At 43.8% G+C, this 144,179-nt stretch overlaps 3 protein-coding genes across 4 annotated transcripts in view; all 3 read left to right on the forward strand.

The window, feature by feature from the left end:
- Positions 1-8,672: 8,672 nt before the first annotated feature.
- ENTPD3 (ectonucleoside triphosphate diphosphohydrolase 3) lies at positions 8,673-58,412 on the forward strand. 2 transcript variants are annotated; one of them, XM_066585060.1, is made up of 10 exons: positions 8,673-8,746; positions 28,308-28,441; positions 35,547-35,664; positions 38,432-38,582; positions 40,436-40,595; positions 44,838-45,068; positions 50,985-51,257; positions 52,091-52,201; positions 55,238-55,375; positions 57,715-58,412. In XM_066585060.1, the coding sequence occupies exons 2-10, from the start codon at positions 28,316-28,318 to the stop codon at positions 57,901-57,903; spliced, it is 1,497 nt and encodes a 498-aa protein (XP_066441157.1). In that variant the 5' UTR covers positions 8,673-8,746; positions 28,308-28,315; the 3' UTR covers positions 57,904-58,412. The 2 variants fall into 2 exon arrangements, with proteins under 2 accessions (XP_066441157.1, XP_066441158.1); XM_066585061.1 differs by lacking the exon at positions 44,838-45,068.
- A 10,192-nt stretch (positions 58,413-68,604) lies between these two features.
- RPL14 (ribosomal protein L14) lies at positions 68,605-78,169 on the forward strand. Its single transcript, XM_066585639.1, has 6 exons — positions 68,605-68,700; positions 71,172-71,273; positions 71,350-71,444; positions 74,701-74,800; positions 77,165-77,218; positions 77,966-78,169. The coding sequence occupies exons 1-6, from the start codon at positions 68,698-68,700 to the stop codon at positions 78,122-78,124; spliced, it is 513 nt and encodes a 170-aa protein (XP_066441736.1). The 5' UTR covers positions 68,605-68,697; the 3' UTR covers positions 78,125-78,169.
- A 24,891-nt stretch (positions 78,170-103,060) lies between these two features.
- Positions 103,061-144,179, forward strand: part of GASK1A (golgi associated kinase 1A) — a 41,584-nt gene continuing 465 nt past the window's right edge. The window contains exons 1-5 of the mRNA XM_066584836.1: positions 103,061-103,493; positions 116,638-118,041; positions 138,060-138,182; positions 138,962-139,065; positions 143,830-144,179. The exon at positions 143,830-144,179 is cut by the window's right edge and continues 465 nt beyond it. Coding sequence (XP_066440933.1) covers positions 103,491-103,493; positions 116,638-118,041; positions 138,060-138,182; positions 138,962-139,065; positions 143,830-144,034 — 1,839 coding nt within the window. The 5' untranslated portion in view covers positions 103,061-103,490 and the 3' untranslated portion in view covers positions 144,035-144,179. The remainder of the gene's footprint in view (positions 103,494-116,637; positions 118,042-138,059; positions 138,183-138,961; positions 139,066-143,829) is intronic.

A 144,179-nucleotide genomic window follows, 5' to 3' on the forward strand; every position in this document is an offset into this window, starting at 1 on the left:
CGAAAATAAGCCCTAGCTAGACTACATGTAAAAAAACAATACTCACCTAGCAGCCGGCATTTGATTAACCAATCACAGCCATTCAATGATGTCATTCAATGAATGGCTGTGATTGGGTAATCGAGCGCTGGCTTTCATTGGCTGATGCGGCGCTCAATTAACCAATCAGAGCATTAGCTTGCTGGAGGCGGGGTATTGAAGCCTCGCTACCAGGAAGAACTGCTCTGTCGGCGTGCCGGAGGACACGGAAGCCTGCAGCAGCGCCGCAGCCCAGCGCAAGGCAAGCGAACGCCAGCTGCTAGGCAAGTATTATTAAACACCCCCTCCCCGAAAATAAGACACTGTGCCTCTTTCGAGGCAAAAATTTGTATAAGACAGTGTTTTATTTGGGGGGAAACATGGTAGCTGGAATAGATCCCAGAGCGGTGGGAATAGTCAGCTGTACAGAAGTCAGATCAATGAAGTGAGGGGGGATAAAGACACAAGAAAACTCTTCACAAACAGCAGTATAGGACAAAACAGCAGTCTAATATTTGTTCTTAGGGCCAGAGCTCATTAGAATATAAAGGACAGATAAATAAGTGTAAAGCAGGAAGTGGGTCCTGTGTATTTCTTCTTGGATAAGACTTTCTTTTCTGGTAGGTGTGAGAATTTCCCTATCTTCTCTTGTCATCACATCAGCATTTCTTCTCTGCCCATAGTTATGTCCCCAAACATCCTGCCACTACAGCTGAATACCTGTCTTTGTTTGCTGTGAAATCCTTTGAAGACAGCTCGCTTTCAGGTACCTTTGTATGCCGCATTCTGATGGCTTGTGCTTCAATTGCCATTTTGCAGCATGCCATAATTTGAACGTTTCATCAGCCTCTTCTGTAACTTTGTAAATCATTAGAACATTCAATACGTTTTTTCCCCAGAAGACGTATTGCCACATCACTAGGCTATGCCATCACTTCCTGATCGGTGAAGACCCTCACCACCAATTCTTTGAATGAGCTCCTTCCCAGTTTGACCCTACAAGCTTCAGTCCAACTGCTATGCAGGGAAATGCATATTCCCGACCTGTGGGAACCTATCAATCAAGACGTATTGATCATTGCTAGCATGGTAACAGACAAAAACTTACAGGGGGTATTGTGGTGGTCATTCTATGTAATCCATAAGATCAGCAGCAGAACCGCAGTCCATAGAAACATAAGTGGAGGAGTGCATATCTGCTAATGTCTTGGATTCTTGGGTACCTTAGCAAACAGCAAGGATGATAAAGATGCAACAGGCTTGACAAAGACCCCAAAGAGGTTGAAACATTGCATGTTTGTGTTAAGTTTATTTTGTATATGGAATATGGTCGTTTCTTCGCCCCTTGATCATTGTGAGTAAAAAATGGTCAGCATAGAACAGACTAGCCTCCCAAATCCAAACAGCAAGTTATTTCACAATTGCCATAATAAATCAGACTAAAAGTTGGATGCTTTCAAAGTCATTATTCAGAGTCTGAGTGGAGGCTGGTTGTAGTGTGGGAGACCATGGGTAAACAAGATGATGTCACAGGTGGCTCTGCGATGTCTCCAGACAATGGCGAAAAGTGGCCTAGCTCGGTCACGCACTGGAATAGGCAAAATAATAGTAACAGCTATACTTAACGGTTTTGTCACGTGACGCTCGTACCTTTGGGGGTGAACTCGGGTGGTTGGTAGCGAAATAACTGAGACAAGTCCACATAGCTTTTGTTGTAAACTGAAGGTACACAGTTTACTCAGCAGTTTGTAAGCATTCTTTAACAATTTACAGTTCACAGATTTGCAGACTTTTTGTTTTGCAGTTGAATATAACGTTGTTCCAGACACAGAATATCAGAAAATAGTTTTCTTCAACGCGAGTTGTTTTCCTTAGGATTATTTAATAGAAGATGGAGTTACTGAGGTATGGCAGCTTGCACTTTGCCTGACTTTGCATTAAACAGGGGCTTGTATGACTCACTGTTGTGTAGATGGTTCTCAGATCTTTGTACTCCACTCTGCACTTGTTCTGGAAGCTCCCAATCTCCGCCAACGTTAACTGCGGCTACACTGCATCACATCTCCTCTCTCGTCTACCTCCCAACAACAACTCTTCTCAACTCCTTCTTCACTACCTGCTACTTTCCCACACTTTTCTCAACACTCCCCTTAACATCATGCCTCACCCTGCACACTTTCCCGGGCTTGTCTCAACTGCTCCCCCTCTACCAATCAGGGAATTATATGCCAAACAGCCAATGAAAAACAAGCTGTTGCCAGGCCGAATAGCTTTAGCCCAAGAAGTAGGGGAAAGATAGGGTATCTCCTACGTCCAATACCTTCTATGTCTCCGCAGGAGCGCATAGCCAGGCACTTCAGGACTTATGAATGTGTGGCTATCCTGTAGGACCCTCCGACCACTACAATTGCAACATGCAAGTAAGGCCGGGCTCACACAAGCATATCTCGCAGCGTGCGGGCTGCGAGATATATGCACGCAGCCAGTAGACAATAGTATTGAGTACATTACACGCAAAAAAATAAGCTCTCAGACAGCTACATTGATCGATAAGTAAAAGAGTTATGATTTCTTGTAAGCGGGGAGAATAAACCAAAAATGAAAAAAGGAGCAGTCCTTAAGGGGTTAAAAACTCAACCGTTGCTCTTCTGATTTTCCCTGCTAAAAATGATGTTTAACCCCTTCCCGCTATAGGATGTACATTTACATCCTGCAGCATCAGGGTGTATATGTAGGGAGATCGTGGGGTGATCTCCCTTCATAGCAGGCACCGGCTGACACTCGGCAGCAACAGCTCCGATAAGCTCATCGGAGCTGTTAACCCTTTAACAGCCCCCCCCCCCCCCCTCCCACAATGAGATCCAGGGCTGTCTTAGCAGAATGCCTATCAAGCTATGCCTGTGCGGTGGCTTGATAGAATGCCTAACCGATCGCTGTGTGTGGTAATGCTGTCGCCGCCTGGGAACCAAATGAAAAAGTAAAAATAAGAATAATAAAGTTTTACTAATCATTACCTTTTGAACGCTCTCTCTTTTGAAGAAAAGTAAGAAAACAAAAATGTGATATCATTTGTGCCCGAAAAAACCCCATTTAAATGAAACAGATTCTATTAGGATCATAAATAATATCTTTTCCCATATTTACTTCACTCATGCTCTCAATAAGAAGAAAGCCGTGTTACTTTCTACTAAACAAACACTAACATTTTCGTGTCTTTATGTTGTTTCCGATAATAAGGGTGTACTCGCCCAAGCAGCATGCGGGGGGGCAGCGGAAGGGAGCGGAAAGGGGAGAGTGAGAGATCTCCCTCCCGTCCTGGCCCCTTATGCCTCCCCCCTCCCGCATGCTGCTCGGGTGAATACACAGGCCGGCTTCACATGGCCGTGACGGACCCCCCAGAGACGCCAATACTTACCTCCAGATACGGCGTCCTACGTCTCGCATGACGCTTCAGCACCCATGCGCAATAGAGCGCGTGACGCGCCGGCCGCGTCATATGACAGGCCCACAGCGTCACATGACGCGCCGGCCGCGTCATATGACACGGCTGGCGGTAGGCGGGGAAGCGGTTTCACGCTATCTTCCGCTGTGCTACAGCGGAAGATAGCGTGACGGACGGCTTCCATTGACTGCAATGGAAGACGTCCACGCGTACACCTGCAGCAAATAGAGCATGCCGTGGGTGAGGACGGGTGATTTTACGGTGTGGAATTCCGCGGTGGAATTCCACACCATAAGCATTATGCTATTAGTTTCAATGGAACCTAATAGCTGCAGGCAACGTCCGTGGGAAGGAGCCCTTACTTGATAAGACTGCTACTTGATTGAGTAGCAGCCTTAAACGAGCATGCTCGCTCAAATCTAATTTTGACCCTGAAGGGGTTGTTTTCTTACAGCACTCCATTAAATTAACGGTCCAGCTCCTGAGAAGTTTTACCAGGTCTGTGGCGCGTGCCATGGGAGAAATGCAGAATTACATGGTGGCCATTCAGATGAGTTTCAAATATTTATTTAAGGCCTCATGTCCACGGGGAAAATCAGGCCCGCTCCGGACTCTCCATGGAGAATCTGCAGCGGGTCCCTCCTGCCCCGCGGACATGAGCGCTGAAAATAGGAATAAATCAGAATTAACTCACCTCTCACACGCTCCGGATACTTCCTTCGCTGCGGCGCCATCTTCTCTGCGTCGCGGCCGGATCTTCTTTCTTCGGCTCGGCGGATGCGCATGATGACGTCGCTGACGTGCCCCGCGCATGCGCCGGCCCAAAGCAAAATGATCCGGCCGCGACTGAGAGAAGATGGCGCCGCGGCGAAGAGAAGAACCGGAGCGTGTGAGTAAAATCCGATTTTTGTGTCCCGCGGATCCGGACGGCTTCCATAGGCTTCAATAGAAGCCCGCGGGAGCCGTCCCCGCGGGAGACCCGCACGAAAATGGAGCATGGTCCAGATTTTTTCATGCTCCATTTTTTTTTAAATCCCTTTTATTGACCATCCGCAGGTATTTATCTACCCCGCGGGTGGTCAATGCATCCCTATGGGGTGCGGATCCACGCGCGGGAGAAGAGTTAAAATCCGCTGCGGATTTTAATTCTTATTTTGCCCGTGGACATGAGCCCTAAGGGGTTTTGTCATTAAAAAAACCAAACAAACTGTACCTAGTTCCTCCTAGATCATCTCCTTACTGGATCTTCTCCTCGCTGAGATTGTCCAATCCCCCGGGTCACTTCACCACAAGCCGGCCGGATCCTCTTCTTCTTGTTATGGGGCATCTATTCTCAGCATTCTTCTACCGGCAGGTCATTGTAGGTCATGTCACTAGTGACATAATGTTCACTGCCTAGGAAGGAATGCCGATCTACGTCCCAGACTGCACATGCGCACTGTCTCACCGCCAGAATTCATATACTATTGCATAGAGACAGTGCGCGTGCACAGTCTCGGCAATAGCTCAGCACTCCCTACTAGGCTATAAACGATACATCACTAGTAACGTAGTGTACATTGCACGTCACGAAGGAGACTGCAGAGAATGGATGCTTAGTCACCGGAAGAGGAATCGGCTGGAGGTGAGGTGACTCGGGGGGACTGCAGGAGACAAGAGAAGATTATCTGGGAGAAGATGCGGTAAGAAGACTGATGGAGGGGAAATAGGTAAGTATAGAATTTTTGTTTTCTAATGACAAAACCCCTTTTAACAATTCATTACCCTTCCATAAACCATAAATTAAGATTACTAAACAGTTTTTCAGTCAAAATGATTCATGATCCAATATGACTATGGCTAATGGTCCACCCACTTCTCTAAGCCAAGGCTCTATAGTAACTGAATGGATTTCGTTAATGCGGTCATGTTAGACAGCAGTGTGATATTGTGCTTAATGTATCCTTATGAGGTTGCATGCATTCGCAGACTATTACCAACGGTTGGACTAAAGGGTCATTTACACGGGACAAGTGTCGGGCAATCTATGCCCCATACTCGTCCTTGTGATGTTCGCTCTGCACAGGAGTGAGTATCGCTGGATCGCTCACAGCACGGCCAGCAGGGGGCCAGGGTGGCTGGAGAAGAATTCTCTCCCCGCTCTCCCCTGCCCCTCTCCATTTATTGTAAGCAGTGGCCATTCAGTAGTTCAGTCGTTTTTAAGCATGTGTAAACTGAATGACCGGACGATTCTTGTCCAGTCATTCAGTTTCTGCATGCTTTTACACAGGATGATCATTCAAAATCCCGCACTCCCGTGGAGTTTTGAATGATAATCGGCCCGTGCAAAAGGGCCTTTACTCACTGAAGTACCAGAAGATCTTCTGGTGGGAATGTGCCCTACGGGACCCAGAACACAACTCCATGTAGAGATGTCTGAACCAATCACTTGTCACTAGAGGCTTTTACTTACAGGGTGATTCACAAATTACTTATTCGACCTTATTTATGATATTTCCTCATTCCTGTGCACAGTTAGAAAAAGCTTCTTTTTCTAACTGTGATGCACCCATATTTATACGGGGACACTTGGTTTTTTTTCACAGTGTGACGACCTTCCCTATTTATTATACCACCATCCCTATTGTTCTGCCAGTGAACCAAGTCCCAGGGGGGACTAAGCAGCTTTATTTTTAGAATTCAGAGGCATTTTCCTTTCTTTCCCTTATGTCGTTATTAATTAAAAGGGGATTCGCATCTCAGGAATCCTACTTCAAAGTGTTCAAAACCGGAAAACAATACATTCACCCATAAGATGGTTATTTCCAAAATGCTCCGTTCTCCAGATTTTGCAGCCGTTGATTCCTCTGCCCTCTGGTTCTTTACTGCTTTTTGCCAGAAACACAGACCACCTCTTCTATGGAAAGAAATAGCAGAGGACACCAGTAGCTGGTGGCCGGGGTGGGAGCTGGTGCGCTTGTGCTTCTCAGATCCTGGCCCTCAGATTTAGGTGAAAGAAGTGCACAAGCATCAGCCTCCTCTGCTGTTTTCCATAGAAGAGGTGGTCTGCTTCCCTGGCAGCAAGCAACAAACAACCAGAAAGATCTTATGGGTGAGTGCAATGTTTTGCGATTTTGAACACATTGAAATAGGATTCCTAAGATGGAAATACTCCATTAACAGAATTTCTTGCAGCTATGACAAAAGAGATCCTTGATTATAACTGAAAGACATCTTTACAAATCACAAAACTGTTCCTTATTGGCTGCATCTGACAAGTCTTAAAAGTTCATCATCAGCCTCTAATATGACGGACCATAGTGGACATAAACACCATAAGTAATTGCCCTTTAAACAGGCACCATATGTGTCTGTGTGTATCTTCTTCCTGATTTGTGACCCTCTAACAAGTCAAGGGGAACATTTTAAGCTTCCATTATGAGCCATATTGACCATTACAGTATTAGGGCTCTTTAACATAAGCGTAAATCAGCCACGTTTTCACGGCCGGCCAATATACGCTACCCATCTCATGCATTGGTTTCCAAAGCATCAGTTCAGATGGGCGCATTCCCGATGCGTAAAAAAGTCCAGCCAGCAAAGATAGCGCATATGATGTGCATTTTGGCCGGAACTATCTTCTGGATGGAATACGGCGGTGGCTCCCATAGACTCCTATGAGAGCTTCCGGAAAAGGGAAGTGGGAGGGAGTTTAGCAGCATGTCTGCTAAACTCCCACCCGATTCCTACTTCCTCTCCGCCCCTTGCTGGCTGTCTGCAATGAGATGGGGTGGAATGGGGTGGAAGCTAGTGTGCTAAGCTCCCACTCCATCTCGCTCCCTCCCATTGCTGGCAGTCGACAGGGGGCGGGAGTTTAGCACACTAGCTGCCACCCCATACCGTCCCCTTTCCTTGCCGATAGCCGGCTAGGGGGCGCAAAGAGGAGGCAGTTTAGCAGAGTTAACTGTCTCCCCCTGCCCGGCGGTATTCCAGGTGCGGCATAAAACCACCGCACTCAGACGTCTGAATTGGCGTTAAAACGGGAGTTGCAGCCACAACTTGGTCATGGCTGCCTCTTGTTCACGCGATTTTCGGACGTACCTATAGTCTGAATATTAGATTACTGGGAGTTCATTGACTATAATGGGTTTTAGCCACTTTCTGCCCAACTGCACGGCTTTTGGACGGAAGAAAAAATGCTGCATGCAGTGCCGGATTTGTGATGGAACCTTCAGCTAGAGGTCCATTGCAGATGTGAACCCCGTCTTATGTCTGTCATATATTACTCTATAATCTTGTTCCATTTTCACCGAAAATAATACCCTGTCTTATATTAATTTTTCTCCCAAAAGAGGCGCTAGATCTTATTTTTAGGGCATGTCTTATTATACTTACCTAGCAGACTCAGTCCAGGTCCCTCCTGCTGCTCTCAGGAGCTCCGACGCACTTCTTGCAGTCCTCGGGTGCCCACAGATCACTTCCTGGTTACGGAATTTATAAATCCCGCCTCCAGAAAGCAATGACTCTGATTGGTTCTCAAGCAACCAATCAGAGCGATTGCGTCCTGTAGGTGGGATTTATGAATCCCATAACCAGTAAGTGATCTTCTTTGAGCGTCCGAAGACTGTAACAACTGCGTCGGAGCTCCAGAGAGCAGCAGGAGGGACCTGGATTGAGCCTGCTAGGTAATGTATTCCTTTTTGTAATGCAGCTAGGGCTTATTTTTGGGATAAGGCTCATATTTTAAGCCTCCATGAAAATTCAGAAAAATTTGGGTAGTGTTTATTTCAAGGTAGGTCTTACTTTTGGGGAAACAAGGTATTACACTTATTGTAAATGTAATACATTGTAACTATAATTGCTTATATTAGTAGAATATGTTATTATTCAATAAAACAAGTTTACAAAAAAAAACATTAATTTCTTAATTGTACAGATTTGAATATCTGCTTCATTTTGTATCTGTCCCATCTGGTATTTTCACATATGGGCAGTGTTGCTGAGGAATGTGTATAAGAGCCAGGCTCGCTCTGCCTACCTGCTGTGGAATTAGTCGCCCCCTTTGCCTCTTTGTGAATGCCTTGGATACTCCCCGGCTGGAGGTGTGGTTAACATAGCAGCCCTATCTGTGGAACACAATGCTATATCTGCACCCATTCATTCCCACACTGCTCACTACATCCTTGCTGCCTTACTTCTTAGCTTCTGCTCAGAGCATTGGGAATAGTGTATTTCCTCTCTGCAGCCGACCGAGCTGCAGCTCTCTATCATTGTCCAGCCTGATTATCCACTGAGCTGCAAGGAACGGTAAGAACTAATTATTACATGACTACTGTATATATAAGGCTTGTAAATGGTTTCCCCTATAGCTTGTTAGTTTAGCCCTTATATGCATTGACACGACCAATAAGAAGCCTCCTAATGATAAGGATTGCACTTATTGTGCGGATACATCCAATCAACTGAAATGTTTATGTATTATTGAGAATTGTATCGATTGGTTGTAAACCAGGTATTGATTGTTCTTTCTAGCAATGTCCATGTAGAGTCTTAAACCAATAGGGGCTAAGTCATCTGAAAGACTGAGGCAAGAGTTGGTCAAAAACTCAACTGCCCGGGAGCAATTCTTGTCATATCAGAGAAATTTGAGAAATGAAACGAAAGATCCGTGCCAGTGAGCATGTGCCACAATTACTGCCACAATATTCATTCATACCAACGAGTCACAGGACTACGGTATGAGGTCTGTTGTCATGTTAATAAATGGCGCCGTCATCTCAAACTACCGTATAACAGAAAACCAACAAATGACGAGTTGTTCATCAGTCAGCTGTCCAGTTTGGTAATGTACGAGCAGACTTATACCCAAATACTAAGGGTTCTTTTACACTGAGCGATAATCGTCTAGATTCTCGCTGGGTCACGGAAATCTGAACGATAATTGTTCAGTGTAAGGCCAGATTCACACGGGTGTAATTGCGTGCATATTTGTGCAAGCAGCAGTTGCACATGCAATATGCAGAGAATATAACCCATTGATTTCAATGGGTTGGGTTACATTCATGTATTTTCTACGCATTTCGGTCACGCAAAAATAACCCTGCAGCATGCACTATTTTCCTGTGTATTTGCGCAACAAAAGTCTCCTTACAGGTCAATGGGGATGTGCAAATGCGTGCAAAATACGCTAGGAGATGCGTGAAATACTGCAGAACTGCGCAGGAAAAAGAACACATTTGAAACTCATTAGACTTAGGCAAAAACACATGGGGGCATGTGCTAATATGCTCATCACTATGGAGTATGTTAAAGCATAAACCGGGATTTGGGGTTTTTTTCGGATTCCGCGCTACTGGACGTGAGTTTGAAAAACAAAAGTGAGAAAATAGTTCCTGTCTTCTCTTTCTCGAACGTAGTATCAATGTGCGAGAATCCGATAGTGGAAACAAACCATTGAAATCAATGGTTTCATTTCATCCTGCATATCAACTGCATATCGGGTCTAAACCACGCCCGTCTGTTTAAGCCCTAATTAGCCAATAGAAATGCTATTGGCGCAAATGCACATGCCCTTGCGTGCAGAAAAAGTGCAGTAAAATACTCCAATGCACACGCAAAAGCCTAATCTGTTCCGCAAAAACGCTACCCTCATGTGCGTGCAAATATGCATACACTCTTGTGAATCCGACTTAATTGTCTGCGGCGACTAAACGACGAATGGGAATTTGTTTGTTGTTCAGTTTCTGCAGGCATAGATATCAAACGACAATTGGACCGTATTAACAGGCAGTTGTTGGTCTATGAAGGACTGCCTGTTTACTGTGGATGGAGATGGATGGTTGCAGCGATCTCCGACCCGCTCCTGCTCCATACACTGAGCAATCCTGCCTCCTGTGTGATAGTACATGGGGGATTATCGCTGGGACAACTGTCGGGCGCGGAAACATCCAACAGTCGTCCCATGTAAAAGGAACCTAAAGGACATTGTTACATTGTAATTAGTAACTGTTACATTTATGGACATTCAGCTGACTGCACCTTATAATTTAATGTTCAGAAATTAGATAAATCACTATGTATATGGAAAACTTTAAATCCTTGGATACTTTCCACTTATCCTCTGCAAATATGGAGGATCTACAGGACTATATATCCTTTTATGTATACAGAATGAGAACTATATTATACAGATTGGGCTGTTAGAAGGCGCTAAATGGGTTCTCGACAGGACTCAGCATTACACATGGAAGTGGACAGAAACCTGCAGTCTTGCAATTTGGTCTTTAATACTTGCAGGAACTGGCCGGATGGCCACAACTAGACATCCCTCTCTTACAACAAGGCTGGACTGCCCAGCCCTAGAGCGTGCGCAGCGGTGGTAGCTTTCTTCATGGGTGGGTATAAGCAGCCACTCCACTAGACTCAGGCCACCTAAACTGGTATGAAATATATGAGGTATGATGTCTCTGATGTGCCAGGCTCCCCGGACAGCAGTCCCCTGCGCAACTCTCTCTGTATTTAGCACTGCGCCCATAGCCAGCCCACGGACAATGTTGTTCCAATGCAATGGGGTACACAAATTCTGCATTCTCACATCCCCAAATATATTACTTACCAGGAACATGTACTTGATACAACGCTTTTACGTCTCCTTCATCACCAAGCTGTCATTCTATGGTGGCTTCCCCCTGACTGTAACGACCAGGAAGCCTCACCTCCTTCTCCTAGAATGCCATTCTACTCATACCCCGGCGCCTTCCAAACAATTGATAAAGTGTCCATATTAGTGTCCGCAGAGTAAAGGGTTTATTACACATTACAAGTAGATTCCGGCTCTGCTGGCGGCGCCGCTGCTGCACAGGGCTATTACAGCAGCATTTCATAAAGCTATTGCACTTTTGCCTTGATGTTTTAATCTCTGGTTGGGGAAATGTGTGTTTTCTTACACTTGATGTCTCCGGATTCTAATTAACTATTCCATTTTCCTGCTGTGGAATCGGTTATCCGTCATCGGAATTGTTACAGTTCACTAAAATAGCTGCAAATCAGAAATGGGGATTTCAGGCCGATTTTTCAGCAGAATTCATGCCATTACGCTGCGAGGCTCATCAGCTGGTCGTACGTTGGATATATTGCGTACATTACAGACTCTTTACACAAAGCACTTAGCAATATCCTTCCATTCCTTAGGACTTCCGTTTAGCACTAATGTGCCGACTAATGCAAATTTCAATAATCAGTTCAGAAACGAAAGAAATAATTTTTTTGCTCAGGTGTCGCTCACACAGGCGCATGTGTCCGCGTATTAGGGCGGCTTCACATGGGCGTATTTGCATGCGCAAAATTTACCCACCCAGTATGCAGAGAAAAGAATCCAATGGGTTGGTACACATTTCCGTATTTTGCATTCACATCCTAAGCACACAAAAAAAACATCATGCTCTACTTTTGTGCACATTTGCGCACCAAGGATCCCCATAGAAGTCTATGAGGGTGCCCAAATGCGTACAGAATACGTAAGGGGATGCATGAAACATTGCGCAATTCCACTGAAAAAAGAGCACTTCTGGACCTCATTAGACAAATTAAATATTTTAATCAGGGCGTGGTTGTGTCCCACCATGCCTTGCGCACAGAAAGAGTACAGTACAATGCACAGACACGCACGCAAATCGACCTAGTTCATAGTGCAAATATACTGTGCTGAAGAGTGCACATTTGCACATATGCGCGTATGAAGGAGCCCATATTCACGTATTTTTCATGTGTGTAAAATATGCAATACATAGCAAATATGCATGTACATGAATATGTGCTGTGCCTATTAAATCCCCAGAGCCTATATTGGTGCATATTACGCACGTAAAATGCACCAAAATAGGACCTGCTGCGTTTTCTTTCACATGCATGATAAAAGTGCAGTTGTGAGTGACCCAATAAGAATCAAGGTGCTTTTAGAGCCGTATATTACACACGTGGAAAATAGACATATAATACGCCGATGACATATGCCCATGTTTTGCTCCTCAGTTGTTTTTCTTTTGGACCTTGATGAAAAACCTGCAACCGGACCCCCAACCTGCCAGGGGCAATTATCTTATATCATAGAGAAGTCTTTGGGTTCCCTCATACACCAAGGTCTGGGTGCAACTCTTACCTCTGCACCCCCTACAGCTAGTTTCAGAAGGAGTCAGGACTTGAAGGTCACATTTACTATGTCTATATGTATAATATTATGTTAGCTGTGCTTTCATGCTGTGTTGAATGTTTTTCAATATCCAATCTCTGATTTAGGATTATTTGCTTGATTGAGCAAACACCTTTACAGACTTTTCAGCGGGTGCCGGATTCCAGGTCACTATAATCCTGTTGTCATTATGCTGAAAGACATGCATTTCCCATACAACGGATTTAGATGTCATTGTCTCATTGTCTTGCATAGCAACATAGCAACATAGTAGGCTGAAAAAAGATATATGTCCATTCAGTAAATCCTATTACCCCCCAATGTTGATCCAGAGGAAGGCAAAAAAAACCTCCAATGAGGTAGAAGCCAATTTTCCTCATTTAACCCTTTCCCGCCACAGGGCGTAACTGTACATCCTGGCAGCGGGGTACTTAGTGCAACAAGGCATATACTTACGCCCTGTGGATAGCGCGAGATCAAAAGAGATACCACACTATCTGGCAGTGTGAGACGGCTGCTACCGATAGCCGGCCTCCCACTGTAACAGTAGGGGTGCATTGAGATAGCGACCCCCACTGTTAACCCCTTACATGCCACAATCTATGTAGCTTGCTGCATGTAAAGGGCTCACAGAGGGAGGGTGCTCCCTCTGTGACATCATCGGCCCCCCTGATGTAATTGCAGATACAGGCGTCCTGCTTTGCCATTGCCAGGACAGAAGTCCTGCAATGCTTTATCATATCGATCATAGCAGCCATGGTACAAATCCCCAACAGGGATATAAAACGTGTAAATAGAAGTTAAAAATAGTAAAAAAAAGAAAAAAAAATGTAAAAGACAAACCTTTTGGGGCGCTTTTTCCCCTATTAGTAAGAAAAAAATAAAAATCCCACATATTTGGTATCTTTGTATCCATAAAAACTCATACAACAAATTGAACACACTTTTTTATTCTGCATGGCAAAAATTGTAAAGAAAAAACAACTAAAAAACTGAGGCATGATGCTTATTTTTTCATTTTGCCTCCCAAAAATGCAATGAAAGTGATCAACAAAGTCATAGGTACCCCAAAATGGCACCCACAAAAACCACAGTTCGTCACACAAGAAACAAGCCCTCGCAGAGCTCCATCCGTGGAAAAATAAAAAAGTTACAGGACTTAGAATTCAGCCATTTAGAAAATTAAAATAATTTACAGAAAAAGGGTCTGTATTGCGGAAAAGTGGAAAAACCTAAAAAGAAAAAAAAAAAAAATTTTTGGTAATGTTGTAAGCGTACCGACCCGCAGAAAAAATATATTGTGTCATTTATGCTGCATGGTTAACTCTGTACAAAAAACAATGGCAGAATTGATGTGTTTTCTCTCCCTGCTATCATAAAAAAAATAAAAGTTTTACAATATAGCCTATGTACCCAAAAATGGTACCAATAAAAACTACAGTTCGCCACGCAAAAAACAAGGCCTTATACGGCCGCGTCGACGGAAAAATAAGAGTGGAGATGAAAATCCCCCCCAAATCGTTGCATCCTTATGACTAAAAATAGGCCATGTCCTTAAGGGGTTAAAGGCAAAAAATGTATTTCCATCTCCAGTCTGGCAATCAGAATAATCCCTGGATCACTGAACGTTCTGAAGTAATCAGTGATGTAACATATAATATCGTCTTGCTCAAAAAGGCGTCCAGATCTCTCTTGTACTGTATTAGTGAGTTCACCATCACCACATCCTCAGGCAGAGAGTTCCATAGTTTTGCTGCTCTTACAGTAAAGAACCCCCTTCTATATCGGTGTAGAGACCTTATTTCCTCTAGATGTAGAGGGCGCCCCCTTGTTACAGTCACAGTCCTGGGTATAAATAGATGATGGGAGATCTCTGTATTGTCCCCTGATATATATTATATATATATATATGTGTGTGTGTGTATACATATATATATATATATATAATAGATAAAATATATATATATATATATATATTAGTTATTAGGTCGTACCTCAGCTGCCCTTTTTCTAAACCAAATGTTCCCTCTCACAGGAAAACCTGTCAGCCTTTCAGTGAGACACCCACCGGGTTTTATACACTCATGGAAATTATAGATTTAAGTCAATAAATTACAAATTATACAGAATTTTTTTCTGCTACAACTATACATCAATCTGCTCAGTTCCTCCCGCTGCATAACATGATGCCTGCAAGTACAAGATCACGGGTTCACTTTATACATTGACATTTTAAGCAAGTTGTTTTAGGATTTGCCTGGAATGGAGAAATTTGTATTTTTCATGGAGTGATAAAACTGTAACCCTCTAGATTTTAGTTAGGTAAAAACGCATAAAAAAAACCTTGCCCTACTATTGCATCAACAGAGTTGAGTCATCCATTGAACATATGGACAGCCATTCATTTGAATAGCTACCATGTTATACTGGTATTAGTGTAGTATGTCTCCACCGGAAGTAAGGGTTGGCCAAGCTCACGTACAGGCAACGCCCAGGTCACACCCCAAGCTGGCAAAAGCTTCTGATTGGCGGAGACACACTACAGCTTAGTATACTACAGCATACTACTTAGTACAGCTCAGTACTAGTAGGCGGTTCCCAGTCCACCTCCTTATCCTGAGTGATGCCGAAGTGTCAGCCCTCCGCATACCGACCGATGCCAGAGTGTCAGCCCTCCAGTACAGCACTGGTCAGGTGGAATGTCCAGAGGGAGTTTCCTGGCTGCAGTAATGCCAGAGCTGAGTGTCACCCCTCCGTATCCCGACCGGTGCCAGAGTGTCAGCCCTCCGGTTCCGGCTCCAGTTGCTCGGGAAGAGTGACCGAAGGGAGCTGCCTGGCTGCAGTAATGCCAGAGCTGGGTGCCGCCTACTACGGTAGTACTGAATGATACTAGTGTAGTATGTCTCCGCCAATCAGGAGCTTTTTCCAGCTTGGGGCGTGACCTGGACGTTAACTGTAGGTGAGTCTGACCAACCCATATGTCTTCCAGTGGAGACATACTACACTAATACCTGTTATACTACCATACATTTTTCCTGCAGCAGCCCTTGATGGGGAAATTTCTGGCCAGAGAAGGTTTCCCCAAGAAAATTAACTGTTTATTGATGCTGCCAGTGGTTGCAGTCCAAAAAGGGATGTCTATGATGAGACAACCCCTAACACCTTAATGAAGAGACTATTCTTTGCTTTATGGACTAAGAGATTGTTCCCGTTGCATTGCAAGAGCCATAACTTGTTGATATAGCTGTATTTTTTTGAGACAAGTTGTATTTTTTTATGGCTCCACTCTGAAGTACATAGAGGAACTTTTATTACATTTTTGGGGAGGGGAGGAGGAAAAACACCTCAGAAATTCCACCATTAGTTTTGGGTTTTGTTTTTACAGCGTTCAGCATTTGGTAAAAATAACATGATAACTTTCTTATCGGATCAGCATGATTATGGCGATACCAAGTTTATGAGGATTTGTTTTTGCACCATAAAAACACATTTAAAAACTACAACTGAATTTGCATCGCTGCATTCAGCAATCCAGAGCATTGTTACTATTCTGGTATCGGAGCTCTGCGAGGTCCTTGTTTATTGCAGGAAGAGTTGTAGTTTCTATTGGTATCATTTCGAGGTACATGTGACTTTTGGATTGGTTTCTATTGTGTTTTTTGGAGCCAAACAAAAGAATAAAAGCAATTCTACCATTAGTTTTTTTTGTTTTTTTTAATTATTTTTATGGCATACATGTGCAATAAATAAAATATATTCATTGCCTGGATCATTACAAATGCAGTAATACCTATTATGTGTTGTTTTTTTTTTACATTTTTTAAAATATTTTATCCATTTAAAAAGGGTTTTGTGGGTAAAATGCATATTCTTTTAAACTGGATTTTTTCCCTGAAGTTAAACTCTATTGAACTGTATTTACACTATTTTTAGTCCCTGAGGGGACTTGAAGATTGAATTGTTCAATTGCTAGAATAATACACTGCATTACGTAAGTAGTGCATTCTGCTAAACCTATTACAGCAAACTCTAAGACCTGGTCTCTGGCTGAGTCTAATGGGCTGAGCTACATGTCAGACATGAAAGCTTTGTTAGGCTACCTGCTGCCATTGGTACCTTGCAATCACACTGCAGGTTGCCGAATGGTGACAGAAGGATCCTCCTCCAACAATCATCTGCTTAAATGCTGTGGTTGCTATTCATTGTGGCATGTAAGGGGTTAAACTGCCAGGATCTGAGGTTTCTCCGCATCTGGCTGTTAGAGCAGGAGCCTGGCTGTCAGTAATCAGCTAAGTCACTGCCTTAAAAATATGTATGTGCAGGTTAAAAGCTCATTAGAGAGGTCAGTACAAAGGTGTATTGGCTGTCGCTAAGGGGTTAATATTAGCAAAATGTTCTGCTTATTTTTTGCATTAGAACTTAGAGATGCTAAATTGTAATGATAAATGTGTATTATATTATATTATATGTATCTATTTTTGGAAAGTTCAACTGGTACAAGGGAAAAAAACCTCTTCTTGTCCATATGCATATCAGAGAGACAATAACTATGGGAGATAACTAATTGTTATAAAGTCTCTTGTGTGTGGCTTGCTGATTTGGAAGCGCAGCATGTTAACATAAAGCCGGATATCAGGATACCAAATCATGATATAAAAGCGAGATGGATGAAAAATGGCAGATTAGCTGACTGCACATTGTCAACATGGGGTGCAAGCTGCATGACTCATAACTGTGTGGGTGCTCCTGGGAAGCCCAATGTTCCTCATGTATCTTAGTATTTGTGATCTAGCCATGACATTTAACTGTATGTGCTTCAAAATGAATGAAAAGCCTGTGAAATGAAGGTGCTTGTTGCGTCCAACCGGACATGCAATATCCAAAACAAACGAAAAGGCACAACTGTGCAAAGGAAACATAAAACTACGGGAAATCCTCTCCCTATAAACCCCTAACCCAGGAGGGGGCCCTGCCTACTCGGCGGGCCGATCGCTCCGACAGGTGCGGACCCGCACGCGTGCCTGGGCCACTGGCAAGTCCCTATCAGGGAGCCCTAGAACCAAAAGAAAGGGAAACAGAAAACAAAACAGAACAGAAATAGGAACTTAGCTAGCATGGAGGAGCTTCAACCAGGATGTATTCCTCAGCAGCTATCCAGCGGCAACTGAAGCATTGACCAGCACAGGAGTCAATACTAGCACTGCTTAAATAGGAGCAGAGCTACTCAGCACCAGGTGAGGACTGACATTACTCTTGCAACCACCACACCCCTCAGTTCCAGGAGAGGTAGGAATACTGCTAAACCCTGATCTGGCCTGAAAGCAAGGTGGGAACCTCCGAACGGCTGCAACAGTGCTGCTAGCAAAAGTGTTGTTAGGGTCTCTTCATACTCACCAATATAGTCCCAATGACAAGTGCTGCTTAGTGAGATCAGTACTAGTTTAGTTGGCCTTCACCGAAGCCGAGTTATACTGCATGGGGGATGAACGATTATTCAGAAGATCGTTCATTCCCTATATAGTCTCATTGCTGATGGCAACACACTCACCTTTTACACGGAGAGATGTGCTGCCGAAAATGATGATTTTTACTTCACCACAAAAGAAGCAATTAGTGAAACAAATGTGCTTTAGCTTGTTCACAGTCTGAGCCCCGGCAAGCAGCGCTGTACTGCAGGATAGGCTCACCGGGAGAAGGGGACAGGGGCGCACAGCAAAGGCTCTCGGGGCTGCAGTAATAGGTCACAGCGCTCAGTCCGCATACGCCTGACATTGCAGTGTAGGACGAAAGCTGGCCTTCACAAAGCGGCGAGTGTATTAGCGCATGCGCCCATGTGTTTTTGCCCTAACTGTGAATCCATAAATGCACAAATAACACTGTGCAACACAATTTTTTGTAACAGATAAGCAGATTGGCAGCTTATAGTAACCTTAGTGCCACGTAAGGTTTTCAAGTTATGGGGAATAATGTAATCCAATTGCCGTTGTATTGTATTTTCTGGAAATATACCCATACAATGAATCCAGTCGGCTCGCCATTAACCTTGCTTAATAAAAAGAATAAAGTGATTGGGCTACTATTTGGCAATCACTGTTACACATCACGTGCTGACTGAACGATATAAGGGTAGGTTTATGTAACATATAGGGTATGTGTCCACGTGGCGGAAACACTGCAGATCATCCACCAGTAAGGTGTAACTAATGAGCTGTGTTTTACAGGTCATGGGTTAGACTAAATAAAAGAATCAATCATAAAACAAAAATACATGTTTTGTATCGCTGCGTTCGTAAAAGTACGATCTATCAAAGTAATGCACTATTTACCCCACACGATAAACGTCGTCCGAAAAAAAAATAAGAACACCAGAAGTGCGCTTTTTTGGTCATTCTGTCTCCAAGAAAAAAACGCGATAAAAAGTGATCAAAAAGTCGTATGTATTCTAAAATGGCACTGACCCAAACTACAGGACATCCCACAGGAAATGAGCCCTCATACAACTATGTGGACGGAAAAATAAAAAAGTCATTGCACGCAGAAGAGGGCGGCAGAAAATAGTTTAAAAAAATGAAATGTCTTTAAAAAAAAATAAAAGTAGTGCAGCAAAAAAAAAAAACTACGGTACATAGGTTTGGTATCATAGTAATCGTACTGACCCATAGAATAAAGATATCAAATCATTTTGTTGCAGTTTGTGGGCCGTAGAAACAAGACGCACTGAAGGATGGCAGAATTTTTTTTTTCCATCTTTCTCCATTTAGAACTTTTAAAAAGTTTTTCAGTACATTATATGGTACATTAAATGGCACCATTGAAAAATACAACTCGTCCCGCAAACAACAAGCCCTCATACAGCGACGCTGATGGATAAATAAAGGAGTTACCATTTTTGTAAACGAAAAAAAATGCTTGGTCAGTAAGGGGTTAAATAATTTGACAGTGAGACGGGCCGCTGTTATTCAGTTTTACCAGTGGAATCAGCAGGCTTTAATTTTACAGAAACATATCAAATACTTTCTGTTAAGAAAATGAAAAAAAAATTATTTGCACCGTGTAATCATTAGATTGAGTGGTTTGCACGATAGCTGTTAGGTGTGAACACTTGCAGAGAGCATATGATCAGTGATAAATCGTTAGATTATCACTGATCGGATCTTTTGTGAAGATCTGAAAATCACTGTTCTTCTGCCGCTGCATCGTTTGGTGTAAACAGGAGTCGTACAATTTGCCAAATGGAAAACAGTGGCAGAAGGGTTGACTAGAGGCGAGGTTGTGATCCAAAGACCAATCCAGTGGAAATGCATGCTAGGCAAACGGTATACCATTACTACGTCACTGCTCATTCCGATTTATCTTGCCGTGTAAATGGGCATTTAGTCCCTTAGGAGTTTATAGACCTTTAAAGCTATAGATGTTATCGGTGCTTGATCCCTTGCTTGTCTTAAAGGGGTTCTGACACAAATAATGTTTTTATGCTTTAGCAGCCATTGTTCCCTGGTGTGCCTAATGGACCCAGGGAACCCATGGCTTAATGGCTGCTAAAGCATAAAAAGATAATACTTACCTGTTCTTCTGTTGTTGTTGACATCGGGGGGGTCATCTCCCAGCAGGCGCTGTTCCTCCTCTTCTGTCTGCACGAGCCGCGCCGCTCCGGGATCGCGCACATGCGCAGTGGAGAGGTGCCCTCTGACAGGAGTCAGGACGGGCTGCGTCTCCACTGCGCATGCGCAGCACTCCGGAGTTCAGCAGGACGGACGGGCCGCCCACAGCAAGCACTGCTTGTGACGTGCTTGCTGTGAGCAGTCCGTCCGTTCACCTCGGAAGTGCCTGACGGACGGACCAGAGCAGGAAGTGGTCTTTTTGACCGCTCCTGCTCTGCTTTAAAGGCACAGAAGATGCCAGCTGGAGGGGACATGCCTGGCAATCGGGCCAGGCCAGGCAAGGTGAGTACAATTTTTTTTTTTGATGTCAGAACCCCTTTAAGAAGGCCTCTGCAAGATAAAAAAAAAAGGGATCCAGCATCTGTAAGGCCTTTGGCACACTAGCCATGAGCTCAAATTTGCACCTGGGAACTCAGACACAACTTACATCATACAGAACATGGAGACCAGTCCGTGTGCTGTCTAATTTATACGGATAATACACATTAACATGCGTTGGCATGTCCTATTTTTCAATCGTGAAATGGTTGGGAATAGGACAGGCCGTGAGTTTTTTTATGCGGACCAATGTGCCCCAACGTCAAGGTCTAATAGGCCTATAATGTGGCTGTGTGCTGTCCACGGATTAACATGGACAGCACACTGTCCCAAATACGGTAGTTTGCACCCAACATAATACAGGAAATGAAAAGGAAAGACTCCTTTTAGATTCCCGGGATAAAAGTCAAACTAAAAAAGGGACAGGAAGGGTCTAGCTTTTTCTCTGTTACGACTATGAGAGTAACACCAGTTCAGCAAACTGGGGTCTAAAAGTAGGAAAGTGTCTTGGATCATAAGACTTAGGCCGCCTGAAGACGGGTGGGTCGGATCCAGCGGCGAGGATTCTCGCCGCGGGACCTGACCTGAGCGCCTGCAGGGGCCAGCGCGTAGTCACCCGTGCCCGCCGGCTCCGGCTGTTTGATGTGAATTCTCTGTAAAAGGGTAAATTCATATTGAAGATTAAGGTTGTTACGTTCGTGCAGTGCGCAAGCACAGCGCCCTCCACGCATGTCAACAATACGTCAGACTAAGACATAATTACTATCTGCAATGGACCAATATAGATATATATTATATCCCCAAAATACTGGGAACACAAGATAAGGCAAATAACGGTGACAGAAAAACAGGGATGGGAACATTATCCCTAACCAACTTTGTCTGGCAGACCCTGCCTAAAAGCAGAGCGATCACCCTGACAAGGGTGGCCCCGCGTCAGGAATCCATAGGGTCTAGTCTGTACCTAGATGGAGAATAGGGAAGATGTTTAATGCAGAAGAATAGTGCAATGTATATAGCACAGTATTTGTTAGAAGTGAATTAGCCCCACACAAAATAAATAGCCACATGTACTTAGCTATCAGGAGTCGACTGCCTCACCAAACACCTCAGGCAGGACAATAACCAGCACCCATGTAGAGGTGGACCAAGAATAAATCTCCCTGTCCACCAATCAGTCCATACACCACAGGAAATATTGTAGCAGGGTTGTGAAGAAGAGCAAATTATACACTGAGTCCACTTAAAGTTTTTAATTAAAGGACACCTCAGGGGCCCTTTGCAGTGACATCATCATCCAGCACTGAATGACAGGGCGCAAGCACCGAAGTTGTGATCACGTGGACCAGGGCTGATGTTGTAACGTCATCCTGACTCTACTTCCTGATTTTGGCTAGCACCGCAACAGTTGCATTATAAAGCTGCTATATACACATATTAACTGGTTTGATACATCAAACCAACCTGATCAGCTTCTACGAGGAGGAAAATTCTAGACTTGATCCGACGGAGTCATTGGATCTTGTTTATCTGGACTTTTACAAAGCATTTGATACTGAGCCACATTAATGTTTGGTTATATAAAATGAGAATGCTTGGTCTGGGTGAGTAAGTGGGTACGTAACTGGGTAGTGATAGAAAGCAGAGGGGGGTTATAAATGATACATACTCTGATTGAGTTATCATTACTAGTGGGTACCACAGGGGGCAGTACTGGGCCCTATTCTTTTTAATATATGAATGACCTGGTAGAAGGATTGTGCAGTAAGATATCAATATTTGCAGATGATACAAAACTATGTACAGTAATTAACACTAGAGAGGACCAAGGAGATTGCAAGAGGATCTGGATAAGTTGGGGGCAGAAAAGTAGCAAATGGGATTTAACACTGATAAATGTAAAGTTATGCACATGGGCAGGGAAATGCATGTCACAATTACACACTAAATGGGAAATCACTGGGGAACACTGGCATGGAAAAGGACTTGGGGGTTATGGTTAACTGTAAACTTAACTGGAGCAACTAGCGTCAGGCAGCTGCTGCCAAGGCAAATAGGATCATAGGGGCATCAAAAGAAGTCTAGGGGCACATGATAAGAACACTGTTCTTCCTTCTTACAAATCACTGGTCAGACCACACATGGAGTATTGTGGACAGTTTGGGGCATCGGTACTCAAGAAGGACTTATCAGAGCTTGAGCAGGTACAAAGGGGGGCAACTAAAATAATTAACAGAATTGGCGGACTACAATATCCAGGGAGGTTATCAAAATTGGAGTTATTTAGTTTAGAAAAAAGATGGCTGACGGGCGACCTAATAACTATGTATTGATATATCAGGGGACAATACAGAGATCTCTGCCATCATCCATTCATACACAGGACTTTGACTGTAACAAGAGGGCGCCCTCTATGTCTAGAGGACAGAAAGTTTCTACACCAACATAGAAGGAGTTTCTTTACTTTAAGAGCAGTAAGACTATGGAACTCTCTGCCTGAGGACGTGGTGATGGCAAACTCGATAAAAGAGTACAATAACTTCAGGGGATTATTCTGAATGCCAGATTGGAGTCAGGAAGGATTTTTTACCCCTTAAATAGGGAAAATTGGCTTCTACCTCATTGTTTTTTTTTGCCTTCCTCTGGATCAACATTGGGGGGTAATAGGCTGAACTGGATGGACATATGTCTTTTCAGCCTTACATACTATGTTACTTTCTCTTCTCATTGTTATATCATCATGCTGTTGGTGAACTAACTACATAAAACACAGACAGATTCTGACAAGTGACTACACAGACTCGCTTTTAAAATGTGAACTGTGTGGGTGGAAAAATCTAAAAACACATCAAGTAAGGTGCAAAAATCACACAAGGTAATGACTTGTTATATTATACAACATGTCTAATTTGCTAGGATTTTTATATACAGCATTGCAATTTATAAGACATAACAGTTATTAGTAGCGATGGGCGATTAGTAGAATAATCATTCTGTGTCGGTATTGTACCAAATTAATGACAACCATCATGAATCAAAACGTCTGATTCCGACTCCCATTAAAATCAATGGGAGTAAAAATAGGGTTTGGTAATTGACCCTCCAGAAGGTCCACAATGCAGCCAAAGTCCACCAAATTGCATGGGAATACAGCCACACATCTGAGGAACACTGGGCTCCTCCCAAACATTGGTCAAAATAGTGTACAAGTGATATAGGGATCTGTTGTACCACAGGGGTGTCACTGAAAACAAAAGGAGGCTCACATGGGGTTTCCTAGATCAAAAGTTACACCAAGGAAGACAGCATTGGGGCTGATTGTTTTAAAGGCGATGTCATGAACTTTAAAAAGAGAGCAACGTGTTAGTCTGAGTCTGCAGAGCTGTCAACAACTTTTCGACCTTGTGGCTGCACTCCCCTAGACATATGAGTTTTAGTACAGCAATTACCATGAGCACCGCTGTATGGAGGTCGAACTTTGTCACATACAGATATCTATGCTGATCTGAAGGGTGTTGAAAGGTGGTATGAAGAGAGGTAGGAAGAGAAAGAAGAGAATAAGGTGAGAAGGGGACCGACAAGCATGAATGTCCCACAGCTCTTGGGGTACCATGAAACATGGACCACCACTTTCGATTTCATGTCCCACCTGCAGGAAATTGACCCAGTGGGCTGTTAAGGATATGTAATGCTCCTGGCGATGCTTGCTGGACCACATGCCCATGGTCAGCGGCACCCTGCCACTGGCAACGTTTCTCAATGTCAGGAATATGTTATCACTCACATGGCAATGCAGGAAGAGGGCAGCTTTTTGGGCAAAGAAATAGTGGCTGGACATCTAGTACTGTGGGTTACAACAGAGCATTAAATTGCAGAAGGCATCCATGTCCACTAGCCTGAAGAGCAGCATTTCTAGTGCAGGCAGCTGTGCAATGTTTGCCTTCAAGCTCTGTGGTCATTAATGGTTCGGGTGGTATTTTTTCTTATGTTCCCATAGCTGGGGCATAGAAAGCTGGCTGCTGACCTGTGACATGATGGAATATGGGGTAGATGTCAATGTTGGTGAAGGTGGTGGTGGTGGCTCAACTTCTGCTCTCCATTTCCTACTCCTGGCTCTGCAACCTGCGGCCAAATGTCCAACTCGTGCAGACTGGCTGCTGTGTGCCTGAGACTTAAAGGAAGAGAAGATGGTGATACTTGAGGCATGCTGTGTCATCTACTCTACGACCTCTTCTGTGTGCTGTGGATGCAACGCATTGGCAGAATCACTTCTAAGGAATGGCAATGGGCTTGTCCTGCGTCCTGCAGAACATGGAGCTGTTTTAGTGGGAGCCACTTGAAGTGCCAAATTGGCCCGTCCTCTACCGCCTCCACCACCATCACTGACACGGCTTTATGTTTCCTCTTTATTCAGTTTTTTTTGCTTACTTTTTAGTGTAGTTTTATGAAACTTATCAGCTAACTTTGTGGTTTGCAGAAAACCACTGCAAGCTGCATATGGCCAGCAAAGAATTAGTAGTGGCAGGACTGGTGACTTTAAATGAGACTGCTGATATACACGGTGTGTATTTACTGCTACCCTGTTTGGTTTTCTTTTTGTTTTATATTAACAAAAAATATCACAGCCTACTAAAGGATCTGCAAACCCTGGGAGGCACAATATGTGAGAACAGGCCACAGAGTATATAGCAGGGCAATGTACGCTATGTCACTAGTGATGTAGCATTCACTGTCTCACTGCAATAGTATATGAAAACCATCGGTGAGACAGCGCGCATGCACAGTCTCTGCAGTTGCTCGGCATTCCCTGCTAGGCAGTGAGCGCTACGTCACTAGTGACCAGGTACACTGACCTGCAGGAAAAAGAATGCCAAGAATGGACGCTCCAAAACAGGAAGAAGAGGATCCGGCCGGCTTGCAGGAACCAGGAGAAGATAGGCGAGGTGAAGATGCAGTAAGAATACTGCCTGGTAGAAATAGGTAAGTATTGATTTTTTTTTCTAATGACAGAACCCATTTAAGGTGTATCTGGATTGACGTTGTCCTCAATGCACTTTCCCTATTGGGTGTTGGTTATTTTAGCATAACTCTGTGTCAATATTATTCTTCATATGGTGAGCTGTATCTAATTTTTCAATTGTTTTTATACTGCTTACACTGTGCTTATATGGCTGGGTCATGTGATGCAGGCATCCAATGATGCTGCCCGCATGCAAAATGAAGGACACATTTGGTGACATCAGCAATGCGCCCCGGCTGCTGATTGGCTGCACCCTGACTATTGCAGCAGGTACTATGGGAAATTCGATTCTCCCATGATTTTTGCCAAAAATTGGTTCAGACTTACCTGATTTTACCATCCATCTAATCAAGACAAGCAACATTAATTATTAGCAGTATATTAATAGCAAAAAATAAAAATAGGAGAAACCCTGAGGTGCAATCTCACTACTATATATGGAGTTTGGGATTTGAATTTCTTTATTTTAATACAAGCAGCCAATAGAGTAAAGTAATAAAGGAGCCTATACTGACCCCTCTGCTGGAGCTCCAGCTAATGATTAGACAGTTTTAGTTAAGGGTACTTTCACACCTGCGCTGGGGATTCCACTTTCCTACTCCATTTGAGGAGCATGAACGGGGATTCCCCATGGCCGAACGGTTCCGTCTCTAGATAGAACGGAACAGTGCTGGGTGGACCCCATTGACTATAATGGGGTCTGCCCACTTTACGCCCAGCTGCGCGGCTTTTAGACAGAAGAAAAAGTGCTGCTTCTTTAGCCGCAGGAGGTTCCGACACAGATGTGAAACCACCCTATAAAGCTGCTGCTATATGTAGAACCAGGGTTAGTGCAAGAATTTCTGGACCTATCTACAGAGGTATAAAGTGCAGTTACATTAGGCCGGCAGTTGTAGCACAGGCCAATAAGAGAACGTATGAAATGTGTTTGTAGATTTACTACTTAATACTTGGCTAAGTAACTTATTTAAAACACCCAATAAGTAAGTAAGTAAGTAAGTGGATTTGATTATCTGGCACAAAAAAAGTCCTGAGCGTGCCACATGATCCCATTCGTAATGTATTCTTTCACATAAGATTGCCTTCTGTTTACAAAACACTCCCAAATATAGTCCTCTACGAAAAATTAGACTTTACATTGAGGCAAAGAGGAATAATAAACCTACAGGGTGATGCTACAGCTCAGCGGCATTAATCACACTCACTTTCATATCAGGACTTCTTTCTTCTTTGCTTATTTTTAGTATTAATGATAAGGTTTCCGAGTTCTAGCCAAACATAATAAGCCTTGCTTCCTAGAATAGACTTGGCAAGACTTCACTATGAAAATTCTATCAAAGGATATGACCTTGAGGAAAATTATAATAAAATTGGATAAATTGCAAACTTCCTGTTAAGACATAAAGATCCGATCATATAAAGTGATCCTTTTTCTAGTTAATGGTCTGAGAGACATTCCAGCCTAAAACATTCATTACCAATCTACTGGATAGCTGTTAGATTGGAGGGAATCCAAGAATCTGATCGTCGGGACCCGCACCAATTGGTAGAACGTCCATGACAAGTTGTGTAGAGACTTCATGCACATTTTGGTTTATTGGATATAACTTGATGATTTTTTGTGTGACTGATTGAGTTTCCTTTTACCTATTTTTTTTTAAACACAGTTCTTAGCTTTATCAGAGCAGCTAAAACAACGACTAGATGACACTATAAAGAAGGTGATGAAATTCAATTTTATTCACTTTTTTTAATATGGTGTTGGCCGCCTTTGACCTTAATGACCTTAATGACTGCAGTAACCCTCCTAGGCATGCTTTCCACCAGATAATCCAATAGATGCATGGAGGAATTTGCCTCCATTTCTTGAGGAATGTGTGGGATGAAGTTTGCAGATGTTCTGCTACTCAAAACAAGCCTTAACACTGCGTGCTGTATGACATGGTGCTCGGTCATGTTGGTAGAGACATGGAGGTGTACCAATGTATTGCCACAGAGAAGATAATGCCACATTGTCAAGAAACAAGAATGTATCTGTATCCATTGATGTTGAGGGTGGACTTCACTATAACCGATGGCCCTAGTCCTTCCCAGCAGAAACATCCCCAAACCATAACACAACCTCCTCCAAACGTCCCTGCTGGAATGATGTAGTTGTGAAAAAATAGCTCTCTAGGCAACCACCATACCCAAGTGTGGCCATCCAAGGGGAAGATGGTGTACTGTGATTGAGCTGTCCACAAAACTTTCTGCACTCATTTACAGTCCTACACTCCAAGCACCTTCGTCAAGAGCTTGACAAAGACTACAGACTGTAGTTGAAACGTCGCGTTCTTATATGTCTGTGAAGAAATAAAGACCCATCATGGTGGATGGTTTCTATTTGCACCAACGTTTTGCTGCCCTTCGTGTCTCCTTAAAACTCTATTTACTTGGGCTTGGATCTCACCCATTGTGGGGCATGCATTCCAAGTTGTCTGGACGTATGGTGAGTGCTGCTGATTAAAATATTCTCTGGACTGTATCATTTGCATATTCCCGTCACCTGACAGCACAGGATTGGTGGATGTCCCAATATGTCTGTCAACATAGTATATATATAACCTAATGCACTTTGGGTAATATGGAACTGTATGTATCTTGCAGGGGTATTCTGTCTGATTGCCTCTTATTTTATTGCAGGCAGTGGGATGCCTTCTAAGGTGAAAATTCCACTTATCGTTTCCATTTTGTTCCTCTTGATCAGCATATCTGTCATCATTACGATTGCTTATGTTCAGATTCACCATGAACGGGCCCTTTCTCCTGGTTTAAAGGTACATAATGTCTTATAATGCATCACGTAGTCCAATGCAAACAGTTTTATCTGTGAATAAAAGAATAAAGTATTAGGAGGGCGCTCCAGACGGAATCCAATGCACAATGTGGATGCCGAAATGTAAAATCAATAGCACTTACCCGGTGAATAGTGAGGCCTATCAAAACCCCACTATCACCTCCATATCCAAGTAGGTCTATAATTATATATATATATATATATATATTTATATATATATATATATATATATATATATATATATATATATATATATATATATATATATATATATATATATACATACACCTATACATATATATACTGCAACAATGAATACCATTTCTTCACCAATCCAGGGGGGCTAGGTCCGGAGAGCTGCTGATATTGTGGGTCCTATTCTAAGATAGGACCCACTGTAGAAGATATCATAAAGGGTTGCACATAAGTGCAAAAAAATATATATCAGCGCTTCTTACAGGGACTATGGTAGCCAAAGGAATCCAGAAGGTAGTAATAACAAAAAGGATTCTTTATTCGGACACAAGGTCCTAAGTGCAACGCGTTTCGTCTTCAAAAAGACTTTGTCAAGCACAAAAAGGACATGAGAAATACAGTATTACAACACCTCTATATATATACACACATAAACCTATGCTATACACATAACAATACCTGTCCTTGAGATGGAATGGCCGGCGCCATGATGGATGGGTCACGTGAAGCCCGCGAGACAAGTCACGTGATGGCAGCGTAGTGACGAAATCCGCGCCATAGCGCTAGGGGGCGGGGTTAAAATTCGCCGCTGAGGGATGAGTGTTTGATAGCTCAATATGCTTTATATCTTAATAGAGATAGTGCATCTTAAAAGAGACACTACATATCTAAATATATTTCTATATTCCAATTAAAAATCCCCGCCTGCTGAAAGGGCTTCATCTGATTGGTTGAGCACTCAGCCAATCACAGGCAGCGCTCAGTTATTCATTGAATGACAGCTAAGCGCTGCCTGTTATTGGTCACAGCGCTCATCCAATCACAGGCACCGCAATGAATTCAATGAATGGCAGAGGGCTGTCTGTGATTGGCTGAGCACTCAGCCAATCAGATACAGCCCTTTCAGCAGGCGGGGATTTTAGATCCCCACCTGCTGAAAAGCTTCAGAGCAGTGCAGGGAGAACAAGCGGCGGCTAGGCACACCTGAGCCCCGGCAGCGGCGGACAGGTAAATATATATATATTTTACTACAGCTAGGGATGATTTTTCAGGGAAGGGCTTATATTTAAAGCCCTTCCCCGAAAATTACTGCAGGGGTTGCCAGCAGGCCATTGCTTTCAATAGGGCCACGGCAGCAGCGGTGGCCCCTTTGAGAGCAAGGCTTGTAACCCAAGTTTTTGCTCCTAAATCAGAGCAAAGATTCAGGAAGAGCCTGCTCTCAAGTCAAAAAGCTTGTAAGCTGAGGCACTCTTAACCCAAGGTATCACTGTATTTGTATTTACTGTATATGTACTGCAAAGGTAAGCATCATACTAAAAAGTTAGCAGATTGGTGTAGATTATAAATGGGATTTAAGGCCAAAATTGTTCATGTGTATGACCCCTTCAAAAGAATGAGCTTCATATTTGTGCATCTCACAACATATAAGTCTTACACGATTTTTATAAGCTGTCCTAAATGATGCCTTTTGTCTCAAAACACCCCTACAATGCTTTTGATCACAGCATGTGCATGTGATTAGCGCCTCGCCATACGACTCTTGGCTGTATGTAGAATGATCTTGGAGAGATGAACCAGTGTTGGCGGGTAATAATTTATCTACGTTGATGTGGCCTAAAAATTGCCCATGTAGATGAATGCATTGGAATCCAATGCTACATGGTCGGAATTTTCTGGTGACGTTCTCTCGCAGCTAATAGCTGTAAGAAAACGGTCGCCTGAATGACGCCTCAACTATTGATTGACAGCTGCAGTTCAGAGAAGTGCTTTCCGTTCTGCGCACCTATAGGCTTACCATGCAGTTGTAGCTTGATAGTTAGAATTGGAAAGTCGTGGTATGAAAAATCTTCCTATTGCCCCAGGCCAAGGTCAGGATGCAGTTGTGATGAGGCCCTGAGCTGCAGCAGGTTCATTTTTGGTTGTTTTTTATGATCATTTTGATGTGCAGCACAGTTGGGGCTCAGCTAAAGCATTGATTTCATTAGCTGCGGATTAAGCATTTGGCTGCAGATTCCTCCCTGTCCGTCTTGCTGCGTTCTGTTGTGTTTTACGCAGGAAGACAGGCAGGGGGTGGGGGTGTTGCACGCGCATAAGAACATGATCTGCATCTGCAAAAAAATATGGTAAAATGCGCCAATATGCACACAAAAGTACCTTGTACATAGTGCAAATGTGTTGGGCTGAGGTGCGCACAAAAACGCATACGCCCGTGTGAAGGAGCCTTAAGAACTGGGAAATCAAATTATTCAATGCCCCCTACTGGAAGGCAATTAATACATCAATTTGCTCATTTCTAACTGGTTATTTGTTGTCTTTGCTCCATAGCTGTATATCATCACAATTTGGCTGGGCTCACGTGGGCAGATTCCAGTTGTGGAATCCGCAATCCACGTCTGCACAGAGGATCCACGGAAAAACAGAGCCACTGAAAAGCATGTATCTTCGCTTTTTCGTTCATTGCGTATTCTGTAAACGGAAGAAAAATCTCAGCATGCTCTATTTTGCCGCGGACTCCGCACGGATGTCATCCATTGAAGTCGATAGAAGCCGTCCAACCCACAGTTAACATTGCGTATGGGCTGCGGGTCATTGCTTAGCGATGGCGCAAGAAATACAAATATTGAAAAAAAAAAACTGTACTGCGCGTGACCAATGGCGAGTGTCCGCGGTCATCTGCAATACACGAAAATAATGTACGCGGGGTCACCAGCTGGACTCCCAACTGGAATCATTTGCGGACCTCCCACATGCGAACACCATATAAAGATCTTCCCGTCATTCATCTATACATGGCGCAGCGCCCTTCTGGTCATTAGCGGTTGCTCATATATGTGTGGAAAGCATTTGGAAAATAAACCACAAATATGTTGTTAAACTTAATTCATACAGTGCTAAGAAAGCGGATACTCAGGGCGCCATAGTAACGGGTGCATTTAAAATGAAACATCTGATTGTTATTGCATAGTTATAGGACTTTCATTTCTCATCCAAATAAACCGCTTTGGTAAGTTTGTTACCATCCAAAAAATCATTTCCATGAACTTTGGCAGATTCAATAGAATAACAAATGACAACTTGTTTCCATTCCTCTGCCATCTGTTCTATGCCATTCTATGTCAAGCGATATTAGAACCCACACAAATATTTGAAAAGCACTTCTGGTGTGGATATGCTGTAATATTACATTGTCTACAGGTCATGGAGACTGGAAGTCACCCCTACAGGGAGAAGCAGCACCGTTATATGATACAAACTATTACAGTATGTGTGTAGCTGCCAAAAGCGGGGGCTCCTTCTATAGAATTCATGCAGCTAACAGTTCAATGAAAACTGTACAAACCTGAAGGATGTGAGCGCCCCCTAGTGATGGCTGCAGGCAGCCTAAACTTTATCATGTGACGATATAGAGAGGAACTCAGAGATCTGTAACAGAAAAAGACCTCTGAACCTCATACAGACATATTATAAAAATAATCAGCCCAGAATTTTGGACCCTTTTAGATAAAAAATAATATTAAAGGGGTTGTCCAGTTACAAATTACCTGTTTAAGATTAGAGCCAAATGAGTTTAAAAAAATAAAACAAATAGTACTTTGCTGCCCTCACCCTGGCGATCCAGCACTGCAGCCCCACAATTGTCCTAGTCTCTGACAGCGGAAGTCAGGTACTCGCTGCCTGCCATTCCGAGGCCTCAGCATCACCGCCTGTTCTCCTGGCATCGGTGCTCACATCCTGGACACCATGATGCCAGGAGTTCGGAATGGAGATGCTGCAGCTTCTGAGTGACAGACAGGGTTTCCTGACTTCCACTGCCAACAGAGAACGGGAGAATCACAGAGCTACAGTACTAAATCGCCAGGACTGAGGAGAGTTAAGTACCGTTAGTATTATTTGTTAAGTCATTAGGCTCTAATTTGAAACAATTTCTAACCAGAAAACCCCTTTAAGACTTTTACCCTTACTGTCCTAGATCACGGTAGATAATATCATTAACCCTTTCACCATAATAAACTACCACAAATATTAGGTACTAACCTGTAAATCAGCCCAGAACTCCAAGGATATAGGTTTTAAATCCACTGTAGTGCACAACAGGCATTAAAGGAAATGTATCACCTATATTTATTTTTCCACTTAAAAACCTTCCTTTTTTCTAACCTGTTTTTAATTTCTGATTGTAAATGTTTTAAATTGTATTTTAGGTCTAAGATTATAGGCGTAACTTTCATGAGCTACTGTTAACCATGCAGGCTTACAACCTGTTAATGACGCCATATTTCAATACAGCGGCTGCCCCCAAAGGCAAACCACATCGGCACTGGCACCCTGCCCCCCCCCCCCCCCCCGCATTCAAACCGCACTGCATGTAACTGATAAATACTGATAAATATCCAGTGTGGCTTTGAACACTGGGGGAGCGCAGGGTGCCAGAGTGGTTCACCTATGAGGTGCAGGGAAGCCCGCTGTATTGAAATATGGCATCATTAACAGGTTATAAGCCTGAATGGCGCACTACATGTACCATGTGGCCTAACACCCTGTGAACGCCCTCTTTTTGTGCAAGAATAGTACTAAGCAGCCACCCCCTCAATATAAGAAGGTGTGTGAGTGGTTGTTTATCAGTACCTTCACCTGTGAAATTGCCTCTCCATTTAGCAGTCTGGCTGCCCTCCCCCCCCCCCCATATCACATCTTGTATTCAAGCCAGAGGCAGTACAACAGGGTACTAGAGCCTCCATGCCCCCCGTATCACATCTTGTATTCAAGCCAGAGGCAGTACAACAGGGTACTAGAGCCTCCATGCCCGCCCGTATCACATCTTGTATCCAAGATAGAGAGGGCCCAACAGGGTACTAGAACCTCCATGCCCACCCGTATCACATCTTGTATCCCAGCTATAGACGATACAACAGGGTGCTAAAGCCTCCATGCCAGCCCATATTACATCTTGTATCCAACCTAGAGGCGGTACAACAGGGTACCAGAGCCTCTATGCTTGCCCGCAGCACATCTTGTATCCAAGCTAGAGGTGGTACAACAGGGTACTAGAGCCTCCATGCCTGCCCATATCACATCTTGTATCCAAGCTAGAGGAGGCCCAATGGGATACTAGAACTTCCATTCCTGCCTGTATCACATCTTGCAACCAAGCTATGGGCAGTACAACAGGGTACTAGAGCCTCCATGCCATCCCATATCACATCTTGTATCCAAGCTAGAGGCAGTACAATAGGGTACTAGAGCCTCCATGCCCATCCATATCACATCTTGTATCCAAGCTATAGGTGGTACAATAAGGTACTAGAGCCTCCATGCCCACCCGTATCACATCTTACATCTAAGCTAGAGGCGGTACAATAGAGTACTAGAGCCTCCATGCCCACCCGTATCACATCCTACATCTAAGCTAAAGGTGGTACAACAGGGTACTAGAGCCTCCATGCCCGCCCGTATCACATCTTGTATATAAGCTAGAGGCAGTACAACAGGGCACTAGAGCCTCCATGCCTGCCTGTATCACATCTTGTATTCAAGCTAGAGGCAGTACAACAGGGTACTAGAGCGTCCATGCCTGCCTGTATCACATCTTGTATCCAAGCTAGAGGCAGTACAACAGGGTACTAGAGCCTCCATGCCTGCTTGTATCACATCTTGTATCCAAGCTAGAGGCAGTACAACAGGGTACTAGAGCCTCCATGCCTGCTTGTATCACATCTTGTATCCAAGCTAGAGGCAGTACAACAGGGTACTAGAGCCTCCATGCCCACCTGTATCACATCTTGTATCCAAGCTAGAGGTGGTACAACAGGGTACTAGAGCCTCCATGCCCGCCTGTATCATATCTTGTATCCAAGCTAGAGGCAGTACAACAGGGTACTAGAGCCTCCCTACAAGGGGTCACTTCTCCACAATAAATAATCCTGTTGCTCTGATTTTGTAATCAGTTAGACCCCATTTACATTTAAGGATAATCGCTCAAAACTCACTTAAACGGTAGTCTGAGTGACAGCTTTGAGCGATCATCTTTGCGTACTTTATAGTAGCTAAGTAGCTACTATAGAATTTGCAAGCGGAGAAGGACACACTCAAAATCACATAAACAAACAGATGTGTTCTTCTCAGGGCCGACTGCTAGTGTTTCCGCTGTGAATTCACAGTAGGACACAGGCACAGAGAATCTTAACAGCGCAGCCAACTGATAACAGCCTGCTCCGCTGATAACAGCTGGTCGCTGAATTCTAGCAAGCTAGAATTCAGCGATCAGCGACTAGTGCACGAAAACTGCACGATGTCCCTGCATTTAGACAGAATGAAAATCGCTCAAAGGATGGCTTTGAGCAATTTTTGAGCAATTCTCGTTGTGTCTAAATGGGCCTTTACTTATATAAGCATTACAATCACAGGGAGAAAGTTTCATTCCATTCCGCCAATTTCTAGGGGAGGGAATGTTTTGACAATGATTGTATATTTGTATGTAATTAAAAATTGGCCTGATTACCCAGCATTTGCACAAAGGAAGACCTGTGATACGCAATCCATCATTATCATAGTCCAACCACTATTATCCTTCCATCTACTAATACATATAAGGGTTGGTGATATAAAGACTACAGGGGTAGATACCATAATGGTTCTCAATGAGGTCATTTTGCCGCTGTGTTTGGTATCGGTCATATTGTTCTATATAGTCATATAACATGTATGGCCAGCATTATATAGACAAATATCAGCAATCGCTCTGGGACGAGGACCTACATAAAGGTTCTGTCACTATGAAATCCTCATCTCTGTTTTAGGCTCTCCTGAATAATGAGATCAGACTTAATTATACATAAGGCATTAGATATTATTGCTTGACTTACACTGTATCCTCTACTTTGTGTGTCCAGTATGGCATAGTCCTGGATGCGGGATCCTCAAGGACCACAGTGTATGTGTATCAGTGGCCCGCAGAAAAAGAGAACAATACTGGAGTAGTAAGCCAGACCTTCAAATGCAACGTTCATGGTAAGAAGACAATTACATCCTCATATACTTGGGAAGGCTAAACATTTATGAACTGCTTTCATTACATAGCAAATACAAAGAATATAGTCCTGGGGATGTTTACATTAATCAAAAGAAACTGGCTAAAAAGGACGTCGAGTCTAAACAGGCTGCGGATTTTTCTGTCCTTGAAGGCAGAACAGTCTGTTCAGTTGGCAAATTACATTCTAAAGAACAATTCCATCCTAAATCTAAATTGTACAATCTGCTGCATTATATCAGAGCTGGAGCGGGTACAAAGGCAGGCAGCTATAGTAATAAACGGTATGGGCGGACTACAAGGCCCAGAGAGGTAATCAAAATTAGGATTATTTAGTTTACAAAAAAGATGGCTGAGGGGCGACCTAATAACCATGTATAAATATATCAGAGGACAATACAGAGATCTCTCATCTATTTATACCCAGGACTGTAAGAAGGGGGTACTCTAATAACTATGTATAATATATCAGGGGACAATACAGAGATCTCTCCCTTCATCTATTTATACCCAGGACTGTAACAAGGGGGCGACCTAGTAACTATGTATAAATATATCAGGGGACAATACAGAGATCTCTCCCATCATCTGTTTATACCCAGGACTGTGACTGTAACAAGGGGGCGCTCTAATAACTATGTATACATATATCAGGGGACAATACAGAGATCTCTCCCATCATCTGTTTATACCCAGGACTGTGACTGTAACAAGGGGGCGCTCTAATAACTATGTATACATATATCAGGGGACAATACAGAGATCTCTCCCATCATCTATTCATATCCAGGACTGTGACTGTAACAAGGGGCCGCTCTAATAACTATGTATAAATATATCAGGGGACAATACAGAGATCTCTTTCATCATCTATTTATACCCAGGGCTGTGACTGTAACAAGGGGGCGCTCTAATAACTGTATACATATATCAGGGGACAATACAGAGATCTCTCCCATCATCTATTCATATCCAGGTCTGTGACGGTAACAAGGGGGCGCTCTAATAACTATGTATAAATATATCAGGGGACAATACAGAGATCTCTCTCATCATCTATTTATACCCAGGGCTGTGACTGTAACAAGGGGGCGCTCTAATAACTATGTATACATATATCAGGGGACAATACAGAGATCTCTCCCATCATCTATTCATATCCAGGACTGTGACGGTAACAAGGGGGCGCCCCCTACATCTAGAGGAAAGAAGGTTTCTACACCGATATAGAAGGGGGTTCTTTACTGTAAGAGCAGTGAGACTATGGAGCTCTCTGCTTGAGGACATGGCGATGGATAACTCAATAAGAGTACAAGAGAGGCCTGGATGCCTTTCTTGAGCAATACAATATTACATGTTATATCATAGATTACTTCAGAAGGGTCGGTGATTCAGGGATTATTCTGATTGCCAGATTGGAGTTGGACAGGAATTTGTTTCCCTTAAATGAGGAAAATTGGCTTCTAACTCATTGTTTTTTTTGCTTTTCTCTGGATCAACATTGGGGGGTAATAGGCTGAACTGGATGGACATGTGTCTTTTTTCGGCCTTACATACTATGTTACTATAGGATTGGGGGCCCTAAGTAGGATAATATACATTACCTAATTTAGGTAGAAGTAGTTCAGGGAGTTTGGTTTTGCGCAGTGTTTTACGGATCCCCTAGTGCACTTTCCATAGACTTCTATGGGGTCTGCATTGTGCAACATATATAACCCATTCATTTCAATAGGCTCCTTCACATGTGTCTTTTTCCCGGCGCATTACAAGCGTGGGGGGAAAAAACGTGACATGCTATATTTTTCTGCGCAGTTGCGCATGGAAGACCACTGTCTGTCTGAAATTATGTAGTAAACTGCCCAATTTTGCGGGCTTAATTAAAAATACCTGGGCCTAGTGAGTCAGCTGACCTGCGTACAAGTAGGCTGCTCCACCTACCAAGCAGGCGGTCCAGCTTAATCCAATATGGCACTGCCGGGACCGCACTGATATGAGCAATCTCAGCAGTGCAAAAAAGAAGATAAACGATCTGCCCGAGCGGGTGACGTCACCGCTAGTTGTCAGCGCTTGTGCAGAACGTTGTCAGGCAGGTCATCACTAGGATTCGCTCTCTTGTCACTAACTTCTTGCTCAGTTCTTCACATTCTATGGAGCATTTAAAAGCAGAGATACGTAAGCGAACCAGAGATGATTTAGGCCAGATTCCCATGGACGTATTTGTGCGTGCACTACACTGAGAATAGAACCCATTGATTTCAATGGGTTTGTTCATATGGGCATATTTTCTTGCGCATTTCAATTGTGTAAAAAAAAAAAAAGAACACATGTTCTATTTTCCTGCAGATTTGCGCACCAAAAGTCCCCGTAGAAGTCAATGGGGATGTGCAAATGCACGCAAAATATGCTAGGGGATGCGCGGGAAAAAGACGACTCTGGAACTCATTAAACGAATTAACTATTTCAATCAGTGCGCAGATCGTACAGTAAATTATGCCGATGTGCGCGCAAAAAAGCATTGCTTGTTCCGCAAAAACACTATGCTCATGCGTGCACAAAGCCGCATACGCTCGTGTGCGTCTGGCCTTACTGAGGATTTGGAATGCAGATTCTCTCCTGTTTTCCGTCTCAGTAACAAGTTCACAGATCCACTCCCAAATGAAAATGAATTTCTAAGTCGATATACTGTATAAATCGATGAGTGATTTAAGAACGTTCCACAAATAATGCGTCTTTTGCTTTATTTTCCAGGCCTTGGGATCTCCAGCTATGCCAGCGAGCCGGAAAAAGTGGCGGTGAACATCGATGGCTGCATGAGGAAAGTTCTAAGTGTCATCCCATTTAGTCAGCAGAACAGCACCCCGGTGTACCTGGGGGCCACCGCAGGGATGAGGCTCCTCAGGTGAGAAGATCGTAGATGGCCCGTTTACACGTAACCATAAAGCACAAACAAAATCACTCACTATTCGTTCGCGGTTGCTTATCACTGACGAATAACCATCGCTGGGTCTCTGGCTTCTCGTTGCGTGCAAACGCTCCCCGCTGCATATAGAAAGTGAAGCGAGAAGCCAGCGATGTCTTTCAGTGTAAACGCTCTGCACGAGCGCTGCTGACCTTAGAGGTTGTTTAAACAACTGTTGGCCCGTGTAAAAGGGCCATTACTTTCACTCCTTTATAGTTTCGACAGGTGAGCGAATGCGGAAATACGCTCGCCACTATGGAGTGTATTTGCATATGAACAAGTCCATAGTCTCTTTTTTTTTGCAGTCCAAACTCCGCATTATTGCGCGCGCAAGCAAAAAAAAAGATAGGGCAAGGCTACCTTTTCTCGCGTGTGAGATCATTGAAATCAATGTCTTGGCTTCGTCACATTTTGCGAGCATTATTTTCACACCTGCAAAATGTTCCGCAAACACGGCCATATGTCAAATCCCTTACGTGGATCTATGACTTAGGGTTTCGCCAGATGACCGTGTTTTCAGAGCGTGAAAATCACGTCCGCAAAACGCAACAAAGCGAAGCTGTTGATTTCAATGGTTTCGTTTTTACGAGCATGTTTTTCACGTGATATTCCTACGTGCAAGAAAAAAATAGGCCTTGCCGCGTCTTTCAGATTTTTTTCATGTGTCTGTCGAAGCCCTTATAATCAGTAGCACTGAGACAAGAGTTTTTGTACAGCTCACACCAGCTGGGTTGTACTATTTTAGAATCTTATCCCAGGGTATAAGGGCGGTTTCACACAGGCTTATTTGCACACGTTTTTGTGCATACAAAAATTGAGTGCGCAATACGCAGAGTTGAACCCATTGATATCTAAAGGTTCATCCACATTTCCTTTTTTTTTTGCATTCGCAGAAAAAATAGAACCTGCTCTATATTTCTGCGGATTAGTGCACCAAAGGGCCCTACAAGTAGTCTATGGGTGGTGCAACAGGATGCAAGGGGAAAAAAACACATCTGAACCTTATTGGGGTAAATAGACTCAAATCAGAGCGTGGTTGTGTCCAGTGCGCAAAACACCTGCCCTGCGTGCATAAAAACTGCATTGAAATGCGCCGCTGCGTGCACATCTACATAGTTCATAGAGCAAATGTGTTGCGCTGAAAAGTGTGTAATTGTGCTATGCTCGTGTGAAGCCGCCCTAAGAGCTCTATCACATCACCATATTTTTGTGTGTTTTACCTGTGGAAAAATCACGCGCGCAGGCAGGAAATAGAACTTATTGATCTCAATGGAGGCATTCTCCTTTTTTTTTTGCGCATGTGGTTTTGTGTGCACCAAAGAGCTCAAATGCGCACATATATGTGGGCGCGTATGTGCAAAACACTGCGCAACTCTGCGCACACCGGCACCTCGTCTGCCTTAATAGCCAGTTAAATCAAGGTTGGGGTGTATCTGAACTAGCAGTTCATGCGCAAATCCGCACAGTGTTGTGCGCAGGCACACGCGCAAACTACCTTTGTTTACTGCACAAAAAAGTACGCTTGTGTGATATTGCCCTAAATTTTGGTAGTCATCGGTGATGGGATTATTTCCTTTCATGTAACTTGTCCCCATTGCTGGTCTCTATGGATGAGTGGACATGCCTTTAGGGACCCATAGAGAAGGTGTGAGCGCTGCACCTCCTCCAACCACAGCGCCCCCTATTATACGTCTGTCAGATTTCCTGCACTATATAGCAGAGTACTTGGGCTCACGTGAGTATTCAGCACTGACATTACAGATCCAGCGTTTTGTTTCCTGTAAACTGCATAGGTTGAAAAATGAAAGTGCCGCTGAGGGAGTCCTGACCAGTATTGAGAACTACTTCCGGACCCAGCCGTTTGACTTTAGAGGAGCTCACATCATTACGGGGCAGGAGGAAGGGGTGTACGGATGGATCACAGTCAACTATTTAATGGGAAATTTCTTGGAGGTGTGTGATTGCATGCGTTTAATTCCCGCATTTCATCATTTTAACCTTCTTAAGTATTTTTACTGTTTGCATAAGGGTCTGCATGCATACGTACGTCATCACCAACATCAGCTGAGGGATCAGCCTTATCAATGGCCACTGGTTACATTGGGGGGGCAAGTAATGGATCTGTTGATGCTGCTGTCTCGGATAGCAGCACTGTATGTAGCATACATATGGATGTATATGGAGAGAGGTCCCCCATGACTGTATATACACAACTATTTAGCTTTGTCCGAAAATTGCAACCATTTTAAGCGTTGGATTCCAATTTATTCATTCAGATAAGTGATTTTTAGCAGTGTGAAAAAAAATTGTGCTGACAGAAATAGAAAATCGGCGTCCGTCTTCAGTCGCCAATTTTATCTGCTGTGTCCAAAGATAGGTCTTGCCCTATCTTTGGCCAAGATACACTGGAAGCTCCCATAGACTCTTATGGGAGCTGAAAAAGAAGGGAGGGGGGGGGGGTTTAGCAGCATCCAATCTAGCAAATTAATGCAAATTATTTACCCTAGAGTGGATGTTGGCCAGAGAAAAAAAAAACATAACGCCAGAATAGTGCTTTTTTTTCGCACCCCATTTCCAAGAAAAAATGTAATAAAAAGCGATCAAAAAGTTTTATGGTACCAAAAGAAACTACAGGACGTGCCATATAAAACGAGCCCTCACACAACTACGGTGATTGAAAAATAAGAGAGTTATGCCGGAGGGAAAAACATCATTTTTGTCGCCATCTTCTATGATTTTTAAAAGTAGTACAGAAAAAATAGCTCTACATACATATACATTAGGGTGACTCTTAACTTTAGGTCATTTTCCCAAAGTTAAACTTTTGCTGCTCCCACCCCCTAATCCTGTTCCAATCAACAAAAGAATGAGCAGTGCAAGACTTCAGCTCAATTGGACAACTGCTAGGCGACCCTCAAACGCCTTGAAGTTGTAACATAGTATACACATTACACAATGATTAGATCCTCATGTCCACGGGGACAGATTCACAGCGGGTGTCCCGCACGCGGATCTGCGCCCCATAGGGATGCATTGGACACCCGCAAGTAATTAAATACCTGCGGATGTCATTTTCCCTTGAGGCACGGATTGCATCTGCGGGAAAACACCTGCAGCATGCTCTATTTTAGTGCGGGTCTCCCGCAGGCATCTATTGAAGCCAATCAAAGCCGTCTGGATCCGCAGCACACCCGCAGCTGAATTCCTGCTCTCCGGCGTGGGAGAGCAGGAGTTAAAAAAAAAGAGTGCACGGTGCATGCGCGCGGCACGCTGCCGGCTTGCCAAGTACATCCGCCGACCCGAAGAAAGAAGATCAGGACGCGACGGAGGGAAGATCCGCAGCATCCGGACAGGTAAGTAAGTCTTCTTTTTAGGCCTCATGTCTGCGGGAAAGGAGGGACCCGCTGCAGGATTCTGCATGAAGAATCCGCGGCCGGCCTGATTTTCCCAGTGGACATGGGGCCTAAGTCTGTTCAAAAGCGCTATACTCTTCCCTATCCTATCTAAAAACATACTGAATCAAATTTCCCAAAAGGAAATTCCAAAAAATTCCTGAAATAATATGAAAAATGTAAAAAATATAGTTTTTTTTTTTAAATAACGCACACAACTTCTATAAGGGAAAAGCATTTTTATTTACAACAATTTCTAAAGAACCAAAACATGATGCGAGCGACCATTGAACATTCTTTTTTCCTATGAGAGGATTCAGTAGCAGTTGGGTATTTTTTATGGTCTCCGTCAACGATCTGTAAAACAAATAGTTTCGCGGTTTCATAATATGTGAGAATGTTATTCTAATCCTGAAGGAGTTTGACGCCTCTGTCACATCCGTGCAGCAATTTGACGCCTCTGTCACATCCGTGCAGCAGTTTGACGCCTCTGTCACATCCGTGCAGCAGTTTGACGCCTCTGTCACATCCGTGCAGCAGTTTGACGCCTCTGTCACATCTGTGCAGCAGTTTGACGCCTCTGTCACATCCGTGCAGCAGTTTGACGCCTCTGTCACATCCGTGCAGCAGTTTGACGCCTCTGTCACATCCGTGCAACACACGAGCACTAAGCTCATCACGGACGCAGGGGGATGATAACCATGACTGTAGAAAATCAACTATTGCACTGCAGCACAGTGTGTACCACAACCGAAATATGTAACCCAGAAGTAGGCCTGTGCGATGCCAGAATACAACACTCCGCGCGGAGACAGGAAACGTACATACGGCAGCAGATAGCCACACACCACGCTATGCAGGACGGTAGCACCACTCCCGGGAGAGGGAAGGAAGCCTGGCCCTAACCTAGCAGGGAGGGTGATGGGTGCCTGCCTAAAGCGGGGACATTGCCTCAATAAAGGCGGCCCAGCGGTCTTCTTTCTGGGCAGATTGCCCCTATAGGAATTCCAGGAGAAATGCACCAACACGCAAAGTAAAACAGGAATGAAAAGCAACAAAACAAACTGAAAAGGAACCCGCAGCTACTTATCTGCAAGTTGTAAAAAGCCAGCACAGCAGAGCTCCAAACTCCAAGTTCTCCACTGTGGAACGGAATAAGCAACCCTGGTCACCAGGAGGGGTGAGAATATATAGCCACTCTGCACCTGAACACTGGCAGAATGAATAGCAAACCATACCTCTAGTCTACTCCCAGGCATAGCTAATCCAGCATGCTTCCATGTAGCAAAGGCAGACAGCGCCAACAGAGCTCTGCATATGGTGCATTAACCCTTAACCTGCTTAAGTCAACAGGTCTTCAGTCTGTGTTGAGGCCACCATGCCATGACGATGGCGCGACCAACAGGCCGCGACAGCCTCTTTCTGCAACGTCATTGACAACAACTGTCTTCTCAAGTTTTTCAATTCCACTTTTGTAACCACGATCATTCTATGTTGAAGGGTCTTTGTTGAGGAAATCGGTGCTGATAGAAAATATCATGAAGAAAGTTTTTGTACCAGGAATTACAAAAGACGAAAACTCTTTTTCACCTTTGTCTGCTTCCAGCATAACTTGAGCCATATTTGTCTTAACCGCTGTTGGAACATTGCCATCAAATAAGGCTAGAGCCACAGTTTCGAGAAGTAAGTACCAGAGATGGTTGGAAGTTACTGATTTCTGGATCAATATCCTGATAATGTATCAGTTGGCGCATGAATAGGAAATCATGATAAGGTGCTTTAATGGCTTCTGATGCCAGAAACCAGGCGGGAACGTACACTCGAGCAAGAAAAATACATATTCTTCTTTTCCCTTTGAGATAACTGCAATTGATTTCAAATCCAGTATGTCTTGAATGCATAAATTGCCACCTAGCATGACTTACAGCTCCTGGTATACGAAACAATATCGCATTCTTTGGAATGTCGCCAAGAAAGATCATCGTTAGCTCCAACAATTCTCGGTAATCATCTTGCTGTTGTTTCTCCGTAGAAAGGTGGTGTCATTAAATTAAAGCTTAGGCTTTATTAAGTTATAACTAAAAGATTTTTATTTATCTAAAAAAAAATTCAAAACTTCACGGCCGATGAGGGTCGCCTCGCAGTTGTCTGATTGAGCTAAACAGTTGCGCAGATTGTTTTGTTGTTGATTGGAACCCTGCAGATGAATGACAGCATGTTGCCTTCATTGTTTAGCAGATTGTATGGTCTGGATTGCCTGACGACTGTACTGCACCCAGTAGTCATGTGATCGCCCATCCAGTAGTCATGTGATCGCCCATCCAGTAGTCATGTGATCGCCGGGTCGCATAGTGGAAGAAACACGTTCACTTTCTAGTACACAGCCCTCACTAAACGCTATGTACCCTGGAAAAGAGAAGGCAGAAGCGGTTAAAAAATGCTTCTCACTTCTCTGGGTTCTCAACTATGACTAACAACTGACAACCCGACCTGCTCCTGCTTAATTGCAGAAGCAGGGGCTTTAATCTCGCGCTGCATTTTTGTTATCGGCGGGGATTAAAGCCCCGGACCAAGCACTATATATTTATCGCTTGGTCCTTAAGGGGTTAAAAAAAAATCACATCTTACTCACATGCTATATGATTTGCATGCGAGTTTGATGCGATTTTTACCATTGAATCTATTGAAAGCACTTGCGATTTTCTTTCTTCCACAGACATGAAAATCACAAGTACAAGGATGTGAATACTAGTAACACTATTACCTAGAATCTGCATGCAATATTTTTTCTCTTTACCCTTAGAAAAACATTTGGAGCACTTGGGTACATCCAAATGGAGCAGAGACCACGGGAGCGCTGGATTTAGGTGGAGCCTCTACACAGATCTCATTCATTCCAGAGAAGTCGGAGCAGAACCCCAACAACACGCTGGAAGTGACACTGTATGGCTATAAGTACAATGTATACACTCACAGCTTCCAGTGCTATGGGAGGGACGAATCAGAGAAACGGCTGCTGGCATCATTGGCTCAGGTATGAGGAACAAGGGCATATATAAATATACGGAGGGTGGACAAAAATATGGAAACACTGTACGAAAATCATGCCTTAAATTACATGGGATTATAATTCATATTTCAGTAAGACATGTAGAGACTGATTTTAACCCCTTAGTGACAAAGCCTGTTTGCGCCTTAGTGACGGAGCCAAATTTTGGAAATCTGACATGCGTCGTTCAACGTAGCATAACTCCGTAAAGGCTTTACATATCCAAGTGATTCTGACATTGTTTTTTCGCCACATGTTGTACTTCATTTTGGTTGTAAAAAGAGACCGATATAATTTGTGTATATTTATTAAAAGTACCAATATTGGAAAAATTTTGAAAAAATTGTCATTTTTTCAAATTTTCAACTGTAATATCTCAAATATGTCCAAACATACTGTACAAATTTTTGATAAGATATATATTTCCATCTGTTTACTTTATTCTGAATGCACACTTGAAAAACTTTTGTGTTTTTTTAACCATTTATAGGACGTACAAATTTAACATTACTTTTCAGCATTTTGAGGAACACTTTGTTTTCCTGCACCAAGCCAAGTTTGCAAAGGCTCATGAGTGTCAGAATAATAGATACCCCCCCAAATGACCCCATTTAAAAAAAACTACACCCCTTAATGTATTTACTGAGGGGTGTCATGAGTATTTTGACCTTACCAGTTTTTTTTAGGAATTAATTCAATTTAGAGGAGAAAAAATAAAATTGCATAGTTTTGCAAATATGTCATTTTAAAGACATATTTTTTTCCTATATTGCCCATGAAAATGAGGATTTACACCCCAAAATGGATACCTCCGTTTCTCCCGTGTTCAGAAACATACCCATTGTGGCCCTAATCTTATGTCTGGATACACAACGGGACCCAAAATGAAAGGAGTAGTCGGTGTCTTTCAGAACATAAATTTTGCTTGAAGGCGTTTTAGACCCATAGCACTTTTGTAGAGCTCTTGAGCGGCCAAAACCAAAGAGAACCCCCACAAGTGACCCCATTTTGAAAACTAGACCCCTTAACGAATTTATCTAGGGGTGTACTGCCCATTTGACCCCACAGTTTTTGAATGAATTCAAGCAAAGCAAAAGGAAAAAAATGTGATTTTGTTTTTTTTGGCAATTCTGTCGTTTTAAAAACTGCTTTTTTGGTACAGCACACATATGAATGAAGCCTTGCGCCCCAAAATGGATACCCCTGTTTGTCCCGTGTTCAGAGACATACCCATTGTGGCCCTAATCTTATGTGTGGATGCACAACGGGACCCAAAATGAAAGGAGTAGTCGGTGGCTTTCAGAACATAAATTTTCCTTGAAGGCGTTTTAGGCCCCATAGCACTTTTGTAGAGCTCTTGAGCGGCCAAAACCAAAGAGAACCCCCACAAGTGACCCCATTTTGAAAACTAGACCCCTTAACGAATTTATCTAGGGGTGTACTGCCCATTTTGACCCCACAGTTTTTGAATGAATTCAAGCAAAGCAAAAGGAAAAAAATGTGATTTTCGTTTTTTTGGCAATTCTGTCGTTTTAAAAACTGCTTTTTTGGTACAGCACACATATGAATGAAGCCTTGCGCCCCAAAATGGATACCCCTGTTTGTCCCATGTTCAGAGACATACCCATTGTGGCCCTAATCTTTTGTATGGATGCACAACGGGGCCCAAAATGAAAGAAGTAGTCGGTGGTTTTCTGTTCTGAAAATTTAGCATGAAGGTGATTTAGGCCCCATTGCCCACTTGTAGAGCCCTTAAGCGGCCAAAATGACAGAGAACCCAAACAAATGACCCCATTTTGAAAACTAGACCCCTTAACGAATTAATCTAGGGGTGTACTGTGTATTTTTACCCTACAATTTTTGAATAAATCTAAGCAAAGCAGTAGGAAAAAAATTACAATTTTCATTTTTTTGGCATTTGTATCAATTTAAAAACAGTTTTTTTTGTACAGCACACATAGGAATGAAGACTTTCACCCCAAAATGGATACCCCTGTTTGTCCCGAGTTCAGAACCATACCCCTTGTGGCCCTAATCTACTTAAAGGACACATGGCTAGGCCTATAATGGAAGGAGCACCCGTTGGATTTCAGGGTACAACGGAATAAATTCCAGGCCCCATTGCCCACTTATAGAGCCATTGAGCATCTAAAACAATAAAGAACCCCCTCAAATGACCCCATTTTAAAAACTAGACCCCTTAATGAATTCATCTAGGGGTGTACTGCGTATTTTGACCCCACAGTTTTTGAATAAATCTAAGCAAAGCAGAAGGAAAAAATTACGTTTTTCATTTTTTTTGGCAATTTTGTCAATTTAAAAACTGTTTTTTTGTACAGTTTACATAGGAATGAAGACCTTCACCCCAAAATGGATACTCCCTTTTGTCCCGTGTTCAAAAACATACCCATTGTGGCCCTAATCTACTTATAGGACACATGGTTAGGCCTGTAATGCAGGGAACACCCGTTGGATTTCAGGGCAGAACTGAATAAATTCAAGGCCCCATTGTTCATTTGTACAGAATAAAAATTGACTCCCTAAAAATCCCCTGCCCCTCCCCCACACACTCCGCACCCTTTTCAGCGTTCCCCAAATCTTAGATAAAAGTAATAATGTGAACTGTGCGGTATTTCCAAAGACAGGGGTAATTACGGAGGCTGGTTGAGTTGGGTACATGGGGCAATAAAACCGTGTATCCCCCCTCCTCTCATGCTTTTTGGGGGTATTTCTTGACCTCAGTAGCGGGTATGGGGTGTAAAAAGTGGCGCTCTGTGAGTCTCCGTAAGCTTGATGAGGTGCGGCGGTCTCGCACAGAAGACGCTCAACAAGCTGCTCCTGGAACTGCAGGAAGGCGAGCGTTCCCGGGGCTTCTTGTAAATTGCGTATTACAGGTAGCAGTCTGAATAACGCCGGGCTCACACGGCCGTAGGTGGAATCCGCTTGCGGAGGCCCGCAGCAGATCCCAGCTGTGAGCCCGGCTGTGTCCCTGCGTACGGCCGCCTATTGTACTGCGCATAACTGCCTACTCACACGGGCGGTCATTCGCAGTACTTTTTTTAAATTTGTATTTCCCGCACCGTTGCTTAGCGATGACGCGGGTACCCGCAGCCCGTATACAAGGTAGTTGTGTATGGGCTGCGGGTATATCCGTGACCATGGAGCACAATGGGCTCTATGTTGCGGATATCCGCGGTAAAATAGAACCTGCTGCGTTCTCTTTTCTGCTAGTGGATTACACAATTCCGACCTGCTAATGTGAGCGGAATTGTGTAATCCGATGCCGCTGGGAGCAAGGAGATTTTAAATTTCCTGTGCTCCCCGACTCCTGCGCATGTGTTCGCTGTTTTGCGGTCGCATGTGCAGAATCCGGGTAAGTTCACGGAGGAAGATCGCGTCGGGGTTCAAATACGGAGGCCTCTGGTAAAAAGTTTCATCTCCTCTCACCGATCGCATCGGTGAGGGGAGATGAAGCTTCACCTTTTTTTTACTTTTACGTGATCGCCATTATCCATTGGATAACGGCGAACACGTGACGAGGAACCGCTCACCGCGGCCCCCGTGAAATCTCCAGGCTCTCGGCTAAGTTTTGTAGCCAGGAGCAGGGAGATTTTAAAGTATCCTGGCAATCCACGGCTTTCGCGCATGCGTCCGCCATTTGGGCAACGGGCGCGTGCACAGAAGCTGGGGTAAGGTCCACGGATAAATCCGCGGGCCTTAGGTACGTCATTTCATCCTCCCTCACGGATATGATCCGTGGGGGGAGATGAAACGCAAGCTTTTTAAACTTTTTTAAAACTTTTTTTTTTACTTTTACACTTTTTTTTCACTTATTACACTTTTTTTTAAACTTTACATGATCACTGTCATCCATTGGATAACAGTGATCATGTCCCCGGTATAATCTCTCTGTTCCTGGCTACACATGGCAGCCAAGAGCAGAGGGATTTTAAATTTCCCGGGGCTCGAGCCCGTCTGTGCACACGCCCGATGTTAATCATCGGGTGCGCATGCGCAGACGGGGATTCGGGTCCCGGGACATCGGGGAGGACTTAGGTGAGTATTTTCACCTCCCCTCATGGATCCGATCCATGAGGGGAGGTGAAACTGACTCTTTTTTTAAAAGTTTTTCGCGATCGCCGCTATTCAATGGTTAGCGGCGATCGCGTGCCCGGGGACCGCTCACCGGTAACACCTCCTGGTTCCCGGCTACCTTCAGGAGCCGGGAGCCAGGAGATTTCAAATTTGCCGGGGGCTCCCGGGCTTCTGCGCATGCGCCTGACGTCATCGTCAGGCGCGCATGCGCAGAAGACCGCCGGCAGGTCCGGGAGGACCCGATCTCCGTGGGACACCGCCGACAAGCCAGGTAAGAATTTTCAGCTGCTCTGATGGATCCGATCCATCATGGCAGCTGAATATCTAACTTTTTAGGCACTTTTCTTTACTTTTTTGCGATCGGCGCTATCCATTGGATATCGCCGATCGCAATACCGGGGGGGACTGCCCGCATCCTGGGATGACAGCTCCATGCTGTCGGCTACCTGCGGGCACCGACAGCATGGAGCTGTCACATCCTCAGGCCAGTGGGCATTAATCCAAAGAGGATGCATAAAACTACGTCCTCTAGGATTAAAGTCCACTTTCTGAGGACGTAGTTTCCCGATGGGGCAGTCGTTAAGGGGTTAAGTTGAAGTAATGGAAGTAATATGACACAGATGCTGCCCGACAAAAGTGAACATCTGCTTGAGCAACAAGGTTTCATTGGTCAAGGGTTTGAGCTACTCAGCCGCTCTTACCAGCTGGCTCCCAAAACCACACAGAGCAGGGCAAGAAGTGAAGTAAACACAAATTTGGCGGGAAAGCTCTCAGCCAAGCCAGGGTCAAAAGGGCAGCTCAGTGCTAATGATTAAAATCCCATGCATTTCGTACAGTGTTTCTATTTTTCTGTCCACCCCTTCTTATGTGTACGTGTGTGTATATATATATATATATATATATATATATATATATATATATATTATGAGGTACTGAGGGGCGTGATAGTGAATGGTCGCTACATCGCCCCTAAATTCCGTTATTATGCCTAGTGGGACTGGAGGAAGTGCATGTCCCGCTGTTTTGAGACATGAAAATCCAGGAGTGCAATGTAATCTCCAGCAAGTAGTTGCTGGACCCTGGCAGCCTGTGATACCTGCTAGAGGTAAAAGCCCTGCTGTGTGGTGCACCTGATGAGCGTGACCTGGTCACGCAGGGACTGCCTATTGACCTATTGCTGGACTGTTATTTTCTTGCCTGAAGCTAAGGCTGAATTTGTGTTGATTTTTCTGGACTGAAATAAACGCAGGTCATGCCTGCACTTGGACTTTACCAACTTGTTTCCATCTTTGACTGCCGCAACCAGCTCTCTACCGAGCTGTCCTCCCACAATATATATATATATATATATACACACACACACTCTTCATGTCACTAGGAATGTGTTTGAACAATATTTGTGCAAGATCATAGATATTTGTGCTAATAATATGGGCGCTAATTATGTTAAAGGGAGTCTGTCAGCTCGAACATGGTGTCCAACCTGCCAGCATCATGTTATAGAGCCAGAGGATCTGAGCAGATTGATATATAGCTTTATGGGGAAAGATTTGGTAGAACCTGTATTTTATGCATTTCAATCTGTGCTCATTCTAAGCTGAACAGTCCAATGGGCGGAGCTATCAGTGATTGACAGATGAGTGTGTATGAACAGCTGTCAGTCACTAATAGGACCGCCCACTGGACCTCTAATGTGTATTTTCAGGGTGATGCGTGTCACAAATCTGAGAAATATATGATTGGCTGAAAAAAATAAGACTTTTCCCCTAGTTTAACCTGTATCCTACTTGTGTCTATCATGTGTAGAGCTCACAGGGGAAACCTCATGTAGAAAATCCATGCTATCCTCGCAATTACAAGGTGAATTTGACGATGAATCACATATTTGGAAGCCTGTGTTCTGCATCTTTCCGACCGGCAAACTACCACCCAGAGCAACTCATTAGTTATAAGGGAACCGGAGAGCCAGTCCCGTGTATGCAGAGCGTGGCCACACTGTTTAATTTTACTGCGTGCCGTGGGAAACCAGACTGCTCGTTTGATGGGGTTTACCAGCCTAAGGTGAAGGGGAGATTCTCAGTAAGTAGTCCTTCCTATACACAGTAATGTGTCTCATCCCTATGCTAGCTGAGATGTTACTGTATTTTTTGCACACACAGGGCATGTGGAATTAAATGTCTATTTAGTCTAAGGAGGTCCAGAAGTGTTCTTTCCTTCACAGAACTGTACAGCTTTTGCTCATCTGTGCGCACATTTCTGCATCTCCCATAGAATTCTATGGGGACTTTTGGTGCGCAAATACGCATAAAAATAGAGTAGGACTTTTTTTTATGTGTACAAAACAAGGGAAAGTGAATCAACCCATTGAAATCAATGGGTTCTATTCTCTGCGCAATAGTTAAAAATATCTGCATAAATATGGTCATGTGAATCCGGCCCCACACAGGAGCAATAGTCATTTTGTGAATGTAAACGGGCATCGTTCATAGGTGAACGACTGCCCGTTTACACGGACTGATAGTCGCTTGGTTTATAGTTCAACTAAAAACCAAGTGGCTCTAAAAAGTGAGCGATTGGTCACTCAGTGACATGATGGCGGTCGCGTATACACGGGATGACTATGGCCCAAATGCGCTCTTTGGTGCGATGAATTGGGCGATCATTGCCCCGTGTAAAGGTACCTTTATGTTGTATGGTCAGCACATGTGATCAGAACTTCCTGGGGCAGCTAAGAGAACCAACATCTTCATACTCGAACCTATCCATTTGCATATAATTTGTGCTGACGGGAAGATGGTGGGAACAGTTGACCATTGTTTGAGTGTTGAGCCCACCCTAGTATAGTCTGTAGTTATCTGCTTGATTTCAGCGTAAACCTTCATTATGGTTACTCAATTTTTTTTGTATTTCAGGCATTTTCTGGTTTTTATTACACGGCCAATGCTTTAAATCTGACTGGAAATTTCCACTTAGATGAATTCAACTCAAGTATATATTCTTTCTGTAGCCAAGAATGGAGCAAGGTCTGTATAACGTTCATTATTCTCATATGATAGAACATGAAAGGAAACCTGGAAAGAAGAGCTCTGACCTTCACCCACTTACATAAATCACTCTCTTTAAACTCGATATGGTTATCTAGGTTAACATCACAGAGGTGAGAGAAAAAATGTACAAAGACATAACTCACAGAAAAGGAGCCAAAAATGCACCATCTGATAAACTGCAGGGCAGGTTCAATCACCATAGACCCAGGGAGTATGCAGAGAGCCGGATTGCAATATGAGCTAGCTAAATGTTCAGTGCAGACTAATATGCAGCCAACCAAACCAACCCAGCCCAGATTGGGGGAGGGGTACTGCTAACAAACATAGGCCTCCTGCACACAGGCGGGTTGGTACCCGCATGTGGGATTCTTGCAGTGGAGTTCGACCTGGTGCCCCTACGTATTTCTCCGGTGTCTTCTGTTCAGGGCTGCAGATGTGCCAGCCGGCTCTCCATCGCACATGTGCAGTAGCCGCCGGCGCTCTGCGATGACACAGATCCCACGGCACTTCTGCAGTGCTTACTGCAGAAGTGCTGCGGGACGGACGGCTTCCATAGACTTTGATGTAAGCCGTCTGTGCATAGCCCGCACAGAATCGCAGCATGCTGCGATTTCTTCTCTGCCAGTGGAAAATCGCAATTGATTTCTGCTCGTGGAGAGGAAATCATATTTTGCCATTGCATGCTATGGGGCAGTATTTGCTGCGGAGTCCGGAGGCGGACGTCGCAATGCAAATCTGCCCGTGTGCAGAGGAGGCACACTGATACCAATGATGTTAGCCATAGATAGGTGCTCCACACCATATAGGAATGCAATCCCTACTGGCAAAGCAGTGGATTGCCTTGTATCGATACAGTGTGCTACACTGGCAGGACATCCTGATCTCCCTCAGCATCCATAGCAAACTGCATGAAAAAAAACTCATAAATGCGGATGTTAATCTGCATTTTGGCAAAAAAACATAAGCTGATGGGCCACGGCAAGGCCACCATGCGTCCGTTAGGACCTACGCTATCTCACCATTAAAATCACAGAGGTGAGATTAAAATCACAGAGGTGAAAAAATGTACAAAGACATAACTCACAGAAAAGGAAGCCAAAAATGCACCATCTGATAAACCTCAGGGCAAGTTCCAGCACCATAGACCCTGGTAGTATGCAGAGAACCAGATTGCAATATGAGCGAGCAAAATGTTCAGTGCAGACTAATGAGCAGCCATTCAGCTCAGATATGGTATCTAGGAATAGAATATGGCGCTTCAGCCAATCACAATCAGAGCTATCAGCAGGCGGGGATTTTAAATCCCCAGCTGCTGATAGCTCAGTAGCGTTACAGAGCCGGGGACAGCGGCAGAAGTCGCCGCTGAGCCCTGGCAGCTGTCAGTGGCTTTGCAGAGAAGGGCTTCATAAGCCTTTCCCTGAAAAGCCAATTAAAAGTAGGGTAAAAAAAAAAAAATTACTTACCTGTCAGCCGCTTCCGTGTCCCCCGCGGGGATGAAGAATACATCTGCATGCAGCAGATGTTTCCTTCATCCCCGCTAGTTAAAAGAATTCCCTGCTGCTACATCTGCCACATCTGTGGCAGATGCAGCAGAGGAATTCTTTAATTCTCTACCGCAGCTGTCACACATGTCAGCTGCGGTAGAGGATTCTGCTGCCGGCAATTGATTTCAGGGAAGGGCTTTGAATATATTCGGGGTGAATGAATGACGGGCGAGAGCAGCCTGTGATTGGCTGAGCACCTCAGCCAATCACATTCAGCTCTTTCAGCAGGCGGGGATTTTAAATCCCCACCTGCTGATAGATCAGCACCACAGTGCAGGGGACAGCAGGAGAAGACGCGGCTGAGCCCCGGCAGCTGAAGGGAGGTGAGTATCTATTTTTTTGGTTTTTTAAACCCCTTTTACTTGATTTTCAGGGAAGGGCTTATATTCAAAGCCCTTACCTGAAATCAATTGTTGGCAGTAGAATCCTCTACCGCAGCTCACATGTGTGACAGCTGCGGTAGAGAATTGAAGAATTCCTTCGCTGCATCTGCCACAGGGAATTCTTTTAACTAGTGGGGATGAAGGAAACATCTGCTGCATGTGGCAGATGTGTTCTTCATCCCTGCGGGGGACACAGAAGCGGCGGACAGGTAAGTACTTTTTTTTTTTTAACACTAAAATTTTTCTTTTTCAGGGAAGAGCTTATATGTAAAGAATGCAGGGGGCCGGCAGAGCAATGTTTTCAATGGAGCCGCCAGCAGCAGCCACGGCTCCATTGAAAACAATGCGTGCATTCCCTATGGTGCACGCATGTCCTGTCTTTGCAGGCACGTACCTGCAAAGTACGGACATGTGCACACACCATAGGGAATGCATTGTTGCAAACAGAAGCATGTTTTTGTGTGTGCGTATGTACGCACAAAAACATGCTTGTCTGAACGCACCCTTAAAGAGGTTATCCAGTGCTACAAAATACATGGTGTAGCCTTGGGATAGGCTGTGAATATCCATTTGGTGGGGGCCTGGTTTTTGGCATCTCCGCTGATCAGCTGATTCAAGGGGCGCTCTGGTGAGCACTGCATCTCCTTCATTGTCTTCCAAGCATGGCTATGTACTGCTAGTAGTGGCCATGCCTGGCATTGCAGCTCAGAGAGACTCAGTTCCTCTGAAGAGAATGGGACTCATACCAGGCACAGTAACTGCTAAAAATACCTAGCTGTGCCTGGTAAACAATGAAGGGGACATGGTGCTTGCTAGAGAGACAAGGCCTCTTCAGTCAACTGAAGTCCGACTCCCTCCGTAGAAGTACAGAACCACCTTAACGTGTTTAAGGTCTAGCGTATTGCAAAAGTATTCACACCCTTGGTCTATTTTCTGTCTGTTGCATTACAACATGGAATTAAAATGGATTTTTAATTTAGATCTTATGCACTGGATGTGACTAAATAGTCCAAATTGTTACAGTAGAATGAAATGATACCGCGTTAAATAAATAAAATACCCTTCTTTTGTCTTTTCTCTTTCAGCTTCCACATATTCTATCCAGATTTGATGAAACTTATGCAAGATCGTATTGTTTTTCAGCTAATTACATCTACCATCTTTTAGTGCATGGATATAAATTTGACAGTGAATCTTGGCCACATATTCTGTTTCAGAAGGAGGTAAAATAATTATTTCTTATATACTCTTTGTAAAAAAAAAATCCAGCCCCCCAGAAGAAGTTATCATTTTCCTGCAAAACTCATCCTGCAGTTCCATCTAGGGCAGATCTGTATATAATGAGAGTTGTGGTGATTAGCTGGATGGTCTTGTCACCTGAGGCCCTACAAGTGGTTCCCCCCTTGGCCTATAAGAGGCTCCTTGTGTGTAGTGCCCTCTTCTTCCGCTTGTGTAGAGCTTGTTGACCACTAGACGCCTCTACGACACAGAGAAGAGATTTCACCCCATTACCAGAGTCTGAGAGGGGCGCATTATTGGGATGTGAGAAGCTGGATGTCGTATTCATGAATTGTCCAGCAAACAGTTAAACGGTGATGGTCTCGGATCGCAGAACCTAACCAAACTTCTACCGTATTGATGGCCTATCCTGTAGAGAAAGTATCAATAATTTACAACTGGAAACGTAACTTCTTGTAAGGTTGCATGCACACGGGTGGGTCGGATTCCGCATTCGGGAGCCTACAGCGGAATCTGACCCTGTGCCCAGCCGGCATCTGCGCTTACCTGGATTTTCTTTTTCTTTTCTGTACTTGCTGACAGTTAAAAATTATGACATTTACTGACTACTCCGTTCTTCATGCGTGTATTTTGCGTGTGCATCTTGACCATGCAAAAAAAGATAGAGCATGTTCTATATTTCTGCGTATTTGCACACCAAAGGTCCCCATAGAAGTGAATAGGAGGTGTGCAAATGCGTGTGCAATAAGCAAGAAGATGCGTGAAACACTGCGTAGTTCCACTGCTAAAATAACACATCTGGAACTAATTAGCCATTTCAATCGATGCATCTTGCTTGCCGCGCAAAAGTGAACATGCCCTGCAGATGGAAAAAATACGGTAAAATACACCAATATGCACCCAAAAAAAACCTTATTCATAGCACAAATACGTTGCACTGAATCACATACAATTGCAAATACACCCGTCTAAAGGAGCCCTTAGACTTTGTAATGATTTGCTACTTCCTTGGGCTTCATTTACATGAGCATATATCGGACGCGCTTTTATGCCTGGCCGATATACGCTGCCCATCTGATGCATTGGTTTATAATGCATTGGTTCCGATGGGCGTATTTCCGCGGCGTAAAAGTGCCTGGCCGTCCAAGATAGCGCATGGGAACGCATTTCGGCCGGGAAAGATAGTTCAGGTACTATCTTCCTGGCCAGAATATGGCTGAGGCTCCCATAGACTCCTATGGGAGCCTATGGTAGCTGCCAGAGAAGGGAGGTGGGAGGAAGTTTGGCAGCATGTCTGCTAAACTTCCACCCCCTTCCTTCTCTGGGCCCCTTGCTAGCTGTTTGCAATGGGAGGGGAAGGGGCAGGAACTAGTTGCTAAGCTCTTGCCCCATCACGCCCCCTCCCATTTCTGGTAGCCAACAAAGGGCGGAGAGGGTGCAGGAGCTTAACACACTAGCTCCCGCCCCCTTCCCTTGCGGAGAGCCGACGAAGGGGCGGAAAGGTAGAGGCAGTTTAGCAGAGCTAAACTGTCTTCCTGCCGTCCGATGGCAATCCGGGCTTAGCGTATATGCACCGGACCCAGGCTGTCTGAACAGGCGCACAAATCTGCCGTGATTTCTTGGTCACACTGTGGCCATGACACAGCCATCCGAAAATAACTACGTTCGTGTAAAAGAGCCCTAAGTGTCTAATTATTATTATACATATTAATAATAATTATTAGCCTAATTATTTTTATGCCTGCATAAAATGAACAAAAAGTGATCAATTTATCTACCATCGTTTGATCGTTGGCTTCATTTACACTGAACAAGTATCGTTCCTCTTTACTCATTTAAATAATTTTTTGAGCAATAATTGTTTCGTGTAAAAGGATCTTTAGGTTTTGCCCCCTGTGACTGGACACTATACCTTCCTTTGTTCTGTTCTGCACAATAAATAAAGTTAACACTGGGCTAGCCCCTCAGAAAGAGCACAGTGGTGGTGACCACACAGTTGATGCCTTTTGTTCTTTCTCTGATGATTATCGTTAATTAATTCGGACACATGAGAGAACTCAGATTCTGGTAGACTTATTGCCGATTCTTAGATTCATTAGATTCCATTTTTAGAGAAACTATAAGCAACCGTGCCACTTTTCTCTTATACCAACAGGGTTTGAAAAATCTGTCCAACTTTTCTAAAAAATTCCACCCACAGTACTTGTTAATTAACATGAAGGCCATTAAAGAGTGATTTTAGTGTTTCTGCTAATATTTAGTCAGAATTTAAGCTAACTGTATTTTTAGTCTTAATATAATGTGGTTTCTTATTGATTGACAGGTTGGAAATAGCAGCATCGCCTGGTCTCTGGGTTACATGCTAAACCTCACCAACATGATCCCTGCAGAAAGACCTCTGATTCTTCTCCCCATGAGGCCTACTGTCTTTGCTGGACTTCTCTTCTTGTTTGCAGCAATATCATTACTGTGTCTCATACTCCTTGTGGTCTTGCTCGTCCGGGCTTGCTAGGCTAATCTTGTACATTGAGAGTGGAGGATTACCTGAATGAAAGAAAGGACTGTGTTTATACAAGGAAGCTTAATGACCCGTCAAGAACCATTCTTCCTTGCAAAACTTTTTACAGTATACAGAAAAAGTACAGTGTGGAATAAGGTGTGCCGGGGCTCGACCTCAGATGACACGGATGTACCTCAGGGACACGAGAGTGGACAATGCCGATGGCCATGTCTTCTGTGATACCAACATGACATAAACAAGACGTTGTTCTATGTGTTTTGTAGGAAGAATTGTAACGTATATCACCATATATTATTTAATTCTCAGAGACATTTAAACCTGTGGACAACAATGGATGTACAAATGTATCGATATCGTCTATGATATATGATTCTAGTCTGTAGAATACTGAGAGTTTGCATAATTGCATATTTGCCATTCCAATGTACTGTAGAAATATTTCTCATAAAATACTACTGGAAAAGCTACGACAGAGATGTGTTTGCCCATAACCCATTAAGGACGGGGGTGTTTTGGTCCCAAAGGACCAGCTACTTTTTAGGGATTTTACCCAGGAGCTTTAATCCTGTGACATATTGTTACCATCGCCCAGGATTAAAGCTCAGGACCAAGTGCTGTAAATCTACGGTCCTTTGCCCTTAAGGGGTTAAAGTGGTTGAGCCACCTTTTCATTAATATGTAATTATGCCGAAAACAGTAGAGTAAGGGCCATTTTACACGAAACGATTATCGTTCAGTCTGAGGGCTGCTAGTGGCTGGATAACTAATGACAATTCATTTGCTTATCGTTTAGTTTGTTTGATTGGTCTCAAACGACTGCCTTTGAATGGAAGCACGCTCCGTCTTCATTCACTGAGTGGTCATCTTTCTTCTGTATTTTGCCATTAATACCCATTAAAAAGGATGCATTGCTACAAAAATATTACTAAGCATGACGTCCCCTGGCACTACTAGTCTTCCCTGCTTTGTCCTTCCATCTAGGTGAATCCATTCTTGCAGTTAAGGTCAGTTTCACATCAGCGTTGGAACTTCCGTTCAGAGGTTCCGTTGCAGATCTGGCTGAAAATACCGGAAGAAACCCATGGAGCACTTGTTCTTCTGTCCATAAGCCAGGTAGCTGAACAGAAAACAAAAGGACCTCGTTATAGTCCATGAGGTCTGTTTCACACTGTTTGGTTCTGTCCTTAGACAGAGACGTTCGGCGGTGGGGATTCCCCTTTCCTGCTCCCAGAACTGAGCGGGAAAACGGCGAAACCACTCTACTCCTGGTTACTGTTCTCCGTCAACGCAGCAGCACTCACCCGGCCTAAAACTGGACGAGGCACAGGGATCTCATTGTAATATGCGGGGTGAGTGCTGCTGAGTTGACAGAGGACAGCATACATGATTAACTGTGTAGGGTTGGCCACCACAACGGAGTCACATAGATGGATTGGCGGAGCGGGCAACACTTGTAATGCCAGGGGGAACCATCTTTAGCCTCCTAGGTGTATCTTTGTAATGAGGTATCCTTTTTAAGAGGTGTTAATGGCAAACTTTCTTAAGGTACTTTTTTCAGCATTAATATTAATGCAATGGTGGCACAACCCCTTTAACTTTCTGCAAATTTCAAGGACTCCTACTTTTGCACAATACAAATGAAATACATTATTGCAACATGCTAGCAAAACCCTTGACAGGCTACAATGGGCATCTTCACCACTGGGTGATGACAGAACGGCAAATATTGTATAGCATAAACTGTATATTTCCCAACCAGAAATCATGATTATTTTTTTTAAATCTGATTATCTAGCGCCAAACATCTCCAAATATGTCAAGCCAATAGAAAAGCTGAGGAAGGACAGCTCTGTAGTTAACTTTTCTGATTTTACCACCAGACTGTAGCACTTTAAAGGGAACCTGTCAGCTGCCTGAAGCACCATAAACTAATAGACCCATAGACTTGTATATGAGATCACACATAGGACTCTGAAAAGAGTCAGATTTCCGCGTAGTGCATGGACTTCAGCAGCGGGCACCAAGAAGCTGGTGTGTATATAAAATACAGCACCCAATTTTATGGTGCTATAAGCAGGTTCCCTTTAATTCAATGATCTCATTCAATGAATGGCTGTGATTGGTTCATCGAACCAATCACAGCAATCTCTTGCTGGAGGTGGGGAATTCAAGCCTCGTTACAAGGAAGAGAATGCTCTCTCAGCACTGCTGCAAGAGCGATGGAGACCAGCAAGAGGGACCCAAACAGTGCCTGCTAGGTGAGTATTAAGAGCCCCCCCCCCCTGAAAATAAGACACTGTGCCTCTTTTGGGGTAAAAATTAATGTAAGACTGTGTTTTATTTTCGGGGAAAGAGGGTAGTACCAAGACTCCTCTTTCTGCCTGCTACGGAGATGTTCAATGAGCCAATGTCCTACCTGGGCAGATTATATCAGCAGTATAGGACATTAATAATCCATTGTGATACCGTGATCTTCACACTATATATACTATATACAGGAATAACAATAGACTGGAGGGGATGTATCCAAACTAGTACAAGGAAAGAAGAGGAGCGAAGCTTTTTTCGGAAGCCATTTGTGAAATAACGTGGAACATCATTGGGTGCTGTGGGCAACGGCGCCACTTTTCTTTTGTACTATTTTTAATAAATCCCCCCCTATTTATTCATTTATTCAGGGCATCCCTGAGACATTAAGATTGATGGCTTATATTTAGGATATTCAGTAATGTTTGATTAGTGGGGATCCACTTCTGAGTGAATGACACAATAGCCTTCACAAAAGGCCAAGCTCTGTACCTGGCATTGCACTTTGTCCCATTCACGTGAACAGGCACGGCGGCCTGCATGGGTGAGCCACTTTTCCCGGGAAAACTTTTTAAGGAAACAAGAGAACTGTGTATAGACTCAACGTCACAACTGTGGAGGGTTTGTTTTATTTTAAACAAACTTTTTTATTTTTGTATAATAATTCAACATTTTTAATTAGCTTTCACTAAGGGTGGTTTCCCATCTTCACTCAGGGTACTGTCTGTTTTCCTGCTCCATTCAGCCGTTGTAGCCGAACGGAGGTTCTATTGCAGATGTAAAACCACCCTAAACCCACCGTTCCTTTCTCATATATGTACGGATATTGTCAGGTTGTGCTCCTGGGACCTATAGTTCTATAGGTTTCCAGGAGTACACTGCCACAAGTGTGGGATGATTGAGCTGGCTGGGTGTAGATTTCTCCAGCCAGCCAATCCCCATGGGTCTGCTGCACATAAATACCAGCGCCTCTGGCTAGAGGATGCTGGTTTCCATCCATGCATGTTTCTCGGTATGGAGTGCACAGTGACATGTTCTGTTGGGTCTGTGCAGGTGACTGGACATGTAATGAACAGTCCTGTTCTGTGTGATGTGCATTCCATTGTGTATTGGTGTAAACTGTGGCCTGTTCTGCTTGGAGGGTTTTTTTCACCTAGGGCGAGCTAGGTTCTAAGGTTCCAGCATGGGGCGGTTCCTGTCGGGACAATCGCCCTGCTTGCAGGCAGAACTCCTGGGTTAAGTTATCTTGTGAGAGTAGAGACCTACGAGACAATGAGGACCTTTGATGCGGGTTGTGGGCTTAAGTGTCTTGGCTAAAATACGAACCGATAACTTGTGCTGTATCTATTCCATCAGGGTATGTGTGCAGGTATGCTAGGTGAGTGTTTTGGGTGTTTGTCAGTCATTGTGTATGTCTGGCTGTGAGTTCAGTACGCAGTTCACTTTTGCTTGGTGTCCCGTGTGTGCATTTGCGTAGTATTTCAGGTTATGGAACCAGCGTGTCCTGTTTGGACGTAACAGATATGTTTTCCAACTTAACTGAAGATTTCTTCTTCATATAACATTGCCCCATACATCAGGTATCCCATTTATATGCACACATTTTATCTAACCCGTATAGAATGTTTGCAGTTATTCCTGTGTAATTGGATGATATGCAGAATATTTTCCTTCCAAGGATGCGAGGTGTGGCAAGTGTTACATAACGGATTACAGTACATATATTGAAAGCAGCATATTGTGTGTATATCATGTCAAATAAAATACATTATACCATAGCAATATTGAATATACATATTAAGGACATTTTAGACAAAATTGAATGACTTGACTTTAGAGCACTTTACTGACCAAACCGAGGAACGCAGTAAATCAGGCGCAGTCTCGGAAAATATAAAGTTACAGCCATTCGAGGCATGCCAAGTAATTTAGTAAATGGATTAAGCAATATAGTGTAATACAATTTCAGTCCTTCATTGTATTATATTGTTTCAGGTCAGAGGATTGGAAAAACAATAGGTTGTCATTAGAGATGAGCGCGCGTACTCGGATAAGCACTACTCGCTCGAGTAATTTGCTTTATCCGAGTATCGCTGTGCTCGGGTCTGAAGATTCGGGTGCCGGCACGGAGCGGGGAGCTGCAGGGGAGAGCGGGGAGGAACGGAGGGGAGATCTTTCTCTCCCTCTCTCCCACCCGCTCTCCCCTGCTCCCCGCTGCGACTCACCTGTCAGCCGCAGCGGCACCCGAATCTTCAGGGACGAGCACAGCGATACTCGGATAAAGCAAATTACTCGAGCGAGTAGTGCTTTTCTGAGTACGCTCGCTCATCTCTAGTTGTCATATATGCTTTAACTTGTCGGTATTTCCGGGTATGATTAAAACCGGAACATAACACAGGGTCAGGCTGGGAAAAGATAAACAGGATTTTAGGGTCTCACGTAGGATACTAGAATGGACTTCAGACAGAAATTGTGATAATGGCGAGTTGATATTGCCTGAACTGCTTAGACTGGACCGGCCACTTAAGAGGAGCACCCGCCCCGAAAAGAGAAGCCGAATCTAGATCAGAGACAACCAAGTGGCACAGATTGCAGAAGGCCATGTCACAGAGAACAGGAGTTTTTGGTACTTTACCTCTATTTACCGAACTGATGAAGTCAGAATCAAAGGACGCAACTCCACTGTACGCAGAAACCAATGGAGTTGGATTCACAAAAGATGGTCAGAACACAAACAGTATAACCAGCATCTTTTACACAAAGGAGGCAGTTTAAATACCTTCACTGCAGCACTGATAGGCTGACCATGCTGACATCACTGGAACCAAAGAAAGATGCTACTCCGATGCTCTCCAGCACCAAATGACACTGTGCCGCCCTGCACATCACATGGTCTAGGGATGACATAATGTCACCCTGAATGATCGAAACCCAGAAGACACAGCACCGTTGGCGTCACAACAAAAGGTATTCCTCAACTTGTATTATTTAAAATATCAAAAGACACAGCTTACTGGGTCCAAGAGAGTGCAAGAAAGTTGGAGCTACCCCAAAGGAAGAAATTCAGGAACACAATGATGTGTGATCATAAGGTGATTGAGAAATCAGTATGAATGTAATGTGTGCCGGCCCGGGGAACGCCTTAGACAGTGGACGTATTAATGAAGCCAAAAATACATTTGGAAAATCTCACAAGTGGCGCAATTCCATTTTCTAAAAAGCCTCTAGAGAGCAGGGTAAAAAACTGACTCATCATATATTTGGCATAAAACCAGCACTTTTACGGGTTTCGGGACGCAGCCCCTTCCTCAGAACTACTGTCTGAAACATAGCTTAGTAGGGATGCATAGTATAGCTGTGTCCCGGAGGTCGGAAGAGAGAAAGAACCGGGACACAACTATACTCTACATCCCTCCTAAATTGTGTACCACCCAAAATTCTGAGGAAGGGGCTGCGTCCTGGAAACCTGTAAATGTGCTGGCTTTTTGCCAAATAAATGATGATTCAGTTTTTTACCCTGCTCCCTAAGGCCGCCTGCACTCAGCTAAGCCGGACTCCGCTTGCGGGAGGCCGCAGCTAAATCTGGCTCTGATCGCAGCCAGTGACCGCGGTCAGACCACAGTGACCTCATGTACCTGTCTTCTTTTTTCAAATGCTTATTTTTCTCACGCCGTCGCTAGGCGATGAAGCAGAATCCACGACCTGTCCACAGTGTTAATTGTGGACAGACCGCAGTTGAGACGGCTTCCATTGATTTCAATGGAAGTCATCTGCGCGGAATCCACACAAAAATAGAGCATGTTGCGATTTTTCCTCCACTCATGGAACACCAATTGGCTTCCGCAGGGATTCCCCATGGCATGATATCAACAGTATTTGCTGCGTATCCGTGATGCGGAAGCCTGATGCAAATTCCACTGCAACAATCTGTTTGTGTGCAGGCGGCCTAAGGCCGGCTGCACATTACCGGGTCGGATGCATACCTGTCATTGTATCTTCTCTTCTGTACTGTGGATGGTCCACCCGGCTCACCGTCGGACATGCACGGTACAGATTTTTTTTAAGCCCCTGCTTTTCCAACGTCATCACTTAGCAATAACGCAGAATCCACAACCCTTCCGCAATGTCAATTGCAGAAGGGACGCGGGGCGGACAGCTTTCATTGACTTCAATGGAAGCTGCCTGCAGGTAATCTGTGCAAAAATAGAGCATGCCGCGACTTTTTCTCCGCAAGCGGAAAATCGCAATTGCTTTCCGCTTGTGTGCAGGAAAAGGCACTTTTCCATAGCGTGCTATGGACGGTATTTGCTGCGGAATCCGGAGGCGGACGCCCAGTCTGGATTCCGCAATGCAAATCCGGTCGTGTGCAGGCGGCCTAAAGCCTTTATTTGCTCATAGAAATGCGCTACTCACCCAGTTTTTCATATTTTATCTGGCAGTTTGTTAAGTGTAATTATATAATTTACATAAAACGTCTGTTTGTAACTTTCTAGTATACAGTATGATAAATGTGTTTTGCCAACCACTGATCTAGGGCACAGTGGCTTCAGAGAGTAACTATTTATATGCTGCCCAGTGCAGCAGCATTCCCTACCCACCTCAACCACTGGCTTCTCTGCATGGACGAGATATGTTCAGTCCTAAATAAGGCACACTTCACACCTCTCACCACCTATGCCAGGAAAATCTCCCACTGTGTAAGCCGATGCACCAATATACTTTAACCCCTTAATGAAGCGGCCCTTCTTTTTTTCCATTTTCGTTTTTTTCTCCCCCCCCCCTTTTAAAAAATCGTAACTCCTTCATTTATCCATCGACGTAGCTGTCTGAGGGCTTGCTGTTTTTTTGCAGGACGAGTTGTATTTTTCAATGGTGCTATTTAATATACCACATAATGTACTGAAAAACTGTTAAAAAATTCTAAGTGGAGTAAAATGAAAAAAAACACGACATTCCTCCATCTTTCGGTGCGTCTTGTTTCTACAGCACACAAACTGCAACAAAAATGACCTGATAACTTTATTCTATGGGTCAGTACGATTACTACAATACCAGATTTATATAGTTTTTTGTTTGCTGTACTACTTAAATTTTTTTTAAAAGACATTTAATTTTTTTAAATTATTTTCTGCCGCCCCCTTCTGCACTCAATAATTTTTTACTTTTTGTGCTCAAAAACGCTGCATGTGAACCCATTGAAATCAATGAGTTAAATAGATGTGATTTGCACAAGCACTTTTGCGTGTGCAAAACCACATGCAAAATCGCTCGTGTGAAGGAGCCCTAAGTCTATGTGAAAAAAATGCCTATGTGTGTAGTACCATAGGCTATAATGGGGCTGTGCGCAGTCCATTAATTACATGGACAGCACATGGTGTGCCGGAGGTTAGGGCTCCTTCGCTTTTGCATTTTTTTGCATGCTTTTTTCATGCAATATCGCTGCTTTTTTTTTTTTACGTGATTGTCAGTGGGACTTTCTAATGTTAAAAACGCATCGCACAAAAATTGCAAAGCACAAACTTGCAATGCGTTTTTAATAGAGATGAGCGAGCACGCTCGGATAAGGCAGTTACTCCAGAGAGCATCGCTCTTCTCGAGTAACTGCATTCTTGTCCGAGCAGGCTCGAGGGAAGCAGCAGGGGAGAGAGAGAGTGAGAGAGATCTCTCTCTCCCCTGCCCATCCCCACCCGCTCACACCCGCTGACCCCCCCCCCCCCCCTCCGAGCACGCTCGGAGGAGAATGCAGTTACTCGAGAAGAGCGATGTTCGCTCGAGTAACTGCCTTATCCGAGCGTGCTCGCTCATCTCTAGTTTATAACCGTAGAAAGTCCCAATCGCATTAAAAAACACAGCGATATCGCGTGAAAGAAACGTGGAAGAAAAACGCAAGTGTGCAGGAGCCCCTAGGCAATTTCACACAGGGAGAGCGGGCCACATTGAAATCAATTAGTGATGCGTTCCGAGGGAACGGCCAAAGATAGAGCAGGTCATGATATGAGTATGACCCCATCCAAAATAATGCGCTTCATATCTGTGTGAGATTTGTGCATCTCGCAACGCTCAAATCCCGTGCGACTTTCTCAGCAATGTGAGAACAGCCTTAGGCCTCATGACCATGGGCAAGTCTGGTTTTGCATGTGGGAACCTGCAGCAGAATCCCACCCTGCTCCAGCCGAGGACCCTGCATACGTGTATGGGCAGGCGGCAGTGTCTTCGCTGACCTCTGTACTTCCGGGTTTTCTGCACTGCGGATGGTCCACATACTGTTGCACATGCGCAGTACAGATTATTTTTTCCAAATCTCCTACTTTCCCACAGGATCCGCAGCCTGTGCCCAGTGTCAGCTGCAGGCGGGCCACGATTTGGACGGCTTCTATTGACTTCAATGAAAGACCTCCATGTGGAATCCACACTGAAATGGAGCATGCTGCGATTTTTTTTTTACAGAGCAAAAGGTCCACAAAACAAATCCGCATGTTTTAATTAGTTTGCAGATGCCGATGCTTCTCTATGGGCGGATTGATTTGCGGATCTCCTGCAAATCAAATCCGCTCGTGGACATTGGGCCTGAGGGCGCATTCAGACGACCGTATATCAGCTGGGTTTTCACGCCGGCCGATATACGGCGTCTCTCTCTGCAGGGAGAGGAGGCTGGAAGAGTAGAGCATGTTGTGTTTTTTGGGTTTTTTTGCAAAACCAAAATATGCAGAAAAAATACATATTTGGTACTATGGTATTAGATCATACTGCAGGAGTGATCAAACCATCGCAAGTTCATGTCCCCTATAACGAAAAAAAAGAAAAAATCAGTTAAAAAATATAATTCATTATTTTAAAAAATAAAATGTAAAAGCTTTTTCCATGTTTATAATAAAAAAAATCTAAATAAAAAACCCCAAAACATGTGATATCACTGCGTCCATAAAATTTCGATCTATCAAAGTAACGCATTATTTACACCAAGGGTTCAAAAGTCGGAAGAAAAAAAATTAAAACATCCGAATTGCGCTTTTTTGGTCACTCAATCTCCCCAAAAAAATGTAATCAAAAAGTGACATGTACTCTAAAATGGTACCAATGGAAACTACAGGACGTCCCGCAAAGAATGAGCCCCACACAACTATGGCGACGTAAAAATATGAAGTTATGGCTGTTAGAAGATGGCGGCAGCAAATAATTTTACTCTTTTTCCAAAGATATTTAATTTTTTAAAAATAGCGCAGAAAAAGTAAAACTATTTAACTTTGGTATGCCAGTACCGTACTTGTACCGAGCCACCGAATATAGTTATCATGTGAGTTTTGCTGTAGAAACAAGAACCCCCCCCCCCCCCCCCCAAAAAAAAAGATGGCTGAATTTAGTTTTTGGTTTTTTTTGTGAAAAAAACAAGCCCTTAGACATCTATGTTAATGGATAAATAAGGCCGCTTTCGCACAGTCGAAAAATCGCCCAAGATTCGTGCATCTTTTGAATGGGGTCATACACGAGTGAGGTGTTTTCCCGCACCGGGACAAAATTGCGGCATGTCCTATCTTTTGGCGTTCCCTCGTAACGCCTCACTTCTTGATTTCAATGGGGCCGGCAGAAGCATCGCACGGCATGCATGGGGGTGTGATGTGAGACTTCCCAGTGGAAACAATGGGAAATACTTGCTAATCCGTGTCGGAAGATTGCTACTTCTCTGAAGTCATGTGAGGCGGTTTTGACATATAAACGCCTCACATCTACGGGGAAATCCAATGTTGGCAAATGTGATATTGGGCCAGGGTTCACGGCCTGATATCACACTCGCCCCGTGTGAAATTTGCCTAAGGCTGCCTGTCCACGGGTGTTTTTGAATTGCGTTCCCCGTGGCCATAATCCGGCAATGCACACTGTCATAGCGATTCTCCGCTCACGGACGGCAATTCGCAGCATGCTGCAAATTACTGCGATTCTCCGCGGTCAGCGTATCTGTCAGATAGGCTGGCTGCGGAGATCCGTCTGCCGGCTCGTCTGTGGACAGGGGGCCTTAGAGTTATGATTTTTTTAAAAGCAAGGAAGGAAAATAAAAAAAAAATTAAAAGGCTGCGTCCTTAAGGTGTTAAATGTGATTGTTCTTAGCAAGTGAACCCAAGTAGCCTTGCATATATGAGACTTTTTAATGGCTAACAGTAAGACATAAATGGCCGCCAATTAATTTCTCAGCAGTGCCGCGTCGGCCATGATAGCGGAGACCAAATGCCTCAGAATTCCTGGTAGAATAAAACAAGAGTTAATCCCCTATAAACATGCATGCTCTCCTCGTGGACACGTGGTCTGGCCTCAGCGAATCACAGAAGAGATTAACCTCCTTCCGTTCACGCTGCCTTTCTATTCTGCCCAGTTGTTGCTGGGATACGTGACGTCATCATTTTTCCTCTTCGTTCATTGGTTCGGCTTCCTGGGTTATCCGGAAAGCGCTGCCGAGCTCCTTCCTTTCTGCTCACCGACGCCATCATGGTGAGTAGTGTGCGGCGGGGCTCTGCGGCCGCGGCCTGTACTATAGTGGTGTGCCGGCGGGTATCCAGCGCCGGGCGGGACAGTGACGACGGGAGAGTGGTGTGAGGAAGAGCTGGGCCTACCACAGCACCCGGCCGGCCTGTCAGCTCCTGTCACAGCGCGGGCTTGCGGCCTGTCCCTGCCGGCTGCTCCAGCACATGACTGCAGGAGGCCTCCGACTACTTCTGGGGCACTCAGTGCCAGCAGTGGGGGTCATTCACACCGCTCTCCGTCCTGCCCTCGTTGGTTTCAGTGGCTTTGGCCTCTCGCAGACGTACGGCGCTGTGTATCAGGCGGGCAGTGTTTGCGCCTGCAGTAACGATCTCCTATAGACTTTGTCTTTTGCAGCGCGCTCGACAAATGGGAATGCAAAAAAAAGCGGCGAGCCCCATTGTGGTGCGATTTACACGCTGTGGTAGCGTATGCGGATAGCGGCACGCAGCAGCTGCGCACGTTATTGTGTAGTTGCTGCACGCAGCTAATCACGCCCGTGTGAGAGGCCCCTACAGAAACCGAAAACCTCCCGGTTGCTTCCATTCTGTTTTTAGTAAAAGGTGATGTTTACAGCGTTTTGCATCAAAACAAAAATCGAATACAGAGACTCAAAGCTGAAACGGAGGTTAAACGTTGAAAGGGGTGTTCAGTGCTGGGGTACATCGGAGTGGAAGCCGCTGCTCCGTCCCTTGTGTAGTGGCCAGAGCTTGTAACTGCAGGCGCAATGGGACCCCAGCCTGTAATTACAACCGCGGCTCCTGTTGCTGAGAGCTGCGATTACGGCCACCGCACAGGGTTGGAGCAGCAGCAGCTTCCACTCCGACCCCTGCGGTATTCCAGCCGGCGCTGCTTAGAAAACCCTTTTAAGTGTATGTTTCCATAGGATGGAAATTCCGCAGCGTTTCCACGTGGTGCTGACTTTGGGGAGTACCGCTGGTCAGGTGATGGCACCTTCGCATCAGCTGACCAGCAGCGTTCACTACAGGCCAACGGCCACGTCTTCTGAGATCTCGCTGCAGATTTTGTCACGGAAGTTCCGCAGCTTTACCATCCCGTGAGAACGTCCCCTTAAAGTACTGTGAGGGATCATCTGCTGTCATGTAAGAAACAAGGCGCCTTTCCACTGGGGGGGGCTATGCATCCAATCACTGTTGCTCCTCTGCTTTCATCCAGTAAACGGAGGCGGCGTGGTGGGAGCTCCCTTCCTGCCGTTGCTTAAAGATGGATTCTTGCTTGCATTGAGCTGAAAGAAAGTGACTGACTAATTATCAGCTTCTCACTTGGTGGCTGGATGTACACAGGGCGACTATCTCCAGAAATGGCTGATTCACGGCTCTTGGTGAATTTACTGGGAGTTGTGCCTGCAGTACCAAAGTGGACCACTGTAACTGACAGCACTAACAGCGGGCCAGGGGTCCAGTTAATGTGAGGACAGGTTGTCAGTAGTAAAAGACCCGGACATCCCCTTTAAGTAACGGCTTATATTCAGTGCTGAAGTTGAGACTTTAGCGAGTTGGCAGAACCTTGGAGTTCATTACTGGAACTTCTGTTTAACTCATTCTTGGACCAGTTTCAAAGAAGCGTATTACAACAAGACCGTAATGCGTGTTACAGATGACACTTCAGCTGTATGTGTGTTATCAGTATTTCGGCACTAGTCAGTATTTACCTCCATATATTTCATTATCCATACTTGCCCAATAGGAAAGAATAGGAATACAGGGCCAAATACGCCAAAAAGCCATGCTTGTACAATACGGCCATGTGACTGGATGCGTAGGTATACTTGAGCTCCACAAAACATGGACCAAATACAGAGGTAACATACGAGCTTCTTCAGAGGGAACGGTTTACTTCTAGACTTCACTTAAAGGGTAACTAAACTTCTAGGAACCATCTCACCAGTCATGGTGACTCAGAAGTCCAGAGCGATGTTGGTCTGTGTGCCGAGACCCCCATCAGTAAAACGAAGAGGCAGATTCCCTCAGCTCAGGGCTGTGATCAGCAGGCGGTGTGTGGGCTCGGACTTGTATCAATCGTAACCCCAACCCCTGGATCACCATCAATCCAAACTGCTGTCAGAAGTTTTCACAAAGTTTAGTTACTTTTACAATGTCCCGATTCATTTCCAGCGTTACTTTAGTAACACATTAGTCTTTCCCTATATTCTACCGCCTCCAGTGCGTTCACATGTAGCAGACTTGCAGATTTTCGCAGCTTTAAAAAAAAAAAAGTCAAAATCCATAATATTTTCTTTGGATTTCATTCCTTCACTTGATTTTAAATGCAGGGGGTGAAATCTGCTGCGGATCGGCACCAAAAGTGCGGATTTGCTGTGACTCTTCAAGTGCCGAAAATCTACTGCAAGTAAAGTGTGTGGTGGCGGTCTAAAGGCTCCAGTGTGTAATACCGCCACATAACTGTTCGTCTCTTTCCAGGTGTTCAAACGCTATGTCCAGATCGGCCGTGTTGCCTACGTTTCCTTTGGTAATCATGCTGGCAAACTAGTGGCAATCGTTGATGTCATTGACCAGAACAGGGTAGGTGTTGACTGCTTGTGGCTTTGTCCACCTATATGACCCTGTCAGTACGGTCTAATCTTCTCTCTCCTCACAGGCTCTTGTTGATGGTCCCTGCAGTGGGGTGAGGAGACAGGCCATGCCTTTCAAATGCATGCAGCTCACTGACTTCGTCCTCAAGTTCCCTCATAGGTCTGTATATGAACACCGTCACACTTAAAATATAAAGTTTTTTTTTTAAGTTTGTGGGTTTTTTCTTTTGTATACCTGCTTTTCCTGTCTTTTCAAAGTTTTTGAGAAAGCTGTGGAGAGAAACTCCATACCCACAGCACACAGTCCCCTACATACGAAGAGGGGGATCGCGGGTCGATCCCTCTCCATACAACGTCAGGTGCAGGCTGATTCTTACAGCTGACACCCGGCTGCAGCAGCTCAGATAAGCCGCGATACTCTTAACGCTTTAAATGTCGCTGTCAGAATTGACGGTGGCATTTAAAGTGTTAATGGTTTCGACGAGCGGCGTGGCTTGTCTGAACTGCTGCGGCAGGGGCATCAGGTGTAAGAAAAGCCGGCACCCAACATTCGGGGGTCCCGTACTGCCTCCTGCGATAAGATCACGGGATGCTGTGCGGTTGTCACGGCAGACGGGGGCCTTCTATCAATAAGTGCCTATGGCTTGATAGAAGCCTGTCCGATCGCTGCACAGTATGATGTAATGCTATGGCATTACATCATACTGCAGGAGAGGCTTGTTCACAAGTAGGAGGGTATCTGAACCTGAGTCCGTGGATGTTAATGTACTTTCCTTCCCTGCCTTTCCTGCTTTGAGTTGACAGACGCCTGGTGGATTACGTCTAACAGTAACAGGCCTCACATTCTTCACGTGCGCCATATAGTTTACCACATGCTCTGCAGCAGCTTTAACTTTTCATATTTCTCTATAGATTGACATCTGGCTGTATTTTTGACCCCTCAAAATCCAGAGGGAAACATGTCAGAATACTGACTCCAGCATTATAGCAAACGTTTGTGTTGTGTTTGGGGGTCCGGCTCCTGGCTGCCTTCAGACTAACACTTGCCCTATTGTGCTGTGAAGACAGTAAAAAAAAAATTCTTCATGGAAATTGCTGCTTGTAAATGCTAACTTCTGTGGGTTATGTCTAACTTCTAGAATTGATGGCCTGTTCTATGAGTGACTGTTGGTTCCCCTACCGATCATGAAAACCAAGCTGGATGTCATGCGCAGCGGTCTCGAAGGCAGTTGTGCAATGTGGTGTTTCATGGCGCCCTCCTTGATACTGCATGTCTTGGGGCTCATTCACACTTATGCTATGGATTCAGGTTACCTACTTGTTTATGAAAAGTAGGAAAACCGAAGCCGCGGGCTGAAAGTATCCCTCTTATGACTAAATCGAATATAGTGGGGTTCTCTTGGTTTCAATCCAGCATTTTCCTGGACGAAATGGCGCAGCATGCATCTAGGATATTCATGGAAATCGGCAACTGGGATTCCAAACGAAGCCTTCGACGCTGATAACATTCTTGCGTATTTAAAGGGAACCCCATATACCAGGACAGTTTGCCTAGGGAGGAGGGGCAAGCTATTATTTGGTGCCCTGCTCTTCCTGGTTCGGCAATCAGTCTGCCTGTTCACAGGACCCCCTCTTCCTACTTTCAAGATGGCCATTCTTTAAGCGGCCCTCTGGTCCTGGACAAACGAAGATGGCTGAACCGCTTCTGACTACCTGATGCATAGTAAGGCAGTGTGTTGCCTCTTAAGGCACTATGCGCTGCTTTGAATGGTCAGCGCTGCATATGTGGACAGCATTATCGGTCAGAGCAGCTTGTAGTGTCTTAGATTACTGATGCTTACTAGTGTGCATCAGGTGGTCAGAGAAGCAGTGCGGCCATCTTTTGTCAGGGGCGGAGGGTCACTTTAAGATTCCCATGAGCAGCGCTGGCTGATCAGGAAGCGGCATATACTGTTTTACTAGGCACTAGATAATTTATCCCTCCTTTTGGTCTGCGACCAAAGATTCACTTTAAGGACCAAGAAGTTTTTTTCAGTTTGTTTTTTTCAGTTTGTTGCTTTTCAAGTGTTTTTTTTTTTACTTTTGTACTTTAGCAGTTAAACATCGTTTTAGGTTTTTTTAATGAGAAAAAGTAACTATGTTGCTGCATTCCGAGAACCGTAACTTTTTTCTTCAGTTAACGTAGCCATATGAGGGCTTGTTTCTTTGCGACGCACATTGAAGTCTTAACTTTTTTTAAATTTTTTTTTTCTAAATGAGGGAGTGTGATACAAAAAACGCTGCAGTACCAGCTTTACATTTTAATTCCATTTTTAAAGCGCCATTAATGCCAGGGTGCTGTCCACAGTTGGAGGGGATAGAAGGTGCTCATCTTGTGCGGTCTGTAGGGTTACTGTAGGCTTTCAGGTTCTTTTGAAGCTTCCCCGGTGGTGGGGAGTCTGATGGGTTGAGGGAACAAGTTCCAAAGTATAGGTGACACATAGGAAACCTGCTGGAGACAATTATGTGAGGAGCCGATTAGGGGAGAACAGAAAAGGTCCTGGGAGGACCAGAGATTACTTCTGTTAAAGTATTGGGAAATTGGGTTAGATATGTGTGGAGGTGACATGAATGGGTTTGCCAACAGCTTTGTTTGTCGGTGATGCCTTGAACTGGATTCTCTGGGCGATGGGCAGCAAATCCATTTCAGTGCAGTTTCCGCACGGACAGCTTCCATTGAAGTCAAGGGAATCAGTCTGATCGGCCCGTCTGCGGGCTCCCGCATGCGGAATATGATCTGCCTGTGGACATTAGGCCTAAGGAAATGGGAATAAGTGCAGAGTTGAGGATTGATTGGAGGGAACCAAGGGCATTGGAAGGGAGGCCACAGAAGGATGTTGCAGTAGTTTCGAGGGCATGCAGTAGCATCTTTGACTCAAAGTTGGAGTTACTGTGCGCTAACAATTTAACTGTTTCATATTCTGCTGTATTAGCAGTGGTACTAAATGTGTATTTTGTTGGGGGGTAGTACGGTTTTCTTTTTCCCCTTTGGTATGGCCCAGTAGGCAAATGCTTATGGCAGACGTTTTGGCAAGTATTTGACAACCCCAGTTACTGTGGTGAAGCATCAATGAGCCCTTTCCCTCGATCAGACTCCCTAGACAATTCAACATTCCAAGGCTCAACTATCTCTGGTGCACGTGTATTCAGCCAATGCTTTGGAACCCTGTACACGAGATCGGTGATGATCCCAATGGATCAGCAAGTTCTCCTCTAACCTTTGGATAGGGAATAGGGTTTTTTTTTTAGATAACCCCTTTAAAGGGTTAAATGGCTTCAGTACTAGTGATATTTGGTCTGAATATTGGAATGGGCAAACTAATAGTAATTTCTTATAATGACTAAACTTTTTTTTTTTTTTTTTTTTTTTTTTTTAGTGCTCGGCAAAAATATGTCCGCCTTGCTTGGGAGAAGGCGAAGGTCAATGATAAATGGTCTCAAACCAACTGGGCCAAGAGGATCGATGCCAGACAGAGGGTATGTTTGTTAATGAGATGGCATTGACTCTCCCACGTCTACTATTGTATAAATGTCTGAACTACCAGGTTTCTGGGAAGGTCTTCCTCTTCACGAAGCACTATGGCTATAGCTGTACATGACGTTCGCACTGCATGGATGCACATTGTCCTCTGCAGACTCCAGAATGATGGTTTGTTTTATCTTTGTTCATTGCTTATCCGAGTAGTATTCATTCTGGCTTCAGCAGGAGGACGTGTGCTTGTTGGGGATATATGCTAAATATTGCAAAAGATTTCGTTCATACGTGTGACAAAATTCAACTGAACATGCTGACGTGATCTACCAACTGCCTGGGGTCTCGCGGCTCCTCTGATAGCAAATAGTAAAGGGAAGAGATCTCAGCTTGTGCAAATTATTCAAAAGTGAGTTTATAGACTAATTTATATCGTGGTTTACTAAAATGCTAAACTTTTTTTTATTTCAAAGTTAACCCCTTAGTGACGGCCTTATTACTGACCTTACTATTGGGCTTTGAACCTGCACATATCTCTTAGGCTATATTCACACAGGGAGCTCGCTATAATGCTTGCCAACGTGCGTCTTTTACACTGATGCGAAGCGTTATTGATTCAAAAACACCTCCCATCGCTTCTGTGAAATTACGATCCTCAAGCACGTATTTCACACAAGTAAGGACAGCAAGTGTTTCCCATTGACTTCAATGGGGAACATCACATCACACTCAAATGCAAGGGCCATGCAAAGTCTTCTAAGGTCCCATAGAAAACAAATGAGGCATTCCAAGGGCGCACCTAAAGGTAGAACATGCTGCCCCCCCCCCTTTTTTTTTTTAACCTCTAATAGGTTGCTTATGTGAATAACTCCATTCAAAAGAATGCAGTTCATATTTATGCATCTCACAATGCACAAAACCCATGCCCGTGTGAATATAGCCTACGGCAGCTTAGCTGCCTGATGACAGCAAGTCTCCTACTTTAACTGCCAGGAGTAGAGAAACCTCTGATCACGGCATGTAAGGGGTTAGTCTGCCAGAATAGCAGCTGCAGCATGTAAGTAGATTACAGGGGAAGGGGGGCTCCTACTGTCGCCTATTGGCATTCCACAGTGCAATCACAAAGTACCAGTGGGTTCCCATGGCAGCCAGAAGCCTGTCACAGGCCTCTGTGTCTGCCTTGTAGCTCAGATCCTGCCTCCGACAGTCTAATAGGCTGACATCCTAGACATACAATGCACTAAAGTAATGCAGTGTACTATCCTACTGATCAAACATTTGCATTTTCAAGTCCCCTTGAGGAACTAAAGATTTGTGTCAAAAGTTCAATAAAGTTTCATTGAAATGAAATACATTTTTTTTAAAAACAACTCTTTAATCGTGCTGAAGCAGATTAAAAATATCTTTGGTTTTATATATATATATATATATATATATATATATATATATATATATATACCGGCGTATAAGACGACCCCCCAACTTTCACCTTATACGCCGGTATACAGTGGAGAAAAAAAAAAATCATTACTCACCTCCCTCGGCGTTCTGTCGCGCTCCGGCAGGATGTCGCTCGCTCCTTGTCCCCGGCGCAGCATTGCTTTCTGAATGCGGGGCTTGAAATCCCCGCTTCCAGAAAGCTAATACACACGCCGGCAGCCATGACATCATTGAATGGCTGTGATTGGCTAAAACACACGTGGCTTCAGCCAATCACACTATTCAATGACATCATTGAATGGGTGTGATTGCTAACACGTGCGCCTTCAGCCAATCACAGCCATTCAATGCTGTCATGGCTACCGGCGTGTGTATTAGCTTTCTGGAAGCGGGGATTTCAAGCCCCGCATTCAGAAAGCAATGCTGCGCCGGGGACGAGGAGCGAGCGACATCCTGCCGGAGCGCGACAGAACGCCGGGGGAGATAGATATATATAGATATATATATAGATATATATATATATATATATATATATATATATATATATATATATATATATATATATATATATATATATATATATATATATTATCTATCTATATCCGAACATCATAAGAAATATTCCCCCACCCCACCTTCCCAAATAAGTTATACAACACATTATTTACCCCAGATTGGTGCCATTTTTCTATAGAAAAAAATAGAACTCGTCCTACAAAAAACAAGCTCAGGTCAATAAGTTATAGCTCTTCCAATGTAACAATGAAAATCAATTGGTCCTTAAGACACAAGTAGGCTGGTTACTAAAGGGTTAAAACTCAAAATACACTTTGAATGACTTGAGGATACTAGTAATATCCAATTTAGTGGCTTATCTTAGTTTCTTTGTAGTTTTTTTGTTTCAAACTTTTTTTTTTCCTTTTCTGTAGAAGGCAAAGATGACTGACTTTGATCGCTACAAAGTCATGAAGGCAAAGAAAATGGTACGTTTATCCCTTAAATAGTACATTTTATTCTGCTGTAGAATTAGTAATGTTGCCAGTCTGTAGTAGTAATCTTTATTTGTATAGCGCCAGCATATTCCACAGCGCTTACAAAGACGGGTAATACAGAAAGACAAAAGTACAAAAATTGCAGAGTCACGGTTACGTGTAGTAATTAGTTGATGGAAGCGGTAGGGGTGCGGGTCCTGCTCCAACGAGCTTATATACTACAGGTAATGGGGTAATACAGAAGTTAAAGGGGCTGGAGATGTGCACTGTATGGAGAGGTGGAGAGTGAGGGATGCTATACACGCTATACACATAGACAATGGTCAGACATTTAGCCGTGTGATGGCAGAATCGGTATGACTGCAGGAGCGGTTTATGATGGCTAGCAGGGCTTGCAGTCAGTAGGTCAGGAAGCATGTTATCAGGCAGCGTGCAGAGGGGTTTTGTTTTGTTTGAATATGATATGCCTCCCTGAAGAGGTGTGTTTTTAGAGCACACCTGAGGCTTTGTTAGTTTTGGATTGCCCAGTTAGTTTTGGGTAGCGTGTTCCAGAGGACTGGTGCTGCTCTGGAGAAGTCTTGGAGGCGGGAATGAGTATGGACTACAGAGTAGTTTACAATCTGGAGTAATACTAGAGCACAAACACATGTTGATGTTAGGAATCTGCCAGCTATTGTAGGACTTTCAGTCTAAATGCAGATCTTCACTTTTGTTTTTTTTTTACCTTGCTCTTTATAGAGGAATAAGATTATTCGACATGAGATGAAGAAACTTGCAAAGGGGGGTACCCAGGTTACCAAGCCTACAAAGAGTACAAAGACTGCAAAGGCCACAAAGACTACAAAGGCCACAAAGGCTACAAAGAGTACCAAGAAAGTGGCAAAGCCTAAAGCATAAGCCCCTTTTACAATGGACAAAATAAACACTTGATTTATAGACCCATTTGCATTTGTCTGTTTTATTTTTTGGGATAAATGTGTATAATGGCCCCGGACTGACATCAGAGAATGGTGTACACGGTCTGGTATAGATGGAGATCCCAGCATGAGAACCTGTTCTGATCCAGTAAACAGCAGGTCTGATGGACTACAGGTGACCATTTTTCAGAATGATCTCCTTGTACTGATACTTTGCTGCAGCAGCCACTAGAGTGGTAATTATGTAGCAGATGGAATCTTCCTCCACTGATCAGCGCTCTAGAAACTTTTTTTTTTCCACACACATTTTTTTTTTTGTCAACTAATTTGCACTTTTGCTAGTTAAAGGATTGGCTATCACATGAGCACAAGGTACTTTGAAAAGTCGGTGACCATTTAAAGAATGTGGATAGTATGATTTCAGGAAAGATATCCACGAAAGGGGATTCTGTGGGATGTAAATCACCTATTGATGAAAGGGGGTTGGAGGATGTTTATTCTGTACACAATCAAACAAATTGCAACTCCATACAATGCTGGTGGTCCAATTAATGTGTCAAATAAAGGAGATGGAATAAAAATCCTCCACAGTGCCACCTATTGAAAGGCAGCATTCCTTCAAGCCAAAGTCACACTTTTTATACAAGCCTTGTAACAATGACTGGAAATTGTAACAAGGCTTGTATAAAAAGTCTGACTTTGGCTTGAGGGAATCCTGCCTTTCAATAGGTGGCACTGTGGAGGATTTATTCCATCTCCCTTATTTGCATATTACCCAGAGGAGTGTGCATGGCCATTTGAGTCTCCTCACTTAGGGAGAGCAACTAGACTATAAACTAAGGAAGAAAGTTAGTGTTTCTGACCTCCAATTAATGTGTCAGAATGCCCAACTGCACAGTCTTACAATAAATGAGCTATAACAGCAGCCAATTAGTTTGAGTGGTATTGCTGTCTTAGCCCCAGCTCACACGTCCGTAAGCGTAAAACACTGCGGAGCTCCCGCAGCGTCTTACAGCTGTGAACTCGTTGGTGAAATTGTGCTGCTTATGATCGTGTACATGGTCATGTGCATTACACCAGTTTTTTTTTTTTTTAATATGCATATACCTGCAGCTCATATGCAATGTGATTGCATATTATGTGACAACAGAGAACAATAGGCTCTATCTTGCATATATACGCTGCAAAACAGAGGATGCTGCATTCTATTTTGCGCTCACGGATTGTGGAATTCCAGCACACTAATATGAGCCAAACTGTAAGGCAGTGTAATTTATTGCCCGCACGTTACTGCATATCACACGGGCGTACAGAGCCCATGTAATACGCAATTATAATACGGTCATGTGAGCCAGGCCTTAGAGAAATGGAAAAGCAACACTGCAACAGACAAAAAAAGCACAATTTGGATAGCGAAGCAGTAAAACAAAAAAAAAAAATACCTGGCCACATGAACCCAGATATCTGTTAGACCACACTGATGGGAGGGTCAAAATTAGGTGCAAGAGGCATGAATTGATGAACCCTTCCTGTTAGCTGTTCAGAAGATGTCAGTGCCTCAGTCTCATTGGCAACTGCAAGAAGCTATCCTGTCCATGTAGAACAATATCTAATATAAAAAAAAGCCTACAAGCTTTTTTTTGCACCACACTTTGACCCCATTGCATGACCTTTGGTGGATGATTTTGGGTCATTAGATTTGCTACAGCCTCACCACCACTGTAAAATTATAAATTTTGAGTTTGATACATTGAGTGACCCGTCAGGCCAGGTCAAAGTTCCTGTGTGAAGTCTAGTGGCGCTGTTGTGCTTCAAAGGTACGCACGGTTGACAGATGGAGATGGGACAGACTCCACTGCAGGCTCCCGCATGCAGAATTTGACCCGTCTGTGTGAGACTGGCCTAGTAGTGTGTTTCTTCATATTATATTGGTGTTACTATCCATCTAAATGCCCATCTCCTACAATTGTCTTGGGAAAGCAGTGGGGTGGACATCCAGATACTGCCTCCCTGCTACCAGAGACATTGCAAATGCAGTATAGGAAGTGAGAAAAAGAAGTACAGGACAGTGAACTACTGGCTGAATGATAGGCTTGCCACATGCCCTCTGTTTAAAAGTGGATTGCAAGACAGCAGAAAAAATGGGAAAGCCCACCTGAAAATCAGAACTTAAAGCAAAACTGCAGAGAATGATGGCGTAAGAGGAACCTGGTGTATTTTAGAAAGATTGTGGAAAACTGGTATGCTTTGAAACTGCTACATTTAGACCAGTGTTTTCCAAACTCAGTCTTGACAGCTTTGAGGATTTGAGGATCTTCTACAGAGAGAATATCTGTTCCAATGTTTGAGGCACTGAATAATTATAGCACCTGTGCAATATGATAATCATTAAATCCTGGCCTGTTGAGGGGTCGGGAGGACTGGAGCTTGTGAAACCGTGATTCAGACTCTGTTCACCAGCGGCCTTCCAACATTGCTTCCTGGAAGTGGTGTTCCTGGGATGCTGCCGCAGAGCTGAAGCATGGTACTATCCACCGTGAGAGCTCTTGCTAGGACGTAACCGGGTGCAATCTATTTGGTATCTCCCTGCGCAGCGCTGGTTTTAGAGGCTGTGTAGGACTTACAGCCACAGTATTGGAGCGCACCTGAATAGCGGGACTGTTCCTCTGGATCTGGGAGGTCTGCAGTATACTATGCAACTACTCAACTGCAGTGTGATGGACTGTTGTGTGTGCACTGTGTTCACAGAGCTTGCATCTTGGCTGATCACTCGTTTTCTGGAGTGTAAGACACGGATGACTTATTATTTTGGATATTCTGCTTATGAAACTGCTCCAGCGTGTAATAAAAGGAGTTATTTTTCACCACCGCTAGTGATGGCCAGAGATTTACTATGTAAAGAGCAATTAATAGAGGCATGAACACTGCTCATTCTGCAGATCTGAGACCGCTAAGGAACAGAGGAATTAGACCGACTGTAGCAGGTAGCCCCTCATAAAGTTTATAGTAGGTTGTTTTGTAGCCTTCCTTCTACAAAGTGGTCATGTGCAGTGTGACTTCTTTTTTTTTTTTTTAATCCCCACTCTGTTTCATAGCAGGGTTGTGTATGAATCGCCACCCTTATGCAATGTATTGCATATTGACAGTGTTGCATGCGCTGCCCCATACAAAAGTATATAGGCTTAACTGCACAGCACACTGAGAAATAAAGCATGCTGTTATCTATTTCTTGTGTGTATCTGCACGCTCCAATGAAAGTACCTTGATGATGCCATTGCACTGCGTATAATGCCACCATGCATTGCATGCGTAATATGCGTTGTAAAACCACCTGTGGACATGAGGCCTTAGGGTGGAAAAATAAAAATCACAAAACTAAAACAATGTGGTTGCATAAGTGTTCACACCCTCTTGTATTTGGGGATGTGGTTGTGTTCAGAACTATCCAATCACAGTTAAACTCCTGTTAGATAGTACTCAGCACTCCGATATCGTTATTTACAGGGATTCTGGTTTCCTCCATATAACGTTCAGCTCTTCTAGGAGGATTTTCCTGACCTCTTATTAGTTGGTCGGTAAAGAGCTTACAGCACATCAAGGATCTGATTGTTGAAAAAAATGGTCAGCAAGAAGTAGATTACATTGGGCACAACCATGACATTACCAAGAAGTGGACATCACTGAAAAAAATTGCTGTAAAAAACAGAAGAGAATTGGTCCAGGAGTCTTCCAAGAGGCCTACAGCAACATTAAGGAGCTGCAGTATTTCTGGTAGGTACTGGTTGTTTAGTCATGTGACAACCATCTCCTGTATTCTTCATATGTCTCAGCTGTGCGGTGGGGGGAGCAAGATGGAAGCCTCGTCTAACAAACAAAAACATCCAAGCCCGGCTATGTTTTGCTAAAACCTACATCAAAAGTATGTGGGAGAACGTGTTATGGTCTGATGAGACCAAGGTGGAACTTATTGGCCATAATTCCAAAGGGTATGTTTGGTACAAAGCCAACACTGTGCGTCACCAAAAGACCGCAATATTGATAAATATATGGAACAGAATGGGGCCTAATACTGAACCCTGGGGCTAGTGGGGTGCCACAGGGTTCAGTATTAGGCCCCATTCTGTTCAATATATTTATCAACGGCCTGATAGAGGGGCTGCACAGTAAAATATTAATATTTGTAGATGATACAAAATTATACAAGATAATCAATACAACGGAGGACAAGGTACGGCTACAAACGGACCTAGATAAGCTGGGGGCTTGGGTAGGAAAATGGCAAATGAAGTTCAATGTGGATAAATGTAAGGTTATGCACATGGGCAGGAGAAACAGATGTCACCAATACCCACTAAATGGGGTACTGCTAGGGAAAAGTGATATGGGAAAAGACCTGGGGTACTAGTGGATTGTAGATTTAACTGGAGTAACCAATGCCAGTTAGCTGCTGCAAAAGCTAATAAAGTCTTGGGGTGCATTAAAACAAGTATAGGGGTGAGGGACGAGAACATTATCCTCCCACTATATAAGGCACTAGTCAGGCCTCACATGGAATACTGTGTACAGTTCTGGTCACCCGGGATCAGGAAAGATGTTTCAGTGCTTGAGGGGGTTCAAAGAAGGGCAACTAAATTAATAAATGGAATGAAGGGACTGGAATACCCAGAGAGGATATCAAAACTGGGATTATTCACTCTGGAAAAAAGACGGCTAAGGGGCGATCAAATAACTATATATAAATACATTGGGGGACAATACAAGGATCTCCCCCATGATCTGTTTATACCCAGGACTGCGGCAGTAACAAGAGGGCATCTGCTACGTCTAGAGAAAAGCAGGTTTCATCACCAACACTGAAGGGGATTCTTTACTGTAAGAGCAGTGAGACTGTGAAACTCTCTGCCTGAGGACAAGGTGATGGCAAAATCGATAGAGGAGTTTAAGTGGGGACTATATATCTTTCTAGAGCGCTATGACATTACAGGATATAGACATTAAATAACCAGCGGGTTGTTGATCCTGATCTCGGAGTCAGGTAGGAACTTTCAAAACGTTGATCCAGGGATTATTCTGACTGCTATTATGGAGTCGGGAAGGAATTTTTTTTCCCCCAGTGGGCCATATTGGCTTCTGCCTCATTGTTTTTTGTTGGGGTTTTTTGTCTTCCTCTGGATCAACAAGGTTGGGTAGAAACAGGCTGAACTGGATGGACATTGTCTCCCTTCAGCCTAACATACTATGTTACCCACAGTGAAGATGGTGGAGGCAGCATTATGCTTTGGGGCTGTTTTTCTGCTGCTGGAATTGGGGCTTTAGTCAAGTTGGAGGGAATTATGAACAGTTCAAAACATCAGTCCACTTTGGCTCAAAGCCTTTAGACCTCTCCTAAAAAGCTGAATCTTACCTTTCAGCACGACAACAAGCCAAAGCATACCTCCAAATCACCAGAAGAAAATCAAAGTTTTGGAATGGCCCAGCCAGAACCCAGACCTGGATCCCATTGAAGATCTGTGGGTTGACCTGAAGAGGGCGCTACACACAAGATGGCCTCGCAATCTGACAGATTTGGAGCGCTTTTGCAAGAAAGAGTCGGCAAAGATTACCAAGACAAGATATGCCATGCCGATACACACCGACCCTAAAAGACTGAATGCTGTCAGAAAGTTAATGGGTACATCAACAAAGTATTAGTTTTAGGCTGTGCATATTTATGCAACCACATAATTTTAGGGAAGGGGGGGGGGGGGTTACCCTACAAGATTTTAGTTAGTTTTTCAATTGAATTGTACAAATAAAGGGGCACATTTAAGGTTGAAATCTGAAATGATTAATCTTTGTTGGACTTTTTAACATGACAAAACATGGCATCTTAACAGGGTGTGTAGACTTTTTATATCCACTGTATGTCCAGTAATCACTACACTCTTAAGGAGTAGAAAGCTGATAACATCGGCTATATACCATATATACTCGAGTATAAGCCGAGTTTTTCAGCACAAAAAATGTGCTTAACCCCCCCCCTCGGCTTATAGTCGAGTGAGGTGTTTAAAAAAAACAAAAACACAATACTCACCTCTCAGCCAGAGTCGCTCTCCCCGGCAGTGCGGCAAGCTACTTCATTCTTCTCCCCACTGTCATCTCCCTGGCTCGTTCAATTCCCCTGTCGTCAGCGCTGTAATTGGATCGAGTGCCGGCCAATCACAGCCGGCGCTCGATAAACCAATCACAGCCATTCAGTTACATCACTGTGATTGGCTGGCGCTCGATCCAGTCACAGCACTGGCTCCTTCTTCTGCCACACAGCCGCGTAGTAGTGGGAGGTCTCCTCCTCCTTCTGCTGCCGGGAGTCCCCATCCCACGGTGAGCGCTGCTGCTGGTCCTCCTCTCCTCCCCGCCAGACAGTTTGCCGGGCCCGAGAAGATAATGGTGAGCGGCTCTGCAGCCCCGGAGCTCCTACTGTGCCCGAAGGAGGGAAGATTCATCCTGCTGTATGTAAGTAGTCTGTCGATATGGGGGGAATATGGCTGTATATATGTCTGTATGTGTGTATTAATGTCTGTTTATATGTGTGTTTATATATGTCTGTATACTACACTGCACAGTTTGTGTGTATATGGTATGTATCTGTATGTATAGTGTGTGTATAGCTATGTTTATACTCGAGTCAATAAGTTTTCCCAGTTTTTTGTGACTTGGCTTATACTTGGGTCGGCTTATACTCGAGTATATACGGTATATATATTCAAAATCTGGAAGAAATTCAGTTCCTTTCTGGAGTGCCGAGCTACTCTTCTATTGAAAGCAGACATTTTTAAAAGACTGGATTTCTTACAAGAAGGCCTACAAAAGTACAAGTAGCACTTTAAGTGCATTGCTCAATCTTAAAGGGGTTTTCCGAGTTGTAGAATTGCTGTAAATCCAGCTCGCCATGCTCTAACATAACTAATACGCATATACTCAACTCTCCCTGCACCTGCTGTGCCCCATGCCGGTGCTCGGGAGACTCGGAGCAGCGCCACGGGACACAGGGGCAATAGGCAATGAGGTGAATATATACTTATTTGTTATGTTAGAGCATGGGAAGGTGAATTTACAGTAATTATAAAACTCAGACAACCCTTTAAATTAGCTGCAGATCCCTAGATAGTTAGGTTCTTTAAGGCTACCTCGAGAATGTTGCAAGGATCCAGAGCTCTTATTGCGTCCTGGGACCTCAATATAGTGTTGAATAGATTAACTAAATCCCCATTTAAGCCTCTTTCAGAGGCCTCCATTAGAAGTCTTACGTTAAAAAAGACGGCATTCTTGATAGCTATCACCTCACGTAGAGTAAGTGAATTGCAGGCTTTTTCATCTAAACCCTCGTTTATGCAAGTTCTTGATGATAGAATCATCCTTAGGCCAGACCATGTTGTTTTACTAAAGGTGGTTAGTAAGTTTCATCAGTTCCAGAAAATAGTTCTTCCTCAGGCCGCCTGCAGACGGCCGGGCCGGATCCGGGTGCGAGAATTCTCGCAGCTGGACCCAACCTGAGCGCCTGCAAAGAGTAGCGCGGAACTCACCCGCTCCCGCTCTGCGGGATTTCGCGCAGACAAACCGGGGCCGTCTGCATAGGATTGCGTATGGTAATGCAATCCTATGCAGGCGTGTACGGGCGGAAATTCTGTGGGGAATCTGCAGGCAGCCTTATTTTGTGAAAAGCCTAAAACAGTCAAAGAGGTAGAATTCTATCTTTTAGATATCAGGAGATGTGTTCTCAAATATCTTCGGATGTCCGGGGATTAGAGGAAAGCAGAAAATCGATTTTGTTCTCTCTGGTAGAAGAAACAAGAGCAATAAAACCTACAAAACCACCATAGCCTGTGGAACTAGACAGGCCATAGATTTAACCTATACATCCATGGATGAGCAACCCTCCACTTTGGTATAAGCTCCCATTCTACTAGGGTCATGTCCACTTCTTGGGCTTCTGCTTTTGAAAATTTCAAAACCAGCCTGAAAACCTACCTCTTTAAATAAAAAGCCTACAGCCTAGAATAACCCTCCTGCTACTACATGCCATATGAGCAGCTTCTACCCTCACCTGTTGTCTCCTTCTCCTACCTCTTGTAGATTGTAAGCCCTCGTGGCCAGCATCCTCTCTCCCTCTGCACCAGTCTGAGTCTATTGGAAGATCTATTGTTGAACAATCCAATTTTATGATAGTTACTAATGCTTCTGCCTATGGCAGTGCCTCTCAGTCTTTTTCTACTGGGTCCTCACGAGCTAGAACATAATGATGCCTGGGCCTCACCATTGCACAAGTCCATTTCAATTAAAGAATATTCTCATTTATTTGTAATAACATTAAAATAAGCATAAAGTGAGTTAATTAAGTTGCTGAACCATACATCCTTGCAGTCAACAAAAGGCACGTACCGTTTATGATCACCTCAGTCAAAACCGTTTCCAGCTGTACCTCTCCAACAATTCAGGTGGGGTCTCCTTTGAAAGATCAGAGAGGCTGCTATTGTACAAATCTGCATGGTTACGGTCTGCTTTATTCTTACCCCTTCTTTAAACATTACAGGTTGGGGCTGAACTTTCCTTTGGGTGTAAGGTGCTTCAGGCTGTTGTCCCAATCTAATCACTTCTGTGGCATATATATCCTGATGTACTTGTGGGTGGAAGATGATAATTACGAATCGAAAATCTGATTTTCGCGAACCCATGCCAGCACACCTTTTTCCCACCCTTTCTATCTAGCAAAAAAAGAGTTAAAGGCCCATTTAGACGTAACGATTATAGCTCAAAATTTGTTCAAACGACCGAAAATTAGCGATAATGTTACATGTAAACACGGGCATCGTGCACTTTTCATTTAAAGGATGATTTTAATGTGAACCTAAAATCCATCATTCAGTTAGTAATAGATAAAGTATCTCTCAATAGACTACACACTGTTATCTCTACAGGAGGGGGCAGATAACATTGTAATCTGCCAGCAGTCGTGAGCACCACAATGCAGCTCCTGGATGCCCTTTTACATTCAAATGAAGATGATAAAGTGTTAATGGCACTTAATGGCCATTAACACTTTATGCAAATAGATCACAAAATCTTTCAATCTTTCAGTTGTTTGAAAGATTATCTTTCCATGTAAATGTGCCTTTACTTTCTATTCTGCATGTTGGTGTTGGTATTCACATTGTAAAAGCTAACTAAAGTTCATCCCCAGTATTAGTAATCCACTGGGGTGCGAGAGGAGTTCCTTGTTATCGAGGTTTCCTGTCCCTAGGTGGGAGGATCCCTTTCACTTATGGGTCGAGAAAATGAAATAACCGGTGCATAATTGTCAGTTTTCCTTTTGGTTCCATTTCAGTTCTGTTTTGCTATTTGTTTCAAGCCCTTACTTGTTTCTGTATTTTATGTCAAAGGAGTAATTATACAGCAAACATCCAGATTTATCACTTTTATACAAATAGTTTGTATGTATGGGTGTGTTAGTGGTTCTCATCCAAGCATTACACTATGGATTAGCAGGCTGCTGCTTATAAAGATATATCATCAATATGGGTGGTCTCTCTGTCCTAGCTATTACAAAGCAAGCATTGTCATTAGACTAGAGAACTATTCAATTTGTGAATGTTAATTGGAAACAGAACATGTCTTCAGTATATTTTAGCCTATGGCTATGGTGAGCATAGACCCAATATGGAAGTGCAAGGATGTTTTAGTCACCATCAAATGAAGGTTAATCACAGCCACCGTCCTCCCAATTTCAACATATAACTGTGAGATGTGGGTTGAGGATTGAGCATTGGGAATAGCAGACAGAAGAAAAATTTACTCTTTCGAGCTGTGGTGTAGGAGAAAACTTCAGCGGGGAACAGGGGGGAGCCCTCTCTCTCTCGCCCTCCCCCCTATTCACCCACGGCGCCCCCGAATCTTTTCGCCCGAGTACGGAAGTACTCGAAAATCGCAGTACTCGGGCGAAAAAGGGGCGTGGCCGAGTACGCTCGCTCATCTCTATTAAAAACTAAGAAGACTTCTATCTTTTCATTTGGTAGTGGAAAAAAAGACTGGGTGTTGTGGCTGTTGGGGCTGCGCAGGAGAGAAAAGAGATGGTTTGATATGTCATCTTGGGTGAAGGTCACCAGGGGTCAGCCACAGAAACCCTTAGCTGCCAAAAACATTAATCCAAACAAGCTAAGCAAGAAAGCTTCCTGCTCAGAACAGAGATTTGGAAGAGGAGAACAGTATGTTCCGAGCAAATACTGACGAAGGGGGCTCCAAAAGCCCCGAAACGCGTCTATTCATGCTGGTTTAATAAAACTGTGAAGCTGAACATACTACTTGATGTTTTGTGCCTCTTTATGATAAAAGGTCGTGTCTATACACATTTTTTTTCCACTTCCAAATATACCTCACACTCGTCTTGCCTTTGGGCTGAGATGATCAATGGGTTGGATACACCTGTTAAGAGGTACCCTTGAACCGCCTTTGGAAGAGAAAAGACACGTGTGTGTAGATATGTGTGTGTATATATATATATATATGTAGATGTGCATGTATCTATGTGGACATAAATAAGTTTTTTGTGCCCAACAAATTAACCGACTCGCCTCTTCCTGGAGGTTGCTCCACCTCCCCTTTTTTTTTCACTCTTCTTTGTCTATCTTTTGACGTCATTCTGGCTGCTGTGTGTTAATTCAGCCTTACTTTTGCACCATTTTTTTAAATCACCCTGCGTACTTAGGAACATAGATATGTAATTTAGGCTGGATTCACCTGAGCGTATGCGTATTTGTGTGGGCATGAGCATAGTGTATTTGTGGGACGAATGTTGCTTCCTTGCGCATGCGTTGTGTATTTTACCTTTTTTTTCCATGCGCATGTGCATTTGCTCACGGCGAAAAAATATGTACGGATTGAAATGGCTAATTAGTCTAATGAGTTCTTTTTCCTGCATTGAAATCAATAGGTTCTTATCTCTGCGTATTGCATGCTCAAGATGTAATTGCACCAATATGTGTGCAAATATACGCCCATGTGAGCCTTCATTGTTTTAGATGGCAGAACTACAGTTGCTTCAAAGGTTTTATGATATTTTTTTCACAGGGGTAGATAAGTGGATAAAAGACAGGAAAAAAAGCATCACTCAACTTTTAAAAGTTCTGTCCTGCCATTCATGCCCATATGGCTGCTGAGGCCTGTGATCAGCTGCAGAAGTTAGGTGAAGGGTGAACAGCATGCAACCGCTGTAGGAGCTTCTGGGACCAGACTGCAGTGGTGGCGCTAGAGCCACGGGGACTTTTAAAAGGTAATTGATGTTTTATTCTTTCTTTTACGCTCCTATCTGCCCTCTTTCAAAAAAATCTCAGAAAACCTACTTCAGGAAATAAATGTACTACTAGGGGAAAAAAATCACAATGTCACTGCAGAGAGTCCCAGACCGACTCTGTTATATTAATACAGTACCATTTTTCATATTGAACTTTTACCAGCAGGACTGGACTCTCCAATAACTATGTGTAAACTATAGGGAGAGGGGGGTAGGCCGTTGTATTGAATTTTGGTTGCAGATTCCGCACAGATCCGTGTTAAAAAAAGACATTTTCTTTTTTCCCTGCAACATAGATTTTGGTCCCATGGCGGAAAAATCTGTATTCCAATTCAAATGAATTCGGAATTTCCGTGGAATCCACTGCGCCAAAATCTGCCGTGTGAACATACCCTCATGTGATAACTTTGTAAACACGTTATCTCTTGTACATTTTTATTCCAGTAATAACTTGTAAGAATGTAGCTCTATTCCTGCCAGCAACGACTGCTATAAATCCAGCCCATCGCTGACATGATCTATGGAGTCCTAACATTCTGCGATAAGATGCCTGTCCAAAATGACATAATACAAGCACAGGACAAACTCTCCCATTTGCAGCTGTTGTAAAGTTTAGAATACCAAGAAATTATTTGTGTTTTCAACTAAAATGTTCATAATTGTAATGTCCTCAGAACAGGGGCGTTCATGGATCTCAAGTCATCCCATAAGAAAACTCAGAATAGGGCCCCCCGTGGCTCCTGCTCAGTAATAGTTCACCTATAGTCGCCCTCGCCACCCGCTGAACCACTACCCCTCGAACCACTGGCCAACTGTACAAATGTGATTACAAACACTATCACGTTGACATAGGCAAGAGTGCCAAATGCACCATCCAACTCCTTCCCCGTGTTATCTGCACACTGTACACTGACAGCTCTGGACAGCGTTGGTTGGTGGTTCGGGGCAAAAAGGCTCCACAAATTGGGCCATTCGGTCTCAGGTCCCAAAGGTAGTTGTGTGTTCTGCCACTATTGTCTACATGTCACTGTCCCCAGACCTTTTCTCAGATTAGGTCCAGGCGCACAAGAGCGTAAGTTTACTCCGTATGACGTGCGATGTACATGTGTGCAATCAAATACATTGACTCACACTGTTTCACTCACATTTGCATGTATGCATTGTGTATTACGAGAGCGCCAAAAAAAACCAAAACTCCAGCATATTCTATTTTGCCACCTATCACATGCGAGAGAGCTCATTGTTCCGTATGGACGCGGAATCAACGCAGTCCATATTCAGTTACATTGCGTATGGGCAATGTTGATACACGCCATTGCAAAATGACAGAGCAGGAAATTGAAACAAAAAAAAAAAACAACAGAAAGACTGCACAGACGGTGTGCGATATATGCTGTCATACATAGTACAAAATCACTGCCATACGTGGCGATAGATTGGCTCCACAGCAGTGGAACCCTGCATGACTCTCACAGGGTTTTACATATACAGCCGTGTGAGCCCATCCTTAGGTGTTTCAGGGCAATCAGAGCCAGATTATGAGGAAGGCACCAGAGGAAAGTGCCCCAGGGTATCACCATGGTAATCTACCACCTACAGAATATGGAACTACTATTACGGACACTTTGGGGACACTATGTGACACTATGTACTACTGTTCCTGGGGTTATTATACATGTTGTTAAGTTTAGGATAATGTGTCAGCGCTATATAAATTTATATGTGAACTGCAAGCCATTGTACTATGACTACCCCAAACAGCACCAAGACTACCGGAGGGAAGCAGGATGGGGAGTTTTTTAGGTAGGAAAGGTGGAGATGTGTTGCAAATTCAAGGAGTCGGAAACATCTGGGCAGCAAACCCTGTAGATGCAGGTTGGGGTTGTGAGCAATCCTATAGACACTATTTATATGGGTAGTCGTATATACCCTGATTCGAAAACGCATGAACTCATTTGTTGAGAGGGAGCTCCTTGATGTCCAAGACAGATTTCACATAGGACGTGGAACCAAAGATCAAATTGAAAACCTGAGGTGGATCATGGAGAAGACATGAGAATACCAGAAGGACGGGTACATGCGCTTCATAGACTACAGCAAAGCATTCGACTGCATTGAGCACAACAAGCTGTGGAAATGTAAGAAGCAAGTGGGCATCCTAGAGCATCTGGAAGAATTGATACGATCACTTTATGAGAACCAAGAAAGAAACAGTACGGACAGCTGACTGGTTCGAGATTGAGAAAGGCGCCTGACAAGGCTGCATTCTATCACCGACCCTGCTCAATCTGTACGCCGAAACAATCATGAGACGATGCAACCTGGACGAATCAACAATTGGAGGGAAAAATCGGTGGGAGAATCCTCAATAACCTTCGATATGCCGATGATACAACGTTGCTCGCAGAAAGTGAAAAGGATCTGGAATATCTGATCCGAAACGTTATAGAAGAAAGTGAGCGCATGGGGCTGTACCTTAATATAAAGAAAACAAGGTAATGACGACAGCAAGTAATGGTAGAGTCCACGTAAAAAACGGCAATGAGGAAATTGAATTGGTTAAAGATTTTCTCTTCCTCGGATCCAAGATTGACAGCAATGGAAAATCAGAAACAAATCGAATCAAGCGAAGAATTGCACTTGGCCATAGCACAATGCAAGGAACGGCAAGGATATGGAAGAGCAAAGATATCGTTACTACAAAGATCCAAATGATCAATGCAATCGTGTTTCCGATCTCCATATATGCATGCGGAAGTTGGACACTCAGGAAGGCAGATAGAAGGAAAATTGATGCTTTCGAACTATGGTGCTGGAGAAGAACGATGTATACCATGGTTGGCAATGATCACCAACAAGATGGTCCTAGAGCGCATCAAACCAAAAATATCACTAGAGGGCAAAATCGCCAAATGGCGGCTCTCATACTTTGGACATATCATGTGAGCCAATTCTCTGGAAACATTGATGCTCAGCCCAGTTGGTGGGTGATGAAGAGGAGGATGCCAAAGAACACGCTGGCTGGACGCAATCAAGGCGGATACCAACATGTACATGGAGGAAGTGAAAGAAGCAACCATGGATAGGAAAGCATGGAGAACGATGATCCATAAAGTGACCGAAAGTCAGCCTCGACTGAACTGATCATCATCATCATATACCCTGATCACCTTTAGGATCCCACTTCTCAGGAAAACAGATGTACCCTGAAAGCCACTCGCGATCCTATCAAGCCAGTGGTGGAGAAGCAGTCACATATGTCTGTTCTGTTCTCCTAAAATGTAAGGGCTCACTCATATGGGCGTATGTCGCCCACGTAATATGCAGTGCTAAAAGCCCATTGATTTCTATTGGGCCACTCACATCTGCTTTTTGTTTCGTGCGCATGAAAAAAATTCAGTATGTCCTATTTGGTTTGTAATATGCACCAATATAGGCTATGGGGTTTAACATATGCAGCAAATACGCATAATACTCAGGACACCTACGCCCAAGTGAGTGAGCCCTTAGGGTGGATTCACACAAGCGTATGCGCAAATGCGCATGCTTCAGCGCACCATATTTGTGCTTTGAACGAGGTTGACTTCCGTGGCTACATAGTTTACTGTACTTCTTCGCGTACACAGGGCCTGTTGATATGCGCCTGGAACACGCCCACTCCCGGCATTTTCACGGCCGTCCGATATATGCTACCATCTGATGCATTGGATTTTTATGCATCATACCACACAGGCGTATTGCCGTGGCGTAAAAGTGCTTTTACGCTGGGCAGGAAACTATCTTCCTGGCCGGACTATGGCCGCTGCCATGGACTGCTACCCCCCCCCCCCCATTCTCCTCTCTGTCCCTTGCCGCTGTTTGCAATGGGAGGGGGCGGGATGTGGGTGGAGATAAGCTCCGCCCCTCCTATTGCTGGCTGCAAACAAGTGGGGGAGGGGGTGGGAGCTTAGCTTTACCTCTGCCCTGCCCCCTCCCATTGCAAAAGCCGTAGGGGAGGAGAGAAGAGGTGAGCCTGCGAGGGGAAGGGAAGGGGGAGATAGTTTAGCAGAGCTAAGCTGTCTCCCCCCACACAACTGCATATACGCCGAGCTTGTGCACCAGATGGTAGTGTATATTGGCCAGCTGTGAAAACGCTGTCCGATATACGCCCATGTGAATAAGACCTAAGGCTAACCTCACACAATTGAGCGTGATATGAATCCCGGCCCCATATCGCGCCCCCCCACCATGTAAAATACCAAGGGATGCGAAGGGAAGGGAATCCCCCGCCGTGGCTATCACAGCTGCAGCAGAAGATCGTAGCGTTTCTCCTCTTGTTGTCAGTGGGACTGGTGCTGCTGCCGCCGGCCTCATTGAGAACAATGGAGAGGGAGCTGCATAATTGTGAATACTAGCTGCAACATGCTCGCAGCCGCTATTCCTTCACGCTCAGATAGCCACAATGTTTTAGTGCGGCTATCTGAGTGCAAAAATGATGCCTGTATGAAAGAGGCCTAAGGACGGCTTCACACGGGCATATTTGCATGCAATACACAGAAAATAGAACCCATTGAGTTCAATAGGTGCATTCTCATTTCTCTTTTTGGCATGCATGGAAAAAAAAACGCAACATGCTCTACTTTTTTGTACATTTGGGCACTATAGGTCCACATAGAAGTCTATGTGGGTGTACAAATACGCGCACAATGTGCAAGGGGATGCGCAATACACTGGGCATCCGGAACTGATTAGGTTAAAAAAAAACATTCAAATTGGGGTTTGTTTGTGTCCCGGGTGCAAAAAGCCATGCAGTAAAATACACTGATGTGCGCACAAAAAAAATTAGTTCATAATGCAAATATGTTGCGCTGAGTTGTGCACAACGCATACTCCCATGTGAAGCCGGCGAGTGCGACATTGGGTCGTGATTCGGGGGTCGGCGCGGGTGACAGGTGATTTGCGGCGGGGAGCGGGGGGAAGAGAGGGAGAGAGAGATCTCCCCTCCGTTCCTCCCCGCTCTTCCCCTTCGCAGGCCCCCGAATCTTTAGAGACGAGCGGGGAGATACTCGGCTAAGGCACTACCCGCTCCAGTAATGTGCCTTAGCGAGTATACTCGCTCATCTCTAGTTGTGATTCATGCCTGATATCATGCTCGCCAACATGGGATATCCCCGCGGCTGCAAGGCATTCTTATATCAAAACTGGCTCACATCGCTTTGAGGATGTCAGCCGGAGGTTCGCAAAGTTTCTCCCATTGTTTTCAATGGGGAGACCTCGTATCGTGTGGTGTGATGCTGCCGCCAGCCCCATAGGGAGCAATGGGAGGTGCGAAGCAAGAGCACACCCAAAGATAGGATGTGACACGATTTGTTTCCTAAATCGCACCATGGTGTGATCTGATACGGAAAACGTCACTGCTGTGTATGACCCCATTCAAAACAATTGGGTTCATATTTGTGCGGCGCATCACACAAATCCCACACGATCTTTTCAGCCTGGTGTAAACGACCTTAGACAGACTTAAAATGTTTCAAATTTATCAAAGTGACTCTTTAGACTGTCTAGTCTAACTTTATACCACCTGTTAGGTGGCTTAGTTTATGGCAGACTCTGTGCCGCAAATTTGGCGCAATTATTGGTGCACCATACTTTATTTACGCCATGCCCCCTTTTCCATGAAGCCACACTGCTATCTTGGACATGGTGGGAAAACAAAGTGTCTAGTACATATCATAAATCGGGCTCAAAGCATGAAAGATGTTTTTTTGGTAAAATTTGCTCCAGAAAACTGGCAAATTTTCTAAAGAAAGACTACCGGAATATTTTTATCAATTTTTCTCACTTGAACATCAAGTGTCTCTTATTGCTTTTTTTCCGAGCTTTTTTAGTGGCCTTTTTTTCTTTACACTTCAGATTTTTCATGTCCTCTAAAGAAGCCTACGGGAATAACGGCATAATAGATGCCATGCCTGAGGCACGCTGGGTTTCGAAAAAAGAAAGCCACTGACCCAAAAACTGCACCAAAAGGCCAGATAAGCACCACAAGCAAAAAAGCGTAGGTAGGTGTTTGATATTTCATTATTAACCCCTTCAATCTAAATTTAGTTGAAGGGATGAAATCTGCAGCGGATCTTGACTAAAATGCAGCAGCCTTTTTCTGGCATCCAAAAGCCGGGTAGCTGAGCAGTAACTGAACAGACCCCATTCTAGTCAAGGGGGTCCGTTTGGCGCTGTCCAGTTCTGTCCTGAGATGGAGCCATTCAGCTGCGGGGATTCCCCATTCCAGCTCTCTAAGGGCGCACGCAATACGCAGTGATTAGAACCCATTGATTTCAGTAGGTTTGCTCACAGAAGTGTATTTTGCATTTTGTTTGCACAAAATAATATGCAGTATGTTCTATTTTCGTGCGTATTGCGCAAAAACATAGCAAATGTTAAATAAATGTTACTTAGGCCGCCTGCAGACGAGCGGAAATCCCGCCGCGGGATTTCCGCCGCTGAAAGTTTGCATAGGAGTGCATTAAAATACGCACTCCTATGCAGACGGCCGCGGTTTGGCCGCGCGAAATCTCGCGCGGCAAACAAACCGTGGCATGTTCTAATTTTCTGCGGGGCACGCACTCACCCGGCCGCCGGCTCCGGTCTGCGCATGCGCCGGCTGCGCGGCAGCCGGCACATGAAAGAGCCGGGGCTGCCAGGCGCGGGTGAGTACGCGCCCGTCCCTGCAGGCGCTCAGGTCAGATCGCGCGGCGAGAATTCTCGCTGCCGGATCCGACCCGCTCGTCTGCAGGCGGCCTTAATTGCCCATTAAAATCAATGGGAGTATGCTTGTGTTTTTTTTTCGAGTACGCAAATACACACGACATGCGTATGCAAAAAATATAGTGCATGCAAAAAAAAAAAAACGCAACGCCTATCGCGCGAATGTACACCTAAATGCGCTTACACCCAAATAAAGCAGGCCTAACTGTGTAATATATCTCCAGACTATAATGATGTGGCAGGATCACGTTAGGTCATGCTTTACTTCACTATATTAGTATCTGGATCCCCCTTTGGCGTTACCCCGCGGGGTGGGAACCACGGTTTACAGATGAACGGCTCATTTCAGCAGCCTTGTAAAAACATTTTTTCACGTATTCCAGTGCAATAAAACTGAGTTTTATTGAACGGTCCTAATAAAATCCCGGAACGCTACTTATGCCTGTGTTTTAGCTGCAGCCGGCTGAACAATCAGGTGTATCTCCAGAAGGTGCCGTTGTCCCTGATTTCCCTGGTTAGCCCCAGCTTTCAGTAATTACCACTGGAAGGTTTTATTTATTGGAGCCGTCATTACAACTTTATATTTCATCAAATTGCACTTTTAAAGTTCCTTGGGACTAGCCAGAATGTGCTGTTCGAACCCCTTCTAATGCACGTGGCAAGAATGAGTAGGTTTCAATGTAACTGCGTATGGGCACGTGTATATACATGACTATAGAGAACAATGGGCTCTATCTCGCATATATACACAGCAAAATAGAACATGCTGTGTTGTTTTTTGTTCTCGAGTATTATGCATTTCCGACACATTAATGTGACCAAAACTGCGTAAGCAATATAACTGATTGCCTGCGAGTTATCGCTTATCACATGGCGGTACAGAGCCCACGTAAGACGCACTTAACATACGGTCGTGTTATTTATGGGCGACTTCAATCTTATTCTAGATCCAGTGTTGGACAATTTCACTCCAGCTACATCGGTGTCGACCCAGTTGCCTATGTGGGCTAACTCCTATCTACAACAGGAAATACGGCGCCTGCGACACCCTCGTAATACCGCCTATTTGTGTCACAGACTAGCATATAATGCCTTCTCCCATATTGACCTATGCTTTGATTCCCCGAAGTGTCTCCCCATAATATGCTCAGAGGCATATTATATCATTCCCCACAGCAATTGGTCCTTGACCTTGGAGTAGATGGTAGTGAGCCTCTGTGGAGACTTAGTCCCCTATGGTTGACGCAAAGGGAGGTGCATGAGTACGTTGAACAAGGGGCGGGGATGTACTGGGAGGTTGAGGGGACTACCTCGGAGCTTGCCGTATTGGATGCCTTCAAGGGTTTTGCTAGAGGGTCTTTCCCTTCTTCCATAGCCAAGCATTGAAGGTCCCTGCAGGCCACCCGGTTAGATTTGGAGCATCGCCTCAACTCAGTGGAAGCCCAGCTTGTAGCAAATCCTTCCCCAGAAACTTACTTAGACATAATTAACCTGCAAAAGGAATATAAATTGCTACTTACAGAATACACAAAAAAGAAACTTCTTTATTCCGGACACCAGGTCTTTCATCAGGGAGATAAGGACGGTCACCTTCTGGCCTACTTGACAAAGAAGTTCAGTCACTGCCACCAATTACAGTGGTGTGTGATGCATCGGGTGCCCTGATAGATGACCCCAAACTCATTAACCAAATATTTTCCCAATTTTTTAGGGACCTACATATTTCCAAACTAAGCTGTTCTTATGAACAACTAATAGCCGATCTTAATAATATCCCCTTTCCTACACTGAGCATGTTTCTGCCCAGTTCCCCTTGGGTAGAGGCATGAGTCATCGCTGTCCTCTGTCCCCTGCCTTCATTGCCCTCGCTATAGAGCCCCAGGTCCAGACATCACCAGTAGTAAAGGGATTCAAATTGCATAACTTTGAAGAGCGCATAGCACTATATGTGGATGACACTCTCCTTTTTCTCCAGGACCCGGAGTCTTTTCTTGACTCTGCACTAGCCACCTTCGACACATTTGGCCTACACTCTGGTATTAGGGTTACCTGGGATAAAACCCACCTTCTGGCAGTGGTCTCTGCAGCAGCCGAGTTTCCTTTGCCGCCCTGCTGAGCTGGACAGCTCAAATAGATTATCCAGGCATAAAGGTGTCGGTGGAGGTCTCTACCATTTACAACCGTAATTTTGCCCCCTCCTGAACTGGGTTGAGAAAATGGTGGTGCGTTGGGCCTCTCTCCCACTTACCTTAGTAGGGAGAATCAACTTGTTAAAAATGAAACTATTGACAAAACTTCTGTATGTCTTACATGGTTTTGCTGTTTTCCTTTCTTCTGTTGCACTTGGTCTAGGACTGGGTGCCCCTTCTTTTATGATTCTTTTCATTATCAATAATTGATAAAGATAAAACAAAAATGTATAGCCAAATACTATGCATGAGGAAGAATACACAGGTACTGATGACTTTTCTGTTTCTGTATTTATTCACAGCCGGCGCCCGATGAGCCAATCACAGCCATTCAGTGAATGACATCACTGAATGGCTGTGATTGGCTCATCGAGCGCCGGCTGTGATTGGCTGCCAGCGCTCGATCAGCCAATCACAACGCTCGCTTTGCTGGAGGCAGAGTATTCAAAGCCCCTTCGCCAGCAGAAGGCATCTGTTAGACCAGGAAGACGCCGCACCGCCGGAAACCATCGGGAGGAATCGGGACGCCGTGGACCAGGTAAGTAAAAGGCCTCCCCCGAAAATAAGACACTGTGCCCTTTTTGGGGCAAAAAAAAAAAATAAGACGGTGTCTTATTTTTGTGGAAACACGGTATTATATTCCTAACTGCTAGATTTAAAGAGAACTTGTCACTTTGAAAATGCATTAATTCTCCAGGCATGATGTTATAGAGCAGGGGGAGCTGAGCAGATCGATATAATATAGTTGTATGGGGAAAGATTCAGCACACTTTGTGTATTAGTCATTTAAACCTCTGCTCATTCTGAGCTAAACAGTCCAATGGGCGGTCCTATTGGTGATTGGCAGCTGTGTAAGACTATACATATAGGGTAGCTGCCAATCACTGATAGCTCCACCCATTGGACTGTTCAGCTCAGAAAGAGCAGAGATATAAATGAATAAAATACCAGATATACTGAATGTTTCCCCATAAACTATATATCAATCTGCTCAGATCCTTCTGCTCTATAACATCATGCCGGCAGTTTGGAGAGCGTGTTCAACCTGACAGATTCCCTATATTATAAAGGGAAATGAGAGATGTTAATTAATTAGGACAGATTGTAGTGCATTGTATGATCTACAACTGTACAGTCATTTATTCTTGTCTGATTCATCCCTTATATCTTGGCCAGTCAGCTCTGTAAACTAACAAAGATGTTCTTACATCTGAACTTTTTGCATTTGGAACTACGCGCAGGAAATCCCTGGATAAGTAATTAGCATAAACACACATATTTGAAAGGAAGAAGCACGAACATGTTTTATTTATAACTGAGCCAGTTGTGTAATGCCAGGTCTAGTATTCGAAAGACCTGGATGATATCATCAACACATCACACTCAAATCCTCATACAGGGGCACCATCAGTGGTCCTTGGCTGATTAATCATATTTTTGCCTTTATTTCTATGAGCTAGCCAGCTGTGTTCCTTTCTCTGGTTTATATACATATAAATACAGGGTGCAGTCAAAAAGATGGATCCAGCGCTATATCTCAATACTAGTGTCCTCTATTGAAATAACAATAGTGTACTTGAATAGGGAGGCGTGGATGCGCTACATGATGGTATGGCGCAAGGGCCCCGGAACATGGATTTCAATTTTGTGTTGTGGATCCTGTTAGAGAGGGAGAGTAAAACCCAATTGCGAAGAGTAGCATGTGAAAAGCAGAAATACACTTTTCTCTTAAGTCCCGTGGAACAGCTGCTATGACTGACGCAAGAAAGCGTACTGGAAGTGGCCTCCTTCTGCTACGATATGGTCAAATCATACAGTAGGTCATCCACCGTCATCTACAGGAGGTTCAGGTACCGATCTGCATCGTGAGTCCCTGGAATGAACAACGGTCCAACGATGGCTGCATGCATGTATCGTAGCAGAAGGAGGCCACTTCCAGTATGCTTTCCTTACTTCACTCATAGCAGCGGTCCCACGGCACTTAGAGAGACATGGAAAGTGGATTTCTGCTTCTCATATGCTACTCTTCAACTTTGCAGTTGGGTTTTACTATTAGAGATGAGCGAACCTACTCGTTTCAAGTAATTACTCGATCGAGCACCGCGATTTTCGAGTACTTCAGTACTCGGGTGAAAAGATTCGGGGGGGGCGGGGGGAGGCACTCCCCTCTGCAACCCCCCACTCACCCACGGCGCCCCCCGAATCTTTTCGTCCGAGTACGGAAGTACTCGAAAATCGCGGTACTCAGGCGAAAAAGGGGCGTGGCCGAGTAGGCTCGCTCATCTCTATTTACTATCTATCTCTTACAGGAGCCACAACACAAAATTGACATCCATGTTCTGGAGCCCCCAAGGGCCCATATACCATACTATCATGTAGCGCATCCATGCCTTCCTATTCAAGTACACCATTTTTATTTCAATATAGGACACCAGTATTGAGATATAGCGCTGGATTTGGCTTTTTGACTGCACCCTGTGTACTCGCTTTGGTTTGCAATCTGATAGTCCATGTTTATGAAATAATTTATTCGTGTGGGTGGTCAGATCATAGATATGGAAACATCTGTGGGTGGCCTGAGACGCAGCTCCTCTTCAGTTCTGTATAATCAAACCTAATGTACAAATTTTTGCAAATGACTGTAGGAAACTGCTTTAGAGTCCTTTTAGACGAGCTGATTCTCGTTTTAACGAGCAAGTGATGCCGCCGCTAACTCGTACGCACTTGTGCAGCCTGTTTAGACAGGCAGATACATCGTTGGCTCCTTCAAATGAGAATCATTCAGTCCCTGTACAAGCACATGAGTGCAACTAAATGATTGCTGTTTAAACTGAAATAAGTGAATGAGCCAACAATGGCTTTTATGCCTACATACAGCCAACGATGAATGAACAGCTAACTGTTCTCGTTCATCATTCAGTCACATTCTCTTTCGCTCATTTGAACGATAATCGTTGTCTAAAAGCACCCTTATGTTACCTTCCTTTTAATATATTTGCATATTCAAATCTATCCTTCTAACTAAAGGCCCTTTTACACACAATGACGATCACTAAAAATTTGCTCAAAAGCCATCTTTTGAGCGATAATCATTGTGTGTAAATGTGTGCCCATTGTGCACTTTTCATCCATCACTGAGTTCAGCTTTAAAGCCATCGGGACTGATAAGATGGACCGCATGCTAAGTTGTCCGGGGGCAGCGCTGATAACATTCTTTCAGCAGGTGTCTCACTGGAGAACAATAGCGATGTATTTAGAGAACAGATCACCCCTGTTCTCTACATACATGCAAATGAAGCTAGTTATCTTCTAATGGGCGGTATTAGTGTATCTTTTTTTAATAACTTGTTTTTATTGAAATTTTTATGGTATACAAACATGAGCATATTATAAATAGAACTCAAAAAGAAGACCATACAGCATATATTACTTTTACAGATAAATTGCAGTGATTGATTATAAAACAATACTGAACAATTGCTATAATTTATGTAAAGATGATTGACTGTCAGCCGTCTATATGTCTTCTGGTATTAGTGTATCTTGACACCACCGGAAGCTAGGGGTGGGACAGCTGTGAGCAGGAGTGAACGCCCCTGTCACACACCTAGCTTAGGATTGGCTGCTAACATACAGTAGTAAAGGGCAGAGGAGCGAGCAGGCATCAACCCTGCATCCCAGGCAGCTAGCACCTTGCCGCCCGTGTCCCCTGCAGTAAATAACGCAGCTCCCCTGTCCCCTGATGTCACAACCTGTCCAGCAGAACCCCCCCCATCGCCGCTGCAAACAGTCATGAGCAAATGGGCACAGATCTGTAGCCCATGGCAGAGAGGAGACAGAGCAGGAGTTGAGGGGAAACAGCAGCGCCGGACTTAGCAGGAGCTGAGGGGAGACAGCAGCGCCACCATTACTTACAGAAAGGGCAGAGAGTGCAGGCACTGAGGGGAGACCGCAGCACTGCGCTTACTTGCTGAAAGGCGAGAGAGAAAGCAGGAACCGCGGGGAGACAACAGCACTGCGGTTACTGACAGAAAGGGCAGAGAACAGCAGGGGCCGCACCAATACAGCAGCGCACAAACTACAGATACCACAGGAGCCGAAGGGAGACATCAGTGCAGTGGTTACTTACAGAATGGCCAGAGAGAGCAGGAGCCACTGGTAGAGACCAGCACCTGCGTTACTGACAGAAAGGGGAGACAGCAGGAGTCATAGGAGGGGTGAGCCAATCAGCCACTGGGGGCCTAACCAGGGTGTCAAGCTCCCTAACAGTTAGCTACACCCACCAAAATCGGTGGCGTCAAGATACACTAATACCCTAATGGGCTGATTAGCCCATTAGTAGCTAATGCAAAATGATCGCTCAAAACTGTCAGTTTCTGACGAATTTTTAGTGATCATTTGTGTGTAAATGGATCTTAACTTTGCAATCTGGCATTAACATTGTAAAAGTTTAGATTTTGTTATGCATTATAATAGACATACATTTTTTCCTGCAAACTTTTTACTATGAAATCTTGGGACTCTTATTGTGAAGAAAGAACATCAAATAATTGAGCCTCTCCTCTTTCACTCTGCCAGACCCCTTTGAAACTTCAGCCGCCCCCTCCTTTGCCTCACCTTAATCCCACCCTCTCCTCCTGTTAGCAGTCTGGTCTGAGCTGGCTGCAGCCTTCTCTGTGAGTGACACAAAAGTTGGCTGAACTTCCTCAGATACTGCACACATAGACACTCTCTTAGCCAAGGGGGGATTCTCATAATGTAGGGAGGGGAACAGGAGACTGACGGTTGATTAATATCACAAAGTAGCTTTAGGGGAGGGTAGTGCATAGGATCCACATTTCAATGCCAACTAAACACAAGAAAGGACTTTTAAAGAGATACAACTGTGGGTGCAGAACATCTGGAGACAGAGAACAGACAGTTTGGTGCTGGAGCTGAGCAGGAACCATGTAAACCTGATACCTCTGAGCTGTGAAGTAGTGGGATCCTAAGGAATAAGAGGCTGAAGCACTAACTGCCTATGGAAGAGAGGTCCACAGGAGGACAGGACTGCTGTGGATGGCTTCACAGTCATCTGCGCTGCTCTTCAAGACATGGTATGGATGGCTTTGTCTGTGAACATCAGTGTGGGGTGAATGGACACATCTTGTCCTCCAGGAATCAGCTTGTTACATTTGTAGCATGCTTGTCAGATAGCCCATTCATTGCCTGGGGAGAATAAGTTTGTCACTTTGTTTTGCTGTCTTGCACTGAGCAGATCCTATATGTTACAATGTAGCACAATAGTCAAAACAAAAATAAGTAAAGACATTAGCCTTCTATTTTTTCCTGGTTTTATGTTAGGATTTTCCTAAAGTCATGATTTTTTTCCTAAAACAGGTCTGAATATTTAGTGTAGTTAGGAAAGTATAAATACATTTATGAAATGTGAAAAGAAATGTGATCTTTGTTGAACACTAAGGGTATATTGATACTTGGCGAACTGAGTGCAGAAGGTTTTGCAACTGCTATTCATCTGAATGCGGCTCACAGAATAAGAAATTGTGCAGAAATAACCCTATTAACATGTGTGAAACCAATTTTCAGTTGCAGATATATCTTGCTGCTTGAGAACATACACTGAAATACAGAACCTAGTCAATGCCCCTTTGGCAGCACTTACAGCCTTGAGCCTGTGTGAATTAGTCTCTAGCGTTGTATACACTACATTTCCACCTTTTTTTGCAAAACTCAGTTATACAAAAATGATGTGCAAATGGTGCAATTTTTTGGGACAGATGTAAGAGGTATCAAGTATTTTAATTGTACCCCTGTGCATTTTTGTTTTACATTTATTGATATTTACACTGATCATAAGTACTTCTAGCTGTCATCTAGGAAATGATAGGTTACAAAAAAATCCCACGCTCTGAAGTGTGTAGTTTACACGCAAAGTAAAGAATACATAGACTTTGTACTTACTTCGTTGAGGGGTTTTGTGCTTGATAAAGGAAGCAGGCATGTTATCAAGACCTCCGAAACGCGTTGCACTTTCTATATTGTACTTTACTGGCCTAATGTATTTGGAATAAAGAAGGGAAGAGCATCTACTCTCCTAAAAGAAGTCTAGATAAAGCATGCATTTATTGGGAAGGCTAACTTGGATTTTTGAGGAGGTTCGTTGGTCGAACCCGTCAACGAAGTAAGTCCAAACTCTATATATTCTTTTCTTTGCATGTAAATCGCTCACTTTGGAGCTGTAACCTGTAATGTCCTTGATTCTGACCCGATGCACAGACATGCCTTGGGCATTTCCCTAGATGCTCTACTGGTCACTTTGGACATTGGTAAGGATTCATTGGTGGAGTGGACAAGCATGATTGTATCTATAGGCGAACAAGGATGAGCGGTGCAGCAGCCTGTCCGTTGACCGGCTGCTCACACCAGGTGAGTCCAATTTAATCTATACATGTCCTAAAATCATCTTCTGTGGGGCTGTCCTCAATCTAATTGTGCACCTTTTGGCTGATATCTGTAATAGTCAACCTAATACTCCATCTCTTAATGGGATTGTCCCATCAAATGAAGTTATACCCTACCCACAGGATAGGGGATAACTAGCTGAGCAATGGGGTTCAACCAGTACAACCTCCACCAATTGCGAGAGTGGGGGTCCTAAAGGTCCCTGCATGACTGGAGCAGTGGTCAAGGATGAGCTCCAGGTATATTCATTTCAGCCAAGTTGAAGCTTATTTTACTTCAAATCGCTTAAAGAAAGTGAATTTTACTATATTTTTGACAACTTTGAAGGTTTTTATAACATACAGATCATTCCCTTAGTAGAACCATTAGTAATAAATCTTGTCTTTCAATAGACTTATGGTGGCAATATACTGTACATCAAACAGTTATTGTGCCCAACTTTCACATAGTCATCCACACTGGGCTCGGCTGAGCCTGCTTATGTTCTCAATGTAGAGAAGTCACTGCTAGACACGTCTGGCTGCAGCTTATCTTCCTGAGAACCAAAGGATTGAGCCATTGAAATCCAACTGCCTAGTCCTTATCTCCCCCAACATCTGCTATCAGGAAGGTCCCATACATATTAGCTAATTATTCTCTTTCTCATTTTGTATCTGACCGCCTAGCAAGTTGTGAGCGAATCTGCACCCATATGTAATGATAATTGCATATGCACTGCTGATTGCTTGTATCCATACAGATCAATGGAGCCCATATGCATGCAATCCGTGCTAAAGCAGAGCGTGCTGCAATTTTTCTTCCGCTCATGGAATACGCAATTTGTACCTGCAGATGTGGACAAAAAGTCGAAACTATATAATAATAATAATAATCTTTATTTGTATAGCGCCAACTTATTCCGCAGCGCTTTCAGGCATGGATAAATGCAAAACAATACAACAATTGCAACAATTACAATGTGAGATACATTGGGTTAGACACAAATGGGTTGAGGGTGGTACAGGAGGTGCAGGGGTTGGGGAACACAGGCTGTACAAATCATTTATCAGAAGGCAAACAGGGTGGGGCACCATAGGGAGGGGCGAGGGACTAGGTCAGGAGATTTGCCTTTCAATGCCTGCATATTACTGCAGATTTTCTGCACAGACAGCAATCGTGGAATCCGTAATTCAAATTCAGTTGTATGAAACTGGCCTTACTTATTTTTCTCCCAATAGCTATAAATGGCCATAATTCCCCTTTAAGAGCTCCAATGGCCCTTTATTCTAGCAAATTGTGTGGCTCCCAGCTCAAGGATGTCTTTATAATACATCAAAGTTAAAGAGGATCTATCATGTCCTCATGTCAGGGGGCCAGCTGCTTAGCTTTGCAGGGGCGTCCCTGCTGACTCCAATGATTTTTCTGTTTTCCCTCTATTCCCTCTTGTTCTTCCATTAAAGCTCTTCTTCATTTACATTCCCAGAGCTGTGAATGTGTCAAGTGGGCATCCCCACTGCTTACTGTCAATAGATGACACCAGACCTGATAGTGGACAGTGCAGATAAGCTATGCAGCTGGCCCTGCTGACATTAGGACACTACAGGTCCTCTTTAACCCCTTAATGCCACAAGGCATAAGTTTACATCCTTGCTGCAGGATACTTAACGCAACAGGACATAAGCTTACGTCCCGTGGCTGGCGCGGGATCAGACGTGAGCCCACTTCATACCACAGCAAGAGCCGGCTGTTACTGATAACCAGCCTCCCACTGCAATGGTATTAGTGTATCTTGACGCCACCAGGAAGTCCTGGTGGAGCCAAGATTGACAGGGGGGTGACGCCCCCTGAAGGTGATTGGCTGGTGATGTGCTTTTCCTGTAGGTCCTTGAAGGCCACTAAACATTCCCAGCTCCGGACCAGAAGCTCAGAGTGCCGCCAGCATTACGAGAGCTGAGCAGCCATCATGACAGAGGCGGCATGCGCAACGCAGCTCACCGGGAATGTAGCAGAGAGGAGGCGAAGGCGGCCAGGTAGTCTGTCCTAGCGACGGAGCACATGCGCAGCCACCAGCAAGATTCGGAGTGCTGAGCGGGGGAGCGGCCATCCAGGAGCAGAGAGCCTGCGCCAGCTGCCGGGACTCACCATTGGGGTGGTGGGCGGCCGGATGTCCCAGCGGCGCACCACATGCGCAGCCACCGGCAACATAGGAGTGAAGGGGGGAGCAGGCGTCAGGGAGCACTGTGATTGCAGGGAGCTGATGGGACGCAGCACTGAGTCGTTGGTGGCCGGGAGCCGTGGGCGGCCGGTCGATGACAGTGCTCACTGTCTTATCGAGTTCTCTTCTTAGGCTTACATTCTTAGAAGTTAATGCTGCCATGTTACAGCTGTTAATGTAAGCCTAGGAAGAGAACTAACCATCAGCCTAAGGCAGCAGGTCACGCAGTAATCAATGCACACTGCTTGGACCTAACTGCCTTGACCCAATCGGAGGTGGGGGTGTGAGAGGGGCGTTCCTCCTGTTAAATCCCTAGCTTCCGGTGGCATCAAGATACACTAATACCCACTACAACAACAGGGGTGCATAAGGACAGCGACCCCCGCTGTTAACCCCCTATATGTCATGATCTATGTAGATCGCAGCATGTAAAGGATTCACAAAGGGAGGGCGCTACCTCTGTGATGTCATCGGACCCCCACAATGTAATCTTGAAGGACCAATGGGTTGCCATGGCAACAGGACACCAAATACTGGCGTCCCGGCTTGCCATTGCCTATGATCGCTATTACAAGTGATAAGTCATTTCAGTACAGAAGTCCTGTAATGCCTTATTATAGCGATCATAGCTGCTATGGTTCAGGTCCCCTTCAGGGACAAAAAGAGTGTAAGAGATCAAAAAAATAGTGTAAAAAGAAAGGGTAATAAAAAACCCTTTTTTTCCTCATTTCCCCCTATTTCTATATAAAAAAAATAAAAATGTAAGAAAAACCCCACATATTTGGTTTCATCATGTCTGTAATGCCCTGTACTATAATTTGAGCACACTATTCATCCTGCACCGCAAAAACCGTAAAAAAATGGAGGCAAAATGCTTATGTTGTTCGCTTTTCCTCCCAAAATGTGAATTTTAAAAAATGGCACCCAATAAACACCTCTAAAAAACACATATTGTATCAGTCAAGAAATTGCTGGCTGTTTTACATGCTTTTAGGGGCAAAAAGCATCCAATAAAACGAGTATGTGAAGGAAGCCTAATAAAGTTATCTTTATGACATATCAAAACAACGGCGTGAAAACTGGAATTCTCATGGATCTCATCCAATACTTGTTAATGTTGTGGAAAGGAGGCCTCATCCTCGCCAGAGAAGCATCTGTCACGACGCTGGCCAGCTACATTTATAAGAAAGTGCGCGATAAAAACAACAAAAAAAGGCAAAACCAAAGCGAAGTATTGTGAATTCTGTGTTTCTGTAGAGCAGAAGTATGGAATTTCACCAACATGCTTTCCAGGTCAATTAATTTGGAGATGTGAACTAACAGACTTCACAGCTGAACTCCTGGAGGCTGTTGTGGGAACCTGATATTGGCTTTTCCTTAGCAAATGTTTTAGCGATAAATTAGTTTTTTCGTTTCAATTTTCTGCTCAGACTAAACAGTGAGACCGTATCGCATGCAGGTGATTTTCAATATGAAGATGCAGTTAGATTATTCCTATATGTAAATTATGAAACTGTGTATAAGGCCGCCTGCACACCAATGGATTTGCATTGCGGAATCTGCGGCGAGCGTCTGCACTGTGGATCCACAGCTAATGCCGTCCATGAGATGCTGTGGAAATTGCTTCTTCCTGCACATGAAGAAAAATCGCAGCATGGTCCATTTTAGTGCGGATTCTACACTAGATTGAAGTCAATGGAAGCCGTCCGACCCGTGGCCCTTCCGTAATTGACATTGCAGATAGATTGCGGGTACGTGCGTCATTGCCTGGCGACGGCACAGGAAAAATAAACATGTGCATATATAACCGTGCAAATGAACGGCTGCTATTTTTGTCTGATTTTTGGTCCAATTTTCCAGATCGAAAATTGAACAGAAATATAGTGCTTGTGCAAGTGGGCTGAAGTTCAGTAATACTGGCTTCACACAGGCTTAAGCATATTTTTGCACTGCTGACTGGCCTTCCCTGCACCAGACTTGCCCCCCTCCAATCCATCCTTAATGCGGCAGCCAGGCTCACCTTCCTGTTCAGCTGCTACTCGGACGCCTCTACCCTGTGCCGGTCACTGCACTGATTACCCGTCAAATACAAAATACAATTCAAACTCACTACCGTCATCCATAAAGCTCTCCATAGCACTGCGCCGCTCATCTCAATCCACTACCCGGCCCGTGCCTTCCGCTAATGAAATCAGATTAAGTGCCCTTTTAACTCCAACCTCTCATTCCCACCTCCAAGACTTCTCCAGAGCAGCACCAGTCCTCTGGAATGCGCTACTCAAAACTACCCGGGCAGTCTCCAACACACAAAACTTCAGGCGTGCTCTAAAAACCCACCTCTTCAGGGAGGCATACCACATCTCCTAAACTAAACCCCCTCTGTACTCCGCCTGATAACATGCTCCCTGACCTACTGACTGCAATCCCTGCTAGCCATAATCAACTACCCCCTGCAGTCACACCGATTCAGCCACTATATGGCTTAATGTCTGACCATTGTCTGTGTGTATAGCATCCCTCACACTCCACCTCGCCATACCGTGCACATCTCCAGCCCCTTTACCTTCTGTATCACCGCATTATCTGTAGTATGTAAGCTCGTTGGAGCAGGACCTTCACCTCTACTGTTTTCATCAATCAATTACTACATGTAACCGTGGTTTTTGTATCTTTGTTTTTTGTATCTGTTCCCCCTGTTTTGTAAGCGCTGCGGAATATGTTGGCGCTATATAAATAAAGATTATTATTATTTACATGCTGTGGGAGTTCAGTTCTGAAAGTGGCCAGTAGGGGCTATTGGGCAGGTTTTATGTAGAAATTTCCAGCACAGAAGGGGTTTCTGTCTTTAATTAATCAGCCAACACCTGGGAGGGCTCGGCTACTGAGCAGACAATCACTTGTCTTGCTGAGCTCTGGGTCCCTGGGAGAGGACCTGCAGGAGTGAGCGCTCTGTGGCTGATGGGGTAGATAGCCCCTAGGTTAACACCCGGGAATGGTATGGTGATAGATATGATGTTAAGGCGTTAGGCCTGTGTGTAGAGAGGGAAACTCTGCTAATTAGCGGCCAGATGGCCAGGGACTTGCATAAGTTCTTGTACACTGTGACGCATGACAGCAGTGTGAAGATTTTATTAAACATCTGGCTTGGATGTACTTTACTGTTGTACGAGCATCCATCTGGTGGAGGAAAGATGGTGATCCCATGAGCTAACAATCCCTACCTTGTCACAGCGCACGTTTATACTGTGTATTTTTGCTATGAGCATTGCATTTTTTGTGCACACCTATGTATATTTTATGAGGGCTTTTTTTGCGTTTTCAAAAAAATACACAAGCATGCTCTATTTTTCTGCACATTTGCACAGGGAAATAAAACATGAAACTTATTAGGCTAATTAACCATTCCAATGTATGGTACCGTGGCTGCAGTTTTTTTTCAATGTGCGCAAATGGCGTGATTTCCACGTTCTAAAAGTATAATAAAAACACAGTTGAAGGCACAAATATGTAACCTCCGATGTGCAAAAATTCGTGTGCGCACATACGCATAGGCTCATGTGAATCCGGCCTTAGAGTTGCTCTTTGAAGTGTCTTAGCATGATGCTTTCTCTCTGATGGACTCTTTGGACTTACTCCCCTGTTAACTGCTTGATTGGTTTATTTTCTCAAGGATTCAGAAGTGCGGATATCTTATTCTGGATGGCTGCAAGTGATACAAACATGTCTTCTGCGCAAACATGTACACAAGATCTGGTCTGGCTTTTGGATGGGTATATTAGCAGTTTGTAGAGATGTCAAACGTTTACTAATGTGTTTATGTTGATTTTGACATATAGTATGGTAAACTGTTCTGACCATCGGCTCAGGCTGCCTTCATATCACCGGCGGGGATTCAGTTTCTCTTCTCCGTTCGGGGAGCAGGAAAGGGCAATACTCTGGCCGAACGGTTTTGTCTTATGATGGAACCGAACAATGATCAGCTGCTCAGCACTCTGCATGCAGCGCTATTTCTTCCGGTATTTTGTGCCAGATCTTTGATGGAACCTCCGACCGGAGCTCCAGCGCAGATGTGAACGCAGCCTAAGGACCAGAGTTTTGTTATGTACAGATAATCTTCCTTTGCTGTAAGATAAAGCTTCCCTGGAATTACTATATATTAAGGAATTGCTTTGGTGCTGTAATCAAAATGCAGCTGCTTTTTACAATCTGTAGGTGAAATATATAGACAGTGACATACATAGAAGAGGGTCGGCACCTTTATGGTGCTGGGTTTTGCTAATCAGGAGAGAAAGGCCTGGTGTTTTAGCCCTTTCCATAACGGTTGGGCCTATTCACCATCCCTTTGAATACAGTTTCTCAGAGGCGAGTCCTACACAGGTCTTTTCCACCCAGGATCAAAGGGGATGGGATCAGCCAGAGCAGTGCTTCCACTCTCCACAATGTGCACACCATTGTATTTATGTAACGCTCATCATCAAGTGTCTAGTTTGAAGCCTAATATTGTGCCCATCTTGTAAGAGTGATTTACTTCCTAGTATTCATGTTTAGCCTAGTCTGTGCCGCACTGAGAGATCCGGCGCATGCGCAGTGACATCATTCTGTATGCGCTCTGACATACTCTCAGGTGGCCATGTCATAAATGATGGCACATACTTGCTCCATCCTCAGTGGGATGCAAGTGCAGAATGCTTGAAGTGCAAGACATGCCACTACAGATTACTTACATTTCAATTATTCTGTGCCTGCGCCGCACTAGGAGATCCAACACATCCACAGTGACTCACTCTCAGCCAGTCATGCCAGGAATAACATCACTACGCAATTACGCAGCTCCAGATCACTCGGTGTGGCGCTGGGGCAAAATACTTGGAATGCAAGACATCTCTAGGGGGGAGAGCTAGAGACGTTAATCAAGACTCCAGGTGCCATGTTTAAAGGGAGGAAGTGGGAGAGAGCCTGGACCAGAGTTGAAGGTGAACCACCCATCGAATTGCATACCATGCTGCAAGTGGGTCAACGTTCATATTTCTGATTTCCAGCAAATAAAGGTACCATTATCCACAACAAGTTAAAACGTTTGAAGGACTCCTGTTTACTGTGAATGGGGACGGATGAGCTTGAACGACTGTGTAAGCATAGGAGCAATAGTCGGGCAACAATCAGTGGGATAGCTGTCGGCATATAAGCATCCCGTTTATATGGACCTTAAGCAGGTGTGTAGGAGGGGTTGATTCAACAGCGTTACTCAAGAAGAGAGACAGGTATGCAGAGTGACCCTCCTGTTAAACACGACTGTTTTTTGTATCATGCAGCTTATATTGGGAAGATACATATAAATGTGTTGAGTTGCAGTAAGGTGCGATGATACCACTGATGTGCAGTCTCTGTGAAGTTACCATTGACCAGACTGAAGTTGGGGTATTTCTTATGAGAAGAGTGAAAGTTCTTATGTGCGAAAGTCTGTGAAAGAACTGAGTTCTTGAAAACTCAATGTGCTGTGCCACTGAGTGCGGTCAGCAATTAACAATCATCACTGCACTCCCTGGAATGTATTACAACCACTAAGCAATAAAGTCAATAAAAACCCATTTATTGTGATCTGCAACCACCAAGCATACTGTGCCTTCAATTGTTATTTGCAACCACCATGTTTAACGTGCCTTTAAGAGAACTTAGCAATCGCCAAGTGTGCTATGTCATGCACTGCGAACTGTAATCATAAAGTGTAATGTAGCATTTAATGTGTTTGTAACTATCAAGAATTTGTGCCACTGCTGTGTGAAAAAGAAAAAGTCAAGTGTTCAATCGCTAGGGTTTGATCATTTCTTACAACTCCACCATTGTGTTCTGTTTACATGTCTTGTGTGGCGAAGAGTGTTAAGGCAGCAGAAATGCAGTCCTAAGCTCTCGCTCACGACCAGAAGGTTGCGGGTTCAATCCACACTTGGTTCAGGTAGCCGGCTCAAGGTGGATTCATCCTTCCGAGGTCAGTAAAATGAGTACCCAGCTTGGTGGGGGGTAATAAATAAATTTACCTGAAAGCGCTGCGGAATAAGTTGGCACTATACAAATATCAAGATTTATTTTTATTAGAAAATCAACTTAGGTGGATTTCCCGTTTCAATTTAAAGATGTTCTGCACTACCAGAAGATCTAAGGTCTGGGATGTAGTAAGGATGCAACACACCTGTCCGGCTTCTACTTCTGTGCGCCCATCATGGGGTTTGAGGGAGTAGAAATCCTGAATGAGATGTATTACTACTTCCTGCTATTTTACTCATCAGAATTTACAATTTGCATCTGAAAAAAATAGAGAAGAGAGAAAATTGTGTTAAAACGAGCGCAATAGCTGAATATGTACTGAGCAGAATGTTCTAGTTGGCGGTTTCAATTATACATTCATTTACAATGGTGCTGCCAAGTTCCAAGACTTCAAAGATACCATAGCTAAAATGTTCAGTGGATTTTTCTAGCGTCTGGACAAAATGTGCAATTAATAAATACCACTAAATCCATACAGCGATGTGTCTTTAAGCTTATTAATGCCATGTTGCCTTGGATAGCTAGCATGCAACTTACAACCTACATTGTTTTTCACATTCTCTGCTTCATTTTCAATGTTTTCTTCTTAAAGCAGCAATCTGTTCTGGAAAAGGTACAATATCGTTTGGCTACTTCAGTGCCTACAGCCAGGGCCAGGCATCGGGTCCTAGAGCAAAGGCAATAAATGGACTCTAATAACTTATAAAACACCTCCTTCACATATCCCTAACATATATGCCAAGTGCTGTGGTGGATTGCAATCCACTATACTGTAAATGATGAATGCTAAAAGCCATCAGCTCAGTCCCTAAATGCCAGCTAGTACACAGTAGGATGCATGATTTGTATTTTTAAGGTGGCAGTAGACCTCTTCGCCTGCAGGGCTCCTCTTCGCCTGCAGGGCTCCTCTGCACAGGTTGCACATATGGTCTGTCAGTGAAGCGAGGAAAGTTACCAGGATGTTACAAGATCTGCCTTGTACAGTGGATATAAAAAGTCTACACACCCCTGTTAAAATGCCACATTGTTGTCATGTTAAAAAAAAAATCGAACAAAGATGAATCATTTCAGATTTATGTCCATCTTCAATTCCATTGAAAAACAGACTGAAATAATTTAGGGTGGAAAAATAAAAAAACAACTAAAGTAACGTGGTTGTATAAATATACACACACTAAAAGTAACACTATCTGGATGTACCCATTGACTTTCTGACAGCATTCAGTCTTTCAGGGTCGGTGTGTATCGGCATGGTACATCTTGACTTGGCAATCTTTGCTGACTCTTTCTTGCAAAAGAGCTCCAAATCTGTCAGATTGTGAGGCCATCTCGTGTGCAGTGTCCTCTTCAGGTCAACCCACAGATCTCCAATGGGATTCAGGTATGGGCTTTGGCTGGGCCATTCCAAAACTTTGATCTTCTTCTGGCAAAGTCATTCTTTTGGTGATTTGGAGGTCTGCTTTGGGTTGTTGCTGTGCTGGAAGGGGAAATTCGTCTTCATCTTCAGCTTTTTAGCAAAGGTATATGTAATGCCTTGGAGATGTCTTGGCCCCCTTCTCCTGACTGATGCCTTCCAACAATCAGACCCTTGATGTGCTGTAAGATCTTCACAAACCAACTAAGAAAATGTCAGGAAAATCCTCCTAGAAGAGCTGAACTTTATATGGGGGAAATCAGAATCGCTGTAAATAATGGCAGCGGAGTGCTGACTACTATCTAACAGGAGTTTAAATCTGGTTGGCCAATCCTGAACACAACCACACCCCCAAATATAAGAGGGTGTGAACACTTTTGCAACCACATTGTTTTAGTTTTGTTATTTTTATTTTTCCACCCTGAATGATTTCAGTTTGTTTTCCAATGGAATTGTACCGATAACGGGTCACACTGAGGGGGGAAATACATCTGAAAGGATTCATCTTTGTTGGATTTTTTCTTATGACAAAAACATGGCATTTTAACAGGGGTGTGTAGACTTTTTATATCCACTGCATATAGCCCTAAGTATTGTCTAGAGGTCTGAATTTCCAGAGCCTTACTGTACGATTGAGAAGAGGCTTAATGTGGAAAACATATTTAATGTTGATGTCAATTCAAACATTATTTATGCTTAGAATTATCACACCTAATTAAATATAAGACCACATGCATAGTCCATGTACAGCTGTACGCCTTCTACACTCTGCCATATGGTGACTACATGCAGCGTTGCATTCTTCACTATAAGCAATGATGGAGAGAATACCTCCATAAAACATCATACATTGCAACATGTCACAATCCACAGGATATGCCAAAATTGTTTTATAGGTGGAGGCCTTACATCTGGCTGCCCATCCGCTGAGCCTCAATGCCCCCTTTTTGCAATTCAAGACAGCTGCCTCCAGTGGAAATTGGAGGGATGGCTGAGGAGATGTGGCTGTGACTCTCACCACTGAACTCTATGTTCCGTGCCGTCAAGTGTGATCAGTAACTATCATGCATCACTGCACCACCTAGAGTGTAATGCAACCACTAAGCATAAACTCCACCGTTGAACTCTCTATATGTGTTTCTTTGATCTATTGGAAAATCACTTTTGGGTGGATTTCCCTTTTCAATTTAAAACTGGTCCTACACAATAAGGAGATCTTCAAGGCTGAGATTGTAGTCAGGATGCATCTTGAACATACACTTGTCTGTTCATGAATTATTTAACAGTAGCATGTTAGGCTAAAAAAAAGACATATGTCCATCTAGTTCAGCCTATTATCCTGCAATGTTGAGCCAGAGGAAGGAAAAAAAACAAATAAGATGGAAGCTAATATTCCTCATTTTAGGGGAAAAAACATTCCTGACTCCAATCTGGCAATCAGAATAATCCCCGGATCACCGACCCTTTTGAAGTAACCAGTGATATAACATGTAATATTGTATGGCTCAAGAAAGACATCCGGCCCCTCTTGTAATCTTTTATCGAGTTCACCATCACCACGTCCTCAGGCAGAGAGTTCCATAGTCTCACTGCTCTGACAATAAAGAATACCTTCTATGTTGGTATAGAAACCTTCTTTCCTCTAGATATAGAGAGCGCCCCCTTGTTACTGTCACAGTCCTGGGTATAAACAGATCATGGGAGAGATCTCTGTATTGTCCCCTAATGTATTTATACATAGTTATTAGGTCGCCTCTTAGCTATTTTTTTTCTAAAAAAAATAACCCCAATTTTGATAACCTCTCTGGGTATTGTAGTCCACCCATTTACTTTATTACTTTGGTTGCCCACATTTGAACCCGTGTGAGATAAATTATGTATTATTACTTTCTACCATTTCACACATCAGAAATTATATCTGCATCAGAAAAAAAAATACATAACTTTATCAAAACTAAAAAGAAGACAACAATTGTGCAAGTATTAAAAATGACAATTTAGGCACTAACAATAGATTTTTCATCATTGCTTCCTAAATAATATAGTTATCATTAGTCAGAGTGCAAGCTATGTGGTAATTCATATAAAACATTTAGTATTTCTCTTCTGTCTTCACCTCTTTCTGTAGGCCCTGATGTTATGGCTGAGGATGCGCTTGAAGAGAAGACCATTCGTCGGTTTATGCCTTTTGTTTATTTTCTCTTTGGTGCTAATTAATAGTTTTCCTGCATTACCTGCAGACACAAATAGAGTTACAAATCATCGACGAACCCTACACAGAAAAGTAGTCCGACATAAACGACTATGGACCGACACCACAGACTCCAGTCGTGGCCTAATGCAAAGTGCTGACCACAAAAGCTGGGAATCTGGCCTGGAGAGTTACAGGATAGACATGCAATCATTTCTGAACTCCAGCCGCAACTGTAAGAAAAAAAGCGATTTAGGTCAGCTTAGCAAGCAAGAAGGACGGAAAAATGATCATTATCAAACCAAAGAGAAGAGGTCTGTGGCCAAAACACATTTTCTTACTGCAAGCAATGCCACAGGACATAAACCGAAGAGCCTTATACTGGTAGCCCATATAAACAAAGTTACACGTAATCATTCCGTTCCAGTAGGAACTCTTGCAGGCAAGGATTCTCATAATCTGAAGGAAAGTGGCATTTTTTTTCCAAGACCAATTTTAGTGAAAAATAATAACTTCAGAAGACCCAAAACTAAAATCCAAACTGTGCTGAAAAACTATTCAATAGTTCTAACTGAATTTCAACACCACAAAACAGAAGAACATGTGTTTCCATTAGGTAGATTTGCAGCCTTGCCGGGAGCAAACTCCGTAAGGAATGGGGAAAGAGCCAGGAAGAAATTGAGTAATAAAACATCTCTCTTCCAGGATTCTTCAGTCAACTATAAAAACCATCTAATCCCAGACTGCATCAAATTCCAGTCTGAAGAGTTTAAGCCAGATCATCTTAAGGGAGACAGATTCACTGAAAATCCTCCTCCTTGGTTTACAGCCGATGATTTGCAGAAGATGAAGTTGCTCTCTGAGGGTGAAATTACGGCAAAATCAAGAATCCCTGCTCACGGGCAGGTTCTTAAAGTAGCTCTTTGCTCCAACCACATAGATGGACAGTGTCATCACAAGAATCACTGCAAACAAGGCTTATGTGGATTAATTAAAAGACCTAGTGACTTATATGAAGTTCTAGCTTTCCATCTCGATAGGGTCCTTTGTTTGAATCGTAGCCTTCCAGTAGTGGCCCGATTATTTACAAGCAACCTATTGCCATACAAGTATATCAATGGTGCGCCAAGGCCAATTGTGTGGTGGGCACCGGACATCAAACATTTAAATGATACCAACAATGACCAGAATTCTCATGCTTTGGGCTGGCTAGACTATCAGGATATGTTAAAGCATAGATGTGGCATGGAGAACTCTCTTACTTCCATTGATACACCACCATGTGTTGGCATTAAGCATACAGAATGGTCCAAATTGGCCTTGTTTGATTTCCTCCTGCAGGTATGGTATATTTCTTGTATTTATATATGCACCAAAAGTTTGTAATGTTAAGGATTTTTCTAACACGATGTGTTGGCCAAAAATGATCAACATATATTACAGTTTGGTGGGCAAATAAAACTGGAAAGTATTTAACTTTCTACAACTTTCAACTTGCATGGTACCACAGTTACCACTACTTCAGGTAGGATATTTGCCTATGCATGGGGTTAGGGAAATCATGTCGCACATTACAAAGTTTACTTAACTTCAATAAATCGTAAGGTACTTTATCTGTGGTTGTGCCGGCCTCCATTATCGTCCATCATATGAGTTTGATATAGTCCAGCACAATCCATTCCAGTATATTTAGATGTGATGTTCCTTTTTTGATGGGAATATATAAATTGTCAGCTGTGATGGAAGCAAGACCACTTTTTCCAAACACAGCTGAGTCCATCAACATCTCTGGTTTTACATCCACAATAAGAACTGACTCACGAAACACTGAGCATTTCAACCATACTTACGGGTGATTAACCCACAAGTTATTTTATTAGTAGGATGACGAATAGCTGTGATTTCCATTTAAAGGGGAACTGCTATGTCCTCAGGTCATTGGGCGTAACTATAGGGGGTGCAGGGAATGCGGTTGCACCCAGGCCTTGCCCTGGACCCTTAGGGGGCCTATAAGGCCTGTCTTCTTCATATAGGGAGCCTAGTAGTATGAATAAAGCATTACAGTTGGGGACCCTGTTACAGATTTTGCATTGGGGCCCCGAATCTTCAAGTTACGCCTCTGCTCAGGTCAGTGGGGCCAGCATCTGACCTGAGGACATAACTCATTCTATTGCAGCTTTTCTTTTCTCTCTACTCCCTCCCAAAGTTAGATTCAATTCTCAATGCTTTGAATTCATGGAGTGGGCTGTCTCCACCGCTAACTATCAATCAAATGTGATGTCATTCATTGATAATGAGTGGTGTGGAGAATGCCCACTTGACATATTCAAAATGCAGGGAGCTGAATCTAATGGGACTTGATAAAGGAGAATGGGGGAGCAGAGAGAAAAGCTACTATAAAGTTAGGAGGGCTGCAGCTGGCCTCACTGATTCGAGGTCTACCTTAAAGTAGAATTAGGCACTATACATAAGAGGTTTTGAGTAGTCTTTGGTATTTCGTATTTCACCTACTTTCAGGCTAATAATGCTTTTATCACACCAAAGTCTATGGTCTTTTATGTGTCTGACCTACATTTCATAGTAATTGCCTAATTACATTTTTTTCGCAGATCTGAAGAGTACGTGGTCTCCAAATGTCAAGGCAAGCTTTGAAAATGGATCGAAAGGAAAACAAAAATTTGTGGATAATGAGAGTAGGCCAGGTGTTTCAGAACTGAACTTCAAAGTCAAGATCTGTCATTTTCTGATGTGTATACATGCTTTGTGAGGAGCGGCAATGTCTTGAAGAAACAAGATTCCTTTCGAAAGCTTGGCTTGATATTTGGAAACGGTGTTCACTCCAGATCTAAAAAAAATTAAATAATTTAGATCCTATTATGAAATTTGGGTCAGACACATAAAACACAATAAATTTTGATGTGATAAAAAACACTATTAGACTAAACTTACCGCTAGGTGAAACAGGAAAAGCCTGAGCGCCGTCAGCATCTGTATATTTACCTTTCATGCATGACTTTTTTGACTACATTGAAATCCAGTCAAGTTGTGAAAACATATCTACAAAGTGATCTAAACTGATTACATTAATCAATGCAGTTATGAAACATAACAGAATATGTTACATTAATCGAACAATTGTATTTATAACTTCCTTCTTCGTTCAGCTCTGCAAATTTAGTGAATGTAAAATGTACTAAATACACGGAAAATTCAGCTGTAGTCTGCCAAAGAACTGCGATGTGGGAAATTTACTTTCTAGTAAAACAATGCCAAACATAAGGGCAGAACTATAGATGAATTACTAAGAAAATGATATAAATTGTCTGGAAAAGGCAAGTCGAAGTCCAGATATAATTCAATATAAAATTTGCCAATGACCTTGGAAAAATTGTGTGTCAATACGTGCAGAAACGAGAGCTGCTTACACAAACGCAAAATTGTAATTGCTGACAGTGATTGCCTATAGAGATGAGCGAGCATACTCGTTAAGGCGATTTAATCGAGAGAGCATCGCCTTTTTCGAGTACCTGCTGGCTTGTCCCTAAAGATTCAGGGGGGCTGCAGGACTCAGCGCGGGGTGGCGGAGGGGAGCGGGGTGGAGAGTGAGAGAGATCTCTCTCCCTCCCGATCCTCTCCGCAACCCCCCGCTCAACCCTGCGGCCCCCCCGAATCTTCACAGACGAGCCAGCAGGTACTCGAAAAAGGCGATGCTCTCTCGATTAAATCGTCTTAACGAGTATGCTCACTCATCTCCAATTGCTTACCTAAGTACTAACTTGAAGAAGACCTTTTTTGCTTCTAGAAGTTGCTACCAATGTAGATTTCTACGTACAGATTTGTTTTTATTTTCACACTAAAAAGTCATTTTTGCCCAAAATGTGGTTCCTCTAACCCTTGGAGCATCGTTACTTATTTTCTCCTTTTGGTTTTTCTACACGTGACTGAGTTTTATTTTTGATGTCTCATTGACGCTCTACCCTGTTGGATGTCCTGACTGGCGAGAGGTTCATTTGGCCTACTTGGTTGATTGATATGTTGAGTCATCTTGGTCTTTAGATGTTATTGCCTGTCTTTCCTGGGTAGACCTGTCACACCAGGTGATTCACCTCAATTTTGTAGATTTGTTTTTTCATTTGAGTTTATACCTCTGGAGTTCTGCCCTTGTTCTAATTGCTTTTGACCACTATACCTCTTCCCATTTCCAGAATCACCTTGACCAACCTCTGTTGCATATGGTCTTTATGACCACTATGTCACTACCTGTTTTCTGAATCACCTTGACCAACCTTAGTTGCATGTGGTCTCTATGATTACTACGTCACTACCCATTTCCTGAACCACCTTGACCAACCTTAGTTGCATATGGTCTCTATGACCACTACGTCACTACCCATTTTCTGAATCGCCTTGACCAACCTCTGTTGCATATGGTCTCTATGACCACTACGTCACTACCCGTTTTCTGAATCGCCTTGACCAACCTCTGTTGCATATGGTCTCTATGATTACTACGTCACTACCCATTTCCTGAATCACCTTGACCAACCTTTGTTGCATATGGTCTCTATGACCACTACGTCACTACCCGTTTTCTGAATCACCTTGACCAACCTTAGTTGCATATACATACTGTAGCTAGCTATACATACTGTAGCTAGCTATACATACTGTAGCTAGCATGTCAATAACAGTTGTGTCTTTTCCAGAACACAACTACATTAGTCTAGTACATGTTGACAGTTAACACAGGGTTTCTGCTTCTTGCAAGTAGGCCTAAACGAAAAAGCTCATTACTGGTTTCAGCAGTGCTTGTGAGCATTTAGTGGCTTTCACTATAATGACACATGCACACGTCTACATATTAGATCATACGTCCTGTTTTCCAAGCCTTCGTAAACCCTTTTATAAGCTATATGGCTCCCAAATGGTTCATTCATGGAACTGCTCCGGAAAGTGCTGGATAAGTATTCTGACATCTGACATACAAACGCTGAGCACATGGTAATCATTTATCTGAACGTTTCCCTCTAGATGATTCCTATGAATGTCTTCAGAGTTGAGGTAGAGATTATGTTTCTTTTGAAGTTACAATCCCCAGAGGAGCGACCACATTACTGTTTTGGCTGACTTTAAAATATAACATTCTAACTTTCTCCTCTTCACGTTCAAAGCTTTACCCCAGATTTTAGTCATCATTCTTACTCAATGCTACTCTTAGCTTTAAGAGACATCTGCATGAGAATGTTAATGGGCAAATGGCTCTGATTCTAGCACAAAAATGTTCACTTCTACTGAGAGGGGTTTTCCAATTGTAAACTTTTGATGGCCTATTTGCAGGATAGGTCATTTATAATAGATCAGCGAGTGCCTGCGCCCCTGCCAACCAGCTTTTCCCAGGTCAAAGTTTGTGCACTGAGCTGATTTCTGCAGGAAGCAGACAGCTCCATTCCCATTGCAGTGGCGAGGCTGGGTATTACATACAAAGTTTCCATCAAAGTGAATGGCTTGCAGTACCAAATCTGGCCACTGCAGAGAGAATGGAGCTGCCTACTTCCTGCAGAAATTAGCTCAGTCTATGAGTGCACCGGCCTGGCAAACAGCTGATCACATGGGGTCCTGGGAGGCGGACACTTGATGATTTAGTAATGGTAGATTTCCTTAACACTAGGCCTTCAATAGTTTACAATTGGACAACTCCTTTAATAATAACAATCTTTATTTATATAGTGCCAACACATTCCACAGCAATTTACAAGTCAGAGGGAACATAGACAAAATGAAACATATAATTTCAACAATAGAGGTGAGGACCCTGCTTGCAAGAGCCTACAGACTATGGGGAAATACTTTTTAATTGGAAAAAAGAGTTTTTAAAGTAATATCAAGGGTGTAACAAGGCTCCCAATGGAAGAAACCTGAAAAGAGCCCCACTCCACTATGAACACCATCAGCCGTGTATATGTTTAAGGAAAGGAAAGGTCATAGAGTGTCCTCCCCAGTCACCTCTCAGACTACTTTATAGAATTTGTCCGAGACTAGATAGGATCTGTGTTTTCTTATTTTTTAGGGCGCGCCATGCTTGTCCATGGGCTGCATCTAATATTGCAACTTGGCAAGTAAATGGCTTTGAGTTGCAACATCAGTGGCACGCATCTCCTTTTTTATTGGGAGGTTTGAATACAAAGTACCAGTGTAGGTAAGATGTAACAGTCTAGTGCAGTGTTTCCCAACTCCGGTCCTCAGGGACCCCTAACAGGTCATGTTTTCAGAATATCCTATGGTAAGAACACCTGTGGCAATGTCTGAGGCACCAACAATAATTACATCACCTGTGCAACACTGAGGAAATCCTGAAAACATGACCTGCTGGGGGTCCCTGAGGACTGGAGTTGGGGAACACAGGTCTAGAGTCCAAGCTGTTTAGCTTACAGAGGATTGTCTAGACTGGATACAGCTAAAGCAAAAGTCCAGATTTGCAGGTTCTTTCATAATTCATGTAATGATAAAATAATTAGCAAATACAATACCGGTAATAACAGTCAGAATACGCTGATACTTTTCCAGTAATATTATTCTGGCCGCCTTCACCACCGCAGAATGTATTACACTTTTCAGTTAGCGGTTTATGGATCTTCAAGACACTCCAGGCATTAGTTATAGCATAGAAATGACTGAAGATGTCAGGGGCTGCACAGTTTATGAACATCCTGGGGCCAATTTATAAAGCATGTTTTTTTGCAATAACGTTTGGATGACAGATGACCAAACCCACTAATTTTGGCACCCCGGTTGGGAATCGCTGCACTGGAGTACCCGCCAGGATAAACTAGGGTCAGTGTGGCACTTCTGCTCCGATCCCAGTGTAGCTAGCGGTGCTCATAATTGCAGAGACAGCTCTCATTGAAATCAATGGGAGCTGCACCTGCAATTACGACCATCAGCCACTACATGTGTCATGCGCCCCAAGTCACGCCCCTTAACCACACCCCGTTTTTAGTAGGGCTGCCCGGCGGTAAAAAAAATTTCCATGGAGTACCCCAAGGCTAAAAAGGTTGGGAAACACTGATGTAATGTGTATGTGTTGTCGGAACTATCCTACAACAGCAGATGTTAGGAGACAAGAAGGATCAGGCATATCAGATTTCAACATGTCCAATCCTTTGTTGCCCTGGGAGATAAGTCACTGCCAGAAGTGTCTGGTAGCAGATTATTGCCCTCTTCCCATTGAAAACACACGTATGTTTGGCAGAGTGTGCGAATATTTAGGAAGCTAGGGAGAAATGGCTGTTTTTTTGGCTTTTCATAGCCAAGATGGGAATCTGCTGCTATAGTTACTGGCCACCCAGCCGGTAACTACGAAAACAGCTGAACGCCTCAGCCTGCTGCTGTTTGTGTAGCTCCCATTGAACGAATGGGAATTACGGAAACAGTATATAGAGTGCTGTGCTACGCTGTTTCCATAGCTCTCATTCGCTTCAATAAGAGCTACACAAACAGCATTGGGCTGAAGTGCTTGGCGGTTTCCGACAGGCGGTCGGAAGAGGAGGGGTTCTGCGTTTTTCCTTCTCGGCCATGAAAAGCCAAGATGGGAACATCCCTTTAGGCTTTATTCACACGAGCATTTTATGGAAGATAAAACGTCGTCCGAAAGCCGCGGCCGTCTGAAGCCTTGGATTCCAGTGCATTCATTCAGATGGGGATTTTCCAGTGCGTAAAATCGTCCGGCCGGAAAAAAACCAGCACATACGATGCCGATTCTGGCTGACTGCTTTTAAATGCATCTGAAAAAGATAGGTCTCGCCCTATCTCTTGGCTGAATAAGCCGGCAGCTCCCAACCCTGTTAAACTCCCTCCTCCTCCCTCCCCTCCATTTGCCGCCAGCTGCCATAGGCTTCTATGGGAGCTTCTATTGCCGCAACCAACCAGCAAATAGATGCTAAACTTTCTCCCCTCCCCCGGCTGATGGAATTCCGGGCTTCGGCATACATATGCCGCACCTGGCTGTGTGAATGGGCGAGAAAGCACGAGATTTAGCCACGACTTGAGAACAGCACAAGGTAGTGACTGTCACATTGATTACAGTGATATGTCTGCTTATCTGGATCTGTGCAGTAGTTTGGAAGAAACTTGCATTTTATCAGTAGTAGCACATGCATAGAAGACTACTAAAGGTAGTCCTAGATATTCATGATCTGCAGGCTAGTCCCACTCTATCCTCCAGCCAATGATTGACTGCTGTTTGCTTATTACTATGCATAGAGTGAGAGAGCTGCCAGTCATTGGCTGGCGGGTGGGTGTGGCTAGTCTGAAGCTCATGAATATGTAGGACTACTTCTGTGTCTGGGTGCTACTAATAAAATGCAAGTTTTTCCAAAACTCCAGCACAGATCTACACAGCAGACGGCACTACCTTATGGTGCTGCAAAACCCTATGACATTACTGTTATGCTGGATCTTGTGTTTTAGAAGAAAGTGATGCATATATTTTATAACTGTGATGACCACTTGTGATAAATTGTCAGTAAAAGCTGCCAGCTGTGAGGAGAGCACATAAGACATGGCAGACAGATGCGAGATAAATGCACGACTCAAGAGCGCTGTCTGCACCTTTTTTTTAAATAAATGTGCCCCCTCCCCCCCCTCCCTGTGGGAAGTCTCTATTTTCAGTGTGTCCATACACCATGCTATATGCGTATATATACTGTATACTAAAATTATACATCCATCCACTGGTGTAACTATAGGGGCTGCGGTTGCATCTGTGCCCAGGTTTCCGTTTTTTAAAAATGGAAAAATAGCGCAGTCTGCAGCATTAATTTTCCATCTAAAAATAATGGAAAACTGACAGAATGGAAACAAATTGAAGTCTTTCCATTATTTTGAAGCTCTATTGAAATCAATGGGGAAAAAATTATCCTTTTTTTTGTTTATATCAGTTTCTCTCCTCCAAAAACTGAGCAATGAGATGATAACCCTGAATGGAGCTCTAAGGCTGAGTTCACACAGGGTGGAATTCCTCCTGCGGCTCCTAATCCCAGGATTAGCCAGCAAAGTGGACAACATTTAGCAAAAGTCCCATCCATACGCGGCGGCCAAGCCGCACGAAAACAGACATACAGCGCGGAATTCAAGTCTGAAGCATGCCAATTGTTTTCTCTTTTCCGCAGCGGGCTCTCTAAAGGCCGTAGATTTTCCTGTGGAATTCTCGTGTTTTTTCGATGTGGCCATTCCGCGAGAATTCTGCTGAAATTCCGTCCCGTGTGACCCAGCCTAAAGGCCAGTTTCACACGGGCGAGCATGATATTGGGCCGAGAAACTGGCCGTATATCACGCTGGACAACAGGTGTTTTTCACATGGATCTCGAGGCATCTTCCACTCAAATTTGCCTTGCGTTGTTTCTATGAAGTAGCGATCTTCGGGTGTGTGTCTCATGCGTGTTGGCATCACTGCAAGGGAAAAAAAATCACTGGTGAATAGGGCTAATTTCACATGGCGAGTGCGATATTGGGCTGTCAATCATGGCCCGATGTGATTTTGCCGCGGGTGTGAGGTGTTTTTATATCAAAACCGCCTTGTATCACTTCAGGGAAGTAGCGAAGTGATGGATCTCAGCGGTGGATTGCGTACTTTCTTGCATTGTCTTCAATGGGGAAACCTCGCATCGCATCACACCTGCGTGCAACTAGCGATGTGATGCTGCTGCCAGGCCCATTGAAAACAATGAAAGATGCGGGGTCATGCCCAAGATAGGACGCGCCGAGACCTTTTTCCCACGTTACATTGTGGCGCGATGTGTGTGGGGGGGGGGGGGGAAATCGCTCATGTGTAAGACTCATGGAGTTCATATTTGTGCAAATTTTGTGCATCTCGCAACGCACAAAACATGTGCAGGGTGAAAGCAGCCAGACTTAATTATATGGTGATATACACGTGGGCTGCACGCCGCTAAACGTGCACGGATTGGTTATTAAAGATTGAACTTTCAAAAAATTTTTTATAACTTGCAGTCCTGGAATATACAAAGTGGCCACAAGAATGAGCCGAGCACCACTCTCTTATGGAAGCTGTCCAAAAGGAAATCTGTGTTGCCCATAGCAACCAATCACAGTGCAGCTTTCATTTTAACTCAGCAGTATAAGACATAATAACCAATCACAGCGCAGCTTTCACTTTACCTCAGCGGTATAAGAAATAGCAACCAATCACAGCACAGCTATCATTTTACCTCAGCAGTATAAGAAATAATAACCAATCACAGTGCAGCTTTCACTTTACCTCAGCGGTATAAGAAATAGCAACCAATCACAGCACAGCTTTCATTTTACCTCTGCAATATAAGACATAGCGACCAATCACAGCACAGCTTTCATTTTACCTCAGAAGTATTAGAAATAGAAACCAATCACAGCGCAGGTATCATTTTACCTCAGAAGTATTAGAAATAGCAACCAATCACAGCGCGGCTTTCATTTTGCCTCAGCAGTATAAGAAATAGCAACCATTCACAGTGCAGCTTTCATTTTATCTCAGCAGTATAAGAAATGAAAGCTGAGCTGTGATTGGTTGCTATGGGCAACAAAAATTACAAGGGAAGTTGAAGAGTTTTCGATTTTTAATTACGCCAGTATTTGCTGAAGAACGCTCATGCAAAATTTCACTCAAATCAGCCCAGAACTGTGGATTTGTATGCGACACAGACAGATTTTGCGTATTATATATAAGCTAACCGCATACTATGGCATATTTACGTGTAACTGTCCGCATCCGCTATCTGCCCTCCTCTCCTCGCACACAGGATGGCTAACGGATATTTTACGATGAAGCTGTAACATTTAGCAATGTAAACACCGCCGAGCTTCTCGCTGAACACACAGTCTGTGTGCGCCGGCCGCGCTCAGCCATGGCAGACGGCCTAAACCAGCAGACTCTATTTGCTTCTCAACCGCTCTCTAAATACGAAGCGGAGCGGTGAAGCACGTATCCCTCTGTCCGGCTACGCCACATTTATTTCCTGAGGGGTGAGCTGCAGCCAACGCTGTCAAAGATCCATTCTTAGAGCTCCTCGCGGGTCACATTTCCTAGAAAGGCAGAGGGACTCGTTTTCTACATTCAATTAAGCGCAGTTCCGCTGTGTCCTCCGCGCGAGACGTACATGCAGGCGACATCCGAATAGTCAGTGTAATACACAGAAATCTATTGTTTTAATTAAAAAATAAACCGCCGCTTCTACAGTAAGGGTGCCTTCACACGGGCGTATTTGCACAAGTTTTGCACACGTAACATTTACGCACACTATATGTAGAGAATAGAACCCATTTCCCAATTTTGCCCGTGCAAAAAAAGGACCTGTTTCATTTCTGAGCGATTTACGCACCAAGGATCCCCATAGAGGTCTGTGGGAGGTGCGCAAATATGAATTGCACACACAAGGTGCGCACAGATGTGCAGGTACGCTGCGCAATTCTGTGAAAAAAAGAGCATATCTGGGACTCATCAGGCTAAATAGCCATTTAAATCGTGGTGTTCGTCTGCCGCATGCAAATGCACATACCCTGTGTCCGCAAAAAGTACAGTAAAATACACCGATACGTGTGCGATAAAGACAGCGCAAAAATGTTGTGCTAAGGCTTGCGCAAAGATAAATACGCATGCGTGAAGGAGCCCTAAGGGCTTATTCACACAACTGTATTTATGCAGGTATTTCAGTGAATTAGAAAAACGCACCTAAAAAGCGACCATGTGAGGCATTGGATTTCAATGGCTTCATTAAGACTAACTTTTTTCCGCGTAAATTTTATACGCCGCGTTAAAACATAGGTCTTAACCTATCTTTCACATTGTTATGTAGTAAGCTTCCATAAGAAAAAAGAGAGGGGGCGGAGTTACCGTACATACAGCGCTGGGAAAAGAAGACCGCTCGGTGTAATTAGGCATTTTATCGCCATTCCGAGGATTTCTGCCGATCGTTGCTTGCCATCGCTTCAGCGTGTTTTTTAACATTCACGTAGCAGCGCCCCGTGTGAACGGCTTTAACCCCTGAAGCTGACTCCACAAGGGCCATCGCGATTTTGCCGCAAGAAAATCGCAGCAAAATCGCATCTTTATTCACTGCGATCTGTGAGCCCCAACGATGCTTTATTTGGAGAATAATCTCGCATCGCTGCCGCCCGCGGTTAAATCGTGTGACAAGTTCGCACTATTTTTTATCAGTTAAGTCAATGGGACTTTGTATAGTTAACATCGCATCACAACGTGCGTTTGTAGCGTTGCGATGCGATAAAAAGAAGCCTCTATAGCAATACATGGGAGACAAAAAAAAAAATCGCAGATCGCAGGAAGATAGAGCAAGCCACGATGTTTTTATCTCCTCAACATCGCATCAGTGAAAACATGGCGGATGAGAAGGAAACCATTGTACATCATTGGTTATATATTCAGCTTTTTTACTGACTATCGCAGCAGGAGAAAATCGCACGATTTTCCCGCCCGTGTAGAGCCAGCCTTAATGACGCCGCCCTTTTTTTTACCCATTTTCGTTTTTTCCTTCCCTTTTTATAAAGACGTAACTCCTTTATTTATCGATCGCCGGCGCTGTATGAGGGCTTGTTTTTTGCGGGACGAGTTGTATTTTTGCTATTTAATGTATCATATAATGTACTGAAAAACTTTTACAAAATTCTAAGTGGAGGGAATAAAAAAAGAAAAACGACATTCCAACATCTTTCGGTGCATCGTGTTTCCACAGCGCAAAAACTGCAACAAAAATGACATGATAACTTTATTCTACGGGTCAGTATGATTAATACGATACCAAACTTATTAGTTTTTTTATTTGCTGTACTACTTTTCTTTTTTTTCAAAGACGTATAATTTTTTAAAATTATTTTCTGCCACCATCTTCTGCGCGCAATGACTTTTTTATTTTTCGGCGACATAGTTGTGCAAGGGCTCAATTTTAGTGGAACATCCTGTAGTTTGCGTTGGTACCATTTTGGAATACATACGACTTTTTGATCGCTTTTTATTGCATTTTTCCTTGCAGACAGGGTGACCAAACAGTGCATTTATTGCATTCTTTTTTTTTTTCCTGATCACATTTATCACGCGGGGTAAATAATACATTACTTTGATAGATTGGAATTTTATGGACGCAGTGATACCAAATATGTATTTTTGTTTTATGATTTAAATTTAATTATAGATATGGCAAAAGGGGGCAGATTTAAACTTTTATTACTTTTTTTTTTATAATTAGTAAAACATTATTCATCTTATTTTTACTTTTTTTTTTAGTACCCCTGGGGGACCACAACATGCGATGCTTTGATCGCTCCTGCAGTATGATGTAATGCCGTAGCATTACATCATACTGCGATCTGACAAGAAGCCTGTCAAGCCACCCCACAGGGATGGCTTGATAGATATTCTGCCAAGACAAATCTGGGGTTTTTCAGAAGGCTTTGGCTGCTATGACACCCGCACGGCTCCCTGCGATCTCATCGCGGGGGTCGTACGGGACCCCCGAACATCATTTGGGGGATTTAAGTGCTGCTGTTAGAATTGACAGTTGCATTTAAAGGGCTGACAGTTTTGATCAGCCGCACGGCTTATCGGAGCTGTTGCCGCCGAGTGTTAGCTGTAAGAAACAGCCACCACCCGTGTTGTATGATGGGAGAATCGGCTTAAGATGTGCTCTTTTTCCTGCACAATTACGCAGTGTTTTACGCATCTCTTAGAGTATTATGCACGTATTTGTGCACCCTCAATTGACTTCTATGGGAACCTTTGGTGTGTAAATGTGCAGGAAAATAGAGCATGCTGCGTTTTATTTTTTTCACAACCAAAATCCGCAGGAAAAATACGCGCATGTGAACGAACCCGTTAAAATCAATATGTTCTTCTATTCAATGCGTATTGCATGCGCAAAACGTCCATGTGAATCTGGCCTTAGAGATGAGTACTAGGTTCGTTTTCTTATTATTGTTCTCCGTTCTGCAGTCAGACTTGGTCACGTTTCAGGAAAGTGTGATGCATTTCTATCAACACGTTCGTTCCGTGGACTTCCAGGAATTACAGCTGCAAGAAGAATATATTAGATATTAGAAGACAATTCACACCAGTAACTAACCAATCCTGGCCGGTATATCCAGCCACTGGGAGCCAGCTGTGCAGGCAGGTCATACAATACAATGGAGGCTTATTACAGTCATGGCAGTTTATATATATCCAGCTGGTTTGGAATATATCTGAGCTGAACAGCAGCAAAAAAACAGATCTGTTTATTCGCCACAGTATCTAGCGATGAATCTGCAACACATCTATAAAATTACTATATTTACAGTAAATTGTGATCTACTGTATTAGCTTAGCTTCTAAAGCATTATAGAACAGCGCCATCCAGTGGTCTTACTGCAATACACTAGAAGTTCCATCCAAGCATGGGAAAATTGTCAGCTTCACTACAGTGCTTTCAGCTGGGGTCCTGTGGAACATTCTGCAATGAGGTCCGCATAGCTGTGACAGCTGTGGCAAAGGACCGCGATGCCATCCCATTGGCAGCTACTGCTGCTGTCCCCATTGTAAGTAATGAGATGCAGGCAACCCCTGCAGTGATTTTCGGGGAAAGGCTTGAAATATAAGCCCTTTTCTGAAAATCATCACTAGCTGCTGTAAAAAAATATATACATCACCTCTCCGCCGCTGTTGGGGCTCCAGCGCTTCTTCTCCCTGGCTGCTGGCGCTTCTGTGAAACACTTTCGGCTGGCCGGGGATTTAAAAATTGCTGCCTCTTGAAAGTGCTGGTCTGATTTGCTGAGCACTCAGCCAATCAGAGGCAGTGCTCAGCCATTCATTAAATGACAGCTGAGCGCTGCCCGTGATTGGTCACAGCGCCTAGCCAATCAGAGGCAGCGCTCAGCCATTCAATGAATTTTTATCACCCTCTGCAGGCCATTCTGTACACTGCACTCCTACAGCACGTAATCCGCAGAGATTAGAGGTCTATCACCCTCTGCAGGCCATTCTGTACACTGCACTCCTACAGCACGTAATCCGCAGAGATTAGAGGTCTATCACCCTCTGCAGGCCATTCTGTACACTGCACTCCTACAGCACATAATCTGCAGAGATTAGAAACCATTGATTTCAATGAGTTCATTCACATGCGTGTATTTGGCATGAGCATTTTGGTTGTGCAAAAAAATACACAGCATGCTCTATTGAAGTTATGAAACTAATTAGCCATTTCAATGTCTGAGTGTATTGTTGCGTAGTTTTTGGGTGTGCAAATGCACATGATTTGCTTGCACAAAAAGTACAATGAAAAATGCAGTTGAGCGCACAAATACGCAGCAGCCATTACTCAAAAAGGCAGCGCAAATGCACGCACAAATACACATGCACTTGTGTGAATCCACATTAAGGCAGCCTTCACATGGGTCATATCCACTGCAGGTTTTACGCGGCAGAAAACCCATAGCATATGGTGAGGGCGATATTGGGCCATGATTCACGGCTCGATATCGCCCTCACCAGTGTGAAGGAGCCCTTAATGCTGTGAAATTTCCAAAGCAAATTCTGCTGCGGGCAAGCTTCTTGGTCTTGCACAGGGAATACAAATGGATAAGGCCGCTTTCACACCTGCGTTAGGGTCGGTTTAGGGCTTTCACACCTGCGTTAGGATCAGTTCAGGGTTTCTGTCTCTCTGCTAAGTTTTTGGAGGAGAGAAACTGATATAAAACAGAAAAAAGCAGATCCTTTTTTCCCTATTGATTTCAATGGTGTTTCAAAAAACAGAAAGCAAATGGAAAGGCTTCCATCAGCTTCTATTCTGTCAACTTTCCGTTTTTTTGTATGGAAGAATAACGCTGCAGACTGCGCTATTCTCACGTCCAAAAAAACAGAACCATTGAAATCAATGGGGAAAAAATGGATCTGTTTTTTTTTTAGTTTTATTTCAATTTCTCTCCTCCAAAAATGGATCATAGAGATGGAACCCCTGAACTGACCCTAATGCAGGTGTGATGGAGCTTTACCTGTGGCTAAGCTTCAGTTTTCACTTTATGGATGTTCTGAAGGTGCAGTTTTATTTGACATTAATTCTTAAGATTAATAACACAAACTAAACTACCTGCTTTCAAGGGCTTGACTGGTAGGAACAAAGCGACCTGGGATTGCAGGCGTGCGTATGTGCCACTGAACAAGAAGATTTACGTGTGGCAGAGCTATAATGCAGCTGCTTGTACTCCATACAACTGCGGAACTGAACAAGGTGCCCACTGCAATCAATGCAATGTATTTGTTTAAAAATATCGGCTGCAGGATCCTGCATGCAGAATTCGTCTCGTCCGTATGAAGCCGGCCTAAGACAGCTTTCACATCTGCGTTGGGGGTTCTCGTTTCCTGCTCCCTTCCGAGAACAGGAAAGGGAGAACCCCTTGCCAAATGGGTCTGTGTAATGATCGAACTGGACAGTGCAGAACGGACCTCACTGACTATAATGGGGTCCTTCGGTTTCCACTCAGCGTCCTCCATGACGCGCTTTTTTTTCCGGATCTGCGATGAAACCTCCGAACGGAGATGTGAAACGACCCTAATATGCCTTCCCTTAGAATCCCACACTGTTCCTCCGTCTCCGATGTAGGGGTCTACTGCTGCATTTTGTTCAAATTCTCAGTTCAATGTCATTTCATCCACAACATGTAACAGCAGCCAACTTTTGCCCGCAGTAGTGACGTCAGTATTCATGCCAGGTCAAAAAGTAAAGCATCACCATTTCCTTTTTCAGGTTATGGGATTGACCCCAAAATGTCTCGTCAGCACCCGTGTGCATGATTAGGATTCATAGGTTTATATTCTGTGGGCTGGAGATGTTCATGCAGCTTCTTCCAACTCCACGAACTGTTGGTGGATAGAGGGTTTACTGTAGGAGGCTGAAATGTATTTTGCAGATGTTCAGAGTGGGAGAAGAGTAAAACAGGATCTTTACATGCAGAGATGGATGAATGGAGCATTTTGGAAGGATATTATGTTTTTCATGACTAATACATATCCTGCATACTTAAGCTTAAGCGTGCACACAAGCGTGCGTGTACGAGGAATAGCATATATTTACATAGGATGTTGCAATAGTCAGTGGGTCTGAGCACAATAATATAACTTGAAGCTCCTGGGCCCCAATACAAGACCTTTATGCCGGGCCCTGACCATTATGTGTCATTTAGGGCCCATTCACACAGGCATATGCAAGGTGTGCTTGAGGCATAACTCGTATCGGATGGCCCGCGGACTGTCTGATACCTATGGGAAGTGGAAATATATCGATTCTGGTCTGTGATAAGGAACAGAATAGGACATGTTGTGGTTTTAGTCACATGGACCCCAGGTCTGTATGACACAACGCCTGTGAAAATAGCCTAGTTGGCTCTCTGTGAAATACATAAACAGCACACAGACTGCAAATACGCCCCTGAGGCCGGACTCACACGAGCGTGCAATACACAGAGAAGAGAACCTATTGATTTCAATGACTTCATTCTCATTCATCGTTTTTGAGTGCTAAAAAAAAAATGCAACCATGCTCCCATTCATTGAGGCTGCTTTCACACAGCTGAGAATGTCACATGATTTTGGTGCGTTGCAAGAGGCATAAAACTCGCGCGAATATGAAATCCATTCTTTTAAATGCAGTCCATATACATGAGCAACGATTTCTCTCTCCACATCGCGGCATGTCCTATCTTTTCGTGTTCCTCGGAATGCATCACCCATTTTTTTAATGGAGCAGTAAAACACATCGCATTTTTTTGCACAAACAATAGGTTCTATTCACTGCGTATTGCATGCAGAAATACAATGTGACACAGGCCTTACTGTACTAGAGTCTTCCAAAGGCATGTTTGTCATGGGACAGGGGTCTTCGGCCCCATGAATTGGGTGCGGCTGCTACTCAGGCCCCTCTATAGCTGCACCCTTGTATGAACATCTACTGGGCATTTAATTCAGATTTTTGGATGTATTATATCATCGCTCAAGCAGAAAACATCATTAAATCCCTTCTCCATACTCAGCATCCAAATCTCTCTAGCTGAGGATTAGTCACAGCTTGACTGTGTTAAGAAATTGAAAGAATTTGTAATTCCGTAACAGCTGCTGCGCCTGAGCGCGCCAAATGAGCAAAACTACAGTACAAAGTAGATGCAAAATGGAAGGATATTCCGCAGCGGTAAAATGAAGACATAGTGGCTGCAGCTAATATCTAGCACTGCAGTAAGTGAGAAATCTGCCAGATTTTACATTGCAGTGTATAAGTGAAACTAGAGATGAGCCAATTACTGAAAGTACTGTTAACGCATTAGAGACTGTGGTATAAAGATATGGATAAAGTGTTCCCTAACTATTCATAGCAACTTGCCGCTCATCATACTGGGAAAATTAACTTAATGTTTTAATCTCCCCTTCCTCCCTCATATCTGAGAGGCCTCTGATATGCAATGGGCTTCAGGAAGTCTTTTGATCATGATGGCAATAAAATTAGCTAGGGACAGGGGGATAATAATTACCCCCTGCCAGCAAGGATCAACACCTCTGTTATTTCCCATAGACCATTTTGGACTCCGAGGCAGATTAATAAGAAAACCTTTAAGAACCAGGGGTTCAGAAAGATGGATTGTCAGACTTCAGAGATACGCCTCGGGGGAAGGCTGTTCCTGTTTGCTTTAGTGACTCTGCACAAACAGAACTTTGGGCCGAGTATTCCAAGTCTGATACATTTCCTTATTTTCTCCTAGTTTATTTTAAAATACTGTCTGCTGTGTATGCCTGTAAACTTTACCTCCATTGTAACATCCTTTTCTGTATATTTTTGTATTCATATAGATATTTAGTACTGCTAGTCTTTTTTTTAGAATAAATCTGCAATTTATTAGTCAAGCCTTGTCCGTTTTAAAACGAACTATACCTTCAGAGATTGTGCTCATAATTCATAAATTGGGGTTCCAGCTTACCAGTGATATACAAGCTGGTGGTTTTAGTGAGTGTGCGTGGGTATTGTAGAGTGCGGGAGCCGTTAGACCGGATCAGGTGGTGATTTAAGTTTTCGTTTCACATGCGGGCAGAAGCCTGGGGAAGTTGGATACAAATCAGCCTAAATTCTAACAACTCTGTGCTTACAACCCCGCTAGAGTGATTGATCGAGGCTCTGCCATGACAATTAGTAGCGGCGACGAGATTAGTTTATCCGTGGCAAACAGGCGAACAATGCAGGATTGCTTCGGGTTCCCTCTCTCTATCCGTGACAGAGACCACTAAATGCCTTTTTACTGACCTCACTAATGGGCTTTAAACCTGCACATACATCTTTTTAAGGCTTTGGCTTAGCTGACCACTGACAGCCAGGCTCCTGCTCTAACTGCCAGGAGAGGGGAAACCTCTGTTTCTGGCAGTTTAACTCTTTATATCCCAGAATTAATAGCAACTGTATCATGTAAGCAGATTACAGGGGAAGGGGACTGCTTCTGTCACCTGTCGGGACACCATTATGCGATTGCAAAGTACCAATGGGTTACTATGGCGGCCGTAAGCTTGACAAAGGCCTCCATGTTTGTCATGTAAGGTCGGTTTCACACGAGCAAGGGTAATATCATATCGTGAATCACGGCCCAATATCGCCCTTACAATCCAGTGGAAACCCCCGGATGCAAGGTCTTTTCACGTGAAAACAGCCACGCATCCCATGTGTATGACCCCATTTTAAAGAATGGAGTTCATATTTGTGCAAGATTTGTGTGTCTTGTAACGCATAAATCTCGCATGATTTTTTTCGGCCGTGTGAAACCGGACTAACTCAGTTTATTAGGCCCCGCCTTCTAAAGAATTTAATAGGCTGCTGCCATAGGCTTAGTAGAATGCACTACATAAGTAATACCATGTACTATTTCAGCAATCGAACAATCGCATCTTTAGATCCCCTTCAGGGACTAAAAAATTAACATTAAAAAATTCAATGAAGTTTAATTCAAAGAAAAAAAATCCATTTTAAAAAACATACACATTTTTAACCCACAAAAAAAAACCTTTTTAAATGAATAGAATACACCCCCCAAAAATTTACCCCCCCCCCACATAATAGGGATTACCATGTTCACGACCTAGACAACAAAAATATTTTGTTATTTATCTCACATGGCGAACGCCATAAAAAAAGTTTGAAAAATTAATGCCAGAATCGTTATTTTTCTTTTGTTTGCCTCCCAAAAAAAGTTATAAAAAGCAAACCAAAAGTCATATGTACCACAAACTAGTGCCAATTAAAACTACAACTCTCCAATTAAAAAACAGGCCATTACAGAGAACCGCTGCTGGAAAAATAAAAATGTTCTGGTTCTTAGAATCAAAAGTTATCATGATATATTTACTGAATGGTGAACGCTGTAACAACAAAACCCCAAAAACAATGGCGGAATTTACCCAGAGAGCGGCCATTAAAAAATACAACTCGTCCCACTAAAAACAACCCCTCACAAGACTACAGGCCCATTTACACGGAGCGATGCTCGCTCAAAAATCACTCAAACGACCGTTTGAGTGACAGCTTTGAGTGATCATGTTGCATAAACTATTAAGTAGCTACTCAGCTACTTAATAACTTATTAGCGTGCAAATGAAGCCTTTAGCTGAATGCAGTTAATAGCCCGAGGGCTCTTATCTGCTTTGAGTTCCTTTGTTCTCAGATGGGAAACAGTGCTATCAGCACTACCTGCGGAAAACTCAGCATGCAGTCCTGATAAGACCGCACAACGATTTTTAGGCTGGCTTCAATTTAACGATTAGCTAGCAGTGCACGAAAAGTGCATGATGGCCGCGTGTTAAGACGCAACGATTATCGCTCAAACGATCGCTTTTTAGCTCTGTGTAAATGGGCCTACGAGTTACGGCCTTTGTAATGTGATGATGAAAATCACTTAATAGGCTGTTCTCTAAGGGCTTAAATGAAAAGATGTCAGATGTCAGCCACATCAAAAATTTGCGAGAAGATAAAAATGATCTATAATGACTAAACATCAGAGGACGTCCAATGGCTGCATGATTGGAGTAGATACAGTCAGTTTTTTACACATCGTTGACTTTCTGGATACTTGTAGACATAGAACCTACAACCTTCAGGTCGTGAGCGAGAGCTTAAGACTGCACTTCTGCTGCCCTAACACTCTGTGCCACATGAGGCTCATATCTAATAAGTAGATGTACTCAATCAATGACCTGACCACCTTGAAGAGCTGCCTGGACTATAAAGGTCCCCTGAAGGATTACTTAGATTAACTTCTCTACTTACCACTTCCTTTCCCTGTTTCTCATTCAGGTTCAGGATCGACTAGACAGATACTGTTGTGGATTTAACCCTGAGCCAACAGAGTCTTGTGTGGAGGAGCTGCTACATGACAAATGCCGCAACCAGAATGAACTTATTTTAGTACATATTCTGGTAAGATTTAATAACTCATACTATTTAATACTATAGCTGCTCTGATAATTTCCAGCAATGCATTGCCTTTTGGTATAGATTTGTGTGCCAGCATTAAAGGGGTTCTCCCACTTCTAGCTGTTTTCAGACAGCATGATACATTGCTCAGTGGCCCAGGTTGGTACTGCAGGCTGAATCCTATTGAACTGAATGGTACTCAGTCTGCAGTATCAACCTGGGCCACTTTGCAATGTACAGTGCTGTCTGAAAATAGCTAGAAGTGGGAGAACCACTTTAGGTTTGTGAATGTACCTTCCATTGGCACCTCCCACTCATATACTGTATAGTGTACTGTCATACAATGTAAAATAACCATATTGCTCATATAAAACCAACAATTTGGGAAAAAAATTGAACTTGATGGAGCTGCACCTAGTTTCAACCTATGTAACCAAATAAAAGCTCTATACATAAATTAGTCCACTAAGGGTGGTTTCACATCTCTGGCGGAGGTTCCATTTTCCTGCTCCATTTAGGGAGGAGGAAAGGAGTATACCCCAAACGTATCAGTCTTATGACGGAACCGACCAGCGCCAGGTGGACGCCATTGACTATAATGGGGTCCATTCGGTTTTGGCTGAGCTGTCCGGCATTTTACCGGGAAAAAAAGTGCTGCATTCTACGCTATTACTTCTGGTATTTTGTGTGAACCTGAGATGGAACCTCCGGAGGTTCCAGCGCAGATATGAACCTGACCTAACAGTGCTACTCAATGTTTAATATATAATGTTTCTCTTTAGGTGCGTCATAGTGACCTTTCTCACTTAGTTTACATTGACAATGCTGGAAGGCCCAATCACCCTGATGACAATCTGAACTTTAGGCTCTTGCAAGGAATCGATGGGTAAGATGGCAGTGAAGTTTCTACTGTGCACATGCAGTTATTCTTTATCTCTGACTTTTGGGGTACACAGGCTTTGCTCATGGTTTTGCATCCTGTTGAAAGGTACTGGTATTTTTTCAAGATTAGAAACAAGGTGCATTTAAAAACAGGATGCAGTAGTGTGCCTATCTGGTTGTATGATGCTGCAATTGACTTCTATTATGCAAAAAAAAAAAAAAGAGCCATCTGGACGCCATTCTTCAACAAGACATAAAGAAGGTGTTGGATCATGCAGTTAGAAAAAAAATAATAATGACCCTTACGTCATATGAAGGGAAGAGGTTAAATATACATTTACAATTGTCTTTGGTACCACTGAGAGCCATACTAGTGAGGGGGAGATATTCGTGGAGTAGAATAATGAAAACTTCACACTGCCGTATTTGCTCACATTTTTGCGCACGCAGAGAATAGAAGACATTGATTTCAATGGTTCGTTCTGATTTCCTTTTTTTGCGCAAAAACTAGGACTTGCTCTTTTTTGTGCACATCAAAGGGCCCCATAGAAGTCTTTGGGGGATACACAAATGCACGCGCAATACGCAATGTGATGCGCAAAATACAATGCAGAACCATGGGGAAGAGAACACATCTGGACCTTATTAGGCTAAATAGCCTTTTAGGTCAGGATGGTAGTGTGTCCCACGCCCATGTAAACATGCCCTGCGCTTGCAAAAAAGTACAGTAAAATGCACGATACGTGTTCAAAAGTGCCTCGTTCATGGTGCAAATACATTGTGGCAAGTCGCGAGCAAAAACCCATACGCCTCTGTAAAGGAGCCCTTAACAGAAGAAAAGTATAAGGCCCGATGCACACAAATGTATTACTGCTCCATGCAACCTCCAAGTTGCAGGGATCTGTAATATGGCATCCGCAGACTACTTTCTGTGGGGCACGAATATATCTCTGTGTAGGGACTTTTCTTTGTCAGAATCCATGTAAATCTGAAGACACATATCCTGCCATGTTCCCTTTGGGGCATTCACAGCACATTTATGGTTTCCATCCAAGGGTTCAATCTGAGTCCCTGAACAGAACCATTCACTTGTATTGCTGGGACGGAAATGAACAGTCTCAGCAGGGTACCATCAGTTTTCAGTCATTTCCACCACATTATTCTTCCCGGCACACAGTGTCTGAAACAAAACAAAAGCCTGTTAAAGAGGAGACCTATTGTTCTCCATATGAGGATGCACCTGTGGTTGTTGTGGAAAGTTTTGGGTAATATGTAAAACACACTTGCGTGTATAGGTAGATGTATGTGGGTGGGTCCCACGGGAAATGCATAAGTGGTGGGGGGCGCCTTCTAATAGTTTGCCTCAACAGCAGAGAGGCTAGGTTCACCCTCCTCTGTCTCAGCAATACAATCAAACAAAGGGTTTCCATCTAAATCCCATTTTCAGGAATTCAGATGGAACCCACAACCTCCTGTGCTCTAGTTGGTGGCCCTCCCTACTGAGCCATCCAGTCTTGGACAGTTCCCCTGCATACATTGACATTGTTTCCAGCTCCTACTATCTAGCCCCTGTTCTAAATCCACCTGTTCCTGATTAGGACTTCCTATAAAAGCCTGGTGCTGACACTCCTTCCTTTCATGATTAGTCTGCTCCACAGCATTGGTCAAGCTCCATTTCTGCCTGCTCCTCTTCTATTACTACAAGACCTCCCTATACTGACTTCTGGCTTCCCTTCTGACTACGTTACCCACTTCATCCCTCTACACTGCAAACCAAGACCACCTGTTGCTGACCCCTGGCTTCCCTTCTGACTGCGTTACCTGCCTCATCCATCTGTACTGCAAACCAAGACCTCCCATTGCTGACTTCTGGCTCTTCCCAGACTACTCTTCAGACCTGTGGCTGCTCCATGCTAGTGCCTGAACTGCTACACCATGATGTAAACAGGGCCGAAAACCATAAATGTGATATGAATGCTCCTTTAGAAGTATGGAGCATACAACAGCACCTGAAATATCCATATTATGCCATATGTGCAAGCAATGCAATGGATTTGGTTCCAACTAAATCAGCATTTTCAGGAAGCTTGTAACATCTTTTTATGTTCACATATCTTTCAGGTATATTTCTAGCACATTCCAAAGCTACATTTATACACTCATTGTCAATAAAAATCCCTCCCCTAGAAGCTGTCCGAGTGGAAAGAAACTTTCTCTGTGCAATTGTAATGTTAATATAAGTAAGTGATTACAATATCAGAGCAAAGGGAAAATTTATTGTGCAAAACTGACCCCTTGAAGGGAGGCTCTAGAACCCTGTTATACAGCCTCTAGGTTGGATACAAGATGTGATACGGGTGGGCATGGAGGCTCTAGTACCCTGTTGTACCGCCTCGAGCTTGGATATGAAATGTGATACGGGCGGGTGTGGAGGCTCTAGTACCCTGTTGTACCGCCTCTAACTTGGATAAAAGATGGGATGCGGGCATGGAGGCTCTAGTATTGTGTTGCACCACCTCTAGCTTGTATGCAAGATGTGATACGAGTGGGCATGGAGGCTCTAGTACCCTGTTGTACCACCTCTAGCTTGGATACAAGATGTGATACGGGAGGGCATGGAGGCTGTAGTACCCTATTATACCACCTCTAGATTGGATAAAAGATGTGATACAGGCAGATATGGAGGCTCTAGTACTGTTATGGGACAGCTCTAACTTGGATACAAGATGTGATACAGGGAAGGGGTTTCATGGAGGCTTTAGTACCCTGTTGTACCACCTTTAGCTTGGATACAAGATGTGAAACAAGTGGGCATGTAGGCTATAGTACCCTGTTGTACTGCCTCTAGCTTGGATACAACATGTGATAAAGGGGGCATGGAGGCTCTAGTATCCTGTGGGGCCGCCTGTAGCTTGGATACAAGATGTGATGCGGGCAGGCATGAAGGCATGCAGGTTCTGAATGGTATCTTGTGATATATCACTCCACATTTGCTGTAACTGAGCCTCTAGATCGTGCAAACTCGTAGGCTGTCGAAGTTGGTGTCCCAGATGGTCCCATACATGTTCTATTAGAGATAAATCTGGTGACCGGGTGGCCAAAGAAGTGTGACAATGTTGTGGAGACATGCCTGTGACCCCTTTGTGTGTGCGGACGAGCATTATCCTGCTGGAAAATGTCTCTTTGAAGCCTCTTTGAGAGGAACACATGTGGCTGCAGGATGTCCTAAACATATCACTGAACTGTTGTTGTCCCTCGTACCACTACTAGGGGTGACAGTCATATGCGATGGCCCCCCAGACCATCACACCAGCAGTGGGGGCAATGTGCTGCTCCACCACAAAGGCAGTATTGAGGCACTCACCCCTAGGTCTCCTGACATGAGCATGGCCGTCATCAGTACCCAAAGTAGTCCTGGATTCATCACTGAAAACTACCTGGTTCCAACCCACAGCAGTCCAGTTTCATCGTTTATGACTCCACTGCAAACAGTGGGTGGTTGTCAAAGGCAGTACACAAAATGGGCCCCATGAGACCAAATGTCCTTCAGCCAAGCGCGCCGAAATGGTTCCGACAGACATAGAGGCCTGTAAATATGGTGTTACCTGTCTCTGGATGGCAGACAATTAAACAGTTGGAGCTGATCGTGTTTGTTGGATGATCAAACAATCTTCTCCACTAGTTGCCTGTTCAGGGCATCCTGAGCCCGGTCACCTTATGTGGCCTCACACATCCACTGGTCCCAACGCCTCCTAACAGTCTAGTCAGAATGGCCCAGGTGATGGGCAGTTCGTCAATATGACCATCCAGCTTCTCACATCCCAAGATTGAGCCCCTCTCAGACTCTGTTAACTGGGTGACATCTCTTCGATTGGATCGTAGGGGCGTCTAGTGGTCAACAAGCTCTACACAAGCAGAAGAAGAGGTCACTACACACAAGGAGCCTTTTATAGGCCAAGGGGGGAACCACTTTTGGGACCTCAGGTAGCAAGACCGTTTATCTAATCACACCATAACTCTAATCGTTTGTATATCTGCCTGAGATATAACTGGATGCTGAGTTTTGCAGTAAAACAACAACTTCTTCTAGGGGCTTGGGGTTTTTCTTCAAAGAGTGTATTGCTAATAGTATTCCACCTATTGCATTGCTCAGAGTTAGGGCTCATACACACAGCTGAGTCTGTACTGCATTGCATGGATACTGTACTGGAGCTGCACAGCCTATGTGCTCTGCTCTACAGTCTCCATCAGACTCCATATGTACAGAAATTTTTTCCCCTAGTTGATATGTTTCTAGTGGAAAATACCATGTTCATTTCGAAGTTTGATGAAACATGACAATTTTTTATAGAATCCTTTGAGAAAAAATACTGGATGCCTCAGTACAAAAACAGACACATAGAGAAACAGAAGGGGGGTCTTGCAACTCTATAGCAGCCCTACTGCGGCTCCATATAATACCAATATGTCGTGTACATGAGCCCTTAGTGGGGGGGGGGAGAAGAAATGCAAAAAAAAAAAATTATAATGGGTGTAGAAGTTTGTCAGGACCTGTAAGAAAGAAGTCAGATGGATGATGTTCAGTTACTTGTACATTGTAATAATGGTTCATGTACGAATTTCATATATTGACACATTGAAGACATCACTTATGAAGATAGTTCTATATTGAAGTCCAGTGAATGCATGAAGCATACGACTAGTAAATGACTTACTAATGACTTCTTTGCCACACAATGACTGAGATGTTCTTATCCCACTCTCTTAGGTTCCCTGAATCAGCGGTGCAGGTGCTGCGCTCCGGATGTCTGCAGAACATGCTATTACGCTCACTGGAGACTGACCAGGTATTCTGGGACAGCCAAGGAGGCTTCCAGGGAGTAAAGAAATTAGTGGAAACCATTGATCAGAGAGGACAGATACTTTTGAAGTACATAGAAAAATACAGTTTACCGCTAACTTCTCACCTATAACTACCTGCTCACCGCCAAGAACTGGAAGATAGGAAATGCCAACCTCAAAAAAGCTGATAAAAAACATGAGAAGAGGTCAAAAAAAGGAACTCTAAACTCTAAACAACACCAAGTCCAGAAACACTTTCTCAATCCTATCTGTAAG

This window comes from Eleutherodactylus coqui, chromosome 12, assembly GCF_035609145.1.
Source record: "Eleutherodactylus coqui strain aEleCoq1 chromosome 12, aEleCoq1.hap1, whole genome shotgun sequence".
Taxonomy (NCBI): domain Eukaryota; kingdom Metazoa; phylum Chordata; class Amphibia; order Anura; family Eleutherodactylidae; genus Eleutherodactylus; species Eleutherodactylus coqui.

Excerpts from the sequence above, each read along its gene's own strand:
- ENTPD3 (XM_066585060.1), top strand. The coding sequence starts at position 28,316 with ATGCCTTCTAAGGTGAAAATTCCACTTATCGTTTCCATTTTGTTCCTC. Across the intron at positions 28,442-35,546 it reads CCCTTTCTCCTGGTTTAAAG|TATGGCATAGTCCTGGATGC; the intron begins GTACATAATGTC and ends TTGTGTGTCCAG. Across the intron at positions 45,069-50,984 it reads TGCTGGCATCATTGGCTCAG|AGCTCACAGGGGAAACCTCA; the intron begins GTATGAGGAACA and ends TATCATGTGTAG.
- RPL14 (XM_066585639.1), top strand. Across the intron at positions 71,274-71,349 it reads ATGTCATTGACCAGAACAGG|GCTCTTGTTGATGGTCCCTG; the intron begins GTAGGTGTTGAC and ends CTCTCCTCACAG. Across the intron at positions 71,445-74,700 it reads GTCCTCAAGTTCCCTCATAG|TGCTCGGCAAAAATATGTCC; the intron begins GTCTGTATATGA and ends TTTTTTTTTTAG.